This window comes from Coptis chinensis, chromosome 2 (assembly GCF_015680905.1).
Source record: "Coptis chinensis isolate HL-2020 chromosome 2, ASM1568090v1, whole genome shotgun sequence".
Classification (NCBI taxonomy): domain Eukaryota; kingdom Viridiplantae; phylum Streptophyta; class Magnoliopsida; order Ranunculales; family Ranunculaceae; genus Coptis; species Coptis chinensis.
In genome coordinates, this window is record NC_141457.1 from 23,223,880 (window position 1) to 23,368,058 (window position 144,179).

Here is a 144,179-nt window from a genome sequence, read left to right on the forward strand (position 1 = left end):
ACTCTTAATTATTACTCACATAATTGGTCTAAAAGTATGCATTCATGGGGTTAAAACTACAGTTTTGGGTTCTTATCAAACCACCCCAAATAGCATTTTGCTTGTCCTCAAGCAAAGATGAGAAATTAGAATAAGTGACAAAAATGGAGTTCTAACTACTCGCGTTTTATTTGAGTCTGCGATTGCATTGACCATATGCAACAAGGCCTTAAACCACTAGGAATTCCCTAGTGGACGAGTTATAGCCTCGTGAGAGTTTCCCAGTTAAGGTACTCACAAACTTCAACTATACTACAACGACTAAGAAATAAAACTATTGTTTCCTCATTTATGTCCCAACTATCTATATATCTCACTAGCAAATGAATAAGAATAACCAAGTCAAAAACCTAAGCTAATGTATGCATAATAATCAATCATTTATGATATGAATATAAATACTATGAGTAATTCTATGAAATGCCTAGCAGGTTCGTTTATGAAAACTCGGAATAAGCGTCCTTAAGTAGGTCCTCACATAAATGTCAAGACAAAAAACCACTCGATTTTTTCCGCTCAAGTTTTACAGCTACTCCGATTGTGCAGTGGGCACACTTTACTTTACAATCTCAATGACAACAAAGGAAGCCGGGTCAATCAAACACATCCGCCACTTACTATCACACTAACCTATTCCTAATTGAGCTAGAGGTCTTTTATTAGGTGTCAAGGGGATTAGGAGATGGTTTAAGAAGGAAGGAAATAGATATTCAAAAGGACAAGTCTGAGATAGTAGAGTCTTCATATTATGTAACTTAGAGAAAACCTTGTTATTTACTTTTGCTTCTACACTTTGTTTCCATCCTTAGGCATATTTTTTTTTTCTTTTTCTTTCGCTTTTAACTCCTTTTATTCTATTTTTTCGGAGTTTTTATTTTATTTCTATTTTTATTTTTCTTTTCTTTGGATGAAAACTTCTTTTCTTTATTTTCTGAAGCAATTAACTAACTTTTGTTTACACCTGTTTTTCTCTTCTTCTTTCTTCCTCATTCTATTCTCATACTTATTCTAGATTGGGTAGGTTGATTTTATTTTTATTTTGTTTTGTTTTTGTAACAGGGTAAAGGATTTGTGGGTTATGAAAGGCTAAAGAAAGGCTCAGAGGGGCGACTAGCGGAAAATAATTCATAGGTTTGAATTTCTGGCTATATCGTTCCAAAGAGGGCCTAAATTCTCGCTTAGGATATGGCATAGTGATCAAGCAAGTGGACTTGTGATTTCTCTATCCGGATTTTACTTCTCCCTTGTGTCATTTATCAAATGTTTCGCTCATATAAGGCTTTAGGCTATATTCTCACAGGATTTGTAGAATAAGTACTCTAGCCTAGCTTTCAGAAACTTACTGCTAACAATCATAGATACTCATGTAATATATTTATAGATAGATGCAAAGATTATTACCTACATATTAACCTAAATTTATAACAATTATTCTGATGCAAAAGCTACGTGAGACTTCTAGATTGTTAAGAGCATAGAGAAAGAAAACAATACCAATATTCCTAAGTGTATATCATAAACTTATTTATTTATGTTTTTGAAAATTTTTAACTTGAAAACAAATGCATATTATACATTTCTATATCCTAACAGATGCCTTAATTACACGTGTTTCTATGCCCCCCAAACAAGAAACATGTTTTGTCCTCAAAGCATTTAAATAAAGAGGGTAGAAAAATACCATGGAAACGCGTGAAATTCTGGGACATCTGCAAAATAAGGTTAGAACATACTAATATAGGAAATAAAAATACTGACGCAACTCTATAAGAGTTCCACCCATTATGGGGTTAACAGAATTAAATTTGCTTGGGACATAAGCAGACAATAACAAAACTAAAAACTTACCTTATCTCCCGCTTAAGCATCCTCCATCTCCTTAAAGAGATGAGGTTCCTTCGCATCCTGCCAGTCCATTATAACTTGCCAAGCTTGCCGCCTTTTATCATCTACTAATGCTAACCTGTTAAGTGTTATTATGTCTGATGGGATGCACGGGGCGACCAAATGAGGCTGTACCTGCCATCCCAGCCAAGTCATTATTTGCAATGAGCGAACCACCCAATTGGTGGGTCTCATGACTTCAACCCTTTTCCAATCTGTGAATTTTTCACAGAATATAGGTAAACAACTACGCATGATGCGGCTTACTAAAACAGGCATAAGAAGATACTTACGCCTCATGCTTTGGGCTCTCTTAAGACTAGCGACTAAAACTCGGGGAATGTCATATCGGCGACGCCCCTCCCTAAAGCGAGGAAAATGTCACCTGCAAAGATCTTGTTTTGCGAAATGAACGCCATTCCCCAAAATATTCATCGGGATGAATAACATGGTGGTGCCTACGTTTAGGGAAAGGCTACCAAGGGCAATGCTATATCGCCCCTGGTCCATTACTCGAAATACGCCTCCCCCATAATACTCATGGAAATATATATAATCATAAAGGTATGCATTATCGGTCATATATGCCCATGTGTGAACAGGATCGGTATTGGTAATCCACGAAACTAAAGCGACCACATTTTTATTGAATTGATGTGTCGTGTCATCGACTACGACGGAGAATTCTTGTTCTCCATCCTGATTACAATAGAATTTAACGTGGTCGTAGAAATAAGCAGTAAGCTGTGGTGAATATGAATCGTCATCACTTACCAGTAGATGACGCCATCCTAACTGCAAGATCCTATGTCGGAACCAATGTCCATAGGTCTCGGTGCCCAACACATCTTCGAAAGACTGTTCAGGTATGACTATAGGAGATGTCATCTCAACTACTCTTTGAACAGTTCCAAAAAAAATCCTGGAATGATCCTCCGAAAATTTGAATTTTCCGCGTTCAGAAGGCAGGGCGCGGGTGCGTTCGCTTAGGGCGCGGTCATGCTCGTGGGTTTTTGCAATAACAGTGTTTGGGCGTGAGTCACGCTCCAGCAGGGCGCGGGTCGCGCTCTGAGTAAACTTTCTTGAAGTGTACAGTGGCAGTAAGCTCTTTACGAAGCAGCTTGGCGCTCGTAAGTGCCAAAAAAGTTTGGAGGAAAAAGAAGGAAAAACTTGGAGTGAAAGGTGAGGGATGATGGTAGGGTGTAGTGTGGTTTGTTAGTGTAGAATGAAGGGGGTTTAAATAGGTTCTGTGCTTCTAAAACGAATCCGCAAGTTGCCAAATTGTTTAAAGGCAATTTCCGGAAATAGAAAGATTCCAAACCCAAAACGGAAACAACCCATCTTCTTGATTTTCTAAAATCACGGTATCTTTTATCTTTGGATTTAGAATAGTAACTTCTAAACTCTCCTAGATTTTATGCTACCACCACACAAATCATAGATATGCCGATATCGGCCAAATTCTCAACCTTTCCTCCAAGACAACTTTTTATGAGATGATCATATAACTAATTATGCTCGGTATAAATATTACCACCCCAAACAAATTCGGAAGGTGGGATTAATGATAAAAAGAAGCAGTACTCGAAATTAACCAATTATATTAAAAATAAAATTTAAATCCAAACAACATAAAACAAACACATTAATATTTAAATTTAACTAGTTAATTAAAATCCAACTAATAAAACAATCAAAACCATGAAATAACAGCGAACACAACTGATGGTGAACACCTATTTATGTGATGAAGATGGACCCTGAGATGGAGATTGGCTTGAACCATCTGTCCTTCGGCGACGACGCTCATGCCTGTCGGACTCGGCTGAAACAGAGTCCTCCACGGGTGGCATGCGTCGTAGCATCTCTATTCGGAACAAGTGCTGTGCTTCCATCTCAGTCCTGATTACTACATACTGGGCTTGTTGATGCTGGTGGATAGTCTCCATGTTAGACAAGATATCGTCCTGAACCCCTTCGAGCATTTCAAATCTCGTCTGAAGGTTCGTTTGCTTCTTTCGAACTACAATCTGTCTATCTCGGATATCTTCACAAATACAATAAATGCAACGCAAGGCAGTTTGCAACACTTGCATGCGTTCTAAATTAGAACTACATTTATCTAATGCATCGTCATCCAGACATGTCATATCCTCCCTTTCATCCTCCGACTCAACCATTTTTTTCTTGGATAACGGCCAAGTCTCTTGGATGCAATCCAGATAGATACTTGCATTAGAATGCAATTTGATCTTAATAGGAGCAGATCTTGCGATAGCTCTAAATGAGAGCATGATCTTAGTGATCAATACGGGAAGAGGCGCCAAGCTCTTCCCCACTCCTCGAATCACATTAAACATTAAATCGAGGATACATAAATTATACTTATTTGTTTGCAAAATCCAGAGAACGCGGCGCACATTACGGGGCCGATATCATCGACTTTGTCTTTCCCGGGGCGTTCTACCAATCCAATCGAGCTCTGACCGGTTGATTGGTTCTCGAGGGTTTGGCGGGGGGACGAATGAGATGTCGGATTGTATTCACCCTCCACGATAGTATCCTTCATCAAAGCAGGAACTCCAGTATACTGGGATTCCTGAATTGTCGTTACCAGGTTGCTTTCAAGCGTAATTCCTAACAGTTCAGCCAACAACTGTCTCGTTACTTCCCTCCTCGTTCCTGCTACCTTTATGAAAATCCTATCCCCCTCCAATTCTCGCTTCTTATAAAACTGTTCTACTAAATCATAGTGATAGAACTCCTCAGTCGAGTACCACAGTTCGTTCCAATGCCTCCTAATCATCTCTGCATCATAAAATGGCGCGAAGCTGTCAGAAGCAAACGCGTGCTCCGGTAAAATTCTTCGTCGTAGCGCCATTGAAGTTTCTGAGACAACTAATGGTTTTGTAGACTGTGGAGGAGGCGAGTTTGAAGAAAAACTACTAAAAACAACGGTTGTGGCGGTGGTTACTTGAATTGGTGGCTGTTTTTCGGAGTTAGGTTGGTGGTGGTAATGGTTTGGAGAAGATTTTAGTTGGATTTGAATTTCTTGGCGTGGGTGTAGTTAGGTTTCCTTTTCTCTCTTTTTTTTTTTATTTTTTTTTTATTTTGGTGTTTAAGGTTTGTTTTAAACCTTGGTAACCGGTGAGTTGAAAAGGAAAGAAGTGTGCGTTTTGGGAAGGAAGGAGAAGCACAGACGTGCGTCCGGTTTGGGCCCAAGCCCAATTTGAATTCCGAAATTTTCTGAGTTTTCATGCAATTTCAAAGTGAATTTGCCGCTTCGTTACTGGCCCGATTTTAGCGAATGAGTTATGGAAATGATCAGTAAAGAATTTCCAATCCAATGATCCATAAAACACTCAATTTCAGCCATGGGTGACGTATAAGAAGGTGGAAAAACGCCTCGAAGTGCGTGTGTGACGTAAGTTATGCGAACGAAGGAAATCTAAGTTTTAGATTACGTCAACCCAATTGAACTACAAGTAATGGGCCTAAGCAACACAAATGGAAAGTTCGAGCAATCCAGATGGAAAGACCGATTGCCCACCCCCAAACAAATTTTTAAACACAAAATTTGTTCTAACGTGGGTCGTTTAAAGTCAGATTCCCAAGACTTGTTGGATTGCTATTTCTATGATTAAGAATTTTTTTATTATTATTTATATATATATATATATATATATATATATATAGCCCCGCTCTTAAGCGGACGTACGTAAGCGGACTCAACTTAAACACCGAAATTTCAAAATACTGAAATATACTCTTACGAAGGGTTTTCTCATGACTCGCTCTTTTTCTTTCTTTCCAAAGTCCAAACTTACCCGACTATTTCCCTCCCCTCCCGGGTACTCTCTTTCTCTCTCTCACGGGGAATAGTGTTGGTTTTTCACATCAGGATTAGTGCTTTTGATTCAATCTCATGTTCTTGTTTGAGCATTACTTTGTTGAGGAACTAATGATTGCTAGGTGGAATCGAGCAATCTCACGAGAAATATATAGTAGTAGATATGAACCGAGTAAGGATTTTTTGAAGAAAGTTCTATTACATTTTCTTTTCTAGTCAATGAGAAATTTTTCAATGTAGGATCTGAATGTTAGAGTATTTCACTAGTCATTCGGGAGCATAATTCTGATACGTTATTTTTATTTGAGAAGCAATAAAGTATCCGCTTCTTTTCTCCATCCGTCTTTCTATTGATTTTAGATATATGTTAACTAATGAGTTATGAGTTGTCCACTTTTATTTGTATTATTGAGGGTTCCTCTTTGACATACATTGTTTTTTTTTTGGGTCGGAAGTCTTCTTATGTTTATTCATCGTGTCCAAAGCTTTCCTCATTTTAACAACTTTTCAACGCGTCGGGAATCTCTCCCTGGTTTCCTCATCTTTAAAGATGGTAGGTGTGGCTTGCTTTACGGGTCATGCTAAACTTCTTAAAGTGAGCAGGTTGATCTACTCAACTGAAGCGTGTTTTTGGTTGTGCCATTATCGACATCACGCCAACGAAGATACACAACAAGATGAGTTGAGTTTGGAGGAAGCTTTATACTCGTTTCAGTCTTTGAAGTTCCTTAAAATTAGATGGAAAGAGAAGTGTTTCAAGAACAGTGATAAACTATGGGAGTTGATGGGGTTAAGGAGGAAACAGTTTTCAATTTTCTACAAGGCCTATTCTCATACCGAACAAAAATTTGGGTTGTGAGATCAGGAATTCATGAGAGTGTGGATCATCCATCTCGGTTCATTCTGAATATGTTGTGATTGTATCGAAGGCAATGGTAATAAAGACACATGCTTGCTCGCGCTTGGGCGACATGCCGCAGTTAAGCTTTTTAAGGTGGTGTTGCCAAAGCATTGTTACTTCTTCACATTGAGAAGCATAGTTATGATGCAGTCCACTACACCAAAACAGGATATTAGTAACGTTCATTTTTTTTCATTAGTAACATTTTTTAAGCGTAAGAGAGTTCCTCTCACTTTAATACCGTGAGCAATTATAAAAAACTGTTACAATGATTTTCCATTAAAATTGAATTAATTTCTAACGTTTTGTTTTAATTTTCTTACGAAACTTATGCGCTGCCAAACCGTGAACATTAAAAAAACACACAAAAAAAAATTAGAAATTTGGGAAATAGAGGGAAATTCTAAAAACTTGCGCTCTCTTTGAGTTTCACGTATCACACTCTTTAACTATGGAAACAAACCATCTTTATATCTCTCAAATTTCTTTCAATCTCTCTCAAATCTGTTTCGTTCTTAAGTTGTTTGCTGCCGCCGCTTATAAGTATGCCTTCCCCTTCCTCCTCCTTTCAATTACGTAGGGTTTGGTAATTAACTTCTCTCTCTCTCTCTCTTTCTTGTTGGATTAATTCTTCAGTCGGTTTGTGTCCAAGTTCGATTTAGTTGCTACAAAAGGTACGATTTTTTATTTTCATTTGTGCGTGCTGTGCTCTCTATCTTTTAGTCTGCTTGTTTTTCTTTGCAAAGGGATGATTTTTGGGTTCTGAGATTGAATTCCTCCAATGGTTTGCTCGTGTCAAAACCTTTCCTCTGAATTTAATGTTCACTACAAAGATCTGCAATCCGGTCACATAAAAGACCAAAAACTCCCTCCAATTCTCCCCGTAGTAGATGCTCGACCACCTCACTATTTTATTGTTCAAGGCTTCGCATTCGAGCCTTCTTCAAGTCCTCCTTACCTCATTGTGGCTGATCCTCAAGTTTGTTCATGAGATTGGAAAATAAAATTGTCTCTTACCATTTAGAAAGTGCAGAGGTTAAAGAGCTTCAAGAACTCAAGGAAGAATCTGCATATTTTTGTTCTTATCAACTGCCAAGATCATCACCACCTTCAATTCCAGGTCAAAAGTACTTTAAAGCAATCTTCGGAGATTCTTTATAATGGTGATAGATACTTGGCATTCAATATTGTTTGATGTTTGTTACTTGGTTTTCAATTCATGCATTCTCTTGGGCAATTTAATTGTGGATTGTACTCGGGATTTGTCTAACATTATTCATGCATTCTCTTGGCTGATTTTTGTAATATGTTAGTAGAGTCACTAGTTAAAACTGAACAACAATATCCTAGTGAGAGCATTATTCTTTGTGCGAGTCGGTTATTGTAGGCGTCATGTTCCTTCGATGGTCATGAATTAGTTCATCTTCGACAACCGAAAATTGGTTCGAGAATAGACACATTTGGTTTAGAAGAATATCAAAATTGTTTTTAGTTAGCAAACACTCACGCTTGGCAACTGATTTTGCAAAAGAAAAGCAATTTTTTTTTATACTGATTAGCTTATTCTAGAATGTGAAGTTCAATTTGGATTTACTTTGAACTCCTAATGCGGGAAAATGTTTTTTCCCATGGAGACCCCGGCCACACATCCAATCTTGTTGTCAATAATTTGGTGAATGGTGAAGGGACATCCCGGCTCAATCTACAGCAATTCACGTCTTTGCGGTGACCAATTTCACGAGCAACTTCGTGGAGCTTTAAGGGTAATGAAGTTGGTGGCGGTTCCCGTGAAATGCCATGTGACTTTGGTCCGGGTCGAGTTTCACAATCCATGAACAATCATTTTCTCGGTGAGCTCGAGATAGCTCAGCAGGTGATAGGCGATATGTGGAACTTAGAAACTCCGGGGGCTATGGGTCTTCCACTCGTCGCGAGACCTTGGTCTCTTTAAAGGCTATTGGCTGCTCGGGATATATATCTCCTGATCCTAAGGGTGCTTCTCCCATGCATGAATTTGAACTCTATCCTAGTTTATTTTCTGCGAACTTGGCATTACCCACTATCTTTTGAACTTAGTGTGAACTCCTAATTTGTGGGTTGTTTCTAGTTGCTTAGATTGATAATTAAGCAGCTAGCCTTGCTTTTTGGACAGTATAACTGTCATTTAGGTGTTTAGATAGTTGTTTTCGGTTGAAAAGTAAAGTGCATGTGTAGTTTCAGGACCAAAATCCTTATGCATCTGGTTATTAATCTAAACTTTTAAAATCTATTAATTAGCAAACTAATGTATCTTAGTTGAAAGGCGAAATGATTATGGAGGCATTTGATCCTTTTCTTTTGCCAACTACACAGTGAAATAGCACCATATTTTGGAATGAATCTGTATTTTCTCACCATCTAGAATGATGTATCTGCTTTGGTTCTTGCTTCTGGTGTGGTAGATGGTTTTATGTTGCTATGCATTAAGGACTTCCGTTTGGTTGGTATGTATTGATAGATTTATAAAGAAAGGGGAGTGTGAAACAGAACGAATGTTGCTAGATTTATTTCAAGTTGGGGAAGGGTAGTTAGGGTATTAAGTAAAATATTGACGTTGGTGTGATGGGGAGAAAACATAACAGGGGTTTATGTCTAAGGAATCATAAAATGGGGGGTTTAGTCTAAACATGTATATAAAATGGGGGGTTTAGTCTAATTAACCCATGAAAGAATGATTAGATACAATTATACAAAGGAATATTGATCTCTCTTTTGAAATTGGAACCATATCATGATGTGCAATGAAAAGGACACTTATCTGTTTTAACTGTATAAGACTGTTCAAACTTGTTTACGAATAAAAAAAAAATAGAACTATCACATTAAAACGTAAGAAATCCCTAACATGCCATGAGCCCAAAGCCCACATCATACTTGCCACAAAAATGCAACCCCTGAAAACACATCCAAAAACGATTGGAAATATACAATATAAAATTCAAAGCCCATTAGAAACTCACGCAAATAATTTTGTAGCCAAGAAAAACGCAAATTACATAACAATCAGTCATAAAAAATAATTGTTTTTGGGTGTTGTTAGTTCTCTGTTTCAGTTTGTTGGTTTAATCAGGCATGTAATGGGTATGCTCTATTAGTACTATTCAATATATAAATACTATGCTATTTGAACTCTTCTTTTGAGTCTCTGGATTGTTTGTGGAAATGCATCTTTGTGGTTATTATCTGTTTACATGTTATTATCGTTGTTTTATCTCTATGGTTTTTTTTCAAGTAAAATGATTGTGGTAAGTAAACTAATTGATGGTGTTAAAACTGACTTTGAGAGATCTTTTCTTACATGTCATTATTTAGACAAATATCTTGTCGTCATTGTCACCAGTGAACTCGAGTGTTTGTATTTTTCTTTAGTGTTTCCTTGTCAAATTTGTTATGGTGACTGGATTGAAATATTGAGTATACTTACCTTAGTGATTTGATACTTTGCCGATATTTCTACCGAAAAAAAATGATACTCTGCTATTACCTATACTAGACTTGCATAGTGAAGGAACTCCCTGATTTGGTATAATGAAGTTAAGTAAATAGTTGTGTCTGTATATGTCATATTTGTCATATTGCAAGCTCGAAGTCACTTCCATCCTTTTGCCTCTAAACTATTTTGCATAGATTTTATTTTATTCTAAATGGTGTAGTGTAAGGAGTTATTTTGCAGTATGTCTCAACCAATTCCAAAGGATTGGATGAATGAAATTGACAGATTTGGGATTGTATACAAGCAAGGGGTGTCTGATTTTATTCAATTTGCTAGTGACAAAGATCCTACATCGACCACGTGTCCTTGCCCTTGTAATAAGTGCCAAAATAGGAAAAGGTTTCCGTTTGATATAGTGAGAAAACATTTGATTTTGCATGGTATAGAATCAACATACCATGTATGGGTTTTACATGGTGAGAACCCATATAAGGATCGAATGGTAGACCAAGATGTAGAAGAAAACGATGAGGCTGAAGGACTCAGAATGTGGAATCTTGTTGACGTTGCTTATGGCATGCATGAAGGGCTAGCAGGTGATTTGAATGGAGGCGATGAAAGTGAGGGTGGAGATTTGGAACCACCATATGTTCTTGAACCAGATTTGGGTAAGAGGTATAATGAATATAAACAAAAAGTATAAGAAAAATTATACCCTTCATGCGAGGCTCCTGTAACAACTCTCTCTGCAGTGGTGGACCTACAAAACTTGAAGAAGCAATATAATTGGTCAGGAAACAGTGTGACCGCGCTCTTGTCCATGTTAAGAAAATGGTTGCCGGAAGGAAACACGTTGCCTTTGAAGTATCCTGTGATGAAGGCAATGTTAAAAGATTTGGGAATGAAAGCCAAGTATATAGATGCATGCGAAAACAACTGTATGTTATATTGGAAGACTGAAGATGACTTAACGGTATGTCCTCAATGTGAAACACCTAGATACAAAGTGAAGGAGGGGAAAACGGGGAAGAAAGAAACAAAAGAGGCGAGAAAAGTATTGAGACATTTTCCTTTGATTCCAAGACTAAAGAGGTTGTACACAATACCATGGATAGCGCGTGAAATGACATGGCACGATAGAACGACACCTTCTTGGAATTATATGCGACACCCAATCGATTCACTTCAGTGGAAGACATGTAAAGATGGTGGCGGACTTTGCTAAGGAAAGGCGTAATGTTTGGCTTGGGATTGCAATCGATGGATTCAATCCACGTGGAGTTCAATCCACTGGTTCTGATTGTTGGCTTTGTTTACATAGTTCCTTATAATCTCCCTCCGTCTTTGTGCATGAAATCTGAGTTCCATATGATGTCATTATTAATACTAGGGCCGAAGGCACCGAGTCAAAACATTGATGTATTTCTTCAACCACTAGTTGATGAGTTACAACAGTTATGGAAAGAAGGGGTGGCACTTATGACATGTACAAAAGAGAGCACTTTACTTTGAGGGCTATGTTGATGTGGGGGATTCATGATTTACCTGCGTATGGTAACTTATCAGGCTGTGTAACACATGGTTACAAAGCTTGTCCTATTTGTGGTGATGAAACTCCGTCTATACATCTTGGGAATGCAAGGAAGATCGTTTATACAAATTACCGGATGTTTCTTAAATCTGATCACCCATTTAGGCAGGGCAAGTACTTAGGACTTAAGACAAAAGAGTTAAACCCCCCTCCACCAAGGTTAAAGGGAGAAGTAATTGAGAAAATGCTAAGTCGTGTCCATTATGTACCTGGTAAAGTATTAAAAGGTGTCAAACGGAGTGTAGATGATGTGGATGTGGTTGCTATTGGGGATGATGAAGATGATGAAGATTATGAAGTTACTGAAGCATGGTATAAGAGGTCTATTCTCTTTGAACTGGAATATTGGCCGAAACATAAGATTCGACATGTTATTGATGTGATGCACGATGAGAAGAATGTGGCAGAACACATAATAAATGCGATTCTTGACAAGAAAGAGATAACAAAAGATACAGTACAGGCGCGAGAGGATTTGAAGAAAATGGGGATTCATAGTGGTCAGTGGATGCAAACAGACCCAATCACAGGGAGATCTGTTAAACCAAAGGCTCCATTTGTCTTGAATAAAGATGAGAAATTTGATTTTTGCACAATTTTGAAGAACTTGAAGCTTCCTTCAGGTTTTTCATCGAATTTAAAAAATGTTGCCACTCTGAGTCCTCCTGGTTTGCTTACAATGAAATCACACGACTATCACGTGATTATGTGTTACTTGCTTCCAGTTTTGCTTCAACACGCTTTTCCAAAACACCGTGATTTGCGTAGAGCTATTCACCAGATTAGCAGAGGCATTGTGTGTGCTGGAAAAGTATTTTCCAACCGCTTTTTTTGATATCAGCATCCACCTCTTGGTGCATTTGGCTGATGAAGGGCTGATTTGTGGACCCGTGTATCCTAGATGGATGTATCCATTTGAACGGTATGTACAATTTTACCTTTATTTCATATTTAACGACAATTATCATCAAAACTACTAAGTACAATTTTGGATTTGTTTATTTTAATAGGGCAATGAAGGAGTGTAAAAATATTCCGAGCAATAAACGCTATGTTGAAGGCTCCATTGCGGAGTCCTATATTGTTTCTGAATCTGTTAGGTATGCTATGGAGTACATGCCAAATTCACGGGATGGAAATCACAAAGCTACTCGTGAGGTGTTTCTAGATGAAGATGGAGAGTATTGTGATGAGGGGCCTATACTTGAGGGTAAAACTGTGACCCTAGGCAAGGAACAATGGATACAAATCCGTAGATGGGTTCTTTTTCGACTAGACGTCGAAAAGCTTGATGAACATTATAGGTTTGATTTCTTTTTTTGACACATTTGACTTGAAATTACTAGTCTAGAAAGTCATAATAAATAGTCATGTCAAACTGCATAAACAAATTGCAGTGAGTATCGTGCCTTGCAAGCAAGTGCACGTGGTAGAAGAAAAGGGATAGCAAAGACAGAAGTGGAGATGCAGACTGAGTTCATTGTGTGGTTATATGACAAGGTATTGTTTTCTTATATTCATGTATTTAGTGTACTAGGATATTACAATTTGTACTTTTAACTTTCTAATTGTCGCTTTTTTTTCACTTCACGGTTGTTGGCTGAAAAGACACAAATTGTGACTTATGGCGATTTGTCCAAGGACCATTGTTCAAAGCTAAAACGATATAAAAGTATCGTGTTAATGGTTTTGTGTTCTCTACTAGGTCGCATGATGAAACGGTTGCCACACAAGGCAGTGGTGTTTGCATGAATGCAATCACTACATTTACGTAAAGTAGGAAGGACAAAAATCCCATTGATGCATCGACTAAGTGGTATGGGGTTATCGAACAGATAATAAAGCTGGACTATACGACCTTCCAGCATGTTGTCTTTTACTGCAATTGGGTGAAGGTGGAGGACAAGACCAATGGTTGTAAACTTTGTCCAGATTCTAATTTGGTGATGGTTAATCTCAATAGGCTAAAGAGTGTTGATCAGTATATTGATGAGCCGGCGATTCTTGCTTCCGAGGCTAGTCAAGTATTTTACTCAAAGGATTTGAGAAATCCTAATTGGTGGGTAGTGATAAATTCACCTAGGCGATTGACAAGTCGAGTTGATGAACTAGATGCACCAACCGACTTCCAATCTATTCTTGAGGACCAACCTAATTTGCAGCCTTTGATGCAAAGTCTAACCTGATTGTAATAGTTGTATTATCATATTTTTAAGATTCTTAGATATTTTTAAGATTCTTAGTTGCATGCGAACTTCTCATTGTCTACTTTTTTCTATTTTGAAGTTTGTTTGTGCAATTAGGTGAGAGTTATGTTTTTTTATTATCAAGAGTGGTCTTTATAAATGTATACTTTTGAACTTTGTCATTTTTTTTTGTGGTATCCTAGTTTTACCTCTTTGTTCTAACAATTTTTTTGTCATATTAGGCTATTTAATAATGTCATCAGGTCAATCACAACATACTGCTTCCCAGCCTTCGAGTTCAGTCCCACTTCCATCTCATAATTTAACTTCCGATTCACATACATCTCAGCCTTCGGAAGCCTCACCAACGATTACCAAGTTACCTATAGAGTTCAATGGGGATGGCGTCGCTGTGGGTCCTAACCATGCCAAATGGAATACCCAGGTTGGAGTTTATGTTCGAGCTCGTATTCCAATTCATTACAAAGATTGGAGAAAAGTAGATGGAAGCTTCAAGGATAATGTCTGGAACAAATTAATGGTATGGTTTACATGTACTTTAATTTCAATTATAACATCCATTATTCTTGATAATTAGTATGTTTTTCCAATCCTATATCTACATGTTGTCCAGCTCTATGTGTGGAAATTTACTTAATATGAAATGAACAAACATCACTTTGTTCATGTAGGAAGAATTTGAGCCTAATGTTCCCAAAAAGCGACACGTAGAAGTTGAAAAGGACTTTTCCCAAAAGTTCGGATCATCAAAGTATGCCTTTAGGAAAGAGATTTTTGCGTAAGTGCAGGGGCGTGGAAGAAGCTATTGCAGCATGCCGGATGGCAAGGATCCAAATCATTGGGCTGCGTTTGTCGAGAAATGAAAGAAAGGACCGCTGAAGTGATGACTAGAAACGCAAAGAATCTTGAGAATGCCAAAAGGAATATATATCGACATACTAATGGGCGGGGCACATATGCCCATAAATTGGATAAAATGGTAGGTGTCTATTCTTGTACTAACGTTTTCTTATCACCTTATGCTAACAACTATTAAGGATTTTTTTTGTAGGATAAAGAAGATCCTAGTAGAAAACATGGACGGGTAGATAGTTGGAAAAAAGGACATGAGCGTCGTGATGGAACTATATTAGCGAGTGCTCAAACCCATTATGTAAGTTCTAATAACATTGAAGCTTGAACTTACTTGTGTGTTGGTATTGTATATAAACTATGTTGCATACTTGCATACCATTCTCATACACTACACCATAATAGGATATTTGCAACACGCACCTTTTTTGATTTGCAACGGTTATTTACCGTTAGTAAATTTCCAACGCTAAATAAGCGTTGGCAATATTGTAAAGCGTTACTTTATTTGGTTGAATTTCCGGAATTAATTGCCAACGCTTAAAAAGCGTTGGAGAAGTGTTACAAATTAAAATTTTGAAAATTTGTGAAGAAGGGGAAAGCGAAAAAAAACGAAATATCATTGAGTTAAAAACGAAAATTTCTTTCTCTCCTCGCTCTCTAAAATCCTCCCACTCCCTATACTTCACCTCCCTCAAAAATCCTACCACCTCGATTTCCATCTCGCCACTGATTCTAATCTCAAATTATCTCAACACGGAGAGTATTTATACGACGGCTTAATTTTATTCTCTCCAACTGTTCAGAAATTTGGTGGGTCTCTAGATTTGAATTCTGTTTTGGGGTTTGTTGATTCCGGCAGGAATTTGATTCTTATCTCGAAGAACATTTTGGTAAGCCAGCCTGTACCAAAGATCTAGGTCTTAGGGTTCCACACCAGTATACAATTTTGAGCTTTTCAACATCAATTTTGAAAAGGTCTATAGTTTCGTCTATTTTTGTTCATTTTTTTCCTTTTTCATACTATATGCTTTTCCTCGCCAACATTCTCGCATAGTTTCCATTTTATTTTTTTTTATTTTTTTATTTTTTTGAAATTTATTTTGAATTAGGGATCGTGTTTTGTACCCTCTCATCAGCATTTGGACATTTACTCTTTGTTTTCGTTTAGTCTTTGTGGTACATCATATCGTTTTGCATTTTGGATTTTTAGTTTTGTTTTTAGGTCCAATAAAGTCGAGCCCTTAATTTTGTTCCAAGCTATATTAGTTTACGTAAACTTTGTGCCGTTGTTATCTACCGACAAAGCTATTCTTGTTATCTTTTTTCCGAGAAGCTCTTATTCAAATGAAAAATTGCGGGTAGCTCAAGAGATAGAATCGAGGCGAAGTTTCAAAATGACTTTATCACTCGGTGGTAATCATCTTAATATCTTACAAGTTTGTGTACTAAGTTACTAACTTCTTAAATTCTAGCATTTTAGTTCTAGAATTTTAGTTCCATATATATATATATATATATATATATATATATATATATATATATATATATATTTGCTCTTAAAAGCATACTCATCATAGAGAAAGTCATCCACTCATCCTAATAATCAATTTTTTCTGCAAATCTAGATTTTACAATAGAGCATCGTGCAGCCTTTCAAATCGGTGATCTAGCAAATCAACTTTTTAGATGAGTTCCATAGTTTTGGGACAGACGGTGGGAACAGGAGGTAAAGCCTCTGTTAAAGCAATCGGGCAAATGCTAGTATACTAGCTTACTAGCTTTAGTAGCTTGTGTACTACTTTGTTAAAAGGAAGCAGGGAAACGCTGATTTGGGATGCTAACTAAGTAGATCGTGGCGAGGTCGAAAAGCAAGCGGGCAACAAGTGGATCGGGCTAATGGTTTATTTGCTCGTTAGGCTTTCTGTTCAAGCAGGCATAGGACAGTTAAGCCAAAGCATAGAGCAAAGCTCAACCAATAGGCTATTTGCTATAGTTCAAAGCTCTGTTCATAGAAGGTCCGGAGACATGAGAAGGTGGTTTACTTACTTGCTGCCTTTAAGAGCAAAGGCGGTCTAGCTGTTGTTCCAAACCTTTCATGCCACCTAAAGGGAGAACGAGATGCGAAGAATGGGCAAAGGAGCAGATCAGGTTGTTTACTTACTTTTGTACTAGCGTGAGCGTATTTGTGTGTTAAAGGAGTACTTTATTTGGGCTGCTAAGTAGAAGTAGAAGCTATAGGCGAAGGCTTTCGCGCCTTGCTGTTAAGTAAGGTGGAAGCTAGCTACTTGCTTGTTAAAGGTGCTTGCCCGCGGCTATTTGTGGATCTGGAGTTACGCCTATAGCCGATTGTGCTACTTTCAATCCTTAGTATTAGTAAGGATTAGGTGAGAGGGCCTATCTCATAGCTCATTCTTGTGCTTTTCGGATACCTTTCCATGCTTTAACAAGCCCACTATGCACCTTGCTCTTATAAGCAAGTAGCTTTGATTTGGGAATAAAATTTGGAAGTAAAAGTAGTATGAGTTGAAGTGAAGGGCTAGTAAATAATGATAAGTAGAGCGGAACAACTGTTGGTTGAACAAAAGGCGTATGACTTGAGAAAGTAAGATCTCGATCTGTTGTCGGAAAAGGAGCTCTAATGGTACTTTAAAATAAGAATAATAGGGACTAATAACCAAATCTGAGGGCTTTTGAGTTTGTAGCTAGGCAGCTACTCTCTAACTTCCAGCTATTCTTCCTTCTCTTATGGGACTTGAAGCCAAGTAAAAGGGCTTCTTTGTTGAGTTATAGTCTTTAAGATATGGGACTTAGGCGGGAACCTCGAGTTAAACAAACTAGTAATCTAATCAGTCATATAATCTTAGGCTTCGCTACGACTTATCACCCGACAAGTAAACTACCTTAACCCCGAAATCTAAGTAAGGAGTTGGCAGCGTTTCGAGCTAGGAGTTGAACCAAGGCCGATATTCGGACTTAGAGATAGTAGTTCCCAAGTATGATATGAAATAGGAAGGATAAAGGCCTTGTCCTACTCTAACACAAGTAAGTAGCTACTTATTTACCTTAATCCCCTGAAGTAAGGATTTTGAAGCTCGGGAGCAAAGAGTAGCTGTAGTTGCTATGGCGGGGAGCTAGTCCCAGAATCGCAGGCGATTCGAAGTTCTTTACAAGACAGATGGGAACTGCAGCTAACAAGTGTGCCCTGAGTGGAATCCTACTTATACTCTTTCTACTATATTGGCAGGACGGGTGCCAAGTTATTAGTAGCTAGGCAGCCAAGGCAGTAGTAGTTCAGGTCAGGTCAGGGCATGAAGCTACAGGTTCTATTTGCGGTCGTGAGACAGAGGTCAGAGGCAACTTGTTATATAGGTAGCCGTGCGTGTTAATAGATCTTCTTCTATACTAGCAGTAGTGGGTGAATCGGTTTCTTAGGTAAGGTTTAGTTTCTTTATTAGAAGGATAAGCATAGTTATTACTGTTTATCCCAACATCCAGCCAAGGTAGGCTACTAACTTGCTCGTTAGAAGTAGTTAACGAACGGAAATAAGGCCATTTGATGTCTATAAGTGAAGATTGGATGGATGCCCGCTCCTTGGGTATGCTTTCAAAAGGGCTGTTTTCATGTGTGCTGGTGTTCGTGGTAATAATTTTTCAGGCGTACTTACTGTAACCAACTATTTTTCCTATATAAACAGTGTGAGAGAAGGCCAAAACTAATTAAGCCATACACTCTTTTCTCCTCAAACTTTTCTCTTCATTAGCTGTAATCACAATTTACAATTATCTATCTTATGACCGTGATCGAAAAGCATGTTGTGAATTTGTGATCATGAAAGTTAATCCCCAACGTTGAAATCAGAACTCTTTCACGAAAGTTCGAATTCTTTTGCAAGTAAATTTGTGAATTCTTTTGCAACGCGTTTGACACAATCCATTTCTTGCAGTTTGAGGTAATAATTTTTCAGTTTCTTTCTAGTTTGTTACATCTTTGGAGAAAAAGTATTAATAAGATTTGTATGGATTGAAAAAACTATTATAATGTGAGGTTCTCATACTTACCGTTTGGTTCAACGAGACTGATTTGCTATACTCCTAGACGCTCTTTTGCACTTAAGCAGTTTTTGTTTAGTCTATATCAAAAGCGCTACATCTGTCTAGGATATATCTTATTCAATTCATTTGAGAAGTAAGATTTTCACATAAATCCTGAGTTGTTGGTTTCCTACACGTTGACTTAATATGCATTGTTACATTCTGTCGTTGCAGATTTGATAAGGAGCTTAACAGAGATGTTGCTATTAAAGTTATTGATTTAGAAGAAGCGTGAGTTTAAAGCTTCTGAAATTTCTCTCTTTCCTTTATCCTTTCTAGCTTCTACTGTTTCTTATTGAAGTCTCTCTATTAGCAAGAACTACTTGATTCATACATATATGCAAGCTTAGTTTTTAGTATGTAGTTGTGGTTTTGATATGATAATTTCTCTCGTGGTGCTCGAATATGTAGATTAGGTTTGATTTGTTGGCATTTATTCTAGTATGTTATTTAGAATACTAGCAGGAAATCTGTATATGCCTTTGACTTGCTAGGCTTCTCTCCTGATGACTGTCTCTCTTAACAGTTTTGCTCACTTTTCTAGAATCGCCAAGAAGAAAGGATTTGATCAGTCGGTGTTGGCATTATATTGCTTTATTTGAATTACAATGTGGTCTGCTCACTTAAATGAATATTATATCGATATTTCACTCTATATAGGACTCGAGCAAGTATCACACTTGAACCACAGCGATAAGGCTTTTAGCACACAACAATGAGGGTGGCGTTGTTACGACCATTCACCTGCAAATTACAGCTCTTGGAAAAATAGGTGAATTAATTCTCCCGCCAGAAAACTGCGGGGGTGGGAAACCAAGGCCCAAACCAACACCCCGACCCGTTTCATATAACCTTGGGCTGTCACATGAAAGAGATTTGGAGTGAGGTGGTCTTCTTTGCGTGTGGAACAAGAAATGAAGTACACATGTAAACAACTATTACGTGGAAAACAATGAGAAATTAGTAGTGCAATTTCTCTTCATCGGAAAAAATAATAATAACAATAGCAGTGCAATTTCATATTGAAAGTTTAGTAAAAAGAGAATTCCATTTGACTTCATAATTTAATCTCGTATTCGTTATTTTCTTTTCCATGTAACTACTTTGAAAGTTTGTCAAAGAAAATTCAATTGACTTTGGAATGTATTATTATTATTCCTTTTTTGATGAAGTGGTTTCTCCATAGATTACAAAAATTCTTTAAAGGACTTTTTGTTCCCCTAGGCCAAAGAACTGAGTTGTTAAACACACAGTAGAGGAATGCAGTATTTTCCTTTGAGTCCGGCTACACAGTAACCGGTTACTGGGATCAAATTCCAGCAACCATTACTAGTTGTCGTTGGATTGTTTCGGTTACGGATCTCGGCACACACAGATCTTGGTGCACACACGAATCTCGGATCTAAATCAGCGGTGACTTTGTAGTTCTTGGGGATACGTAAATATTGTGTATGATCAGAGGTGTCAATTGTTTGTCTCAATCAATCTCAATGCAAATTTTTTTTTGTGGACTAGCTAAGATAGAAACTATTTTAGACAAAATTAGAAAAGGTTGAGGTGTTGGTTTATCGAGTCCACGTAATAACGTAGACCTCACGCAATTGTGTAGTAACAAAGCAGTCCACGTAATAACAACTCTATATAAGAACCGAGCAAGTATCACAATTTGACGTCGACTGAGTATTGATAGATGTTGTTGTTTGAAGTTTTCTTATGTTCAGTGGTGAAACAATGATGAAGTATATGTGGTTGCTTAGATAAAGATATGTCGACTGAGGGTTCGACGGCGGTGCCTGCCTAAGGTGGTAGTATAGCCCAATGTTACGGCAGATTAAATCAATTTTTCTTTGTTAATATTCTTTGTTAATTCTATTTATAGCTATTCCTTTAATATCATAGACTTAGCTAGAATTCGAGAATACTAGTGCTGCTTGCTACCTACCTAGGCCGCTTTTGGACCGACTTAGAGCTTACTTTTGATGTAGTTGAAGTCGAGTTTAGGATTCAACGACTTACACAAAAGCCTTAGTACTCTGTGTCTATATTCAAGGTTTGATTGTGTATTATGTTGTATCAAATCGATAGATTACACAATGTGCTTGTTCAACCCCACATGTCTAATTTTGCAGAATGTCTCGGCCAATTCAGAAAGAGTGGATGAATGAATTGGACAGACTTGGAGATGTGTACAAACAAGGGGTGGCTGATTTCATTCAATTTGCGACTGTGAACAACCGCGGCTCGACCACGTGTCCTTGTCCTTGTAGAGAATGTCGAAATGGAAAAAGCTTTGTGTTTGATACAATCTCTAGACATTTGATTAGGTACGGGATGGATAAGAATTATCGTGTATGGGTTTTACATGGTGAGAACCCATGTACGGATCGATTGGTGGAGCCGATTGATTGAAGAAGAAAACACCGATTTGAAGGGCTTGGGATGGGGAATTTTGTTGATGCTTCTTATGGAGTGCATGAAGTAGTTGCATGTGATTTGAATGAGGATGAAGAAAATCATATGGGGGATTTTGAACCACCACCTGTTCTTGAACCTGATTTGGGGAAGAGGTACAACGAATACAAGAAAATGGCAGAACAAAAGCTATACCCTTCATGTGAGGCTCCCGTTACAACACTTTCGGCAATTGTTGACCTTCATAACTTGAAGAAGAAATATGGTTGGTCGGGAACTAGTGTGTGCTGCACTTTTGTCCCTTTTGAGGATATGGTTCCCGGAAGGAATCACTTTGCCATCAAAGTACCCCCGTAATGAAAGCAATCTTTGAAAGATCTAGGAATGAAAGCCACAAGTATCCATGCATGTGAGAACAATTGTATGTTATCTTGGAAAGATGATGCTAAGTTAACGGGAATGTCGTCGATGTAAAGCACCCGGATACAAAGTGAAAGAAGGAAAGATGGGTAAGAAAGAAACAAAAAGAGCGAATAAAGTTTTGAGACATTTTCCCTTGATTCCAAGGCTCAAGAGGTTGTACACTATCCCATGGATAGCTTAAGCGAAATGACATGGCACGACCGAGCTACACCTTCTTGGGATCATATGCGACATCCCATCGACTCAATCCAGTGGAAAACATGTAAAAAGAGTTGGCCTAATTTTGCTCAGGAAGGGCGTAATGTTTGGCTTGGAATTGCAACTGATGGTTTCAATCCCCATGGAATACAATCCACTAGCTACAGTTGTTGGCCTGTTTACTTGGTACCTTATAATCTCCCCCCTTCTTTATGTATGAAGCCAGAGTTCCAAATGATGTGTTTGTCGATACCGGCGGAAGGCACCGGTCAAGATATCGACGTTTTCTTCACCATTGTATGAGGAGTTGGAACAGTTTGTGGAAGGAAGGGTCCGGGCTTATGACATGCATAAAACAGCATTTTACCTTGAGAGCTATGCTAGTGTGGGGTATTCATGATTTTCCTGCTCTTGGAAACTTAGCGGGTTGCATAACATATGGTTACAAAGCATGTCCGATTTGTTCAGATAACACTCAATCGATATATCTTGAGCATGCAAAGAAGATTGTTTACACAAACTATCGCCCCTTTCTTCTGTTGGGTCACCCGTTTCGGTCAGGCAAATACTTGGGACTTAAGACTGAAGAGTTGAACATTGCTCCACAAAGGTTAAGTGGAGAAAAAGTTATGCAGCAGGTGAGTCATATCAAGTATAAGCCGGGTAAAATCCCAACAGGTAGCAAAAGAAGCACATCTGATGTGAATTTGGATGATAGTGTAGATGATGAAGATGTTCAAGTTATAGAGGCTTGGTATAAAAGGTCTATTTTTTGGGATATGCCCTATTGGCCCACTCATAAATCCCGACATGTTGTTGATGTGATGCATACTGAGAAAAATGTTGCGGAACATCTACTAAATTACATCCTAGACAAGAAAGACAAGTCAAAGGATACAGTAGGTGCGCGAGAAGATATGAGGAAGATGCGAATTCATAGTGGTCAGTGGATGCAATCAGACCCAGTCACAGGGAAACCAATAAAACCGAAGGCTCCATTTGTCTTAACTAAAGACGAGAAGTTAAACTTCAAAAAATTTTGAAGGACTTGAAGCTTCCTTACGGTTTCTCATCAAATCTGAGCAACATTGTCGCTTTAAATCCACCTGGTTTGCTTTCGAAATGAAATCACATGACTATCATGTCATTATGTGTTATTTGCTACCTGTATTGCTTCAACATGCTTTTCCTAAACATCGTGATCTGCGAAGAGCTATTCATCGATAAGCTTATTCTTCAACTTGTTGTGCTCTAAAGTCTTAGTTCGCAACATATCCAAGAGGCCAAGTACATGGTTGCGAAGCATTGTGCATGCTTGAAAAATATTTCCACCATCGTTTTTGATATCGGCATCCACCTCATGGTGCATTTGGTGATGAAGCTACTTTGTGAACTGTGCATCAAAGGTGGATGTTTCCATTTGAGCGGTATGTAAATTACTTTTACCTTAATATCTTCTCTAGCTTTTTCTATAATTGGATTTTAAAAATTGAAAGTGTATACTTAAATTTCTTGTTCTAATAGGGCGATGAAAGAGTGTAAAAATATTCCCAGCAATAAACGATATGTTGAAGGGTCTATTGCAGAGTCGTATATTATTTCTGAGTCAGTTAGGTATGCTATGGAGTATATGCCCAATTCGCGGGACGGAAATCATAAATCGAAGCGTGTAGCCTTTCTGGATGAAGATGGCGAGTATAGTGATGAAGGGCCTTTGCTTTCGATGGTAAACTTTGTGACTCTAAGTGTTAAACAATGGATTCAAATACGTAGATGGGTCCTGTTTCGACTAGACATCGAAAAGCTTGATGATTACTACAGGTGTGTTTTTTTTTGACACATTTGGTTTCTAAACCTACTCTAGTACTCTACATGAAAATACTCATGCGTAATTGCATGAACGATTTGTAGTGAATACCGCTCCTTACAATCTCGTGGTAGAGGAAAAGGGGTTGCAAAGTCAGAAGTGCAGATACAAACAGATTTCATTGTCTGGTTATATAACAAGGTATTGTTTAATTCATCCATTAGTTAAATAGGAAATCTGAAGTTAGTAATATTAGCTTTCTAACTATCGTCTTTTTACAGTTATTGGCTGCAAATGACACCAAGAATGACTTATGGCGATTAGTTGAAGGACCATTACACCAAGCTAAAACGTATAGAAAGTATCGCATCAATGGTTTTGTCTTTTCTACTAGGTCGCATGGCCTAAACGGTTGTCACACAAGATAGTGGTGTTTGCATGGAGGCAATCGCCGTTTTACGTCAAGTAGGAAAGACAAAAATCCGGTAGATGCATCGGCGAAGTGGTATGGGGTTATTGAACAAATATTAGATTTTGGACTATACAGACTTTCAACAAGTAGTCTTTTATTGCAATTGGGTGAAGGTGGAAGACAAGACCAATGGCTGCAAGCTCTGTCCAGACTCTAATTTGGTGTTGGTCAATCTTAATAAGATGAAAAGTGTTGATCAGTATTTTGATGAGCCGGTCATTCTCGCTTCCGAAGCTAGTCAAGTGTTTTATTCGAAGGACTTGAAAAATCCTAATTGGTCGGTAGTCATCCATTCACCGAGGCGATTGACGTGTGGAGTTGACTCACTAGATGTACCAACTGTTTTCCAATCTACCCTTGAGGACCAACCTAATTTGAAGCCTTTGATGAAGTGCTTAACCTGATTGTAATTGTTGTAGTTTCCAAACTATGATAATGTAATGAAATACTTTTGTTTGGATTGAATCGTGTATATGCTTTTATTTATTCTTCTTTCTCACCTTTCATGATTATATTTTTCAGTACCAGACTACTAATAGACTATTTTGCAATATATGTTAGGATTTCATTTGAAATGGTATCAGGTCAACCACGACCTAGTGCATCTCAACCTTACGGTTACGCCTCACATGCATCACGACCTTCTACTTCGGTTTCACATCCATCTCAGTAGCCTTCGACGTGCAAGAATCAGAAAATGTTAGGAAGTTACCTATATTGATTGATATTGATGGTGTTGTCGTTGGTGATAATGCCTCGGATGGAATACTCGTCTTTGGTAGTCTCATTCGAGCTCAGATATCGAGTTAGTTACACCGATTGGAGGCTTGTACATTCTGAATTCAAGGATAAGGTTTGGAATGCCTTAATGGTAAGGTTTACCTCTGATTTTTTTTTTAATGCATTCTAGACATTTTGAGTTCTAGCTTCATTCACATTACTATATAACTTGTGTTTTCTGGCGTGAATTTGAAGTTACAAATGTCGACCAAGCACTAGCTCGTTCACATGCAGAAAAAAAAAAACTTTTCTACTAAGTTTAGATATGGAAAATGGGTCTTGAGAAAAGATATATTGAATAAGTTTGAAACCTTGGAAGAACAAATGCCGCATGCCCGGTGGCATTGATCCAAATCATTGGGAGCAGTTTGTAATATATGAGAACACTACGAGGTGATGGCAAGAAATGCGAAGAATGGTGAGAATATAAAATTGAATGATTCTCGACATACACTTAAGGGATCATTATGCCAACACGTTGCATAAAATGGTAGGTGTCTTTCCATAAACTTTTAAATTTTTATCACGATATGCTAACAATTGTTTACCAATGTACATGTAGAATAAACAAAATCCTGACAAGATACACGGACGGGTAGACAGCTGGAAAGCAGGACATGAACGTTGTAATGGAACTGTTTTGGAGAGTGCTCGAGCCCGTTATGTGAGTTTGCATTTCACTTGAGTTCCAACTATAATTTTGTTAAGTCTTTGACATAGTATTTCTCTTTGTAAATGATGCACGAACTAGTGTGCATGCTGTTAGTTCGTTACTTTGTTATTATAGACAATTTTTTTCTCGGTGATTTACCTTAAGTTTGTACTAACTTGTTAGTTTTGAACTAATTTCCATGGAAAACACTATAGGAATTGGTGGAGGCTGCTCAAAAGAAAAGAAAAAGTGCAACTTCAAGTGGAGAGGGCAGTGCAACTCATCTTGATTTTGATAATGACGAATTGACCGAAGTCTTAGGAGCGGACAAAAAGAGTAGGACTCGTGGAATCAGCTCTAACCTCTCTAAGAAGCAATTAAAGCGTACAAGTATTGCGAAGGTGATGTTAGCACAAGCAAGGTCTTCATCAAATTCTGAATTTAAGGGTGAAATGAGTGAGATGAAGTCCTCCATAGCTAGAGTTGAGGGTGTGTTGATGGTGAGTTTGCCTTAAATAAAAAACTTATTGTTTTCATCATATATATAATTCTTAGTTTTGTCATTCATTTTGTCAGGATATGCTTAAGCTTGTAACCAATAATGGAATGTCGAATAGTCAACCGCCACATGGGGATACAACACCCGGAACCGATGTTGGCTCCAACTCAGTTCGCCGTCCGTCTCAACAGAATTTAATGAATATGTTTGAATCTATGAACCCTCTTGTGAACCCTCCTGCGAACCCTCCTGTGAACCCTCCTGCGAACCCTCCTGTGAACCCGCCTGTGAACCCTCCTGCTGAAATGTTGAGTCCACCTCTTAAGGTTACCCTATTAGGTAGAGATGGTGTTCCGGTTGCTAGGGGATATGTTATGACAACCACCCCTAATATTTGCCATGGCAGAACCGTCCTTAGAGGGGAGAAAAAGATCTACATCGAGGAAGTCTTGGTTCCCAATGCTCCTATTTATGATGGACCTCAATTTGGCTGCTCGGACCTTAGTGATTTTGTTGAAGGGGGGCCTTTGATTTGGCTTGAATCAAGGTTGCAGTATGAGTAATCTATTGTGTGGGATATGCAAACTTCATCTATTTTGGTTTTTTGAGTATGTTTTTTGTAAGTAATGGTAAGAGCCTTTTGCAAGATGTAAGAATGACATAACGAATTTGTGCACTATAGCTTGTTATGATGGTATGATGGTTTATAAGAATGTTTATTGTCTGAATGTTATATTATGAAAGTTTTTATGTTTTTTGCAGGTTGAAGAGATAACCCCGTTTTTAACTCCGCCAGTGCAAAGTAATGAAAGTCTTTGCGCTGCCGGTCCCAAGCCCGGATAAAGGAGGAGGGAGAATGGTGGAACTTTGGAATGAGTGTTGATGTCATGGTAAGAATAGGCACGTTTTAACTTCGAAGGGATATCATCGGCATTGGCAGTGATGACTAAAGACAATCATCTTGTTGTACCTCATATTTCTGTGAAAGATATTAGGTGGATTGATTGGGTAGAGTTAGAAAAAAGAGGGTTTAAAGGTGTGGTTTTTGATAAAGATAATACACTTACGTTGCCTTATTCGCTTGCGCTTTGGCCTCCTCTTGAATCGATCCTTGGATTCTTGTAAATCTGTTTTTGGTGATAATATTGCTATTTTTTAGCAACTCTGGCGTAAGTTGGCATTGCCTAGTCGTATAAATATCTTGTTTCATACTTGTGGACTAATGTTTATGTTTGATTTTTTTATGCTAGGATTAAGCCAATATGATGCTAATGGTTCCAAAGCTCGAACGCTCGAGCAATCAATTGGAATACATGTCATTAGACACGGTAAGTCACTTTGTTGCACTGAATGATTTACTATTGAATAGCATTTCTAGTTACTGCATTTGGATTGCTTTGTGATTAACTCACCAATGTTGTCAAGTTAGGCAAGCCCGCCTTGTTTTCTCCAACTGTATTAGAATTGGCATCATACGTTTTTAAACTTAACTTAGTCATGTATAAACTTCAGGGGTGAAGAAGCCAGGTGGATCAGCTGAAGACATTGAAAAATACTTTGGTTGTGAAGCCTCACTGCTTATCATGGTAGATATCTATAAGTTACTAATCTTCTCATGTTTTGTTGCCACATGACTTATATGTGGTTCTAATGTAGGTAGGTGATCGGTACTTTACAGACATCGTTTATGGAAATCGAAACGGATTTCTTACAATATTAACGGATTCCTCGTGGCACTTAATAAGTATAGATCTGTCGAATCTTGGTAAATAGTTTCGTTCCATCTTGCTGTAGAGTGACATGTCATGGTTCGGGTTCAGCTCAGCCTAAAGGAAGGCCTCACTGTCTTCCGTGATCAGGTAATCCCTCATCCTCCTTTCTTCTGTCAATTGGTGATAGAAGGATGCTTAGATGATTTCATTTTGAGATTTTAAATCTGCAAAACTCTTTCACAACTTACAGGAATTTTCATCGGACATGGGGAGTCGTCCAGTTAAGCGGATAGCTGACGTTTCAAGGCTTCGCTGTTCTCAATTTCCACAGGTTTCTTACTTTTCGGTTTTGTAAATATTAATGAAGCAAAACAAGAAATTCCCAGCAAAACACTGTTGACTCTTCTCTATGTTTTCTTTTTAGTTTAATATATTGTACTCATTATCTAATAATTCACTTATGTTACAATTTTATACTTGCATTTTATTCTCTTCACGAGATGGAGTTGCATATATGACCAAAAAGGCCAACTCCTTGACTTGACTTATCTCTGTTATATTATTTTACTCAAATTTTGTTTCATACATTGTCGTGTTTCATACTTATCTCTGATATTGAAGCTCGTGTAGAATTAATCAAAACGCTAAACAGTGTATCTGCTGGGAAGGTAAGCGTGAATTAATAAATTGCAAAGCTATTTTCTCTTTTAACAAGTAATTTCTCTTGGAAGGTTACTAATGAGTTGTGTTGGGCATTTTTTGTTTCTCCTCGTGTAGATTTATGTTGAACTGGAGCGTGCACGATTGATAAAAAAACTGGCGAAGATCAAGGAATCTCGGGGGCCTTATTCTTTGAGGTGACGACTTGACTTGATGCAGGAAATTGCTGTAAGTGATTTCACGAGCAATAGGACCTTACAGTGCTTTTCTATTGGGTATTAGTGAAAATCAGCATTTTCGTATGTTGCTTAGTTGTTGTTCTCTTTCTTGATGTAGGCCGAACCAGATACGGATGAGGTGTTTGCACAAGTGACTTTGCTTCCAGAAAATGTATGTGTAATTTTTACTTTGGTAGTTTTGTGGAATTTGATATAGAGTTTTAAGTTGGGAGTGAATTGATGGGGCTTGGTGTTGTTTTTTCTAGCAAGATGAAAATTCGATGGAAAAGGAGGCGTCGCCTCCTCCACCTATACGTCCTCATGTGCATTCGTTTTTGTAAGACTTTGGCGCCTCGATACTAGCACTCACGGTGGATTCTCTGTTTTGAGGCGTCATCTTCGATGAATGCTTACCACCATTGGTTTGTCTCTTTGCCTTGGGATTTTTCCGATTTCTTTAGTTTATGTTGTTACTCTCACGAAGTTTCTAATGTTGATTACGTTATGTTTGGAAGGATATGGGTCGGCAACCTCCTACCCAGGAATTGGTAGCCAAGGATTTGCATGGAATGGAGTGGCGATCCGTCACATTTTTCGTGGTCGATGATTTTCTTTTATCACCCAATCTATATCGTGTCTTGAACAACTATTGGTTTAGCAACGGGGAGAAAAGCTGTTTATGCTCTTAAATGTGTGCCTCCTAGTGATTTCATTTTTGTTTAATGTTCCTTGCTTATTGTTCTTGATTTTCGGTTTTATTTATTAAGTGGAAAAGATGTCGTAGTAGGTTAGGTTTTGGGGATAAATTTACTCTTGCAAATACCGTTTTGCGACTCCTCTGATGTTTCTCTTGGGATTCCATGACAAGTATACTTCATAGGCTTTTGCAACTTACATTTCATGGGGGTTAAAACAGCTTTCTTGGACATTTCCTGTTTTTGTTTTGTTTGTGCTTTCAAACTTGTTCTTTAAAAGGAAAGCTGCATACTCATATATCTGTTGATTTCTTTCTTTGCTATGGATTTGGGATTTTTACTATTTATGTAGAACGCTATAATGTCTTGTCCACGGTGAAAAAACTCTAAGATGCATTAAAAAATGGTAATACTTTTTATTTACCCGTTAATGAAAAAATTGGTGATGCTTTCATCAAAATGTATGATTTTTGCTTTTCCATATAGTTAGATTTGTAATTTTTTACTGCCAGGTCAACCAAGGAGACACCTTCTTCAAAGTGGTTGGAGCGTCTTTGTGAGCTCTAAAAGGCTTGTTGCAGGGGATGCTTTTATTTTTCTTAGGTTGGTTACCTACATTACTCTTTTACGCATCTCACCATTGAAGATTTTGTCAGGCTTAACTTCTATTTGGTCGTTTCCAGAGGTGAAAATGGGGAACTTCGTGTTGGAGTAAGACGTGCTCTGAGATAGCAGAGCAATGTTCCATCTTCTGTGATATCTAGTCACAGTATGCACCTCGGTGTACTTGCAACAACGGGCATGGCATCTTTGTCTCAACGGGAACCATGTTCTGATCTATTACAAGCCGAGGTATGAAAGCGTGGAGTATCTCTTTGATTAACTTATTAATGGTTATTCGGTTTATATTCTATCTTTGAAACCTGCACGGGCTTTAGTAATAATAATCGTGTATTATAACTGGAAAACTGGTTGTCAGTTCATGAGACGTAAAATTTACTGTAGCTTTGTCACACGAAATAAAGAAATCTTCCAGTAATAATAATAGTTTTTCACATGTTCCTGACCAACTTTACTCAAAGAACTACTAACATAATTTTCAGAATACACATATTTTTTAAAATATTCATATTAATTAGCCGTACCCATAGGCCGTACCCGTATCCTAATATTTTAAAAAAGCCGTATTGTACCCCGTACCGGTGTTGCCATATCGGTACCTATACCCGTATCCGTGCATCATAGCATTGGAACAATACATGTGATTGAACCTCTTTTCTTCTGTTGCAGGTGCGTTGGGATGAAACTTCATCTATTCCTCGTCCTGAGAGAGTTTCTCCTTGGAAAATTGAACCTGCGTTGACTCCTGCTCTGAATCCTCTTCCTATCTGCCAGGCCTAAGAGGCCTCGTGCAGCCATGGTGCCTTCATCCCCGGATTCCTCCGTTCTCACAAAGGAAGGTAGAGTCTTACATGCATTCCCTACTTCATGACATTTTAATGCTTAACGTCCTTCCATTTATCTTAATGAAACCCCTATATTTTTCGGTATGTAGGTTCAACAAAAGTTACAACCGCTGACCCTCCAGCAATGAATGGGTATTCGAGGGTCTTGCAAGGTCAAGAGCCCTCAACCTTGAAAGGCCCCATCTGTGAGAACAATGAGTGCAAAGCTGTTCCACGGGCTGTTGCATGGTTTTCTTCGGAGGAGGAGGATGGGAAGATTGATATGGTTTGTAATTCAAACAGATTTGGAACAGATAATTGGGTGAGGCATGAACCAAACTATCTGATCTGTTATCGGGCTTTCGATCCTCCAATGATTCCCCTCGTAGAATTATAGATGGTCCTAACCCTTTGAAAAATCAGTGGCAAGACTTCGAATGGCAAACTCAATATGCACTCATGGTCTATGATGCCTTCGAGTCCATCGGTTAACATGGTGGACTCTAGTATGAGGAGTCTTTTGCCAAGCGGGGAGATATCTTACCAAAACCAGGGGCAAAGTATGGTGGGCTTTGTTATCTGTTGTACCCAATCTCGGGGTTGAGCAAAGGCATGAAGTGAAGCTGGATGATGCCTCGATGTCGCCATCCAACCGAGACTCTTCATCATCCTAGAGGATTAAGACCCACGGCTTATATAGACCAACACGGCGTCAAAATCCAAAAGCTATGGAAAGCGCAAGCTCTTTGGAATTCCTCTCAACATTGACCTTGTTGTATCGAGCGGCTCCTTCACATGGAAATTATATGTCCGAGGCGGAAGAGCATAATGATCTGTTGTGCCTCCCCAAAAGGCTTTGGAATCGACCAACGATCGAGCAATCAAAGGCCTCAAAATCGACCGATCACGGTTATTCGGGTAATGAGCGGGGAGAAATCTTCCCGGCTTGTAGACAACGACAAAGAGATGCCAAGAGCAAGCTTCGAGTGGTTCAACCGAAGTTGTACCAAGGTATCTATACCGGTTTCAGAATTTAAGGACTTAATAGAAATGTAAATCAATTATTGATACTAGCCGACTTTACCGATTTCGGGTTCTCAAGCGGGGATTGCTCTTGGAAGGTCTATGGACCTTTTCGAAGTTCAATGGGTATGATGAACCCGATCACTGAATTAGACCAAATGTTTGATTTTAATGGGGAGCTGATGGCTCATGGCAAAATTGGCAAGTTATCTGCGATAATGAAGGAGATCACGATGCTCGTGGGGGAGGCGACCCTTGGCAATAAGTACTCATTTTTTTTTTTTTTGTTGCAAAAGAAAAAGTTGCATTTATGTTCAATCTCTCCCATTATTTGTCTGAGGGAATTCGTAGCATGGTTATAAAATCTTCATCTACACAAGGGAAGAAGTCCAGAAAATGAACCCGGGGCTTTGAACTCAAGGGTTGACGAAAATCCTGTGATTGCAGAGGAAAGAATAGGTGATAAGGAAACTATTTCAATGCCAGTGCCCTCTGTAACTAGTCCTGAGAACTGCTAAGCTTCTCTTACATGGCTAGCTTGGTTAGCGAGTTGTTGGGATCTTTCAGCTATAGAAGATATCTTTAAGAAGTAAATGGGGGTGTTTGATATTAACAGTTTTGGGTATATTGTGATTTTCGTTCACAATATTTGTTATGATGCTATTTTCCGTTTTCGTCCTAATATATATAATGTAGTCACTTGCACTTTAGAATAGGGGGAGCTGTTTTTGGTTTGATCAACTATGTACGAAGGTTCATTTTTTCCCTCGTCTTTTTGTTCATTTGTACCGGCTATAAAGTTGATATGCCGTATTTCTACCTTCTACTTGTTTCTTCCTTCTCCATATTTTGTTGTTTGTGGTAGACATTGTTTTTCCGTTTATTTGTAATTTCATTTTATACTATTATCAAGGTAAAAGTTGCTTTTGTGGGAAATGTCTTGCCTACCATTTCATGCAAATTAAACCAAAGCCTGCTAGTGAAATTGTTTCAACCTAGTTGTGCCACTGTGTATCTGTTTGTGAACGACTTTTCTTTTTTTCAGTTTTAGTTGTTCATCAAAAAGCAAGGCAGTTCTTGGTGATATTAAAAGGTTGAGCAGTTAGTGCGGTATATTGTGGAAGAAGCTCTCGAAGATCTGATAACAAAGCGAGCTTTAAAGTACATTACTCCAACTCTCTTTTTTCTTTACAGGATCAAAATTCAATTAAACTTTTTACTAATTTGCTTCTTCTTAGGTTTCCCTTCATCGCCTCTTGAGATATTTTACTGTGAGATTGATGTTATCCTTAAAACCTTGGTAGAGGAAGATGAGGTAATACTCTCAACTTCCTTTCTTCCTTCTATCTCTTGTCATAATTATTTCACTAACTTTATATCTCAATCATTCAATTGCAGTTAATGAACTTGCTCTTCTCTTTCTTGGAACCAAAACATTCTCATAGCACTATGCTAGCTGGCTACTTCAGCAAGGTATAACCTCATAGGGAGAAACCAAATATTTTACTTCTAATGTTTATTTGCTTGACGGATTTATTTTGGTCTTCTAGGTTGTTGTATGCCTTATGTTGCGAAAGACGATCCAGCTTATGAGTTACGTTGAAGTAAGTTGTTGCTTTAAGTTGAACACCCTTTTTCATAGAATTCGTTGCTATTAACGTATCCCCGTGTTTATAACAACTCTATGAGAATGATTTTGATTTCTTAAGGCACTTTATTACAAGTATGACACTTATCAGGATTGCTATTGTATGTTGTCCCCAGAAGAAATAATGGAAATTGCTTGGAGAAACGTAGATCGACTCCGTACTTTAATTTCTAAAATGGTGTAAATATCGTTCGTGACATGTCAACATCATTCCTATCTTATAATTTTGTCAATATAACATACTTTTGTTTTAGCTTTCTTAATATTCATATATAATTTCTTTGTGTGACACTGACAGTCAATCTAATAAAGAATCTATATGTATTATGATTCATATATAATTTCTCATTTTTTACTATTGTTTCTTTGTCTGTGCAGGAAGGAGGGGATAATTTGGATGCACAAATTGAATCTTTATTGAATGTAGAGAAACAAAGTAGACTTCTTGAGAATGTTTACGCTACTAAGAAAGCTGTCATTGATATCATTCAACTCATTCTGAGCACGCGTGCTTGGAAAACTCTTAATGAAGCAGATCCTCATATTGTCCAAACGAAGAGGCCAAATTTTTAAACAGTAGGTACATTTTTTTTTTTTTCGATTGATTTAATATAATATAAATCTCAAATCTAGTTCCATGTTGTTATTTGTGTGTTAAGCGTTACATTCTTTGCTATGGTCAAACAAGCTATGCAATATATAGATGACACGCTGATATTGAAGCTCGTGTAGAATTAATCAAAACGCTAAACAATTGTATCTGTTTGGGAAGGTAAGCGTGAATTAATAAATTGCAAAGCTATTTTCTCTTTTAACAAGTAATTTCTCTTGGAAGGTTACTAATGAGTTGTGTTGGGCATTTTTGTTTCTCCTCGTGTAGATTTATGTTGAAGCTGGGCGTGCACGATTGATAAAAACTGGCGAAGATCAAGGAATCTCGGGGCCTTATTCGAGGTGCTGCGACTTGATGCGAGGAAATTGCTGTAAGTGATTTCACGAGCAATAGGACCTTCTGATTGCTTTTCTATTGGGTATTAGTGAAAATCAGCATTTTCGTATGTTGCTTAGTTGTTGTTCTCTCTTCATTGATTTTACTATTGATCTGAAGTGATTGTGTCTTTGTCGATTCGATGTATTGAAATGTGTTGGCTGATGTTGTGCAACTCCATGATTGGCTATGACTCCTCATATGGGTCTATTATGGACCATACGGTGACTATGAGTCTTACTCTTTATCCCTCCTATATATACATATAGTTCCATTGTGTATTTCCTTACTAAAAAAGTTATCTGAGGCCTAAAAGGTTTCTTATTTTTCTGACTCTGGTATATGAGAAGGTTTGTTTTTCTTCTCGCAGCTCTTGTTCATCTTCATGTTGCACTATGACTTCATTTGGCAATTTAAGAATTGTGGATTATTGTTGTGATCTTTGATAGGGAGCTGAAGTTGTCAGGATGTACAAAACTTTGCTTGGGAGTATAGAATTGTATTTTTTATTTGGTTGTTGTATAGATGAGGTAGTTTCTTTTATCTCTTTCACTATCTTTTGAGATTTAGTCATCAAACCATAATACAAATGCTCCTGTTTTGATTAATTCCTTTTCGCCCTATTTGCAAAAGCGTTGGTAATTTTCTTTGTTTCTATATGAAACCGGGGAGGTTCAAATTTAGGGCAAGAAAAAAATAAAAATAATTTTTTTACAATATCAACACATTAGTAACGGTTTTAAACCGTTTGCAAAGCAAAATTAATTACAATAATCGTTACAAATCAAACTACGCAACGCTTTTTAACCGTTACTAATTGTCACTCTGCAACGGTTAATAACCGTTGGAAAATTTGGTTTGCAACGCTTTTTAACCGTTAGTAATTGTCACTCTGCAACGGTTAATAACCGTTGGAAAATTTGGTTTGCAACGCTTTTTAACCGTTAGTAATTGTCACTTTGCAACGGTTAATAACCGTTGGAAAATTTGGTTTGCAACGCTCCCCTTGCTTTGCAACGCTTTTTAACCGTTAGTAATTGTCACTTTGCAACGGTTAATAACCGTTGGAAAATTTGGTTTGCAACGCTTGCTTTGCAACGCTTTTTAACCGTTAGTAATTGTCACTTTGCAACGGTTAATAACCGTTGGAAAATTTGGTTTGCAACGGCAAAAAACCGTTGCAAATATTTCCAACACTTTACCGACGCCCTATTTGCAACGTTTAAAAAGCGTTGCGAAAATTATTTGCAACGGTTTTTTGCCGTTGCAAATAGCCTGTTATGGTGTAGTAATAATTTATGCATGTATTACTCATATAGGAACAAGTGGATGCTTCTAATAAAAGAAGAAAAGAAGCAAGTGCGGATAGTGAGGGTAGTGTAATGGAAGTAGACTTCAATAATGATGAGTTGTCTGAAGTCTTTGGGCCTGACAAAGGGAGTAGAACTCGTGGAATCAGCTCCAACAAGTCTAAGAAGCAATTGCAACGTACAGATATTGCCAAGGCATTATTGCAGCAAGCAAGCTCTTCATCCAATTCTAAGTTGAAGGGGGAAATGAATGAGATGAAGTCTTTCTTATCTAATGTCATGGGCGTGTTAAAGGTGAGTTTGCAGTTTGCACTTGTGCTTTCTTGCATACAATTTCATTATGTATGACTAATTGTTACTATAAATTGTGTCGGGGATGTACTTAAGGCTGTTAAAAACAATGGAACATCAACTACTCAACAACCGTCTTGGCCTAACACGAAACTGAAGTCGGTTCCAATTACATTCGTCACTTTCGACTCAACAAAACTTGATGAATATGTTTGCAAATTTGAATCCTCCTTACGGGGCGCTTTGGTTCTTCACCAAATGCATCCTTATTAGATAGGGATGGTGTAGTGGTTGCTAAGGGGTATGTCATGACAGAGACAAATTTGGAGATTGCAATGGCAGAAAAGTTTCATGAGGTGAAAAAAAGGTCTACATAGAGGAAGTCTTGGTTGGTGATGCTCTTGTTTACGATGGGCCCCAAGATGGAGTTAGATTTTTGGATGGCTTTAGTCTTTGGAGGTCCTTTAATTTGGCTCGAGTCAAGGATGCAGTTTTTTTAATAAGTTGTTTGGGATATGCAAACTTTCTGAACTTGGGATTTTTTAGTATGGTTTGGTTTCTTTATGTTTTGAATGCCGTTTGTTTTTTGTTTAATATGGATGTCATAGTGACTTGACAAACTTATGGTCTTTTTTTGGTATGGATGAGTATTTACTTTAATATGTTCGTACTATATCTATTTATTAAATTTGATTGCAGTGTATGTATGCTTGTTTGCTTAGCAGTTTGAAGAAAGTCCTAACCCATTTTTAACTCCGCCTGTGCAAATTAATATAATTGGTTTGCATTGCCGGTCCCAAGCCCGGATAAAGGAGGAGGGAGGATGGTGGAGCCTTGGACTGTTTTCCAATTGAACGTTGGGATTCTCGAACTAAAGGTGTGTACTAGTCTTTGCTTAACATGTTGTAACTTAGTTTAGTTTCTCTTGTTGGTGTTTCTGTAGCTTGTCGAATAATGTAAAAGATGCACGTGCCTAGCTTAGTTAAGGCGGTTGTCACTTACACTCTTCTTGTTTCATTTGGTATATAGATTGCGTTAGCATTACTTGATTTTGTTGCTATATTCCCGCTGATTGTACACATGTTGAGAATCGAGGCAAAATATATCGAGATGCTTTGAATCTACTTGATCGGCTTCATTTGGGATTGATGTGAATGTTAGGTTTAGAAAGTAGGTGTTTATGTTTATTATAGGTTTTGATAAGTTTTGTTTGGGTGTGATTATTGGTTTTTGGATTGAAATGAGGATTTCGGTTTTATTTGCAGGATGGATGATTTTGAGTTTACGCGAGAATGTGCTATATTTGATCTTCTTGACATTCCGTTATATCATGATTGGATAGTTGACCCACAGGTATTCACTTGTCTAATATATTTGCATGCACAACTTTACCGTTTCTTTTATCAGGGTGACGAAGACACTTTTTTCTTTGTCCCTCCATCTGTATTTTTTTACCTTCATCCATTGACGATACATTGGCGTGGGGGGAGGGGGTTATAACTTATGTGTCCCTCTGTTTGTACCCGTCTGTCTTCTTTCTCCCTTGTTCCAATTTCAGCTCCCCTTAAACCTTTCTCTCTCTGAAGGTAGATTACATTCCTCTCATGCACGGTTCTATTGCAAACATCAAGTTGTTCAAGTATATATGCACGCAGCCAGTGATACAGTGCAAACAATTTTTGAGCAGGTAACGTGGACTGTTAGGATGAAGATCTTTTAAACCTAGAGCTATAACTCAAAACTTGTGTATACTTTAGTACCTGTGGATATGCCGAGGCAATTTTTAATAGAACACATTTGCAATGAGAAGCCTCTGACCTCTGCAAGGAAAGTAGCAAATGTGGGATCCAAGAAAGCCAAACCCAATATGGGATCAGGTCCAAGTACTTATCAAATACTTTCCCCACGGGGTTTGTCCGCAGTATCAAAGCCGAGGAGGTATAGGACACGAGCTAGGCGGCTTCTTGAGTCAGAAACTCCAAATTTAATAGCTTGAAGGAAACAACTAACAGCATATTCTAGCCAAAAATCTTCCTTTGGTTTGTTTATAAACCTAGGGGTGACAAATTAGCGACCCTCGTGAAAATTAGCGTAAAACCTGAAAGTGTGTTATTAAGGGAAAAGGAATAACATGAGTTCATAAATAAAAGGATTACCTTGTCACAAAAAATTCCCCAGCTAGCCCACCCTTTGGGAAAATATTTGAACAGCCGACTTTGCATTAGAATATGCAATATTAGCATTTTTAGTCATTTAGCTTCAAAAAAAAAATCACCCCGAGACGGAAAATTTCTGCATTCTCGTTTTGCAAGAAAGTGGTCTAGATTAAAATCTTGTTGATCAAATCAAGACCACTTGATATTTCTCCTTGCATCTCTAGATAAGATTTTGCTTGTTCCCTTACATTGATAAAGGCCTCTGAACAGATTAATTGCCAAGAATAAATGTACCAAGACCAAGCAGAAAGCAAAATAAAACCACCAGAGGGGCTTAAATAAACGCGGGAGAATAAGCTACACCACGTTCCCATACTAATCATATGGAAGGTAGGGGGATAAGCACTTGATCGACCTTCATCTATATATAGGTAAGAAGTCCAACGTAATGGGAGATACTAACCATAGAATCAGGATTCCTTATTAAGGCTCCCTGATTTCTGATTATAGTAATTATAATAATGATTACAGTTTAGTTGATGTTCAGACGCATTTGCTAATATTGATAGCTCATGTTCCTATTGTGATTACATACTGTCACAATTGCTTTAAGTGCTCTCAAAGCTTCAGCGTACCATTTCTCTGGTCTCCAATGTGTGTGTTAGTGTGTATTTATAATGTGAGGAAACTTAAAATTCTGAATAGTGCCCTAATTTCTGTAAGTGAAAATTTTAGTACGTTTATACCTTCTGTTAACCTAGCCTAGAAGTTACAATCTTGTGGCTTAGAGTTGAGAAGGGATAATGGATATATGCATGTCAATGTATTGGTACGGCTTTACTAATAACATTGAACCCAGACCTAGTTTGATGCGGAAAAGTTTTAAGTATTATTTGTTGGGATTTGATTCGACGTCTACCCCTATTGGCTTTCTCATTGTGCCATAGGGATGAATTGGTCCCAGATATGTAAACCATCCACTCAGAACTTTTTTCACCAAATTTTCCACTGTTTTTAGCCGATCATCATGGATGGGAAATCTATAAATGTTTTTATCTTTGTAGTTTGTAGAAATATGAAGTAGAAAATAGATGTTATTGTGATTTTTATACGACTCTTACTACTATAGATGCTTCTGTACTTCTTTCTTGTCTCTGTATTTTCAATAAATTTCGTACCGCATAAACTAGTGTTAGTTATAGAACCATTGTTGGTCTCTGTTTTTTCACTTAGGAGATTTTGTGGCTCGTGTGTTACAGTCAATCAGTCACCCAAGAAAAAGTCAGTACTTTACATAGATAAAGACAGCGATACTACCTAATACCCGATTACACTCTATTTATGAAATTCGTGCAATCGGAAATGCTCTAGCCTAGCTAGAGGAATAGAAACACAACGAGACATGATAACGAGGATCCACGACGGAACGAAAGATTATGTCATCATTCAAGGATTCCAGTTTCACAATGTGAAGAGCTTCAAAACTACCTCCTTTTTTGTTTTTCAACAAGGAGTTATGTACGCGCTAGACCCTTTGGTTGGAGCGCTTTCCTTCACCTGATCGAAAAGGGCTGGTGATGCCTTGAGCAGCTATGAGTTCCGTTTGACAGGCACACCTTCAGTAACTCACCATCAACAAACCTGCCTTCACCATGATAAGGACTCCAAGTTCTTATGGCAGAGCACGAGGAGATTTATCATCAATATGATGATGGGAATGGAAACTAGAAGCACGACCCCGGTCTTCCGGTCTTCCTGTATCAAAATCTTCCTGGTATCAAACTAGAAGCACGACTCCGGGGCCGGGGCCAGGTAACAAAATTAAATCTTCTGTACCGATATCAAAAGGCTTTACTTTATATATACTCTCTGGTGTTTGTAAATTCTAATGTTTCATATCAAGGTTATCACGTGTCAACTTATAAAAAAGATTAATATCTCTGCATGTGATGATTGTGCTCTCCTGTATTAACATTATCTGTATTTTTATACTGTTTTTTACAGATTGCATCGGTTCAGCCTTCAATGTAAAAGGAGTGATGCAATGCCCTAATTGCAAAAAAGTTGAGAAAGGTCAATGGCTTTTTTCTAATGGTACTCGTTCATGTCCAGAGCTTAGCTTGGAGGACTGGGCACATGATGAGGATCTTTATGATCCAAGTTACTCTGAAATTGTGAGTACTTTATGGTAGTGGCTCATTAATAGTTATTATGGAGTTTATTCTCTACCCACATGTTTTTCATATTCTTCTCATTGATTGAATTGTGGTTGCACTATTAACAGATATAAGTTATTCACCTTGAATGCTATGTTGTCAGAGGCGCTTCTAAGGCGGGTATTAAAGCGTTAGTCAAGAAACCTAACGCCTTGCACCTCCCCTCTCCCCTGACAACTTAGCTTGAATGATTGTGAATAAATTTACTAGATATGCTGAGATGACGTCCTTAAAATGGTGTAATGTGTTGCTTCACTTCCAAAACCGTTCTTAATCCTCCCTTGAGATAGTAGGTGTCATGGTTGATTTCAGATGAGACACCTGCCCAATCCACTCAATATGTTGACTCTAACAGTTAACCTAACAAGCTACTTAACTTTGTAATCCAAAATATTAAAATATAATGAAAACTCTTCTCGGTTTGAATAGAAAAATGAGGATTACTGAGAGTTGCCTTGTTGAAGCTCTTGGAGAGAAATTGTCTTCGGGCTACTTACGAGGCACCAATAGCTTTCATTGTAAGGGAGAAATTTTACTAAAAAAAAATCAGCAAATTTGTGGATTGGATGAGAGGCCGAGAACATGTCCGATTTGTTGTAGCTAGGGTCTTTTATCTATTATCTTTGTATTTTCTCACTAGTAAAGTCAGCATATGCTTAGTTGCCGTGATTCGAGTACATGCTTTTGGTTATCCACTATCCAAGCATCAATCAAAATGTTTTACTCACAATCTCTTCATTTTGATTATTTTATATGTACCAATGACAAGCTATTGATGGCCGTCCTTTTATTGGTTATTGTCTGTTTTTAATGAGGTTGTTTGTAATCTTTGCAGGTTATGAACACTAGTTCCTTTTATTGATTGCGGTTTTGGTTATTGTGGAATGCTTCGTAGTTTGTGGTGCTTTACTGATAAAGGTAGATATTTGTGTATAAATGATTTCTTTTTATGAATTGAAATTTGCACTTCAATTTTGTAATTTTTGTAGCTTGATCAGTCGTAGTAATTAACTTCACATGCAACTTACAATTAGGTGAACCATTCTTATACAGAGAAACAGTTCAATCATATTATGGAATTGAACAATACGAGGTATGTGCTGGTGGTGTAGGTGTGGTGTTGGTGGTGTGGCGTGTGTTGGTTGTGTAAGTTATAAGAAAGAAGCTTCTGCTGAATCTGATGCACTCTGAAAATCCAGGTGAGCAATGCTTATTTGATCAAAGTGTTTTCTTAATTTTATGGAATTGAACAAGTATCAGTACTTTAGATTTTAGAATGTTGAATTTGAGTTGGAGATAGGACAATAGCATGGTGTAGTGGCGGATATGAACAATAACAAATGGTTAACAGGGGTGAATTTTGGGTTTAGCGCCTGGAAATATGTGTAGAAACTAGGGAGTTTAGAGGGAATGCCTGTATTAGTAGTAATGAACTGGTGTGATGTATTATAACTCTACTTGTTTTTTTTGGTATCTAAACGTCTCACTCAAGCAAAATATGTGAAACATTGACATATAGATTTTACTCCTCTTCTCGCGCCAATCCTTTCTATTTGGTGTTTAATTTTCCAAATCAGTGTAAACTTATTATTGTAAATTACTTCAACACTTCTACTCAATGTTGTCTCTAATACCTTAGAAAAGGTGAGTAGTTAGTAAATCCCTAGTTAGGCAAGATGAGTTCAAGTGCAAAATCCTTTTTTTTTCCTTGCCTTCCATCAAGCTATTTCTTTCGTTACATTGCTAGATAACTTGTTTGATGATGCTGTTAGGTGTTGAATCCTGGCATGTGGTACTCGTACTTTGCCAACTGGGCAAAAGTCATTTTTAGTAGTATACTGTACATATATGTCGTCAAATTCATCTTTTAAGTAATTCTTCTTCACTACTTTTTTATTTTTTTCCGCTATGTTTGTAAGTATCTTGTGCACTTAAAGATCTCCACAGACTACACATGAGTTGAAGGAGGAAATGAATGAGATGAAGTCTTCCTTAGCTAATGTCATGGGTGTGTTAAAGGTGAGTTTGCACTTGTGTTTTTTTGCATATGATATCAATATAATATCATTTTGGTGTGAATGTATGATCTAGAACTTATATTCTCTTATCATTTTGGTCTTCTGTACTTGGGAGTTGATTCCTTATTGTTACCGTGGTTACTAGGTGTTACCGGCATTCTTTGCAGCAAATTCTGTCACGAGGTTTTGTTAACTGTGACCATAATGAAGTACTGAAGGTAGGTCAATCAATAAATTTTTGGATAAGTCTACGGATAAGTTGTAAATTTCAAAATCCGCATACTCATTCATTATGTATGACTTTTTGGTTGTGATTTGTAGTAATGAAAATTAGTATTTGATCAGATGTACTTGTGAGGTTTTATGTTTATTGATAACTTTTGTGGAATTCATTAAAAATAAAAGGGAGACATGTTATGCAGGTAAATGTGGTAAATGGGTGGCAGGGCCAAAATAATTTTTTTTAAATACAAAATTGTTTAGTAACGGCAAAAACCGTTACTAATCTCTTCATTAAGTAACACTTACGTGGAAGTAAAAGCGTTAGCAATGGGTGCAAAAACCGTTAGTAAATGCTTCAATCAGTAACACATATTCTACGCTTAACAAATGTTACCAACTTATACAAACCGTTACTAATAGCTAAAGGAACTTACATTTTATAACCGTTAGAATCTAAAGGAAACCGTTAGTATTGTTGGAAATAAGTAACACACGTGTTGGCAAAAAACCGTTAGTAATTAATTTTAGTTACGCTAAATAACCGTTACTATAAATAATGTGTAACGGTTAAAAACCGTAACTAATTAATTTAACACATTAATAACGCCCAAACAGTTACGCATAAAAACCGTTACAAATATTTTTAGTAACGGCTAGAAACCGTTAAGGATATCCTATTTTGGTATAGTGGTCTCCTCTTAGTACACACAATTGAAAAACAAATTGTTACCAGATGAAATCCAGAGCAATGTCGCGAGGAAAGAAGGTAGTTAATAATGCATATGAACGAGAAATGTAGCACCCATTTGGTTGCATATGTATCATATTAATCATGTGTTTGATTGGAATTATCTGTATACTTCAGTTGTACTTTTTGCTTTTTTAGTGACACCAAATAAGAAAGCATTGCATGATACTATTTTCAGTATTGAATTCAATACTTTGAGTTACATCCAACATGTCAAAAACTAGAAATAACCAATACAGGTTAACTAACAAATTTGTCAGATAACAAGAGAGAGAGAGAGAGAGATGCGTAAGAGGGAGCAGAGCAAGGTAGGCAGAGCGAGGAAGTGGGTCAAGATCAGCACCTCCGGGGAAAAGAGGGCGTCCAATAGGAAGTGGTAACCTGAATAATGCATCGGTGGTTCTGGGTTTGGGAGCGGATGCAATAGCTCGGCTAGTCCATTATTTGGTCCTTCACTTCAAATTCATAACTCCTTATCGATCAAAATAACAAAAGAATCGTTCTTGTGTGCACTTCAGTGAGTGGACTGAAAAGTGAGTTGACATGGGCATTGAACACACTCACATTGCTTTCTTTCATAGAGAAAGAAGAAGTGAGAAGAGATGCTATCCCTCTTGCTAAAATACCTGGTTTGCTGGATGCAGTTCTTCAAATTGTAGATGATTGGCGTGACATAGCTCTTCCGAACGAGCTTAAAAGAACTCCTAGGGTGAGATTGTTAGGTGCGAACTCGTTGTTTCGGGTTCGGAAGTGAATACGAGGCATTAGATCAGGATGAAGCGCAGCTTCACCATGGCTTAGCACCATCCGCATCTAGTACCGCGAGCTTAGGACGTAAAAACTCAATAAACCATCATCTATTCTACGTTGTAATGAGGCCTAGGCGAGTGAGCTGGAGAGCTGTGGAAAATCCGTTCGCACAAAAAAAACAACATTATTTATATTGTTTCGGACGGTTTTGTTCCAGTTTCAATCTAAAATTACAATAGAGACAGTCAAATACTATTGTAATATTGAAGATATTGTAAGGGCTAAAAGGTAAATATGAAGGCTGACAAGATGATTGGCGTGGGCAAATTTATTGATTGAGTTGTCTCAATCAAGATAATTCCTTTAGACTGTTATGTCCCTATTTGCCATCTTAAATTACGAAATGAATATTTGGATATCAGGCTAATAATAGTATACTTTAGGGGCAAAAACGTCTTAAACTTTTTATAAAAAAGTGAGTAAAACAAACGAATTGTAGCATAGACACGTGGCATAGCCCACGTGCTCAAAACTAGTCCCTCTAAATGGTGGTTCGATGAAGATGTCTTGTTTAATTTAGACGAAAAAGGCCGAGCAGAAAAGCAAAAAGATGTCTTTATTCTTTGCTTCAAATATCATTCGTAACTTCTCTTTTATCTTTGGAAAATGAGATTATTATGGCTCAAAGATCGACATTGCTTAGAAATTGTGTTCCAATGCATAGAAGATCATTCCACCGAGGATGAGGAGCTTGTAACAAATGCTCTTGAGACAATTGTGAATTTAGCACCACTCATTGGACCTCGGGATCTTGACTCTTCCAAGCCGTCATATATCAAATAAAATGAGAAACATGCAGTCAAGCTATCATTGGGGATTCCGGGATCCTCTGTCAAGGCTGCCCGGCAATCGCGGTAACCGCTGAATTGCTTGATCACTTAATAATAAATCGACAATGAACCATTTCTATTGCCTTTTGCCCAACAAATATATAAAGCTTAGTTGATCTCTTGAGTCTACCAAATAATAGATAATGCTAAGCCGCGTTGTTGGAGCACTTTATAACCTTTCGAAGTCAAGATGGATTGCAGTGAAGCTTGCAAGTGAGCGATGGGCAGTCGTCGGCTTCCCGAAAGTGATTAAGGCTCCTCATCCCCAGACTGAAGTCCGCAGGAAAGCAAGCAATGATCTTGGAGAGCCCCGGTCTCGGCCCACAAAATAGAGCTCTTCTTCTAGCTTTTGAAAATGCCTTTGCAGAGATCCTCTTTTCCGATGGAAAATATTCGACAACTTTGCTAGGATTTTATATGAATTGACATCTAGACCCTAACAGCAAAGTGGGTGCGGCTCATGGCATTTGGGGTGTAAAGGCCTCGATTTAGATTGTTCTAGAGGGCGACTATCACTCTTGCATGTAAAATATTGAAAAAGGTATTTATAGCGGTTGTACCTTTGTTTCAACATGTTATCCTTTTGTAGCCAATATATTCTGTTTGATCAACATTTGTTTTTCATTATAAACTCTACTCTATACTACTTGATACATGATGGTGTATAAGATTGGCTCTCACTCTTTTGTGTTGTTTAAAAAAAAAATGTCGAGGTACCCAAGAATAGGGAAAAGGGCTGCCATATGCTACCGATGCGGAATTACACCATATGCTCATTTTCACGCGTTCATTTCAAAGACAGAATCTTTCTTGTACTCTTGCATTTCATTCATCAATAGACCAGCAAAACCACAATTCTTGTTTTGCACAAAATAAGGAAGAAGCATAGCTTAATACTAATCAATACTCATTAAACATAAACCGGCCTTTGAATTACATCCAACAATTACATCTAACAAGTCGGAAAATAGAACAATTGCAAATACATGTTATCTAGAAAACTGTATTCTCCTGTTAATCAGAGATACAAAGAACAAATACACCCAACAGATTAGGGAAAAGAATACCATCAATATCGGTTAAGCTCAAAGACTCAAGAAGCGGGCAGAGAAGATCTTAGTGGCATTCTTAGGGAGAGAGTCAGCGATAATCTTGAGAGAGAATAGAGAGAGAGTGAGATTTTGCGATAATCTTGAGAGAGAATAGGAGTAGAGAGAATCACAAATGAAGATATGGGTGAGAGAATAGGAGAGAGAGAATATGAGTGGAGTTTGGGGTTTTTTTTTAAACTATTAGTAAGTATATTTCAGATTTTGATATTTCGGTATTTAAGTTGAGTCCCTTTTAAGAGGGGGGCATATATATATATATATATATATATATATATATATATATATATATATATATATATATATATATATATATATATATATATATACTAGCCTATTTGTAATGCGTGTCTCGCCCGCGTAAACAAAAAAAAAATGGCATGACTGTAATATTTGGGTTTGGCAAGGGGCAAAATCGAAAAAAAATAATAATAGCGTGATGAATTACTTTTTTTGAAACTCTCGTTTTCTTTAACAATCTCTGATTTTATTTTATTTTTCATTAATTTATAGGCATTTGAAACTACTATTTTACCCATGCAAAAAACAAAATAAAAAAATAAAACAAACAAATGGCATAAGCTGTAATATTCGTGTTTGGAAAGGGGCAAAATTAGAAAAAAAAATTAATGGCGTGATGAATTTCACTGTTCCTCCCACCGTTTTCTTTAAAGAAGTTAGATTTCTTTAACAATCTCTGATTTTATTTTATTTTTCATTAATTTATAGACGTGAAACTACTATTTTACCCATGCAAAAAACAAAATAAAAAAATAAAACAAACAAATGGCATAAGCTGTAATATTTGTGTTTGGAAAGGGGCAAAATTAGAAAAAAAAATTAATGGCGTGATGAATTTCACTGTTCCTCCCACCGTTTTCTTTAAAGAAGTTAGATATATATATATATATATATATATATATATATATATATATATTTTTTTTTTTTTTTTTTTTTTTTTTTTTTCTCATGTGCATGATAATGTGATTTTTCCCATGACATAACAGGCTTTTATTTTACTGCTTAACAGGACATTTACGTTTTGCATTATACAAAGAATGACAAATATCACACTTTTAAGTGGTAGATATTATATCACTAAGGACCTCTTTGACGTGCTAGGTAAATTTCTGGAATTAGCAATCCAGAAAAGTATAATTGGTATTAAGTAGAAATTATATTAACGGATGTAAGTTTTTTGGATTACTCACCTAGTCACCTTACTACTTTTTCTTATTTATTTATTAGGGTTAACTAATATTACCCCCACTAGATGAACCAATTATTATTTAACACTAGTTCACCCTATTTATTATTTAGCACCCCTCCTTATTTGCCAAGACGGCAGAAAGATGCAATAAAGTGAAAACCAGAATCCTTATTATCTTCAACCCAGCAAACTACTTATTTAGATCTGGTGATGTGATTTATACTTTGGAACCGTTACTTGAATCCCATATTAGTCTATGTCATAGGGAGTATTAGAATTAGGTATAATTACTATTTTGAGATTGTCCAAGATATCCAAGTATCCGACGGGCAGGGGCGGACCTAGGAGAGGGCTGGACCAGGCTTCAGCCTGGGGTACTTTTGCTACAAAACAAAAAATACTATACTACCTAAACTACCTAAAGCCCAACTGCCCAAGGCAAAAAAGTCTGCCCACATACTTAGAGCATCTCTAGGTGGTAGTATCACCTCCAAATTTGCTTCCAAAACTCAGAATTTTGCGAAAAACCAACTCTAGGTGGAAGCAAATCTGGTAGTATCACCTGTCTAGCCGCATTTCTGGATGCAAATTTTCGATTTCGGATATGGATGCGGCGCTACAATGGTAATGTAGCGCGTAATTCCAAATGTCGCGTTTTTTTTTTTTTTTTTGGGTGACATTGGGAGTGTCGCGCGTACCAATGACGCGCGGGGTGAAATTTGTGGCCACCTAGAGTTGGTCAGATTTTGATAAAAGTTTTGTCAAATTTTGGAGGCAAATCTGCAAGTGATACTACCACCACCTAGAGATGCTCTTAGAACTTGAGCTTGAAGAATTACACAATGGCATGGCTATCATCTTTTAGGCTTTTAGCCTGGAGAGAGTTGAAGTCCTGGGTCCGCCGCTGCCGACGGGTATAACGAATATTCTCTCTGCCCAGTCCGAAGGAACTGCTACTGTTGACAAAAACCTGAGAGCAAGAGAGTTCACAGGACAAGGCTTAGATGCCCCATTAATTCCAACAAAGGGCAAGCAAAAGAGTGACATGGGAATTGAATGAAGTGTTGAATCAGGTGTTGATATTGATTTAATCGTGAAAATTGATTCACCTTGGACAGGTTCTTTTGACCAAAGTTCTTGAAGTTTGGTGACATCTATGTTCCCGATTTGGAGTTGTATTTACATATCATGTGGTTCGCTGTTTCTTTCTTCTAACAAATCCGGCCGGTGGTTTCTTGACTCTTATTTGAACCATTAAATGAAAGAAAGGCTTAGCTCAACTCATTTTACTTTTCCAGTTGAGGCATTATGTTGAAGAAAATCCCAGATCAAGGAACGGAGCCGGGCATCTGAGTTTGTTTCTTGCCCATATAGAAGGAGCTGCAAAAGTGTAAGAAGCAAGAGAGTTCTAGGGACCAAACTTAAATGCTCCAAATTAATGCCACCTGGATTGAAGCGAATGAGTCGTGTGTATGCTGAATCCTGTGATGATAAATTCTCATTGTGAGAACCCCCTTGAAGTATGGTTTCAGTCGGTTTTTCTAATGTACAAGTTCTATGGTGTTTTTTAAAGTTGGTCAGATGTTTTTTGCGTTATTTTTTAACCAGTAATGCCGTCTTATTTATTTTCATTGGAAATTTTATCCTGCTATAATTATGTTACAGATCTCAAATCACCCCAAACCAGATATTCATAGAACTAAGGGTGGATGAAGAGTCCATCCATAACAGAATTACACTATCAATGTACAGGTGGAGCTTTCTACTTGGAAAACGACAATACTTGTCTACAATTTGGAGCACAATTTTTCACTTTAAAAAATAGTGCCCTTGAGCAGTTTCATTTGTATTAACTTTGCAGTTTCATTTGATTGTTCTGACTTCTGAGAAACTTTCCTTTTTTACTCGGAGGAGTTGGAGCCAGTGAACTTGCAATTTTTCCTTCTACATGTGACTCATTTCATTTTTGATCATCTAGCTTCTTCTATCTATTAACAAAATAGAGTAGTGTGGGGTCTCAATGTTCAGATCTATGGCTTCCCTCCGTTTCCATGGGTTATGACTTGGGAAAATCCAAAAGAACTAAAAAGCAGTGTGATGGACTGATGGCTAGCTAAATTACTTACTGCTACATGGGGTCCAATTTCTGTCAAACCTATTTCTTGCTTCGGTGTACATTACCGAGAAAAGATTCTCGGAAAAGAAAAAGTACATTACCAAAAGAAGAAATAAAAGACTGTAGTTGGTCTTGGATGGCAAAACAAAGAACAAGTGGTCTTCGATAGCCCAATAAATAAAAATAAAAGGGATATTGTAGTTTTTACCAACAAAAAACCCTAAACATAAAAACAGAAAGGAGGTTCCTGCTTTTGATTGATTTATAGAAAGACAGAGACTGGAGAGTAAGGAGAAATGAAGAAAAGGAAAAAACGTAATGACTTCTTTTTTCAAGGTTAAAATAGCTTCAAAACTTGAAGAATATTTTCTACTTGTTACATTAAAAGTTTTTTGAAATTTAATATCCTATATTTGTTGTGATATTATTTTGTAGGAATATTGGTTATAATGATTTGTCCTCTCAAAAACAACAAGGTTTACTCATTTTTCGATTTTTTTTTATTACGTTGAGATTTAATTCTATTGGTGAAACAAGAATTAGTAGAACACCAATTAATTTGATATAATCTAATTTTGAAATTTGTGGATAAACCTAGAAGGCGATAGATCTTTTGCTGAAAATATATCGCTTTGCTATTGAATAAGTCATTTTCGGGTTGGAGTATTCCCCTATGTGTTGGTGTAGTATCTTTGTCTTAGTTGTTTATGCTACAATGTGTGTTGGTAGATATATGAATGAGTGTAACTGCTTTCTTCTATCAATAAAATTCAATTATCAAAGAAACGTCACTTAACAAGCTCTCTTATGCACAGGCAGGGTATTTTTATCTAACAAGAATCCTAAACAAAATAGGAATGTAGGCAAATTTCTACTATTATTAGAGCATCTCTAGGTGGTGGTGGTATTACCTGCATGTTTGAGGCTGAAATTTGAGAAATGTATTCTCAAAATTTGACCAAACTCTAGGTGGAGGCAAATATCGGTCGCAAATTTGCAGTAAGACCTATCCACGTGCGCCATTGGTACTGTTGCGCGCCATTACAACTGTCTCGCGATATTACTAATATTGCGTGCTATGCGGAAATAAATGTCACATGTCACGTGACAATCGGACTGTTGCCATTTCACACATTTGTTTTCAACATAGGTAATTCTCTAGTTCTAAAAAAAAATGGTATGTGATAATGAATATGTCTATAATAACTAAGCAAGATGGAGTGGTGACAGTGAGGAAGATCAAAACAGTGGTAATAGTGCACTAGTTTGGAGCAATCCCATGAGTGATCTAGATGATGAACCAGGAATTTCTGGAGCTGGAAACCAGGGAGGTGAGCCAGATGATCCATTGCTACTTCAGTATCACAAGTCGATTTTGAATTTTTTGCAGAGTCTATGGATTTCAGCCATCTTAGACCGGTGTCTAGGAGGTGTCATGATAACATGTGTTAAGAGTTGTTCTTGAACAGTAGGTGTGTATTTTAATTTTATATTAGCAGTAGTGTTTAACTTTAGTAGTTAATACGTACATTTTTATTTTTATTTTTTTAATTCTAGTTTCATTTTACGTACATTAGAAATGTGTTATGTATTGGGTTCGGTGCACTCCACGTGCACTTAAGACGTGGTGGGATGATATTAAAAAAGTCGGTGCACTTGACTGTGTTAGAGATGCAATTCTAGTGACTCCCTTCGGTCATCTAGTTGACATACCTTACAATAAGATTGACATTCAGGGAGTTATCAATAGTTTAGTTGAGAGATGGTGAGATAGTACACATACTTCTCACTTCCCTCAGGGAGAGTTCAACTTCACTCCACAAGATTTTTGTATGATATCTGGTTTGAGTATAGGATTAGGTCAGCCGTTGAGATGTAGCACTGATTTCCAGAGTTGTGCCTCAAATGATGACTTTCTTCCCTTGTTTGACCAAGGAGTCATATGACAGTGCTGGCGTTAGGATTTCTAGCATCAAGGCTACATACATTACGCCGTTGACTAATGATAATGGGTTGCAATTTTTAATAAACTATGTCACTTGATTTTGATGATGGTCAAGCACATGTCGATAAGTATGTTAGAGTTTTCTGTATGTATTTGATGGGCGTCTTTTTTCTTCTTTCTAGCCAACTTTGAGCACTTGCATGAGTTGGGTGGTATTAATTTTGGTGGAGCCATATAGTACTGTAATTTGTTGGGTTGTTTAGATAGGGCTTCTCGGCAGATTGGTGCTCTAACTAGTTCCCAGGCTGGAGGGTTTGTCATTATCTTAGAGGTATGGTTTTATGAGTATTTTCGTGCTGCAAATCCTATCCTCACAGAGTACACCAATGAGAGCCTTAGGCTCAGGGTTTGGCACGGACTTCGTCGAGCTCATCTAACCAGTGAGATCAGTCATAACATAATTTCTGTCCAAACCCATATCGAGCTTAGCACATAGGCTTCTATTGTTTGGAGGCCTTGGCGGACATTTGTGCACGTCGATGTAAAAAACTGCAGATACACATTGTTCATTTCTCATAGGAGGATGGTATTCACTTGCGGGAGCGATATGCAGTGGTATTTAGGGGATAGATGTTACAGGTAGCTCACACCATGCTTTGGTATCCCCCTTGATCTGCCTGCCCATGTATCAGAGGCCAAGGACATGACCTTACACTACAAGAAAATAGGCTTTTAGCCACGGATGACCCGGAACATTTGCCATGGCTCCAAGCTGTAGAATCATTGCCTACGGTTGGTAGTTGTTGGTATACTTATAATAGTTGTAGAATGGCGTGACACTATTTTGCTACCTTTTTCCATGGTCATAGCTGTTGATATTCCCACGGTTTGGACCGTCAGATCAGATCTTGATGGTATGTGATAGATGTGGATTTTAACCCACGGTAATAATTCGACGGGATAGTTGGAAAATTGGTCCAAAAGTTTGGGCGCGGAGCTCCAAAATTTCCCTCCCAGAAAAATCAGATAAGCAAAAAAAAAAAAAAAAAAACTAATGAGAAACTACCATAACAAACCTCTTCTATCGCCTCTCTCACCATCTCTCTTATCGGCTTCTCTAACAATTCGTCCACCACCACCTCTTTAAAAGCTCGTTACTATCACCTCTCTCTCATTAAAGGTATTGTTTAAAGTTTTATTTTTTAAGTTTTTGTTTTATTAAAGGTTGGTTCTTTTTTAGTTTTGGATGGAAATTGAGTAAATGGTGTTCCTTTTTTTGTTGTTTTAGAATTCTTGGCAACTCAAAAGACGTCTGAGTAGGTATTGAACTCTTGGTCTTCATTGCCTTCGATTATCTTCATCGCCAAACTATCGGTAATCAAAATCAAATTCACTCTCCAACCCCTTTCTGTGAAATTTAATAATTTTGCTTCCAAGTGACAAAATGTAGATTCCAACTGGGACTCTTTTGTATTGTAACTTTGTAGAGTTATTTTGCTATGTAATGCTCACCTTAGCGCTTTAAGAGGTAATGAAGACGGGCCAAGAGTGGTCAACCTAGTTTGGAACTTAGGATATCGGTTCCATCCATATACTATCTCTATTATTTCTCCTCTCCATTTATTAAATAATATTGTACATATAACAAGAAGAACAAACTAAGAGTTTAAAGTAGGTTTCAACTTTTAAGTGTTAGTGTGTTACAACTGGTGCTCATGTGAGAGCTTAAACCCGGTCAATAGTCTGGCTTCACTTGAAGAGTTGGTATGGCTGGTCTTTAACTTGTGACAATTTTTAATTTTTAATACTCCCTGAAGGTTCTGACAAAGTGTTTGTTGATAGTTACGCTTGAGGATTATAAAATATCTGAGGATACCATTTCCAAAACACAACACACTATTATTAGAACTTTAAATAACATTAATTTTCTATCTCAACTTTAAATGGGATTTTCCATCGCCAAACTATCAACAAGTTAATATTCACCAAACCAAATTATTAGAACGATAAGATTTTTGTTAATGGGTGTGATTGTTTGTCTGTAACATTATTCAAGTGAAATTGAGCTAGAATAGGGTATTATTTTGAAATAGAATAGGTTGTTTTTAAGGGTTTTTGGTAGGTATTTCTGCTACAATTTCCTTATCGAAGAGATGCAATTATAAAAGAATTTTTTTTAGTAGTTTTAAAATGGTTTCGTTGTTTTTCATCTCCTAATTGCTCTGTTGCTTCTTTCTCTTTGGTTTTAACCTATTGTCCTTTAATTTTATTATTTTTCTATTTTGGAAAAATCAATTGTTAATAGTTGTATATGCAGACTTTAGTTGTCGCTTTGTACCATGGCTAGTAGAACATCTCCAGATTCAAGCTCAACTAGAGGACCCCCAGCACTAACACTAATAATTAGTTCATAATTCATGATTACCTGATTAAGTTAATTATTTCCATTTCCATTTCATCTATTTCATCATCAGTTTTTGTATTATCAGGTGTGTCTGCTACTTCACGACCGCATTCAGATAACACTAGAGGTCCTACTCTACCTATATTTGATCATTTGGAAGAGGGGTAGAGAATTGAACTTTGGCTTAATATCTATAACCAGCTTGATTTTCCTGAAGAAGGTGTCAGTAGGTTATCTAGTGAAGCTGCTCGCCTTGCGGACCGTGAGATCCCATGCTTCTATAAGGATTGGCCAACTATGATGAAAGTTAGTAAGGGAACTCACTATAACAACATCATTAAAAGCTTGAACGACACTTTTGTATTTGTTAATGGTGACAAAGACAAAGGGGTAGACTGTAAGTATGTTCGGGATAAAGTCATGGCCGCTTAGAGAAGCCACAAGGGTGAACTGAAAAAGAAATATGTTGCTGGTAAGGATCCAAAAATTGTAAAAATGAAGGCACCAGATAGTTGCCTTTTGGAGGATTGGAAAGCTTTTGTGAATCATTGGAAAGTCCTGAATTCTTATTAAGGGTAAATTAGTAAAAGACACTCGAACCTTAGGGACGATTACATATGTGGCCAGTCGGATAGTCGTTAGCATGACGTAACGTAAATTAATTTAACACCGACCGAGAAAAACCAAGTTAGGTCAGGAAAACCACTTGGAAAATTCTAAGATTTCATAACACTGGTTACTTAGATTATACGAAGATCGAAAAAAAAAAAAAAAAAAAAAAAAAAAAGATAAAATAATTCGATACATGGTAAATTCGTGTGCGCATAACTAACTACTTGCATAGTCAATAGGAGTCTGTCGCCTGTAAACTCGGAAACTATAGAACTGGGCAAGTCCTTCGACCACAGTGTCGCAATTACGGTATCGCGTGCGCAAACTTGGGCGTTGCACGCAAGAGCGGGGATCAAAACCTTGTTGGATGCTAAATTACAAGGTAAGGGGTAGGATGGTCTTTTTAGCTAAAACTTAGAAAAATCGCACCATACAAAATCGCACAACCCCAATATCACACCCAAATTTTTCCCCATTTCGCTAGTTGAAAACCTAGGAGAGAGAAACCCCATTTCGCCCAAATTCAATCGATCCAAACCAACAATTCTTCACACCCAATCTTAGAAAACTTAAACCCAAGCGTGAAGATTCAAATTGATTGGAATTTCGTCGTATCGCCGCGAGAGGTGAGTTTAATTTCATTTCAAACAAATTTTAAAACTTATTTCGATAGCTTGTGATGTATTACTGAAAATAATGGTAGGGGGGTTTTAATTTTGGCAGTAGCAGTTTGGAGAAGCTAGAGTTGAGCAATATTGGTGAAGAAGCAAGCTAAAGGAGCCATTCCTACTGACTGAGTAAGAATTTTTGTTATTCACTCCATTTTAAGCAGTTCATGTTGATTATTGAGTGGAGGAGAAGAAGCACCCACCGATTTTATTGTTAGAATTAATGTGAATTGAAGGTGTGGACTTGGTTGTTGTTGGAGTTAGGAAAAATCTCACTTGTTAGTGGAAGTGATATGATTGGCGTTGATGTGAGGGCCTGCAGTGGCTGGAAAGCTTTCGCGGAGACCTATCGAGTCTGATGCTAGAAATGGCCTATAGCTTTGTTAACTGTAGTTAGAGGAACAATTACCTGAAACCAAATTCTTAGCATCGAGATTCTTCTCAATTTACGTTAGATAAGAATTTCGCGTTCGTTCGATAAATTCTAATAACATACGTGTATATGCTATTATAGGAGTTAAATAAGAGTGGATTCGGTTAAGCGGGCTCGATTCGGTTAAGTGGGCTTGAGGAGAACGGAGCTTGCTAAGGTAGGAACTTACATACTAGTATGTAGCATGCTTATTTTCATGCATGATTTGATTGTTTTAAATTGGGAAAGATAGTTTGTGTATCAACCATGCATATATATGTGATATTCATGTTTTGCATTGTATTTACTCGATATAAACTAAATATATAAATAGCTTTCGTGTGAAATGGTTTTTGCGAAATCTGGGTAGCGGAGATTTATTTTCTTTGTTAAAAGAGCAAAACTGGTTTAGGGAAGGGTTCTCGTCTCTTGTCTTAGTAAGGAGACAGAGAGATGGATTTTGTAATGCGGGTAAGGATTACCCGGTTGTTTGTAACTATGTGTGAGGTTCTGAATTGTTCCACGGATGGTTCGTTGTTATTTACGATGATTCGCCGTTTGGGAATCATCGGTTGTCATTTACTATGACTGGCCCGTTTGGGAGTCCTAGGTTGCATTACTCGGTTGTTGGAAATCCAGGAACTCACACATACATAATTACCAACAGTTTTAAAAGAAAAACTAAATATGTATCTATAGTATTTGGAAATGACCGGTAATACAAGTATATATTACTATGCTTATCACGAGGGGATTTAGAAAAGTAATTGTGAATTCCTATAAATAAGGAACTGTTGTCGCATTTTCGAAGACGGCAGTTCGCTCTAGGATTCCAACTGTGGTGTACACCTTTCGAGGTGGTGGGCCACCTTTAAAGGGATACATTACGGGATGTAGTTCGGGAATTCCTTTTCTACTTTTCTAGATAACCATGTTTGTACGTGTCACGTTGTATGGTGCTTAGCTTGTGTGAGGTTACATGTTACCTCGATGAGGTTTAGACACGATGAGTGAGAGTTTAGTCCACTCCTGGATGTGTGTCAGGATCCTGAGCAGTCTGCAGTCGTCGAACGGTTGACCACCGTAAGTTAGGTGACAGCCCGTATGGGGGTCGTGGACACAGGGCCCATCTGAGCCGTAAAAGCTTTGAGAATTTTATGTGTACGAACACAACAACGGCATTTCAGCTCCCTGCCGGTAAAATCAAGAAAATAACGGTGCATGGTTCACACTGGAAAGTACTGAACCGAGATATGCCTGTGACTGGGGTTGAGTACCAGTCGTACCCTCACCATTCTAATAGGATGCAGCGCCCACAATAGTTATATGATGATTGTGAAAACTATATTTTGCATATTAACGAAGCATGTCGAAATGATTTCTACTAGTTAGTGATGTATTATATAGTCACGATATTTGGATATTATTATGGAAACCCTGCATGTTTTAAATGTTTTCTATAAGTAGACTATTTATTGGTTATGTGCGTTTCTACTGGGCATAGTTGTTTTGCTCATCCTACATTAACATTTCAGCCGAACCAGTTGCGAAGGAGGCATTCCCTAACCCTAGTGATGATGGTTATGGGGATTTGGGCATATTTCCTTATGCTTGACGAGGGACAGGGTCAAGTATTTTGTGGTATAGGGTGAAATTAGTTCCTTTTGTTGTTTATAGAGAGTATTAGCTCCTTTGGTTGTATAGGAGAGGGTATAGCTCTTTTTTTGTTGTATATATATAGAGAGCCAGTTCATTTTGATGTAATACTCGATGTATTGGAGTAATAGTTACACTTGACATTTTGGATACATTGCTATTAAGTATGAAGTGGGTTTTTATATATATATGTGGTTGTTGGAAGGTGGAATTTTGTGAATTTCCAGGTTATGACAGGTTTTTTGTATACGAAACGTCGATTAAACAAAGGAAACTCCGCCGAAATTTCGTTAGAATTTGGAGTGTGTTGGATCTCGGGGCGTGACAAAACGTGGTATCAGAGCGTCCACTATTAGATCCGTCTGGGAGCTGTAGTAGGGGACTCGGTAGCGACGCGTTTCATACGTTTTAGTCGGAACCCGATAAAACCCTAAGTAGTGTTTACATTATATTAAGCATTAATACTAGCTTAGCAATGTCGACACGTCGCACGAGTACTTGTCTTGTCACAGCAGAGAGCGCGGACACGTGTCGAAAAATTTGACGAATCGGACACTATAAGGTTGGAGTGAATTTTCATTTCAAGGTGGAGGGCGCGACCTGCCCTCTGCAGGAACGCACCTGCGCTCATCTCCCAAATCTTAACGCAACCCCGCACTGCTACCTGAGTGCGACCTGCGCCTCTTGCATAATTTTGAAAACTCTCTCTCATTTATCAAACACTGAGTTGGCTCTTTGTATATGTGCAGAATAGTTACCATGGATCCGGAAAGTACTAGTGGTGATGATACTACGGATCGCGGTCGGGAGGACCGAATGGATAGGCTTCTCGCTATGATGAACCAAATGGCTCAAGCACAAAATGAGATGAGAGCTGAGATCAAAAGTTTGAGGGCTAGTCGGAACGAGCCCCAACCTCTTCTAACATCCGTTGTTATTCCACCTGGCGTAACACCAAAGGTAGTATCGCCAACCGTAGTGGGAGTTTAGGAGTTTAGGCCACCAGTGCAAAGCCAATCAGGTTTTCTGCTTGCAAATTTCATCAGGTTACGTCCACCTGAATTTGTGGGGTCTTCTGAGGTTAAAGTAGCCGAAGACTAGTTGTTAGACATGTCTAGTATGCTGGACTCCATGATGTGTACTGATGTGGAACGGGTTACTTTGGTTGCCTTCATGCTTAGAGGTGAAGCCAAACACTGGTGGATCAGTGTTAAGGAGGTGGAGACGTTTTCGATGAGTTGGGCTAAATTTGAGGAACTCTTCCTTTTGAGGTATGTTACCGAGGCGGCGAGAGCTAAGAAGCGAATGGAATTCCTCAAATTAGAACAAGGAAACATGACCGTGGGACAGTACGAAGAGAAATTCACTGTTCTTTCACGATACAGGAAGGAGTTGATTTCCACAGAAAAAGCTAAGGCTAGGAAATTCATTGACAGGCTGAAACCGTATATGCAGAGCAAGATGTCGGTCCTTCAGATCGATTCTTATGCTGAGGCTGTGAGAAGGGCTCAAGGCATTGAAAGAGTTGATAATCAGTTATTGCTCTAGAGGCAAGAGGTTGGAAGGGTAAGACAGTCGACATTTCAGGGCAGGCAAGATATGGGAAAGAGGCAGGTTTATCAAGGCAGTGGTTCTGGGTCGCAACAGATGTATAGGCCGGTCATCCAGCAGGCACAACAGTGGAGGGCACCAGCTCTACATAGGGGTTTGAATGTGGTTAGGCCAACACAGAGTCTACCAGTTGCGAGACCGATGAGTGGATCACAGATGGCATCGAGGGTACCTGCTCCTTCTCAGACCAGATCACCAGTGCAGAATTTGAGGCCTCAGGGTCAGAGAGCTAGATTGCAATATGTAATACCACAGAGTACACAGTCAGGGAGAGAGAATGTGGTTTGTTATAGTTGTGGTGAAGCTGGGCATATCAGGCGGTTTTGTCCCAAGTCCAATTCAGGGGTAGAATAGAGACCACATGGCAAGGTGTATTATCTAGTGCCAGAGGAAGAAGTTGTGGATCCTGCATCAGTCCAAGAGGAAGCCATGGTATATAATGCGATGGGGGCAGATATCAGCGCGACCGATCAAGTGGTTGAAGGTATGATATGTCTGTTTACACATAAGGTGCATGTCTTGTTTGATACGGGTGCTACTCATTCCTTCATTTCTAAAAATATGGTGGAGATTCTTGGTTTGGATGTAGTTAATATTGGGAGGAAGCTTATTTTATCTACTCCTCTAGGAAAGAAAACTATGTTCTTTGAAGTTTGTCACCATTGTATGATAAAGATAGGTGATAGGGAGATGATAGTCGATCTAACGGTGATGGACCTAAAAGATTTTGATATCATAGTAGGGATGGATTTGTTAGGAAAGTATCATGCCCATGTAGATTGTTTTGCAAAAACGGTGACTTTTAGAGTACCGGGGCAGCTTGAGGTTGTGTTTAAGGGGATTAGAAATACGGTATCTCGGGTTGTGAAGGCCAAGTCTGACTTCAAGTATGATAGATACGGATTGTTAGCTAGTCTTAGTCTCCAAGGGCCGAAGTTCGAATCTTCCGAGCTTGTTCCCGTGGTTCATGAGTTCTTGGCGTTGTTCCCTGATGCATTGCCGAGATTGCCTCCCTGGCGTGAGATAGATTTTGTAATAGATCTACTACCGGGAACGTCTCCTATTTCGATGATTCCTTATCGAATGGCTCCTCTCGAAATGAGAGAACTCAAGTCCTAATTAGATGAATTGAAAAGATTGGGGTTTATAAGGGAAAGCCAGTCACCTTGGGGAGCACTGGTGTTATTTGTGAAGAAAAAAGATGGGTCTTTTCGGCTATGTGTGGATTATTGGAAGCTGAATAATGTGACTATCAAGAACAAATATCCGTTTCCTAGGATCAATGACTTATTCGATCAGTTAAAGGGTGTCAAGTATTTCTCAAAGATAGATCTCAGAACAGGCTACCATCAGATGAGAATTCGAGAAGAAGATATAAATAAGACAGCTTTCCGAACACGGCTAGGCCATTTTGAGTTTTTGGTGTTACCATTTGGATTGACCAATGCTCCAGCTGCATTTATGGATCTCATGCATCGAGTGATGTGGAAATACTTAGATCAATTTGTTATCATATTCATAGATGACATATTAATTTATTCCAAGACTAGGGCTGAACACAAGGAACACTTGAGGATTGTCTTCCAAACACTAGTTGATCATCAGCTTTATGCCAAGTTTAGTAAATGTGACTTTTGGTTGAATGAAATGAAGTTCTTAGGGCATGTTGTATCGGAGAATGGAATAAAAGTTGATCGTTCAAAGATAGAGGCAGTGAATAATTGGCCGAGACTGACATCAGCGACGGAAATCAAAAGCTTCTTGGGATTGGCAGGTTATTACCGTCGTTTTGTAGAAGGATTCTCTAGCATAGCGTCATCCTTAACTAAATTGACGCAAAAGGATGTGAAGTTTGAATGGACGGAGACATGTGAGAAAGCCTTCCTAGAGCTAAAAGCTCGATTGAGAACCGCACCAGTTTTGACTATCCCAGATCCTGAGAAGAGTTATGTGATTTATACTGATGCCTCTAACACCGGGTTAGGATGTGTCTTAATGCAAGAAGGCCAAGTGATAGCATATGCGTCAAGACAATTGAATGCCCATGAGAAGAATTATCCTACTCATGACTTGGAGTTAGCTGCGATTATTCATGCCTTAAAGATCTGGAGACATTATGTGTATGGTGAAAGATTTGAGATATTCTCTGATCACAAGAGTCTCAAGTACTTGTTTTCGCAGAAGGATTTGAATATGAGACAGAGGAGATTGGCTGAGTACATGGATGACTATACGTTCTCATTGCAATACCATCCGGGTAAAGCAAATGCAGTTGCCGATGCATTGAGTAGGAAGCGAGAACATGTTTGTGCTCAGATGATGATGAAGGAGTGGCAATTGCTGGAGTCTGCTGCTTCTTATGGTTTTGAAATCGGGAAATGGAAGTGGAGATCCTCGAAGTCTTTGTTATTTAGCACAAATGACAGTGACGGCAGAAAACACCTTAGTCCAGGAGATTGTGAATGCCCAGAATACATCGAAGGATGGACCTAGGTACCGAGGATATGTGGAGAATGCCGAGGATGTCGATTGGGAAAAACACGGAGACGAAAGTATCAGATTCAGAGGAAGAATTTGGGTACTGTTTGATCACTCTCTGAGGAATGATATCTTGAGTGAAGCACATAGATCGAAGTATACAATTCATCTGAGCGGTACCAAAATGTACAGAGATCTGCGTCGTCAGTTTTGGTGGCCGGGTATGAAGCGACACATTGCGGAATATGTTAAGAAGTGTGCCACATGCCAACAGGTGAAAGCTGAACACCATAGACCACCTGGTCTTCTTAAACCTCTGGAGATTCCGGAATGGAAGTGGGAGAATATAACCATGGATTTTGTATCCGGGTTACCGAGGACCAGTGAGGGAATAGATTCTATATGGGTCATTGTTGATAGGTTGACCAAGTCTGCCCATTTCATACCTGTTAAGACTACTTACTCTGCTGAAAAGCTAAGTAGAATCTACATGTCAGAGATATTGAGGTTGCATGGGGCACCATTATCGATAATTTCAGATAGAGGTACTCAATTTACCGGTTCATTTTGGAGAAGTCTTCAAAGGGAATTGGGAACCAAACTGAAATTCAGCACCGCATTTCATCCGCAAACCGATGGGCAATCGGAAAGAGTCATTCAAATCATCGAAGATATGCTTCGGGCTTGCGTCCTTGATTTTGGGGGTGGTTGGAAGACTCATTTGGCGTTGGCTGAGTTTGCTTACAATAACAGTTACCAATCTAGTATTAGTATGACATCGTTTGAAGCGTTGTATGGCAGACCTTGCAGAACACCTCTCTACTGGACTAAAACCGGAGATAGTATTATGTTGGGGCCAGAGATGGTTAGTGACACCACCGAGAAGATTAGAGTGATACGGAATCGGTTGCTCATAGCCCAGAGTCGTCAGAAAAGCTATACGGATAGGCGTAGACGTCCCTTGGAATTTTATGAAGGTGACAGGGTATTTTTGAAGGTATCTCCGAAGAAGGGAATTCAGAGGTTCGGGATGAAAGGGAAACTTGCACCTAGATATGTGGGATCGTTTCTGATTATTCAGAAGATCTCGGAGTTGGCGTATAGGCTGGAGTTACCGGAAAGGCTATCATGTATCCATAACGTGTTCCATATTTCGATGCTACGCAAGTATGAGCCGGATCCCCTACATGTTGTCGATTTGGAATCGTTGGAGTTAGAAGAAGACATTACCTATCCGGAAGGGCCAGTTCAAATCCTAGATACCAGAGAGAAGAGATTGAGGTCAAAGGTCATTCCATTGGTAAAGGTCTTATGGAGAAATCACAATGTGGAGGAAGCAACATGGGAGAAGGAATTGGATATGCGGCAACAATATCCAGAATTGTTCGAGAACTAAGGTATGATTTAATTTCGAGGACGAAATTTTCTTTTAAGGAGGGTAGGATGTAAAGTCCTGAATTCTTATTAAGGGTAAATTAGTAAAAGACACTCGAACCTTAGGGACGATTACATATGTGGCCAGTCGGATAGTCGTTAGCATGACGTAACGTAAATTAATTTAGCACCGACCGAGAAAGACCAAGTTAGTTCAGGAAAACCACTTGAAAAATTCTAAGATTTCATAACACTGGTTACTTAGAATATACGAAGATCGGAAAAAAAAATGATAAATAATAAGTGATAAAATAATTCGATACATGGTAAATTCGTGTGCGCATAACTAACTACTTGCATAGTCAATAGGAGTCTGTCGCCTATAAACTCGGAAATTGTAGAACTGGGCAAGTCCTGCGACGACCAATGTACTTAATTAATTATCATCGCGTCGCGCAAACTTGGGCGTTGGACGCGAGAGCGGGGATCAAAACCTTGTTGGATGCTAAATTACAAGGTAAGGGGTAGGATGGTCTTTTTAGCTAAAACTTAGAAGAATCGCACCAGACAAAATCGCACAACCCCAATATCACACCCAAATTTTTCCCCATTTCGCTAGTTGAAAACCTAGGAGAGAGAAACTCCATTTCGCCCAAATTCAATCAATCCAAACCAACAATTCTTCACACCCAATCTTAGAAAACTTAAACCCAAGCGTGAAGATTCAAATTGATTGGAATTTCATCGTATCGCTGAGAGAGGTGAGTTTAATTTCATTTCAAACAAATTTTTAAACTTATTTCGATAGCTTGTGATGTATTACTGAAAATAATGGTAGGGGGGTTTTAATTTTGGCAGTAGCAGTTTGGAGAAGCTAGAGTTGAGCAATATTGGTGAAGAAGCAAGCTAAAGGAGTGATTCCTACTGATTGAGTAAGAATTTTTGTTATTCACTCCATTTTAAGCAGTTCATGTTGATTATTGAGTGGAGGAGAAGAAGCACCCACCGATTTTATTGTTAGAATTAATGTGAATTGAAGGTGTGGACTTGGTTGTTGTTGGAGTTAGGAAAAATCTCACTTGTTAGTGGAAGTGATATGATTGGCGTTGACGTGAGGATCGGACCTGCAGTGGCTGGAAATAGCCTGCGGAGACCTATCAGAGGTACAGTGCTAGAAATGGCATGTAGCTTTGTTAACTGTAGTTAGAGGAACAATTATCTGAAACCGAATTCTTAGCATCGAGATTCTTCTCGATTTACGTTAGATAAGAATTTCGCGTTCGTTCAATAAATTCTAATAACCTACGTGTATATGCTGTTATAAGAGTTAAATAAGAGTGGATTCGGTTAAGCAGGCTCGATTCGGTTAAGTGGGCTTGAGGAGAACGGAGCTTGCTAAGGTAGGAACTTACATACCAATATGTAGCATGCTTATTTTCATGCATTATTTGATTGTTTTAAATTGGGAAAGATAGTTTGTATATCAACCATGCATGTATATGTGATATTCATGTTTTGCATTGTATTTACTTGATATAAACTAAATATATGAATAGCTTTCGTGTGAAATGGTTTTTGCGAAATTTGGGTAGCGGAGATTTATTTTCTTTGTTAAAAGAGCAAAACTGGTTTTGGGAAGGGTTCTCATCTCTTGTCTCAGTAAGGAGACAGAGAGATGGATTTTGTAATATAGGTAAGGATTACCCGGTTGTTTGTAACTATGTGTGAGGTTCTGAATTATTCCACGGATGGTTCGTTGTTATTTACAATGATTTGCCGTTTGGGAATCATCGGTTGTCATTTACTATGACTGGCCCATTTGGGAGTCCTAGGTTGCATTACTCGATTGTTGGAAATCCAGGAACTCACAGATACAGAACCAACAGTTTTAAAAGAAAAACTAAATATTTATCTATAGTATTTGGAAATGACCGGTAATACGAGTATATATATATATATATATACTCATCTCTTGTCTCAGTAAGGAGACAGAGAGATGGATTTTGTAATACAGGTAAGGATTACCCGGTTGTTTGTAACTATGTGTGAGGTTCTGGATTGTTCCACGGATGGTTCGTTGTTATTTACAATGATTCGCCGTTTGGGAATCATCGGTTGTCATTTACTATGACTGGCCCATTTGGGAGTCCTAGGTTGCATTACTCGATTGTTGGAAATCCAGGAACTCACAGATACAGAACCAACAGTTTTAAAAGAAAAACTAAATATGTATCTATAGTATTTGGAAATGACCGGTAATACCAGTATATATATATATATATATATATATATATATATATATATGCTTATCACGAGGGGATTTAGAAAAGGAATTGTGAATTCCTATAAAAAAGAAACTGTTGTCGCATTTCCGAAGACAGCAATTCGCTCTAGGATTCCAACTGTGGTGTACACCTTTCGAGGTGGTGGGCCACCTTTAAAGGGATGCATCACGGGATATAGTCCGGGAATTCCTTTTCTACTTTTCTAGATAACCATGTTTGTACGTGTCACGCTGTATGGTGCTTAGCTTGTGTGAGGTTACATGTTACCTCGATGAGGTTTAGACGCGAGGAGTGAGAGTTTAGTCCACTCCTGGATGTGTGTCAGGATCCTGAGCAGTCTGCAGTCGTCGAACGGTTGACCTCCGTAAGTTAGGTGACAGCCCGTATCGGGGTCGTAGACACAGGGCCCACCTGAGTCCTAAAAGCTTTGGGGATTTTGTGTGTATGAACACAACAACGGCATTTCAGCTCCGTGCCGGTAAAATCAGGAAAACAACGGTGCATGGTTCACACTGGAAAGTACTGAACCGAGATATGCTTGTGACTGGGGCTGAGTACCAGTCGTACCCTCACCATTCTAATAGGATGCAGCAGCCACAATAGTTGTATGATGATTGTGAAAACTATATTTTGAATATTAAAATAGCATGTCGAAATGATTTCTACTAGTTAGTGATGTATTATATAGTCACGATATTTGGATATTATTATGGAAACCCTGCATGTTTTAAATGTTTTCTATAAGTAAACTATTTATTGGTTATGTACGTTTCTACTGGGCATAGTTGTTTTGCTCATCCTACATTAACATTTCAAATAGAACCATTTATGGAGGAGGTATTCCCTAACCCTAGTGATGATGGTTATGGGGATTTGGGCGGATTTCCTTTTGCTTGATGAGGGACAGGGTCAAGTATTTTATGGTATAGGGTGAAATTAGTTCCTTTTGTTGTTTATAGAGAGTATTAGCTCCTTTGGTTGTATAGGAGAGGGTATAGCTCTTTTTTTGTTGTATATATAGAGAGCCAATTCATTTTGATGTAATACTCGATGTATTGGAGTAATAGTTACACTTAACATTTTGGATACATTGATATTAAGTATGAAGTGGGTTTTTATATATATATATGTGGTTGTTGAAAGTTGAATTTTGTGAATTTCCAGGTTATGACAGGTTTTTTGTATACGAAATGTCGATTAAACAAAGGAAACTCCGCCGAAATTTCGTTAGAATTTGGATGGTGTCGGCCTCAAGATTCACTCCTTGTCATCGGGATGTGTGTTGGGTCTCGGGGCGTCACAATCATTACCATTCAAATGAATTTAAGGTACTGTCTTAGACATTCTAACGATATACTGTACGATATGCCCTGTCTTTACTAGCTTATAAGATGCAAAACAAACTGTAACTTAATTTGTGTATGTTATGTAGGCATTAAGTGCGAGAAATATTCTGAACCGTGCAATGCAAATTGAACCAAATACACTGGGTTACACTGTTTTGTCTCGTACTCACATTTAGCCCCAGTCTTAGCAGGAGCTGTGTGATGACATCAGAGTTCTTGATCTCCTTAAGTCTAGTTTGCATATACAATTGCATATCTTTGTAAAGGTTGTCCAAGACATGTGTTGACATCAGAGTTCTTTACCTCCTTAAGTCTAGTTTGCGTATACAAATGCATATCTCTAAAAAGATTGTACAAGACATGTGTTAATGATTCTTGACCATTGCACATATGTGAGTCTATATAAACTCACCATGTAGAAGTTGTAATTGAGTCAATCAAGTTATCAATAATATCGTCTTCATTAGGAATTTGACAATTGATTATGAGTTGGGGTGTAACTTCATCTAAATTCTACGCATAAATGAGTAAGGATAATAGTTGAGTATATGAGCACCATCTGATTTACTTGCAGGTTGCTTCACTTCGCTTACTGATGTGCAATTGTCTCCTTTAGATGAAAATATGCCTCTGAGTCTCTGACTATAACACCGCCTGCTTCTCGTGGTGGTAAGTACTATGTTGTGATGTACAATCTTTTCGAATTAGTGATGTACTCTTTAGTGTAAATAAATAAACACATATTTGAACTGATTTGTAGAGAATGTTGAAGGAGGCATTGAGAGTGGTAGTCCCCAAGTCGAGTCAGAAATGCGTAATGGTAACCTAGAATTGTTTAAATATATATATGCATCAAAGAATTGAATTCCCCAAGTAATTATTATCATTGATGCTTACGAGCTGGAATTTGTGACAATTGGTTACGCAGGTAATTCTGCTAGTTCGGTTGAGAACATTTTCACCTCAGTGCATGCAGAATGTGATATGCAAGGCATGCTTGAAGGTAAACGTGTTTTCAAATTCATAATTTAACGATGCATTTAAAAAAAATATATTTATAGGGTTTAGGACACCTCAACTTGTATTAACTTAACTTAATTAAAGAAGAAGTGGATAAAAGTCCTGACTTTTGCAAGTTTGCATTATTAGATAGACTAGACTTCCAAAAGATCAAAATTTAAAAGGCCAGGTTCATCGCTAAGGATTTATGGGCAGTTGGGCACCCAAAAAAGAATGTTTGATAATCCCTCTCAGTAGAGGCTATATCATGGTAACATTTTCTGATGAAAGTGACTACCATAGGGTTTGGGAACAAAGGCGGATCTTTGATAAGCAAACTTTGAGATTAAATCAGTGGGCACCTAAGTATTCTATTGATAAACAATTTTAAAGTCATGCTCTTGTATTACTCAAGATTTCCAGGGCTCAATCTTGAGTATTGGGAAGTAAAGAATCTACTTGCTATGGAAAGGGCTTTTGAAAGGCCTACACATGGAGATGACACAACTTCTAAGAGTTTCAATGGGGTTTTGCTATGGGAAGGGCTTTTGGAAGGCCTACACATGGAGATGACACAATTGCTAAGAGTTTCAATGGGGTTTTATGCAAGCTAGTGTCTTGGTGGATAATGATTTGTCCCAACCAATACCTGACATGTAACATGTTTGGTTTGGAAACTCTTATGCATTTTTGTTTGAATCATGACACGTGTTTTGGTCACATTTCATTAAAATGCATTTTAAGAAGTTTATAAAGTTTTATTTCTTCATTTTTCATATATATACATACACATTTACACTATTATGTATTTAAATAAACAAATAAAACCCCCTGGTGTGTATATAAAACCCACTATCTGCCTACTGTCTTTTAGAACATTGAAGAAAAACAAGGTGGTAGACCCCCTGTTTGCCAGAGAAACCCTAAAACTGTGTCTGCAAGATGAAGTTCAATATTGCAAATCCCCCTACAGGATCTCAAAAGAAGCTTCAAATCATGACCAGAAACTCCGAGCATTTTATGATAAGAGGATTTCATAGGAGGTTAATGGAGATGCTCTTGATGAGGAGTTCAGGGGTTATGTGTTCAAAATCATGGGAGGGTGTGACGATAGGGTTTTCCAATGAAGCAGGGTGTCTTTACTCTTGACTCCTGGGCCCTGGCCGTGTTCGCCTTTTGCTGCACAGAGGCACTCCCTGCTTCCGTGGACATGGAAGGCACATTAGAGAGAGGATAATGAAGTTTGTTCGTGGTATCAACTTTAATGTGTTTTTATTACCATCTTGAAAGTTTGAATTTGCCTTGCAAAAAAAAATAATAAATAAAAAAAGATAACTACCCCTGCTCTTATCTTTACATGGACTAATTATGGGGAGTTAATTTAGAGATGGTCTAAAATTGTGTGGAGAATGTTCAAATAGAGGTTGTTGCTTTATAGAGTGAATTCTTAAAATAGAAGATGCTTTATATACGCCTATTTGATCTACCTTTTTAATATATTTAATTTTGTGGCGTATATAGATGTTCCGGCCAAAAAGAAGATGAAGACGATTGAGCAAGCAGCTCCAATCTTCGTTGACGAGGAAGCAGGTTCAATAAGTTATAATCCACAAACTCCATCTCCTGTTGCGATTATTGTTGAAAGCGTCGGGGATTGTGGAATGGATGGTAGGTCGATAGTGCCTTATCATCCTTATCTATTTGTGTATTATGTAAGTTAAATTTTTATAAATAAATGTTTATTATTTCCCTATCTAGATGGTTCAGTGAAGAAAGAAGACGCCAGATATGGACAAAGAGAGAGACATTCAAGCAATTAAACCGGCCTCCCAAATAAAACTTGCCTGCGACGACGACCCGGACATGTTTCACTTGGTGTCACTCCAGGTAGTTTGTCTGACCAATTTTAATTTTAAATTTCCTAATGAGATTGTTATCGTCAAGGCGTGGGGATTTTATAAACCACACTACTCTGAAGCATCAAAATTGCTAGTGGTAATGACATGAATTCAAAATACTTTCATAACTCCTTCAACCTGATTACAACGTTGCCATGGAATACCGGTATTACAGAAAATACCCGTGGAAAAAGAAAACTTTAAAGGAGACAAATGCATTGCCTACACAACTTGGTAAAACTCTACTAACACTTAATGAATATTTATGTTTTCGTGCTAACAAGCTATTTCTATTTCTTACATAAACAGTATTACTACTATATTCATGTAAGATATCTTTCCCTTCTAGACCCCTTAGGGAGGCTAAAAAGTCAGTTCTATTAGACTCCCTTTTTTTAAAATGAACAACCTTCACTTGGCTAAGCTGTTGCATTAAGTCCCAAATCTCCATCACCTCATTTTCAACAGTCCATGGCATGGTTTCTTTCTTTTTCAGAATCTGTGCTGCATATCTCGAGTCAGTTGCAATCTCTATCTTCTTATAACCTACTTGGTAGTATGCACAATTTCAAGCCATTAAGAATAGCTTGTAAGGTAAATGTTCTCTATTAATCATTTATTTACGAATCATTGATTTTTTACTTTGTTTTGTTAAATTTAATAGGTTATATCTTGTTTGTAGACATTTGTAACCGAAGGGAACCAAAAATGTGTGAAGAACTTTCTTGAAGATGTTTTGGAGGAAGTTGAAGATGATGGCGAATTCTATTTCTTTACAATGAATATAGTCAACACACCCAAAACAATGGGTTGAAAGAGGGCTATCATTGGACACTTCTTAGAATGGATTAGGATACGTAAGAGATGCTACAGAAATGGTACACAACCTTATTTTTATAAATGCACCTCTATTTGCATTTCTTTGCCTTGTTTAGTATTTTAAAATGCATACGCTGTGTTCTAGAAATATTACATGCATTTGTAGTGTTGCAACTTGCAAAGCTAGTGTTGTGAAGCCAGCCATAAACGTGCATGCCTTCCTAACTTTGGAAGCAGCACAAGTTTCTGTTAGACAGTTAGAGTGATCTATTCGAAAATACATAAGAGCACATGCCTTATAGTGTAGCAAAACTAACCAATCAACCTCACCCTATATTAGTCAGTACACATTTCTGAGAGAGCGTTGCATGCGAAAGTAGCACATGTTATTTTGCCATTTGAGAGTCTTGGTATTGGTTTCTCGGTATAACAAGGACAGTGCTAGTTCGCTGGGCCCTCTACTGGCCACTCCTAATATTCCTCGACTTCTTAGAACAACCTCTGATGGCTCTTCATTGAACAATCTGCCTGGAAATTCTCCCTTTTCTTTGAGAAATTCAGGTAGCCCTACCTTATCTCGAGTCTCAGCAATGCCCAGTGGAAACTCCCGAGGAAAAGAAGTGGTTGTCTATTCAACACATGAACAGCCACAGTTAGTCCTGGAACAGGAGGAGGGTACCGTATCGGCTGAGGATCTTTTCCAATTTAATGTTGACAATAATGCATATGCAGCCTTAGTCATGGAGGAGGATGGTATAGATGACGACATCTCGGAGACGCATGATGAACCTTTTGATGATCATATTGTGGACTCTCCGCAAGTCACAAGATTGAATATGCCGTCTCAAGTTGGATTCATCGGAGCCCGACTACATCAACAACAACCGCAGAACTTCGGGAAAAGAGGTAGAGGCAGGCCAAAGGCTCCGGGTAACAAAGGAAAAACAAAAGATGATCCCATGAAGATTTGCACTCATAATGTTAGGGGTTTAAATGATGTGAATAAAGCGAAGGCTCTAAATGCTTTAATCAAGAATAAACTAGCTTGTTTTGCCTTTTGGAAACGAAAGTTCGGCAAGCAAATTTTTTGAGTATCAAGAAATCTCACGCCCGCCTTGGAAGTTTCAACATAATTACTCCAGTGCAGTTGCTGGACGCATTTGGTTCTCATGGGACCCTTCAATTCTTGGGGTTCAAAAGATTTTGGAGAGCGATCAATTCATACATGCTCAGGTCACCATCCTTGCTTCAGCGCAGATGTTTCATTTTACAGTAGTCTATGCAAGTAATAAAAGAGCGGAAAGGTTGATTCTCTGGCAAGATCTCATCAGTCTTAACACATCCTTCTCGGGTTCTTGGTGTGTGGCTGGTGATTTTAACAATGTCCTCTATTCTCATGAGAGGATTGGTACTGACTTGGTGCACCCTAGGGAAACTACTCCCTTTGCAAATTGTCTCAACACCGTAAGTCTCTATGATCATAAATCCAGTGGAGGGTTCTTTACTTGGACTAACAATGGTTCTGGTTCTATGCGGAGATGGTCTAAGATAGACAGGTGTCTTATCAATTCCTTGTGGGCTACCCATTTCTCAACTTCTGGAGTGGAAGTTTTACCGCAAGGTCTTTCTGACCATACGCCTATAGTTATCTCGATCTCCAACTCTCATTCATGCAGGGCACCTTTCAGGTTCTGTAATTACTGGGTTGTGAATCCTTCCTTCAAGGACACTCTTATAAAGTGCTGGTCTATCCCTAGACAAGGTAATCCATCGTTCATGCTTTGTAAGAAATTAAAGATGTTCAAGGAAGCTCTCAAAGGCTGGCCTAGATTTAGTTCCACGGATCTTCAAAATCAAGTGGTAGCTGCCAAGGCCAATCTAGAAGACATCCAAATGCATATGCAGAAGCCGTAGATCTGAGCTTTGCGATCTTATGCTTATGGAGGAGTATGATCTCATGCAGAGGACCAACACTGACTGGTTATCCTTTGGTGACAAAGGTAACACTTTCTTCTACAATGCTGTAAAGGAAAAGAAGACAAGGAACAACATTTGGTCTATTTTGGATACTCAAGGAAATCAGTAGGAGGGCCAGGCTAATGTTGCTCAGGCTTTCATATCTTTCTATAGAAATCTGTTGGGTACTTCTTCTTCACCCTCTTGTAACCCTCGGTTTCTGGAGCAGCTTAATCTTCAGGAGTTGCCACCTGAGAGTGCAACTAGATTGAACAAGGATTTCGATATCTTGGAAATCAAGGAGGCACTCTTTTCTATGGATGATAACAAAACGCCTGGGCCTGATGGTTTCAATGTTTTCTTCTTTAAGAAAGCCTGGGATATAGTTGGTGAAGACTTCTCTCTTGCAATTCAGCATATGTTCAATCGGAAGTCCATATCAAGGGGTATAAACTCCACTCTTCTTTGCTTGATTCCAAAAAATCTTGCACCTTCAAAGGTTGATAAATTCAGGCCCATTGCTTGCTGTAACACTATTTACAAATGTGTGGCCAAGCTTCTAACAAGCAGGATGAAGGAATATATGCCACTCTTAATCTCTTTTTGGCTACCGCCTTTGTACCAGCAGGGGAACATCCAAGATAATATTATACTTGCGCATGAGCTTATACGAGGTTACACCAGTAAATATGGAACCAGGAATTGTGCAATCAAGATAGACATAAAGAAGGCTTTTGATTCAGTCAATTGGGAAGCTATGGGTATGATTTTGCAGAGATTTGGGTTTCCTCCTCTCTTTATAGAATGGCTAATGATGTGCTTCACCACCCCTTCTTATTCCATTAACATCAATGGAACATCTGAAGGATTCTTTGAAGATGAACAAGGACTTCGGCAGGGCGACCCAATTTCACCGTATCTATTTGTCTTGGTGATGGAGGTGCTCTCTGGCCTTCTAAATCAAGCTCTCTATGATGGACACATTCATCCGCATTCTAAATGCCAGAGGTTGAGTATCTCTCACTTATTTTTTGCGGACAATGCTATGCTTTTTTGCAAAGGAGATATGGCTTCTATTCTTGCAATAAAGGAAATTCTTCTACAGTTTTCGCTCTTCACAGGGTTGAATATCAACTCAGGAAAATCATCTCTGTTGGTTGGTTGTATGTCTCATGAAGCAGGATTGGACTTGGCTAATGCTTTGGGTATACCCCTTATATCTCTGCCTCTTATATATCTTGGACTACCTCTTACTTCTTTAAGGCTAGGTATACGAGATTGTCTACCTTTGGTAGAGAGATTGACTTCACGTATCTCTAATTGGAAGAATATATCCTTGTCAAGGGCCGGTAGACTTGAACTTATCCAGTCAGTTCTCTCATCCTTTCAAGTCTACCGGTCAAAAACCTTTGTTTTACCAAAGAAAGTTCTAGATAATGTATCTAAGATTTGCAACCGTTTTTTATGGTCTGGTCCCAATATGACAAGAAAGATGCATCATGCCAGCCATGAAGTATTGAGGTATGCTAAGGAGCAAGGTGGACTGGGTATGATAGATGCTAGAACTTGGAACAAGGCGGCTTACTGTGGCCTGATTTTCAGATTTGCTGAGAAGGATGGATCACTGTGGTCAAACTGGACATGGAGCCAACAGATAAAGCAGTCTTACTTTTGGACTATGAAAACACCGGCAAGCTGCTCTTGGGTATAGAGGGGGATACTAAAGCATCGAAACATTGCTCGAAAATATGTTAGATATGTTATAGCAGACGAGACTAGCACCTCCTTCTGGCATGACCCATGGTGCTCAAGTCAACCACTTTGGGAATCAACAGTTGCGAGAAACTCATTTGCACTACCAAAGGATGCAAAGGTGAGTGATATTTTGAATCAAGGTAACCGGTCCTCTCTGGTGACATCTATCTCCGACAGTCCCTTGAAAATCCTCATCTTGGGTACGGAAGTGAATTGTTATCTAGACAAAGATGAAGTTATTTGGTCACCGAGTAGTTCGGGAGAATTCTCAGTAAAATCAGCGTATGCAGTTCTGCAAAAAGAGAGACCAAAGGTAAAATGGTACAGAGTGGTCTGGGGAAAGCTCTCTATCCCAAAATTCTCGTTTACATTGTGGCAATTGCTCTCAAATTGTCTTCCCACTCAAGATTGCTTGATACAGAGGAAGACCTTGCAATTCTCTGAATCTCTGCGGTATATCTTGAGCACTCAAAGCATTTATTCTTTGACTGTCACTACTCTAAACAGTTCTGGGCCTCTGTGAAAAAAAATCTTGGACTAGGGGAGCTAGTCAAAGACTCCTCTTCTGAATGGTATAGTATTTTCAGGTTATGTCGGCAAAACACCACCTGTGTCGATATCTTTAAAGCTTTTATTGGAGCCACTGTCCACGAACTCTGGTGAGAAAGAAACAGACGGAAGAAGAAGAACATCTTGTTGACGACCCAACAGCTAACCTCAAGGATTATGGCCACAATGAAGCTGTACATTCAGAAAAATCTGTCAGAGGTCAAAGACTCTTACTCGCTTCGAGCTCTGGCTGATAGGTTGGGACTGCAAATGAACTTCAAACCTCAGGAAGTTCTTTGGTATAGGTGGAAGTCAGCGGAACAGGGAGCTTACATGCTCAATACTGATGGTTCGGTCCAACAAAATGGAAGTGGGTATGGAGGGACTATACGAGATGGCTTGGGGAATGTTGTTCGCGCTTATGCAGGTTGCTCGACAAGGAACTCAGTCATACATCAGGAAATTCAAGCCATTGAAGTTGGGCTTAAGCAAGCCCAAGAGATGGGTATAGAAAATCTGGAAGTCAACTCGGACTCTCTGGGAGCCATAAACATTTTGAAAGGGAATGAGCGCTGCCCATGGTATTGTTCTAATATGGCTGCCTGTATTAGAAGTATTACTCACACATTTGTTAAATGCTCTTTTAGTTATATCTTTCGAGAAGGAAATCGGGCAGCTGACTACCTTTTAAAAATGTATAGATCGCCAGAAGAAGGTGTTGTTTTATTTTCTCTTCCTCTAGATGAAAAGTTACACCATATTATAGAGATAGAATAGGCACTATGTATCCCAGCTTTTCTTCTAATACAGGTTGAGGTCAGCCATAACCTAAAAAAAAAAAAAAAAAAAAAATGTTCGCCGCCATTTTCTTCACCACTGTTCGCCGCACCTTTGGCACACCACCATCTCTAATTCCCTAATCTATTATCACATCCCACCACCACCATCTCTTACCTTCGTCGCGCTATAAAACCCCAGACCCCATGACTCTCCGCCATAAGGGTCCAACCACTACCTCCCCATATTTGTTTTGGGTTAGTTTGGGAGTAGGAAATGACTTGTATTAGGTTCGTTAGGTTTGGGTTGGTTTGGTGAACTCATTTGTTTGGTTTTTGTGGTTGTCGGAGATAAACTTTTTTAGGTTGGTACCTTGTTCTGCTGGAAGGGTTTTGGTTTAGGTTTTGTTTGTTGGTTAAATGAGGTTTGGGGTTTGTAGTCTTGCCGACAGGATTTGGGATTTGCTTATTTTGGGTTTTGTGTGATTGGATTTGGGTTTTGATGACTTATCGACAGGTTTGGGATATGAGAAAGAAGAATGTTGTTTCTTCTAGTTCTATTGCCCTGCCTCTTAAGAAACGTGTTCATTGCCCTTTCCGAGATCGTCATGGATGCACTAATGGGGTAAGCGGTAATGGTTTTACTATTCCCTACTTTCTCACGCATTTTGATAAACAACACGTAGGTTGTCAGTTGAGTATTGATAGGGTACGGGATGAACTTAAGGATGATTGTGATTTGTATTTGTTATTGGAGAATTCTTTAAAGTCTATTGACAAATGGATGTGTGGTCGTTGTCTTGGTATCCACGCACTTGGTATACCGCGGTCGTCATCCGGATGTTATCATATCACCACCTGTTTTGATGGAGACGGGAATCCCCATGTTTCATTGTGGGCATACCACAGCCGCCTCCTAATCCCGCACTATAGATCTTGCATCCACGACACAGAGGGGTGGTGGTGATACCCCTGACCCGCTTGTTGTTCCTTCTTCTCTTAATGAGAAATTCTTTTGGATGATGCATTTCGTATACCTTTCCGAACCGTGAAAAGTATACCACGTGCTTGTCGATTGGCTTTTTCTGGTGCACTGAAATCGGCTCTCTGGGATATTACAATTGATCCTAGTTCAGTTATGCCTTGGGTTCGTCTCCTCCTTTTGCCACGTTGCACCCTGCAAGTTTTTCAACCACAGAATCGTCAGGAACGTCGTTCTGGCACTAGGAAAAACTTTCAGCAAAAACAAATTCTCCATGCTTTGACGACATGGAATGAGCCTAGCGGGATGTTTCGTCTTTTAGAGTCTGTCATAGAGCCTCCTTCATTCCAACCAACTCGGAAATCTGCCTCCACTCAGAATGTGCGTCGATGCCTACAGAAAGTTGCTGATGGACATTTTCTCTGCAGCCGTTAAAGTGTTATCATCATCGGGGAGTTGCATCTAATCTCGCGGAGACTATATGTGCATTAGAGGAGAAGCACCCAATGCGACAACCACCGTAGTAAGACCGACTATTCCCTTTCTTTGAGCCCCTTTAGTGGTAGAGAGAGACTATTGTCATTGTCATGTATTAGGTCATTTCGAAAAGGTACTTCTTGTGGTCGGGATGGTCTTCGAGCTCGGCATTTGTTGGATGCCATGAGTATCGCAGCAGCGACTATATCGTCTGATTTGCTAGATGCATTGACCCCTCGTGGTGAATCTTTGGTTTCTGTGGTCGATGTCCACGGTACCGTTAGCGAGGAATTCATTGCGCGAAGTGTGCTCCGCTTTTACTCCGCTTCTCAAGCCGGATAATAGTATTAGATCTATGGCCCCATAGCCGGGGATGGTTTGGCGTCGTTTGGTCTCCAAGATTGCGATGAGAGGAGTTTCCAAAGATGTGGTAGGATACTTACAAGATTTTCAATATGGGGTTGGTGTTTCTGGTGGAGCAGAAGCGATTTTGCACGCTGTCAACCGCATAGTGTATGCTAACAGTGATAGTACCTCTCTTTCGATGCTGCTTGTAGATTTTCAGAATGCTTTTAACATGGTTGATCGGACTACCATGTTGAGAGAGGTTCGTATCCGTTGCCCAGCTATTGCCCCTTGGGTTGAGTACTTGTATTGTCAACCTGCGAGGTTATATATGGGGGATGGCTACATATGGTCGGCTACTGGGGTCCAGCAAGGCGACCCTTTGGGTCCCCTTCTCTTTCAGACCGGTGTTGCATCCCACGATTCGCGGATCCGATCCGGTTGTCGATTGATGCTGAGGCTTGGTATCTAGATGATGGGGACTCGATCGGGAGAAACGAAGCGGTGGCGGCGGCTTTGGGTATGATCTGACGGGAAGAAGGACCTTCTTACGGGGTACGGTTCTTAATGTGGCTAAACCCGAGATATTTTGGCCATCATCTTTGGATCCACGACGCTCCACTCACGGTCTCTTTCCTTCAGATTTATCTCGTCCCTCGAGGGAGTCGATTGCTTGGAGGTGCGGTCGACCGATTCATCCTTTGTCATGGGCCTTGCTCGCATGGCGTGTTGAAAAGGTTGTGACTTTGATGGACCCGTTTAGCTAGTTTGGAAGATCCACGGTGTGAGTTAGTTCTCTTACGTGCTTGTCTTTGGGCTCTCTAAGTTGGTCTTTATGATTCGCGACTTGTCCACCATCCCTTTTTAGAGGCTGACCAAGACTTTTGATCGGCATCTCCGCAGTGTTCTCTGAGGGGTATTGTGGTTTTCGATGGTCCTTGCCCGGTGATTTGCGGATTGGCGTTTATCGACACTCGGTATGTCTTGGTGGGCTAGGTATTTATTGTGCCAGCGATGTCTCTACTTTTGCTTTTGTGGCCTCGTTGTCGGACCGAGCTTGAACCACATTCTTCGAGTTGTGGGCGGTGCCTTTGGATGAGATTCTTGATGTTGCTAGCGGTCATTGAGTATGTAATCCGCCCGATTTTGACCTCGGTTCTATGGTACGTGAATGCTACCGTCCCCTCAAAACCACAAAAAGTTTTGGCGGAAGCATTCTATGGTAAGATTGTTCACCGGTCTTGAGAGGGAGTTTTGTGTTATCTGCTTTCGTCGGAAAGCGATCATTGGATGCTTGCGGTCAGAACACGCAAAGGATTTTCTACTTGCTATTAGATGGAGGGACTTGGATGATATATGTCGCCGGTGGAGTATCGTTCTATTCTCGGTACCGTCTCATGATTCCTTTGTACTCGATGGTGGTCTATGCCCCTATTTGCAAAAGAGTAGACTAGATGCTTTTCGGGGACCATCGCCGCATTCGGACATTTTCCGGGTTTCAAATACCGACATGATCATGTCGAGGAGATATTTTATGTGATGATGCGATTACGGAGGTACAAGTGAAAAAGGAGGCTCCGTTAATTTTCTCAATCGATCCGAATGAGGGAAGATCTACGACTGCTGGATGTATTGATCTACTGTTGGTCCGAGGGAGACATCGTGTGTTGATGTAGCTGGAGCCCTCCGTTGGTAGGGCTTGGGAATGGAGTCTTTGAGGTGGGAGAAGCGACTAAGAGAAGCGTGGCGGGGAAGATAGAGAAGCATGAGGAAGCTTGTATAGCTAACCAACATTGTTTCATTCCGTTTAGTTTTGACACTTTTCGGTTTTCTTGGAACAATGATCGGTTGAACTACCGAGACTTGAGGAAGGTTATGGACAAGAATAGCGTTATGACAAAATTTGGTTCCAACGAAGTTTGTGTTTAGAAAGATAGGATTTGCTATTGAGGAAAGGACTTCATAGCGCCTTGTTGTTTGCGCTTGTCCAATTATTTAATCCCGCCGTTATCATTATCAATAAAATTTCCACTTAAAAAGTATTACTTGAAATATCAATTTGAAAGCATAAAGTTAAAAAGGACTCTAGACTTTTCCTGTACCCGTTTCCATAATTACTACTAAACAAGGACCCTAAATCACATGCAAAGAGCTTTAGAGTAATTTGCCCAAATTTCTTTATATTAGAATTTGCGGAAGATAGAGGGAAGGTGAAGATATTGAGTTGAGATTTGTCATTGAGGAATAGTGAAGATACGGCAAAAACAAAAATGGAGGAAAGTTGTGGAAAAAGGGACTCTTTTTCAAGGCAAAAAAAGGTCAAAAGATACAATGTTGTTCTCATTTCCTTTTACGAAATCTCATTTCAAGAAATCTTTATGATGAATAACATTCTTTCAAGCTCAGTTTTATTCTAATTATAAGTTATAACTGTTATGTTATAAGTTATAACCTGTTAAAATTTGAATTCTTATGTTTGTTATGATTATTATTTTGCAGGACTATCTTTTATAATGATTTGGCCTCTCAAAAGAAATAAGGTATACTCCTTTTCTCACTTTACAACTATACAATTTTCTTTTTTCTTATAAGACCCTGCATTTGCCTTTCATTTTTGTTTGTATTTTTTTTTTTATCAACTTGAACAATGTATTTTGGAGTTTGTTGGACATTGAACTAATGCCTATATCCACCAAATTGATAGTTTAATGGAGATGGTTTAGTTTAGATACAGATTTTTATTTTATATTTTGTTCTTGTAAAGTCTAAAGTATTAATTATAATAAAATATTAATCACACGACTCTATGCTTGCCTTCCACTTTTTTGTTTGTATTTTTTTTTATCAGCTTGAACAATGTATTTTGGAGTTTGTTGGACATCTTATCTAATACCTATATCCACCAAATCGATAGTTTAGAGGAGATGGTTTAGTTTTAGATACAGATTTTTATTTCATATTTTCTTCTTGTAAAATTTCGTCTAAAATATTCGTTATAATGAAATTATTTGGGAAGTAACTATTCCTTGGTTGTATAGCAAGTAGTCCATTTGTAAAATATCATTCTTACAGATCACGATAAATTTCAAATTCTTTAAAATAAAAATTGAAGCAAGAATGCTTATTCAAGAAAATATTTCCTACTTGAATATGATTGACTTGTAGATAGTATTCTTCTAAACGTAGTCCTACCAAGGATAAAACGGGGGAGTGAAGCTGAGGCCGTCCTCATCCCCAAAGATTTGGGAACTCTTCCATTACAGCAGATGTAATTAGCTATTATGATTTTATAAAGAATATCAGAACTACAAGGATTTACTATTCCAACTTAACTATCATCAGGGTATACCCCGTCAGTGCTCACAGTTATTGTTGATTATAGGTGGCAAGGAGTCAGGTCTCTATCATTGAGGATTGAAATATCCGAAAGTAACTATTCCTTGGTTGTATAGTGAGTGGTCCATTTAGTATAATATCACTCTTACGAATCGCAATCAATCTCACATTTGCAAAACATAAAAAGAATTTGAGAATGGTTATTGAAGAAAGTATTTCCTACTTGAATATGATATGACTTGTGAGTTGTGATAGTATTCTTCTGAGCGTAGTCCTAGCAAGGAACAAAGATTTGGAAAACTCCATTACTGCTCAAGTAATTAGCTATAATTCTATGAAGAATGCCAGAAACTATAAGTATTATAAATTCGCATGTGAAAATGATGTTCCTTTACTATTAATAGGGTTATTCAAGGAAAGCCATGATTTTATGAGATTCTTAGTTTACAGGTAGATTGTTATTGTTCGGAGAGGAAGGATTCTTAGCATACATAGTAGAACACTAGAACATACTAACTTCTAGAGCATTTCTACATTAGCACAATCACTTTTGTATCACACAGAGTGGCCAATGCAAGTCACAACTCACAACTGTTGCTGCTAACAGAGAGGGGATTTATAGTGATGGAAGATAAATCCTTTGAAGTAGATTGGGGGAATGTTTCGTATGGTGGGGAAGAGTTGAGCCTAACTGAAAGGTGCAGTAGGGGGTTTTTGTTTGCTCCACCACTGTTGGTGGTGGAAGATGGTTAGGGAATCTTGTCTGTCAAAGTTCTGTTGGTCCTTTGAGCTATCGGGTGCCTATCTACCACTGCCACACCGACAACTCAGGTAAGCTAGCCGGTACTATTCGAAAGAACAGTAAGGGGGATTTCCTTAATTTTCTGGTCTGCACTAGGTATACATTAAAGGAAAGGACCCTAATATGTGTGTGTTCCGTCTGGCTAGGATATAAAGGGGTGGGCTGATCGTGGGTCGACATTTCTGTAATTGCTCGATTTAAATGCCCAAGATCAGCGTACATCGAGACAAACTCCAAGCACAGATGATTCTCAATTGAACCAAGGGGAAAGAGCTCTTCTTCTTTGAACATTTCAAATTGGTTGTCGGCGGAAGCTCGGGGTCCTGGTAGACCTAAAGTGGTGGTGACATCAAAAGGCGCCGTCCTGAACTCAATATGGTGGGTGACAACGGTGTTATGTTGCTCTAAAAATGGGGTGAAATGTAATCTGGAGACTGTTTGGTACTGTGGATGCTAGAGTTATGGAATCTGGAGGAGCTCTGATCTTTGTCCAGTCTGTGAGAGAGGTGGAGAGATTGATGAAGTTCTACCTCTTATATTTGGGGAAGGGGGAGTCATTTTTAATTGCTGGAATCCAGAAATCATCTTTGAAACCAGAGAATTCTCACTGGCTCTTTCGGGCATTCATTTACATCTCAGAATCAAAGAAATAGTTCAGTCCCTCATAAAAAGAGTATGGTAACTTGGTAGCGATTGAAGAGTATTTCCTGAACTTTAATGGAAAGAAAACATGGGTTAAAGTCAAAGTTACTGACTTGGGTGCCATTTTAAGAATTATCAGCTTGGAAGAAAGAGGATACATATTTTCTGCTTGGGTGGAGATTGATATCGAGATCGACGATGTGGAGGAAGAAGAAACCTTAAAGTGGCCAGAGTGGATAATTGACGACGTAGCAAACCAAGGCTGCAGTCCCTCTATATATGGTACCCAAGGGTTGTCCCAAAATCTTACAACAAGCCTTGCTGACGTCATACCAGAGTTGAGTAGGGCACCTGGTTTTGAAGACGTCGAGGAAGGAATTCAAGATTCAAAATTTGAATTCTCCAATCAGGTAAGTCGGGGGCTTGCTAACTATAGGGAAGAAGAGAATAATACAACTACTGAGTCTAGTTAGGGTTCAACATCTGACTGTCTATTGATTGACCATACGGGTGATAGGGAACTTGCTAATGCAAGTACTGATGTTTTATCAACCTCTGTTCCAGAAGTGGTCCTTACTCCAGTTTTGGATCCCCAAAACACAAACCCAAGTGTCTTTCAGGATAGACTATTTAGTTTGATCCAAGTTTAAACATTACTACCCATAAGAAGAGAAGAAATGGCGTTCATGGACAGAGGAAAAAAGACTTTGCAGGTACATGGGGGGTCACACTTTGGTCCAGTACGCTCAGCAGACAATTGCGATTTATCAGAGTCCGCTGTGGGAAGGCAAGGCATAGCTCAAAGGAGGACCAGAGCAAAAGCAAGAAGGCTGTATCAGATCTGTGGCCTTCGTCTCGTCTTTAGAAGAGGATTTAGTTGTGGGAACTGGTGCGTTTGGGACTGGCTCAATTGAAAATATTGGATTCGAAGATTGCCTTCTGAGATTGCATAACGAAAGTTTTAATGAAGGGAATTTTGTTAAAATTGCGAATGGAGTGTACAGTTACCAAAACACTGATGACTCTCGCGATTGGATCAAATACATGGTCCTGCCATTGGCAAGCAACTTGGGGATATCATTTGGATTGGGAAGAATGGGCCTTGAAAAGCTTTTTGGGGAATTACATAGAAATAATACTAGGGATTGTGGGATAAAACAAACTAAGGGGATTGATTTGGACTATAATCAATCTATCGTAGAGAGGGAACATGAAGATGATCATGTTGACTAACCAAATGTATCGCTAGCAATGACATTTTTGCTATTGATAGGTAGAAATTTGGGGCCTTTGGGTCACCGCAGGGGTGTAAATTTTCTTTTAATGAGCTTTGTGGAACTGCTAGAGGACTTGGGAGTTGTCTAGTCCTCTAGTGCACTGGTTGCGTCCTGTAAGTGAGATTTTCTCACTTGTACCCCGTTTGAATCCAAATGAATAAAATTTACTTATCAAAAAACAATTATAAGGATGTAATCCTCCACTAACATAAGAGAATTCCACCTCAGTGCTCATAGTTATTGCTGATTATAGGTGCCAAGGATTCAAGTCTCTTATCATTGAGGATCTAGATATCTCGTTGTGACTGGTGACAAGAGCGTGGGTCATTGTTTTTGACCTGCCAGTACTTGGGGGTTATGGTGATCTCTAAAACTGCTTTGCTTCATCTTTAGCAGGTTGTTCCTTGTAATTTTCTTTTTCTGTATCTTCTCCCTTACAATTACATAATTGCGGCTCTTTTGTGCTAACTCTTTCGTTATTTAAACTACAAGGTAAACATGCACGATGCTTTCTAGGGAGTTTATTGAGAGCACCATCAAGACAATTTATCTGTCTTGTTTCGATCTGCCCAAATAGAAGGACCTGCAGAAGCGTAAGAGCAAGATGGTTCGAAGGATCAAACTTAAATGCTCCCAATTAGTAGCACCTCGATGAAAGGAAATGAGTCGTGTGTAGTGGTGTCAAATGGGCTGGGCCGGCCCTCAAACAATGAAGCCCTCATGCTTTGAGGGCCGGGCCAGCCCTACCCTCATTTACTTCGAGGGCCGGGTCGGGTCGGGCTAATACTTAAATCTCAAAGCCTTTACCCGCCCCTCAACCCTCTCGAGAGGGCTTGAAGGGCCGGGCTTGAGGGCCAAACGTGAGGGCCGGATACTATGTTATACATTTGATTTACAAAATAAATTTAGAAACATTAGTTAAAAATGATAAAATTGAATGCACTTCACAATTAAACCTTCAAACTATTAAAAAAAACTTGTTAAAGTTGTATTAGTCAATTAAGATCAATTAAATTCATTTCATAAAATATTATAATGAAATTATAAGGTTGGCAAACTTAATAGATAAACGTTTTTTTAAGTAATTTTTAGTATATTAATGTTAAAATGAAATATATTGTAAATCTTTTTATTAAAATATATGTAATAAATGTTGAGGGCCTAATGAGGGCCGGGCTTAAGGGAGGGCTTAAGTTTCGAAGTCTAGGCCCTTACCCTCCCCTCAAAGGCTTGAGAGCCGGGTTGGCCCAGCCCACGAATGTGTGAGGGCCTCATTTTGAGGGTTTTTTCGGCCTATAGACCGGGTCGGGGCGGACGGGCTAAGGGTTTGAGGGCCATTTTGACACCCCTAGTCGTGTGGATGTTGAATCCTATGAGGATTGACTACCCTTTGTAGACATTCTTTTGTCGAATCCTCTTGAAGTATGGTTTTGGTCTGTTTTTCAGTTTTTCTAATGTACAATTGTGTCCAGTACTCTATTTTTTTTTAGTCTTATTACTGACAGACCCATATTGTGTTGGGCAGACCCAAAAAAAAACAATTATTACAAGTGTGCCATTGGTTCCAAAAAGTCCAAAAAATAATAATTATTACAAGTGTGCCATTGGTCCTAAAAAATTGAATTCGAAAACCCCAGACTTAAACGACCCGGCTAGGTTGTTTATTGTACAAACCCAACGATATGGCCATACTGTTTGGACTAAGTCCTAAACGGTGTGGCCATGTCGTTTGGACTAAGTCTCCAACGATATGGCCACATCGTTTGGACTAAGTTCCAAACGACTTGGCCACACCGTTTGGGACTTAGTCCAAACGATGTGCCCACACCGGTCAAGAGGCCAAAAAACAGAATTTTATATTTTTTTAAAGTTCAAATCCAAACGGTGCGGCCATATCGTTGGGGACTTAGTCCAAACGGTGTGGTTATATCGTTGGAGACTTAGTCCAAACGATGTGGCCACACCGTTTGGGATTTGAACTTTGAAAAAAATATAAAGATCTGTTTTTTGGCCTTTTGACCGGTGTGGGCACAACGTTTGGACTAAGTCCCAAACGGTGTGGCCAAGTCATTTGGAACTTAATCCAAACGATATGGCCATATCGTTGGAGACTTAGTCCAAACGACTTGGCTACATCGTTTGGGACTTAGTCTAAATGGTGTGGCCATATCGTTGGGTTTGTATAATGAACGACCTAGCCGGGTCGTTTAAGTTTGGGGTTTTCGAATTCAATTTTTTGGGACCAATGTCACACTTGTAATAATTGTTTTTTTGGACTTTTTGAGACCAATGACACACTTGTAATAATTGTTTTTTTTTTGGGTCTACCCAACACAATATGGGGTCTGTCAATAACAAATACCTTTTTTTTTTTGCTCTGGTAAAACTAGTCAGTACTATGCTGTTTTCTAAAGTTGAGCAGATGTTTTTTGTGTTCTTTCAATAAATACTGCGCCCGGCTTCAATAGCCAAAAATATAGATAAATAAATATGAATTGGGCTTCCCTAGGCCAATTCAAAAAGAGCCTTTAGTAGCCTGGTCTTTAGAGCATTCCCAATGCAGACAGCATGTTGTGACCTCCACGTAGGCCAATTTCCCCCTTTTGCTACCTTTAAGGTGAAAAGCTACGAAGGGTTGCCCAATACAGAGGTGACTTTATAACTTCGGACGTAATGTTTTATTCCGTCTGAATGGTTTTCCATCGAGACAGAATGAAACATCTCGTCCCATAAGTCTAATATAACAAACTCCAAACAGGTGAGATCACTTCATCTTCTCCACCTCCATTATGATTTTGTTTCAATTTTGGAAAATAAACCTCGCACCTAATGACTTCTCAACCCCCTAATGATTCCCCACCTGTCTCACCACATCAAGAGTGTAGTAGATGGTTTGGAAAACAGAAAATTACCAAAAAAAAAAGGGGCAAAAATGATTGTCATCAACGACTCCAAATGTGGATGAGGTGGACGAAATTGAGTTTGGCTTTAACTTTCCACCACATTGTGAAGTTGACCAACACCCACCATTAATGTCAACATCCGTCCAACACGTAGCAAATAGAGTGGTAGCGTCTCAAGTAAGTTTTAGAATTTTTTTTATTTTAATTATTATTATTTTTGTTAGTTTATATTAGTAATTAGTTTGAATTTGTTGCATTACGTTAATAAAATTTGAGTTGAAATTATATCGTGTTGAATAATTTGTTGTATTGCGTGTAAAATAAATGTAGGCAATACACCTATGGAAAATGCGTTGTACACTTTCAAATGCCATGTCATAGTGGTGTTGTTTGAGATCAAAGACAGACACTAACTTTGTCACGGTTACTAACATTATAGCCACCACACTATTTGGGAGGTTGTTAGATTCAAATTTAGGGCAATTTACCCACACGTTCCATTTCCCATGGGATAAGCTTGGGATTACCCCTCTTGATTTCTCCATGCTCATGGATATCCATATTGGTTATGGAGATGTCGTACCTTTGGATGAAAATTTGGAGGCTTTTACTACTACAATGAGTTTCTTTAAAGGTTTTGATATTGTAGAAGATGCTGAGGACGACATGTTCTTTAGATTATCGACTGAGCACTTTAAGAGAAGAGGTATAAATATGAGTTGGTTTACTTCGAGATACTTAAATAGGCTAAAGGAGAAGCCGAGGGAATATCACATTGGCGTTGAGTCGATCGAAGAATATGTACGTGCCTTCCTCTTTTACTTTGTTGCTGCGGTACTAATTGGAAACTCTGATAGTTTCTTACGTATCGGGTGGATGGCCGTTGTCTTAGACGTAGAGAGGATGTGGGATTATGACTGGGGCCAATCAATCTTGGTGTACCTTTACCGTTGGCTAGACCTCGCAGTTGAGACTAAAGTCGTTAAAGGCAATTTGTGCGGCTTTGTTTGGATTATACTGATAAGTCTCATTTATTAAGTTATTGTTTCATCTCATTTATTTATCTAGTTATTAATGTTGCCGTACGTGTTTATATTTATATTGATATTATATTTTATTTATTGATTCAATATTGGTGGTACGAATATTTTCACGTAATGCATCTTGTGTTGAAGTCGTTGCAACAGAATAAGACTCATGACCTAATTCCACGTCTTCAAGCATGGAGGCTTCATCGTAGGCAGAGGTGGTATAATGATCTATCTCATAATATTCATAACACTCGTCAACAGATTGAGCTTTCAGGAGCTACACAAATTGAGTGGCAACCCTAAGCCCCTTCCTTCATCTTTCAGACCCCTTATGAGGATATTCCAGATATTCCAGAGAACACTGAGAACCGTAGATTGTCATATATGTGTCATAGAGCAAGGTTTCTTTCTCAGCGACGAGTGATACTTGTAGGGTCAGTAACTGCATGGTACTTTGGGGACCGATGTTGGCGTCAAGTATCTGGCGAGATTGTTATACCTTACCCACCACCCATAGATATGACAGCCTCTGATATTCCTCTTGCAACTCTTGCACACTATAGAGCAAACCCAAATGATTGGCCTTACGCAGTAGTTTACATTTTTACGGGAGACTATGATTTATATTGGAAGAGGGTTGGTCGAGGTCTCTTGCTAGGTGCGTTACCGGGGGCCCAACTTTGACGGGGTTACTTCCGAAGCATTGAGGCATGACATTCATTTCCCAGAAGGAGTAGAGTTGCCACAGTCACAGCCCAGGGTGTTTCATGATATTGAGATGCCGCAAAGAACTCCACAAATAATTGATGAGTCTAACATTTGGCACTGGAGTATGATTACTTCTTAGGGGCAAGAGATGAACATACCTATTCCACCAACAAACGCCGCATTGGTCACAGATTTGTCATAACAGTTTGAGCAGTTAGACATGGTTAGTATGATTTAAATTTATTCATGATTTATTATTTTTATTCACTTTAACATGTAACATGCTTTTGTTTTGTTAATCAGGAGGAAGTAAGGTTGGAGCTCCTTAACTATAACTCTCCGACTTATGCCATGCGTGAGTAATTCATAGAGGCCTCTCGTCAAAGTTTTGAATACTTACAGCTTAAGCGAGATCGAATGGTGTTGCTTCAGAGACGTGTACAAGAGTTGGAGGAAGCTACTTCGTTAGGAAGGGCCACACCTCAGGTTGAACCAGAAAAGCGACAACGACATAGGGGGGAGAGCTCTTTGAGTCAGGCTTGTGGTAGGGGGAGGAGGTCTCAATAGTTATTCGTAGTTAAATTCTTATTGTTTGTAATAACTGTGTGCCGTTACTTGTAATATGTCGTTTGGGATTGTTGTTTGTAATTTTTTTTTTATTGCCGTAGATGTTTAGGAAAATATTGGCAGGTTTTGTATATGAATATGTCAATAAAACAAAGGAGGTTATGTTTAAAAAAATTCAGAAATTATAATTTAGTTTTATTATGGTTATGTTCTCAAGTGTGTTTTATCACAAAAATATGTTCTCAACTCCGTTCCTTTTTTATCCTTGTTCTAAAAAAAATGTCCAGTTCTCCTCATTCCTTCTTGCTTCCACAGGCAAAAGGAAATATGTATGGTTTAGAAGGAGGTGGGATGTTTCATTCTGTCTGATATAGTACCGGGACGGAATGAAACATCCCGTATGGTATACAAAGACAGAATGAAACATCCCTTCTGGAAAACAGGTCACCTCCACTGCTGCTTTTGTACATTGAAATTATTGATGATACTATTGAGGGTATAGTACATTTGGATAGAATGTGTTGTCAATTAGAGAGTGGGTCAAAATCTTTTGGATAAAATGTGTTGTCAATTAGAGAGTGGACCAAAATCTAGCTATTACATATATGACTACTACATATTTCGTTTCTCTTCTTCCAGATCAAACAACCATCTTCTTCCCCATAACCAAGTGATAATCACTATTGAAAAAATATGTCTAGACAAGATAAAATTGTATACAACCAAAGTTTATGGGCAGCTAGTAGTAGTTCGTCTTCTGGTGTTGACGACGCTCAAGATGACTACATGGAAAAAGTAAGATATGAGCATAATGATATGACTAGGAGGAGGAGGAGGAGGCAGTTATTATTCATTGCTAGGGCATTAATAGGTCAAACAGTCATTGAAGATGTAGATATAGACAAGCGAGGTGGATCTGTGTTGGGCAAAGCTTATACGTTTAGAGATAGTGGGGATGTACGTAAAAATGATATACTGAGGGATTATTTCACAACACCTTGTAGGTGGCCTCCTCATAAGTTTAGGCAAAGGTACAGGATGCAAAGAGAGCTTTTCACGTATATGTTGAAATCTGTTGCAGCATTCGACGACTACGTCCAAGACAGGGTGGATGGATTGGGTCGGCAAGCAATTTCTGGGTTGCAGAAAGGATTAGCTGCAGTTGAACAATTAGCAACTGGTTGTTCATCTGATTTAACGGATCAGTATTTTCAAATTGGAGATTCTACAACAGCTGATTCTCTTAAGCGTTGGTGCAAAGCAATAATCACCGCATTTGAGGAAGAGTACTTGAGAAGGCCAACTGAGGCAGACACGGCTAGGATATTAGCTGAAAATGGTGAAAGGGGTTTTCCAGAAATGCTTGGATCAATCGACTGTATGCACTGAGTGTAGAAGAACTTCCCAACTGGATGGGCTGGGTAGCATGTGGGGTACAAGAAGGAACCAACTCTTGTGCTTGAAGCCGTTGCAGACAAACACTGTTAGATATGACATTGCTTTTTCGACTTACCAAGTTCGCATAATGATATTAACGTGCTTCATCGTTCTCATATTTTTGAATCATTAGAGCAAGGTGAGTCTCCTGATGTTAAATTTAATGTGAATGGTAATACCTACAATATGGGATATTATCTTGCTGATGGTATTTACCCTAAATGGGGCATATTTGTTCAATCCATTCGTTATCCAACAAATTTTCATGAAAAGGTCTTTAGTCAGTGTCAAGAAGCTGCAAGAAATGATATTGAAATGACGTTTGGAGTTTTGCAGGCAAGATGACATATTATTAAGGGCCGTGGTATTGACACCCCCATAAATGGGACTAGCACCCCTCTGACCAATTCAAAGGTACTAACACCCTTCCATTAAACACACAAAAAATACTAATGGAAAGCAGCTGCCGCGGGATCGCACAATCCACAACATCGGGTTGCTGCGAGATCCCATATCCCACGAAAGGTTGTTGTCGTGGGGTTTTTTTTTTTTTTTTTTTTTTTTTTTTTTTTTTTTTAATAGCCACCGTAAAAAAAGTTAGTTGCTGCGAGATGATTTTCTTTACTAAAATGGAGTCTTTGCTTATGTTAATTATCAAAACAACTCTTCTTCATTAATTTGATCACAAAATTTTCTTATAGCATATGAAAATCTTTTCCGCGAGATAGCAAACTTATGGCTCGATCGTACATTTTTTTTGTCATGGTTTTGGTGTTGTTCTTGGAGTGTATAAAGAAACTTTAAAGAACAAAATGAGGTATCCATATGTCGTGTGTGTTCAATATGCAAAATTTGAAGTGCAAAAAAAAACCAAAAAACACAAAAATATATGTCGCGACAACTGCCTACCGTGGGATATGGGATCTCGCGGCAACTCGATGACGTGGATTGTGCGATCTCGTGGCAACTGCCTGCCATAGAACTATGGGCATGTGGGGGTGTAAAAGAACATATAAGGAATAACCATTATTGTTTTATTTTTTGTCAAAGGGGTGCTAGTCCCATTTATGGGGGTGCCAATACTGCGCTCCTATTATTAAGGCTTCTGCGCGTTGTCATAGTGTTGTTGTTCTTGGGAATATAATGAAGGCATGCATTATAATGCATAATATGATTGTTGTGAAAGTGGAGTGTGGAATTGGAAAGGTCAGAGGACTGAAATCATACCTAAGCTCTACCAAGAAGACGATGGCTTTCATATTGTCTACCAGATGATTCAAGCAAGAAATAAAATTAGAAATGAAGTTACACATACTAATCTTCAAAATGACTTAGTTGGGCATGTGTGGAATTGGACTGGTATAGAGAGCATTCACAATGCACCAACACCAATTTATGAACCAAGTTGGTCAGAGGGAGAAGGAGAGGAAAATGGAAATGAAAGTGAATGAACGTGAACTAAGTGATTTAATTTTATGTTTTAATATGAGTTGTGTTTTATGTAATTCCAAAAGTGAACTATGAAGTTCCAAAATGTGATGTATTTTCTATGTATTTGACTATATTACAATGTATTTTAACTTTATTGGTAATTATATTTCTATGAAATGAATTATCTTGTTTAATTAAACATAGTGCATAGTTAATTAATTATACATACATTGAAAAGAAAATGCATAGTACATTAATTAAAAATACATTGAAATTAAAATACATAGTGCATTAATTAAAAATACATTGAAATTAAAATACACAGTGCATTAATTAAAAGAAGATACTAGATATTACATAAACTTAGTTAGAGCTAGAACCACATTTAGCCCTTGCCCATTCAGCACGTATTTCAACTTGTTGTTGCTCGATTATAAAAGCGGTATTGGGTTCAAGGATACTCGTATCGGTAGCTAAAATATTAGCTTCATATTGTAACTTCTGAAGCCGATTTTTTTCTTCCCTCGCCGCCACAACTCTTTTACTATTTGCAAGCTCCCTTTACCTAGGTTCTATGGATTTTTGTGTATCACTTGCATCATTTGCCAATTTATCATCTAAATGTGTAAAAAAACTCTCCAACGCACCAACTGATTTTCTAGGTTCCTCTTGGACTTGGTCTTCTTTGATCCAAGAGGACGCTCAATTTCTTTAGAACCCGCCGTTTCAACTCCATCAACACTTGGTGAATTAGAAGTTGAATCTTCACCATCACTTTTATGACCTTTTCCCTTTGTGGGGCGGCTTGACCTTGTCTAAAAAATGTTACTCCACTTTGGATTATCTTTGAGTATAACATAACAATGATCAAGTGCAAAAAAATATTTTTCTTGTAGTTGGTACGTTATCCTTGCCTCAGACAACTAAAAAAAAAACAATAATTAAACTAAGATAATCATAAATGACTAGCAAAGTCGGTAAAGCCTTTGGGTGATGATACCAGAGGTCTGGGGCTCGAACCCCGCCAGCATCAAAGAGTTACTGATCTTATTTAAAACAGGCTTACCAGTAATAATAATAATAATAATAAAATCATAAACGAAATTTATAAATTGACAAAATTATAATTACCCGGCTTTGTATTGTAGTACCACTTGCATTTCGACTCTCCACCCCATTCATAATTGCAAAAAACTTGTTCATCATTTTTGAAATATACTTCCATCTACCGGAAATTGAATCGGGAAACCTATCTGACCCATGCCCACGTGTTTCATTGAACTCATTTGTTATACGATTCCAAAATCCTTTTACATTTTGGAAGCACCAATAACAAAGTCTTCACTAATTTTTATCCAAGCAAGACATAGGGTTTGATCTTTGGGCATACTAAAGTGAACTGATGTCTTCTTTACTTTTGCTTGAGTGCTACCACTTGCTTGAGATGTCATTTGAAAGTAATTCAACTGATTTTGAAGAAAAAGAATATGATTGTTGGAACTTGGAAGTGTGAGTTGAAATGAAAAAAATGTTGTATATATATACCAAAGTTGAAATTTTGACCGTTTTTTACCGTTTTGACTTTCTGATTGTTGTTGGATATAAACTAGCCGTTAGGACTTCGGACAGGATATTTTATTCCGTTTGGAGAAAAAGAAATATATTGAGACGGGATGTTTGATTCCATCTGGTGAGTTTTGTAATATGGACGGAATGAAACATCTCATTCGAAGTTCATAACTCAGCAGCTATCTCCGTAGCAAGTGCTACCCTCAGTGTAACTAAGTTATAAGCTACCGGTTTTGTCACCCTTGCATTGGGCAAGGGTTTTTACCTCCATTTCAGTCACAAGTCCCTAATTCCCCTCATAGCTGCTTACATTGGGAATGCTCTTAGAGCAACTTTAACACGCTGCTAAAAAAAATTGCGACACATCAGCATTTTAGCTCGGTCAAAATTGCTAAAACCAATTTATGTACCAACGCATTTTTTCGATATTTTCGGTTTCTATTTCGGATGGCAGAACTTGTCCCGTGCATTTCAATTTCTTTTATTAAAAAAAAAAAAAAAAAAACCAAACATTCAAACGGGAATAGTTGTTCTGTCTGTCCTTAATTTTTTTACTAAAAAAAAAAATCAAAACATTGAAATGGCAAAACTTGACTCGTTCAAAAAATGATGATGAATTTTTTTTATTACAACCGTTTTAATTTTTTATTAAAAAAAATTGAAAAACTTCTGGACGGCAAAACTTGACCCGTTCAACATCTGGACAGCTAAAGTTGTCTTGTGCGAGTGGCTGCTAAATTTCTAAGTATTTTGGTCGAGAATTTAACAAATGCTGAGATAGAAACAGGTGTTTGACAACGCGTTGGTGAACGAAATTGCCAAAAAAATTGCTATCTATTACATTAGAGCATTATCAACGCGCTGTTATATTCCATTTCTAATGTGACATGTAGCAATTTTTTTGGCAATTTCATTCACTAACGTGCTGCCAAACACCTGTTTCTATCTCAACAATTGTTAAATTCTCGACCAAAATACTCAGAAATTTAGCAGCCACTCGCACGGAACAAGTTTTCCCGTCCAGATGTTGGACGGGTCAAGTTTTGCCGTCCAGAAATTTTGGTATTTTGTCTTAATAAAAAATTAAAACAGCTAGATTTCTCCCGTCCGAATAAAAAAAAAATAATAAAAATTGAAAAAATTACATTGGCACAACACAAGTTTTGCCGTTTAGAACTTTTGATATTTTTTTTAATAAAAATTAAAAACGGCGGGATTTTCCGTCTGAATAAAAAAATAAATTTAATAAAAAATTGAAAAAATTACATTCGCACAAACAAGTTTTGCTGAATTTTGACGAAATACGTTGATATATAATATGATTTTAGCAATTTTTACTGACAGAAAAAGCTGACATGTCACCAATTTTTTTAACAGCGCATTGACGATGCTCTTAGTCTTTACCAACAATAAAACCTGTTCAGTAAACACGGAAGTGTACCTCGCACCAAAACATAGCTAGGTAGATATCGAAAAACCATGTGGACCTAAAATAATTCTGACCACACATTGTATGGAATTGAATGCAGAAGACTTCATGAAGTCGTCTATGCCGTTGGCTCAAGAGTTGTAAACACATAGGTGCTTTGCTGATCGATCAAAAGAAGAAGGAAAAGTATAGTATGTGTGTGTAAGATTGGAGTTGGTCATGTTTCAATTGCTCACTTTCGCCGTAGTTATCATCGGGCTGAATGGAATTATTCTAGTGACTTCGGATTCTTGTTCGGCCCAGTTTTTTGTTGAATACCCATTTCGACTTAATTCAAGTGACGGGGTTATGTCAAGTGACGATGCTAGGTTTGGTGTTACGTCAATTGATGATGGATATCCAGGATTAGTGATAAAATGTATAGACACCCGTCGGGTCCTCAATATCTCCAACCACTTCTATCATGTGCTAGAAATAGATTACTCTCAGAAACTTGTAAGAATAGTGGACGTGGATATATTAGAAGAACCAGATTGTCCTCATCCAAGAAGAAATGTCTCATTACAATCCACACCGTATTTTCACTACAATACCGAGTCCAATGTTATTTTCTTCTACAATTGCACCAACAATACTCATACCCAAATTGTGGAGCAGCCTCCTCTCCCTTGTCTAGACAAATACAACAACAACACAAATAAACGTTCTTATGCTTTCACTGGAGGTAACCTTCCAGTAGGATTTAACAGGTACATAACCTGTTCGGAGAGTGTGATGGTACCGTTTATATATGGTTCTGATGATGTTTACGCGACAGTTAACGTAACAAAGGGATTAAAACGAGGGTTTCAGCTCGGCTGGTCTACACCTAGTGAATGTCAGAATTGCGAGAACACAGGAGGTTTGTGCCAGTATAATAGTACTGGTATTCGTGGTTGCCACTGCTTTTTGGGAAAGTCTATGGGTACATTCTGTACAGGGCGTATGTTTCTAATTTCTTCCCCGCTTACTCTCTTGTTTCAACTTAATGCTTAGACATGATCCTGATTTTACAACTTGTGTGTTTACAGCAAATCCTTGTTATGGTAGAGTAGATTTTTTTTAATTGTGCGTATAGCCTGTAAAGCCAATTATTTTGTTCCTTCATTCTGGAGGGTGTTTTTTGGCATTCGCTCTAGTAAATATTTATTGTCTCAAGTTCTCAATTCTCAGCTTCTCAAGTAGAGTGATTGAATTTTATATAGAATAGAAAATAGAACGGTCGTTCGTTCCATACTTCTACTATATTATTTTAGAACGGACAAATTGAAAAAGAAAAATATAGATACATTTGATGGAAAGTCATTAGTGCCAAGCACCAGATAGTTTATGAATACACCATTGCTCGTTTTCTGATTCTTGCTATGTAAATTACTATTTCATGTCAAAATAGATTTTTGGGTATTTTTTCCCCAAACGCGATTAGGGGCAGAATTTGTCACATTACTAATGATGTTCTAGGAAGCAAGCAAAGCATTAAAAGGTTTCATAAAAAGGTTTGCTAGGACTCAGAACTTGTAGAACTGTTAGCACTCGATCATGGGAGAAATTCCTCTTTAGGGAATTGCTATGCAATCCTCAATCCATAAGTGTGTACTTCAATTACTTTGATTATAGTAGTCTGTTAATCATCTTTTCTTAATTGTACACTGTTGTTGTTGTTGTTGTTGTTGTTTTTTTTTTTGAATTTTGAGCTAGGGTTAGGCAGATGATTGTACACTGTTATCAAACAAGTTATTAATTATTTGAAGTAATTTTCTATATTGTTCAAAACTAGATCAAACACAATGTTTAGTATGAAAAATCACTTTTCAGGCCAGCAGTTCAAATATCGTTGGTATTAGGAATGGAAATAGAGATTGTAATGCACTCAGAATTCTAACAAAATGATTGTACAACTCAGTAAAATGAGCTTGTAACTATGGTCATGCCATGTATATGTTAACAATAACCGCATGTTTGCATTGCAGGCACAGGCGTAACATTTGCGGGAAAGTTTGTAATTGGTGAACTTGCTATAAAAACATATCACTTGATCAACTAGTTATAAAAACATTTGCAGTTTTTGAATTTAAAAGCTCTCTCTGTTTATAGGTGTATCCACTGGAGTTGGAGGAGTAGTACTCCTAATCTTATTGGTACTTTACAGGAAGATTATTTTCTCATCATGCTATTGGTGGAGGAGTAAAACGGAGAGCTCAACAAATGTGGAAGTGTTCTTGGAGAACTATGGATGTCTTGGTCTACAGAGGTATACGTATTCAGAAGTCAAAAAAATGACCAATTCCTTCAAAGATACATTAGGCAAAGGAGGATATGGCTGTGTGTTCAAAGGACAGCTTCGTGATGGTCGTTTAGTGGCAGTTAAGGTATTGAGTGAGTCTAAGGGTAATGGAGAAGATTTCGTCAATGAAGTTGCTACCATTGGCAGGACTAACCATGTCAATGTGGTAAGCCTTCTCGGCTTTTGTACCGAGAGAACCAAAAGAGCTCTTGTGTATGAGTTCATGCCGAATGGATCACTTGAAAGGTTTATTTACAAAGAGAAGGAATCAAGCTTCACGCCTCTTTTGGGATCGGAAGAGCTTTACCAAATAGCACTTGGCATTGCCAGAGGTTTGGAATACCTGCATCGTGGCTGTAACACACGATTTTACATTTTGACATAAAACCTCACAATATCCTTCTAGACGAAGAATTCTGCCCAAAAATCTCTGACTTTGGGATGGCCAAACTCTGTCCAACAAGAGATGTCAGTGTTGTGTCCATGGTTGGAGCTCGAGGAACCATAGGTTATATTGCACCTGAAGTCTATTGCAGAAACTTTGGAGGGGTGTCTCACAAGTCGGATGTTTATAGTTATGGAATGATGGTGTTTGAAATGATTGGGGGAAGAAAAAACATTAATACAAAAGTGGAGAACATGAGTGAGATATATTTTCCGCAATGGGTATATAATCATCTTAAACCAGACTTTAACATAGTAGGATCATGTGAGATGTTTGAAGAGGAAAGGACCAAAAAGATGATTGTAGTGGCTCTTTGGTGCATACAATCACACCCAACAGATCGACCTTCTATGACTAAGGTGGTAGAGATGTTAGAAGGAAACAATGAAGACTTGGAAATGCCTCCAAATCCTTTCCTTCATCCACCTTCACAATCTTCTTCTTCATCGTCATAAGAGTTACTCTACCACCAAATTTGGATTTGTGCTACAACGCTCTTTACATTTAGATAGGGAATGGTCTCATTGTACTATTTTTAGCAACTGTAAAAGATATATAATAGCTCCTTGTTTTTCGACTGTTATCCTCAAATGGCAAGAACATTGTGTCCAGTTATCCACTGAGTTGGTGACCAAAAAATAAAAGAAGATTACAGTATGTAGTAGCTAGTGTGTGCTCAACATTCAAGTAGTCATGATTCAGTTGCTTCAATTTGTTACATACGTTCATCATTATCAGCCTAAATGGAGTTCTTACATAGACGTCCAATTATTGTCCTGCTGCGACTGGTATTCGATTTCCTTTTCGGTATGAATATAGACTTCGATTCCCTTTTCGGTATGAATATAGACGGGCACTACAACAGAGCATGGTTTTAGCAGCGCCATACCCCATCGCTAAAGGTGCCTTTGAGCGTGGCAAAAGATCTGTCGCAACGCACCAGATGGCGTTGCAAAGGCGTGGCTAAAAAGTGCGTCTCAAATACTTAAATGCAACGCCAAAAGTGGCGTGGCAAATGTTCCTAGTTTGTTGCGGCGCCTATGAAGTTTTGCTAATACACTAATTCGTTGCTACTTCATTTATGAAAATTAAATTAATTGCAAATTTATTTCAAACTATTTGCGGCTTGGCTTTACGCCGCCATAAAAGAGAAGCTTGTAACAACTAGGATGGCGTTGCAAAAGTGATACCTTTAGTTTGCACAACTAGGCATGAATTTTAAAAGGCAACCTTTTGCTACACTATTTCCGTTCGCGGAAAGTTTGAATTTTTAGCTATACATTTTGGCAACAGACGTCCATAAATTTAGCGACACACCAAGTGTGGCAAAAGTGTCTACGTTACGGTAGAATCAAATCTTTTAGCTACACCAAAATTGTTGCTTGAATGATATAAATTCGAGAAAAGCACACACTTTATTTGGGGACGATTTAGCATTACAAATGGTGCAATTCATATATATATACGTACATTTTCATTTACATAATCCCCGCCAAAACAATTTTTATAGAAACACGGTAACCTATAACAATTCACCACAAATCATAACAAAATGAATTTCATTACTAAACCATTCGATCAATACAAAAGATCTTAAAGAATTCACATAACTATTTTTGCGAAAAACATCGTCTCACATAATCTTAACAACGTTCAACTAAATTAGGCTTAATTATTCAAAACTAAAATTCCACAAATAATGTCTATAACATGCTAATTTGAGCAGCATCCACTCGGAGCTTCTTCTTGATTCTACTATTTCTGGCGACCAATCGACCAATCTGGCATAACAAATTAAAAAAAAAAATCACGTAAGTAAATTTATTAGAAACATTAATAAACCTAATACACACTCAAGTTGACAATGCATGTGAAACTATGCACCTCCTATATGCGTAAATTGGTGCCCATAGCCAAAAGCCTTAAAAAGAACTTATCAAAGTTATAACTCGATCACATTCATGAAGGTACAGATCAAATAAGAAGACAAAAATAGCAAAAACTAATAGATTTTGATCTAAATTGTACATGTAAATGCCAAACCATTAAAAACCTCGTGTCATAAAGTTATCACCAATGAAACAATAAAATAAGTAAGGCTAAACATCAAGTAAATCAAAGCAAACAAGCTCAACTACAAAAAGCGGTTCCAACAGATGGCATAGTCGGATGTAAAGGTATCGACCAACCTAAAATGTGATTTTTACCCCCGCCTATGATTTAGGAGTCAAGAAGTCCCGCCCGGCTATTCCTTCTATCCCTTGCTTGTTTAACAGAGCGGAATATCCTTTGTCCTAACCTTTATCCTTGGCTATTCTTTCTTTATCCTTTGCTACTATTTAATAGGGAGGCTCGGGGAAAGAACCTAAGCACAAAAACACGCGACTACCGCCAAAAGGAACAAGGGTGAGATGGATAGGCTAGGATCGGGAAGCTCAACCATCAACAAAAATGCTCGAAGGAAGGGGTGGGCTCTAGAATAGCGTTTTAAGCCATATGTGTTGAACCAACTCTTTTAAGGTAACATATGAGACCGATCAAGTGTAGGAATTAGTCTTTGGAAATTGACCCTATCTTTCTTTCGGAAGGAAAAAGTTGTTTGGCGAACCACTATCTCTTGATTGATCCGATCATACACTTGCTTTTCCCGCGTGATAGTTCTCTTGATATTCTTTCTACAACTATAGATTTGGAGCCAATCGAGGTATGACCGTGTGTCAAACTTTGTCGGCGGAGAGCGGAAGGAATATTCAACCGATTCCTTTCCAATGAGAACTAGACAAAGGCCCCATATGGTTTGGGAAACCATTAGAAAGTGCAAAGTTGAGAAACATGACCACGGAGATCGCTGCTGCTGCTTTCGTGCGATTTCGGATGTAGAAACTGCTATGTCCGAAGCGTAAGAGGCGGCAAAAGCCGATGCCACGGGGAGGTCGGGTTCACGGAGCAAAGCCGCCGCCAAAGGGATTAGACGGAATAAAGGCTGAGCGGAGATAATAGATTGGGGTTTCGCTGAGTTGTAGTAGGTGCCTTCCCCGCGCCCGTGTACACCTCATCAGTCATTTTACTATGAAGAATTCAAATATTAATAAAAGGAAAAACAGAGAAAAAAAGGCTTCATTCGACAAAAAGCAGAGGAAAAGGACCCGGCTTCGTGGATAACATGGTTCCGACATCGAATGATTCCCCACAAGGTGCCTGAAACTCTCATTTTGACAGCGGAAGTACATCCAGATTGATCCTAAACCAGCAGAGACGGTTGATCGATGAAACGGAAACAGAGCTAGAAGGAGGGTCAAGAACAGACAAGCGAAGCCTTTCTATCCAACACCCACACTTCGAGCAAGCACTCTCCTCCATTTCAGCCTTAATAATTGGATCGATAACATGAAAAGGAGCTATCTGTTCAAACAAATTTTAAAATTGAAAGTGTGTATCTTTGAAAATGCAAAGATAGCGGACTTTAATAGTTATGATCAGCCACCCTAGATGCACTATTGGTGGACTAGAAGCGCAAAACATCTTGCAAAGCTTTTTAGCTTGTGATCAATAGCGAAGTCTACATCTTATTGATCAACTATGGGTACCTTTCATCATTATCCATCTCATTTAATAATGGCGTCTTCGAAGAAGAGCGTAAGAAAGCCACGATCATAGATGGTAAAGCAATAGCTCATACTATACGTTAACGAAATAGCTTGAAGTTCAACAACTCTCCACTAAACATGGAAAGGTCCCCGGGCTAGTTTGTTATTATTGTGGGAAGTAGGAAAGATTCTCAAAGCTATGTGAATATGAAGAGAAAGGCATGTCTTTGAAGTTGGAATTAAATCTTATGATATCAATCTGCCCGAGAAAGTACCCGGTGAATTGATCCAAAAGGTCCGAGGAGTTAAACGCTTCATCCCCGACATCCATGGAATCTTGGTTCAACTTCCTCTTCCAAAGACATATCAATGAAGAAAACGTCTTAAATGAAATCAGCATTGAAAAGGATGTAGATGGTTTTCATCCTCGAACATTGGCAAACTTGGTATGAAAGGCGAGATCCATTATTTCAGCCGTGTACACCAAAGGGTTGCCTTGAACTTCTATCACGCATTGGCATAAGTGTAAAGAGCAAAAGGCGGTGGTAGTAGTTGGTCGAAGTAATATAGTTGGACTACCGGTGGCGTTGCTTCTTCTCAAAAGCAGATGCCACTTTATTATCATGAAGTTCACTCACGCATTAACCGATTAAAGCATTATTCGTGGGCGGACATCATCATAGCTGCAGCAGGAGACGGGCAAATATGATTAAAGGTATTTGGATCAAACCAGTGCGGCCAGTTATTGATGTTGGTACAAATGCCGTTGATGACCCAAGTAGAAAGTCGGGCTATAGGCTCGTAGGGTGATGTGGACTTTGAACAAGCTTGCAAAGTTCTTTGGATGGGTGACTCGGTTCGAGGAGGTGTTTATAGCTCTTGGAAGTTTACGGTTTTGTCTTGTATTGACGCGACTTAATATCCAAAGACATCATCTCCCCGTCCTTCCCACCGGTAAGCATTCATTTAATTCACTACTTTTATCCGGCCATCGGAGGACACATTCTTACCGCATACGTTTATCAGGGTGCTCAGAAGTTTTAGAGTTTTTGGATATAGTTGGACAACTTGGTGGTTTTGGTGGAGGAAAAGTTGGGTTTTGAAAGAATCTTCTAGAAAATGTCTTCTCATACAGGTTATCAAGGATGACGAAGTCGACATCGTTATAGCGACAAAGCTGCGTTTCGACCTTACTTCCTTCATGGAGGAATGGAGAAGAATCTTCACGATTTCATTTGATAATCGTTAAAGACCCCGATCTTGTGGAGGACCTCAAGATACCGGATGGCTTCAATCATGAGGTGTACACCAAATCTGATATAGACAAGCGTGTGGGCTCGCTTTACGACTAGCATTCTCTTTTCGGGCTATTCGTGGTCGGTATTTCGGTTATTTGGTATCCCGCAAAAGTATATTGTATCAATTGATGATGATTGTGTTCCGCAAAGAGATGATAAGGGCCAAATAGTGGATCAGTGGCCCAAAGACATCCGGAACCTAAGGACTCTGCCACGCCATTCTTCTTCAATACACTCTATGACCCCTATCTAGCGAGTGCAGACTTTGTTCGGGGATACCCATTCAGCCTCCGCAGATGGGGTGACATGTACTCTATCTTGTGGGGTTGTGGCTCAATTTGGCCGACTTAGATGCACCCACTCAAGCACTGAAGCCGAAATGAGGAATTCCGGTATGTGGATGCAGTCCTAACGATTCTGCTCGCAAGGACAATGATGCCGATTAAGTGGAATTAATGTGGCATTCAATTGAGAGATAATAGACTCGCACTTTTCCCCGGAATTTGCGGTTAGGCTGGGGAGGAAAAGCCGAGGTGGGAGGCTGTTGAAGGCGTCTTCTCGGAATGTGTGCTAAGGTTGTGTCGACCACCTAGGGCTTGGGGTAAAGAGTGGATTGCCATGCGTGTGGAGGAAGGAGAACGGTAACGCAATGATAAGGCGGTTTGAAAAAAGGAATGGGAAGGGGTGAAACTAATGGAGGAGGTGGTCCCTTTTTCCGCATGACTAAGTTATCAAGGTCCGCAGTCACCGCAGAGGACTGTGGTCATTGAGATTTGCGAAGATGGTAAAGGAACAACTTGGGCCATCGGATGCCGTGGTTTGCACGCACGCAGATGCCATCTTTGGAGTGGATCAAGCTTTGGAAGGTCATTTGCATCCGAGCCAACAAAGATAAAGCGAAAAATGGATTCTACTCTCTTTTATGGAAATATTTTCTTTGTTAGTAGATAAAACTTGGGAAGAAGAATAAGAATATTACTACCTACTTTCCTTTGTTCTTTATAATTTTAGACATACCTCCTTTGGTTTCATTAGTGATTCTTTTCACCGGCGCCATCTTTCGAGAGATGTGCAAATTCTGCTTCAGTTGTCTTTATTTGTCCGGGTAACATTGCTAATCGTGATGTATGATTTAACACTTCGATGTGTGCAAACTTATAAAACAACTATGATAATTTGTGGTGCCATTTATTTACCAGTTCATTCCTTATTTCATCGATGTGAAATCTAATAAAGAAAGTCGATTAAGTACAAGATTACTATTACACGTCAAGATCCACCCATATAAATTATTTCCCAAACCCTCTTAAACCCCACCACCTCTCATCTTCATCAACTCATCAAACAAACAAACATGAAGTTGAAAAACCCAGAACTCCAGACAACCCCTCAAAACTTGATTCAACATATCCAAAACCAATGTTCTTCACTCCTCCAAAACCACCACGTCCAAACAATTATCCACCAAACTAAACACACCCTTGAAACAACCATATCCAACTTCACTTCAGCTTCATTTAATCAAAGCAAGAAGAAACCTTTATGGGCTAATCTTTCTTTTAACCATACCCAGTCCACAAATGACCCTATTCATCGTTTCGACCTCGCTTTATGGGCTAATCTTTCTTTTAACCATACCCAGTCCACAAAGACATAGGAATACTGTCAACCGTTGCACACAAATCTTAAGTTTTATGTGTACATAGGAATTACATGTTGATGTAAATGCTTAAAGTTTTCTGTGTCTACATTTCTACGTTTCTTGCAAGCATCCTATTGTTGGGGGTTTCTTAAGTAAGTTATTTTGATAGGATCACAAATTCTAGAGTTACTTGATGAAAACATCAACTTAGAAGTCAAAAAAGTTATGATGTAGTTTGCCATGTGCTTCTTTGTCAATTCATTTTCCCAATTATAACAAAGACACAAGTATCGAGGAGGACTTAGGGACAATGCCAACCAACTTGCGACCATATCTTAATCACTACAAGTTTCCACAGGAATTAGAGTATATAGGTCTAAATGCCTAAAGTTTCTCCCTGCACACTAATTCTTGGTTGGCACTTCGGACAAATAATCGGGGTGGTACACATGAAACACAGTTTGGGGACCATAAGAAAATTCACAAAGCCATTATGAGGACTTCACTCGTATGTAGAATTGTTCACCAACCACCACCTAGGAACTCTCCCGGATAATAATAACCTTCCTCTTGGATGCCCAAATAAAAAAAAGAACCACAAAGACTGCTGCTCTTACAGTGACAACAAGTGCGGGGTTATCTTCAATTCTAAGATCTCTTCTAAACCATACTATACTACTACAACTGCTATTACCACCACCACCACGAACAAGTCCACTTGACATTTTTTTTTTCTCTTAGCAACTCAAACCCAAGAAAACAATCTCTGTATCAAATCTATGTTCTGGTCATGCAGTAATAATTACTATAGACTGTGAAAGAGAAGTTTTTAGGACTTATAACAAGATTGCTTTTTCTTTTTCTAGTATGGTTTAGGCCAATAAATGTATGGGTCATAGATTCTGCTCTTATCCCCTTGAACTTGTAATGTTTTTATCCTTATTCTAAGTAAATTATTACTGCGTGGTCGTGGAGAGTGGGATTATGGCTGAAATTTCAAGAGGCTGCAAAGGAAGCAGAGGGGGCGGCGTCGATGCAGAGGCAAACAAGCTTTTTTTGAAGCAAAGAATGATGACACTAAAACAGAAAAACCTTTAACCTTTATCCTTTGTCCTAACCTTTATCCTTGGCTATTCCATCTATCCTTTGCTCTTGTTTAATAGGGGGCTCGGGGAAAGAACCTAAGCTCAAAAACAAACACTACCGCTGAAAAGGAACAAGGGCGAGATGGATAGGCTAGGATCGGGGAAGGTTGGAAGCTCAACCATCAACAAAAATGCTCGAGGGAAGGGCTGGGCTCTAGAATAGCGTTTAAGCCATGCATGTTGAACCAGCTCTTTTAAGGTAACATATGAGACCGATCAAGTGTAGGAATTAGTGCTGGTTATCTGACGTCTTAAAGGTTCAGACAAACCAAGCTTTCAAGGAATTATCAATGCCTCGATGTGTACACCTAATTGTCAATCATATATCCCTAATTGTGTGAAAAAAAAAAAAAAAAAACCCAATACATCATTAACAGAAGATAAGATACCAATATTTCTTACTTGCTTAAAGTTTTCAAACCACATTACCATTGAGAACCTCCACTGAAACTGTAGCATCCAAGCCTCCATCCTAGCTTGAACGGCCAAAACCTCTTCTAATTTAGTTCTTTGGGATACCATTTCATTGATGAGCTCGTCATTCATTACGCGTTTTTCAGCTTCCTCGACCCTCGCCCTTTGTACTTCCTCTTCAAAGACTTCGCTCCTTTGCACTTCCTCCTCTAAATGAATGGATCTCATCCTTCTAGCTGATGGTGGCATGACACCATGCCCAAGGCCTTTACAATATCCAGATCTTACACCCAATCTTTGTACTAAAAATTTCATCCTCGGTCTTTGGCTCACCACCTACTCGCCTTCGGACTCAACTTTAAGTTGTCGATCCGGTTCTCGTAAGTTTAAACTAGGGATAAATATATGAAATTAAAGTGCAATGGTAAAAGCAAGTAAGAGTCATTTAACTTACATAATTTTTCACGAGCTACAGGACTAGTCCATCCCTTACTACTAAAGTGGGTTCGACGGTAGAATTCAATCTTTCCCACGGTTTGTTGGGTTTCAGAGAGTGGCTGAAAAATATTTGAAAAACGATAATTTATTTTAAATAATAGTACACAACTCCAAAGCAACATAAATTATGTAAATAAAAAAAATATACCGATTCCTCGAAGAAATGTAGAAATGACTTTGAACCAAAGACAATGGTTTGTTGAGAGCTTTTGCCGATTACTTGAATTCGCTTTCGCTAATTTTCTCAAGTAAAATGAATATTGTATTACAAGTTGTATTTGAATAGTATAATCATATAATCAGTGGCTCATTGGACTCAACTTTGAACTAAGATGGGATAAATGTAAAGAGCTGCATTATTGCCTAATCTCAAGTCAAGAGGAAAACAAAGGGTCTCCGATTTAAAAAAAAAAAAAAAAATTAGAACAATCATTTCCTTGGAACATAGCCAGACTAGCACTTCAACCTCAAAAATATAATTATATCCTCTTCTAGATTTCCTTAATTTCCTCAAAACACATGAAACCAATCACAACAATAACCAGCCAACAATAACCATTTAAAGGAGACTAATAAGTAAACTATCATACCTTGAAATCTTCCCTTCAAAACCAATCACAGCAAGCATCCCATTTATCTTGCATACCACGCCACTATAAGGATTTCGTCGTGCCACTGCATCATTTCCAAAACGTTTATAGTGCAAGTGAAGAAGACACCTATATCCTCTTAAGCGCTCCCCTAATATCTTGTCCACGACGTACTTCACATGTGGAAGTTGCATATCCACATCAAACTTGTCCTACAAGAAATGCATTACAAAGTTACAAGGAATCATTCGATATGCCATGCAACTAGAATAAAAACTTTATTACCTTAATGCGATCAACGTAATGGTCCTCTCACATCCTCTTCCACTTTATCCCAATCACTGCCTGTAAAGAGGTCCATGTTGTCGCTACTACTCTAATCTCCCTCACGAATTGAGTACTCCACCTTCCCACAGGTCTTGCATGATCTTTGTGGATCTCTATCCTAGGTTTTTGACCAGTAGCAGCTTTGTAATCAATGAGTTTCTTATTCATAGCCTTGCCTCTTTTTTTCTTAGTTGGAGCTGTGAACAAAAACATTCATAAAAAAAAGAAAAAAAGATGCCTAGTCTTTTATTATTGAACTATCCAATGCATTAAACAAACCAAAATATAATCTTATTACCAATACTTGATGTGTTCACTTCGCTAACGGCTGACATTGGTTGTGCTCTCACTCGTCGAGTTACACCCGGCGCCATATAGCTATACATAAAACTTAAATTTGATAAAAACAATTGATATCAAATGGCACATAATCTAAATACAATAATAAAGCACATTAAAAGTCATATATAAAAAATTAATATAGCATTAAAATGGAGAGTTTCAATTCTTAATATATAAGCATGTACCGACTTAGCAACTAAATAGATCCAACAACAAAACTATCACTTAATGTAATGCAATCCAAACAACCTGTCCTAGCTAGAATATGCTTTAACGCTTAATGTGAATGCATGACATATATATATATATATATATATATAGATATAGATTACCAACATACAAAATGGATAATGAAGTTTTTCATTAACATTTAGTCAATGTCTGTATCATCATCACTGGATACGACATGCTCCTCTTCAGAACAATACTCTATTAATGTGTCATCTATTTCATCATCTTCCTCGTCAATAATGAAATTGTTATCGGTTTGATGACTTTCCATAGCAGCCACGACCACATTAGCATCAACTTCGTTTGGGTCCAAATCCTCCCTATCTAGACGTATGGGTGTGAATGGTGCATTTTGAACCCCGCTGCTGCTTGCTTCATGAGTTTGATCAAGTTGGACATTGTCGATATTCACCCCAACTTGCTCTTCCTGTTGATATGCTACATCACTACCTGCTTCTTCTTTCTCTGGAACATCAAACACGTTTCGAGGCTTTGTCTTTTGCACAACTTTCCAACCGACACCTAATTTGGTATCATCGACGTAAAAGACTTGACATGCTTGCGTGGCTAAGACAAACTGGTCTTCTTTATACCACATCTTGGAGCCATTAATACTAGTAAAGTGACCATCCGTTTGAATCCCCGTCCTTCTATTACCAACATCATACCAATCACATTTGAAAAGATAAACTCGATTCCCAAATAGATAACTAACCTCAAAAACATCAGTTAACACACCATAAAAGTCAATCTCTTCTCCTTGGTGTTCCCTTTTTACTTCAACACCACTATTTTGGGTTCGGAGATTTTTTTCTCGATCCTTGGTGTGAAACCTAATCCCATTAACAATGCATCCGCTTATACCGTTTCACACGTTTATCGGGCCCACATGCCAATGAATATAATTCATCCGTCGCTCGAGGAGGAGTTCTCACTGCGCTAATACTTGCATCTATTCATAAAATTAGTGCACCAAGTTAGGAAAACATAATTAGCATATTATCCAAGTTCATAACCATTGTATAAAAAGTAGCAATCTGAGCTCTACACGTTTTTGAAACCAACTAGGAAACAACATTTCTTGTTTCTCATGTAAGTTGTGTGAGCTTTGCATTTCAAGCTCTGTCATGTGTTGATTGCATGCATATCAAATATATATAAACTTAATAACTTTCGAGTAGTTGATGATGATAAAAAAGACTTCGGTAAGCTAAATGCAATAAAACTTACTCTAAATATGTTGAAATTTCTTCAGAATTATTCAACACATAGTAATAAGCCTTGGCATAGTCTTTTGGATCAAGAATGGAACTTGTATAGGCTCCTAAAGGCCGAACATTTTGTGCGAAAACACGAAATCCAACCTGTTGATTCTCATTACCACCATCATAGTTTCGTTCTTCACGATTGAACCGAGTTTCAACTCCTTGAAGATACATGGAGCAAAACGTGAGACATTCGGTGTCTACATACGCTCAAAGAATTGAACCTTCGGGTGAGCTTTATTTCGAACATATTGTTTTTAGCGTGTGTAGATACCTGTTTGCATATAACACACACATGTAATATATATATAGTAAATAAAAACTTGAACATGCTAATTTCAAATTAAATAAATTACTAACAGTAAACCTCACCTTTCAATAGGATACATCCACCTATACTGCACTGGTCCTCCAAGTATCGCCTCACGTGGCAAGTGGATAGCCAAATGGACCATTACATCAAAGAATGCACGGGGAGGAAATATTTGTTCGAGCTTACAAAGTATCACCGCAATGTCCTTTTCCATTTTCTCTAATACTTCCAATTTTAAAGTCTTGCAACATAACTCTTTAAAGAACATTCCTAACTCAACCAATGCAATGGCTACATCATTGGGCACAAAACCACGTATATTGCAATTGGGAGAAGTTGTTGCAAGAGCACATGACGATCATGACTTTTCATTCCTGTTATCTTACCATCTTTAGCATTTGCACATCTAGAAATGTTAGATGCATAGCCATCGGAAACTTCACCGACTTCAACCACTCGCGAAAAGATTTTTTCTCAAGATGACAACAATGTAGCATCTTTGGCGGCATTACAAACTTATCACCTCTTGGGATTAGATGCAACTCTTTTCTTATACCCAATTTGCCAAATCTAATCGAAGCTTTTCTTGAATCTTTTGTTTTGCTATCTATATCTAACAATGTCCCCACTACATTGTCACACGGATGTTCTTCTCAACATGCATAACATCCAAGTTGTGTCGTAGCTTAAGAGTGTCCCAATCACGGTAACTCAAAAAATATGCTTTTCTTTGTCCAATTCAACTCCATCTCAATGACGCTTTCTCTTCTTGTTAGGCGGCTTTCGAATTTCTGAAGAGGTTCTACATAGTTCACTGTGATAACAATTCATCCCTAGACAACTCGTAGGTGGCAACTGCTCTCCCTATTTCCATCAAATAAGTGTTTGCCACGAAGTTCTCCAAGGATGCCTTGGCTGCAGAAAACGACGATTGGCCATATAACACAACTTTGGCCATTCTTTAAATACATGGAAATCTGTATCCTTGTTACAATTAGGGCAAGCCCGGTTTCCCTTCGTGCTCCAACCGGATAAATTACCTAGTCTTTGGAAAATCATTTATAGTCCATAACACCGCAAAGATGCAACCCGAAATGTTTCCTTTGCTCTTTGCATCATACGTCTCCACCCCATCATTCCATAACTCTTTTAGTTCATCAATCAAAGGTCGTAAATAGACATCGATATCATTCCCAGCGATGTAGGCCACGGGATCGATGAGGGCACATGAAGGTGAATGGTTCTTTCATACACTTCCACGGTGGTAAATTATATGGCATAACCAGTACCGGCCACATACTATATTGGCTGCTCATATTCCCAAACGGGTTAAATCCATCGCTTGCGAGACCAAGGCGAACATTGCGAGGATCATTGGCAAACCACTCATGTTCCTTGTCAAAATCACCCCAAGCTTTAGAATCTGCTGGGTGTCTAAGTACGTTCTCCTCATGCTCAAGTTTTTCTTTATGCCATCTCATATCTGCAGCATTAACCCTCGACATGAATAGCCTCTTGAGCCTTGGTTTTAAGTGGAAAGTAACACAACACCTTGGTATTTTTTTTAGTCTTGCTTTCGAAGACTTGATACCTCGGCTCATTACATTCTGGACAATTTTGAAGATTTTCATTTTCTTTCCAAAACAACACACAATCATACTTGCATGCATGGATTGAGATATAACCAAGTCCCAAGTTACGCATTAATGCCTTCGCCTCGTAATGGGACTTTGGGAGTGTCTCACCTTCGAGCAATATTGCTTTTTAATCAACTGGAGAATCATAGTGAATGATTTGTTACTCCAGTGATTGATTATCTTCAAATGAAGCGACTTCCACGACACAATCTAACTTTGAAGATTTTGACTGGATACAAAGGTTGGCGTGCTTCACTCAAAAGTTCATCAAATGGATCTATATTACCTCCCGATTCCCTATGTTCCACATTAGGCACCAGATTATCAATGTGTATTGGAGCCTGCAAATCTTCAAACATGTCATCCAGTCCATCAAACTGTACCCCTTCACCAACATCATCGTCATCATCGTCACTTTGTTCCTCATAGTCTTCTCCATGAAAACCCAACGGGTGTAATTCTTGTCCATGCCGTAAAGGTCTAGATCGTCTTTTACCTCGTCGATGTGCTTATAATTCCTATTTTTGCATTGTTTGCATGGACATCTAGTCTGCCCGTTAAATGCGTATGACCACGAGCAATCTCAACAAAATCTATAATTCCTTTTTTATAGTCGGCCTAAAACTATTTCGGCGATTGCATCCAACTCTTATCCATTTCTAGTAATCAAAGAAGAAAACATGAATCAAGTATGTTGCACCTTTAATAAATATGGCAAAGGAAACATATCTCACCAAAGGAAAAAAAAAAATACTTGTACACGTCACATGGTGGAACAAAACAACACTACTAGATTAAAATGAGGAAAAAATATATAAAATCACTCGATCTATTATCATACTTAAGCTGGTATGAATAATTGAAACTACTGTATAAGGACAATTTGACTTGCTGCAATCCACAATATAACTTATATTTGACTTGTTGCATCCAAATTTAATCATAAAAGGTAAGAAATGTATATATCTTATTTATATAGTAGCTCTTCATGACTACTTCTCAAGCTAATCCCTAATTCCTTTTTTTGATACTGGCCAAAACCTATTTGGCAATTGCATCCAACTCTTATCCATTTCCGTGTTCCCTACTACGAGATAATAATTGTACATCACAAAATAAGAAAACCCAAACATTTAAACTAACCAAGGACAGTCCATTAACAATCCAACTTCCTACACCACTATTGATAGAAATTAATTTAGGCATGCATATAAGAATATCACTAACAATTACGAAACAATGTGTAAGTTAACTTCACAAAGTGGTCTTGTATTCAAGATTGCATTCAATCAAACTTCTACTGTCCTTAAAATACATACACATGATAGAAAGATTGAAAAGCAACCAAAATTAGAGAAAAAGGGCCAGCAATTATCACTGTAACTCGGTTCTAATACATAAGTCATCTTAGCAAGCATGCACACACGTTACGGAAACCAGCATGCACACACGTTACGGAAACCAGCAAGCACATAATTCACCCATAAGCTCATTGTATATAACTATGGCAGTTTACAAAAACCAGTTTTTTTCCAATAGTTATGGCAGTTTATTAGATTTACAACTTTTTCAATCAAAATAGAAATAGTGAAATTAAATACACTACAGTAGAGGAAATCTCATTGTATATAACTAAACCAAGTGCCTAATAAGAGTCTGTTATGGTGGAGATGCAAGTGCAAGTGCAAAAGGGGATTTAGTGACGTCATGTTCAAATTTCACTCCTTAAGTTCTTATAAGAACAAAACTGAGAGGACAGATGATCCTACAAGCAAACAAATGCTTGTAGGCGATGATCCCATCACCAAAAAAAAAAAAAAAATCCATCAAGTTAATATGATACTGAGAATAACGAATTACAAATACTAAAAATGCTAGCAAGATGATTCGGTTACATGGTATGTGACAGTGAAAACCAACAAACAATTTTCTACACCAATAACTTGGCATACTTGAGTTTGTAAGATAACCTTAAGTTTGAGAAAATGGGGATCTTAAGTTTGAGAAAAGGAGTAACTTAAGAGTACTCTAACTCTGTCTTTTATGATCCAGTGCACTACAAATTTGCCGCTTTTAGTTAAAAAAGTTTGGTGAGCGTGTCTTATCTCCTCAAAACTCATACTTCCTTCCCTTTCAGGTAAAATCCTCCATTGTTTAACAGTGTGAGTTCCGAAGGTGCAGTTGATTGATTCTCCCACTCTCACTGCGCTGAGAAAAGAAACACTATATCATGGATCTCTATGAGCTGGAAAACCTTTGTAAGGCTTCACAAGATAATATCCAAGCTCGGCAAGAAGTGAACACAGGAAAAGACGCAGCACTACCATTGATTAGCACTACCACCGCAGCACATCCAAACAGGAATGAAACGCGTTCTGCTAACACAGTCTCCTTTGCGGACAAGGTACGCGGAGACCAGCCACACCAAATAAATGTTACTGACCTCCCAAGATCAGAAATGAAAGGCAACATGCCGTCAATCCGCTTAGCTAAGCAAGCAGTTGAAAGAGGGAGACGGTACTGCCAATTCAGCCTCATTGGTAGACTAGATTTTAACAAAATCAAGCTTGAAGAAGTTAAAAAAATTGCACTTGACCTGTGGAAGCCACAAGGGGATTGGAAACTAGTGCCATTGGGGAAGGGATACTTTATGATAAGGTTGGTATGTGAAGAAGATTTACGGAGCATTCTGGGAGGAGGACCATGGAGATTTGGAGAGCAAATTCTGCGACTCACTAGATGGACTCGGACTTTGATCAAAGCTAGCCAAGCCGAACCTCCACGGCATTTGTTTGGGTAAAGTTCCCAAAGCTTCGGCCAGCAATATTGGGACTACGAGATCCTCATGTCCATGGGGCGAGCCACAGGGTCCCGATGGGGGGGTGGATAAGCATACACTGAGCACGGGGACTTTGGCTTCTATGCGTCGGTTTTGATTGAGATTGATCTGGCCAAACCAATCCCACAGCAGTTTGAAGTAGAGGAGGAGGAAGGAAAGACCTTCTTGCAAGATGTGGATGTAGGAAAACTGCCCAAATTCTGCCCCCATTGCAAAGTGGTAGGGCACATCATGGCCGAATGCTCAGTCATGCGACGCAGCAGGGAGAAAGAAGGAAGTCACAACCACACCAGAAGCACAGGCAAGGAAACTGCAAACTCGGACCAAAGCGAAGAACTTCCGAGGAAAGTTAAAAATAGAAACAAAAGGAGAAACAGGAACAAGGATACCCTCGCTGGTCCCAGCGGCACAAAGGATCCTCAAGGCATGCACAACAATAATCCTGACAACAGTGAGGTCTTTCATGACACAAGCTCGGAGTTAGTGGATAACAATGACAGGGCCTATAATGATACTTCTTCATTGAAGGCAGCAGCTGCTACCGATGAGGCCAATCAGGTGGTTCAGGAGAATGCGGAGAGGGACAAAGTACCCGACCCACTGAGTGAGGGACAGTCTAGCCCAATTCAGGAAGGAGAGGTCACAACACTCGCGACGTATAACTCCCCAGAGGTTGTAATTCCGCTACAAAGGCACTCGGCTATTCCTAGTGAGCAGCAAGGAGATCTCCAAGCATCGCAGAACATGTTTCAAGTCCTTGCTGAAGCTGACTACTTGTCAAGGCAGACCAGCTTGGCGGACATGGCAGAGGAGCTAGATGAGGAAAGCACAAAGAAAGGAAGGAGAATGGCAAACTCCTAAGAAGAAGTACAACAAGTTCTTGGCGTACCATCTAGAGGGGTTGCTGGCGTAATTTTCAGAAACAAGGACTTGGCAATCATGGGGGTTCTAGCAGTTGGGCTCGGTGATGTTACCTCTTTTCAAGCTGAGTGCGCAGCTATTGTCTACGCAGCAGAGAAAGCTAAAGACATGAACTGGAACAGAATATGGATAGAGGCAGATTCACAGGCGGCGGTCACGGCATTCTCAGGGAATGACATACCATGGCCACTTAGAGCCCGTTGGAAGCATGCAACCAAGAACTTACAAGAGCTGAAAGCATGTCAAAACTGCATCTACATACCTAGAGTTTCTCTCATGAGGCTTCACGAGTTGAGTAGGGGCATCATAGTCAGGGATGTTGAGCCAGAGTCCATGAGAAACAGCAGTAGGTACACCCTCACGGAGACTGAAAGGGTACCCACGAACAAAGTCTGCACCTTCTCGGTATGGATCGTAGAGAGTGTTAAAGAAAAATGGAGTGGCAGGACAAAGAAGATTCTTAATATGCTGCTCAAGAGCATTGATATCTTTGCCCGATGGATCTTTAGCAACAAAGCAGTCATCATCAATGGTGAAAATATACTTCTTCTTAGAAACCATATACCCAAAGCAACGACAAGCAGAATCCTTAAAACTAATACAAGAAGCTTTAGGACCCAAAATCCTATTAATATCATCACGATTATACAACTCGTAATCATATCCTTCAGTTCAGGTACATGAATTTTTTTGGTGGGATCACCATCTTGAACAATGATTAAATGATATGGTGATAAATATGGCCTCCACATTTCCAGAAATTCCAGATTTCGAATTGTTGGTATCACAATATCGAGCTCATCTTTCAAAAGTGGTGTTGGAATTACAGATGAAGATTCCGCCATTGTTTTAATCTTCTACAACTTCTTTCACTCTATCACAACATTCTGTTTTCTGAATTTCTAGTTCTTTAGAAGTAGCGATTCTAGTATACTACATTACCAAAGATTCGAGTTTGAAGTAATGACCAAAGCTTCAAACTTTAATTCCGAAAAATACAAAACCAAAAATCAGAACTTGAAGTATATAATTTCTAAATTTAAATGGCGCACTGTCGAGAATCAGTAACCAAAGAAATGGCTTTTAGCAATTTGAAGAAACAATTTCTGTGGTACACTCGGCCTCCTCAGTCGATGAAGAATGGTTTTTCGGTTTTGCTTTTCCTTTTTTTTTTATGAGTTGTAGCGCGGTAGTTTCAATTCTTAACTTTCTTTTATCGGGTAGGGTTTATTTTGGTTTCCCAAATTGTTAGCGAGGTGACCGCCAAAATAATTCCTACCAGCTAAAATCATCCCCCTAATCAATCTTGTTATTTAATAATTAAATACCGCCAATTTCAATTGTGTAGAAAAATAGAAATTGGGTGAAAAAAGGAAATTGTAATATTAAATTTTTTAATGACGTCAAGGGCATTGCAAAAGGTAAAATACTTTTTTGCGACCACTGCGCCGTAGCTGGTACTCAATTTTTTCATTAAAAATAAAATTTCAGTTAAACAAAAAATTTAAACAAATGCTTTTGCAACGCCAGCTAGCGTCACACTAGTTATATCCCCATCAGGTGGTACTAATAAGACGGAAACGTTTGAGCAGCACCATTAGGCGTTGCAAATGCTATGCTTTACCAACGAAAAGCAGGCGTTGCAAAAGGTTGCGTTGCAACAGATCCCTTCTGTTGTAGTGGGGGCTATTGTGGGTGATGATGGATATTCAAGACTACTCATCGTATCATCCGTTCATTAACATCTCAAACCACTTCTACCATGTGTTGATGTGCGTCGTGTATATTATGACGTGAATCTTTTGACAGTGGTGGACGTACGTGGATATAGAAGAAGAAGAATGCCCTCTACCACGAAGGAACGTTTCATTGGAATCCATACCATGCATCTTTAGACTACTATAATGGAATTGCCAATATGAACATTTTCTACAATTGCACAAACATTACCCGGCCTGCCGGCCATACTGGAAATGTGGAGCATGGTCAAAAACAATCCCAGTAAACGTTCTTAGTTTGAGATAAAATTCAAAAAGGATTTCGTTCTTAGTTTGAGATAAAATTCCAAAAGAATTTAACTGGTACAGAAACTGTGAGGAGAGTGTCGAAGTACTGTGTGGCGCCTTTTATTTTAGATGTTTCTTTGAAAAGAAATATCACACAAGCATTAAAGTTGGTCTTTTCTCTAAGCTGGTCTACGCAAAAATAGAGAGTCAGAGATAGAATATGTCCACAGACACGTGTCTTTATCAGTTGAAAGAGGTCTTAGACCAGGGTGACCCAGTTTCACCCAGTGGTGTTAAACAGGCCGGGTCGAGCTAGCCCAGTCCTCAAATTAAAAAGCCCTCGCGACTTGAGGGCCGGGCTGGCCCGCCTATGTGTTGAGGGCCGAGTCAAATAGTGCCAAAACATAAATACTCAAGCCATTACTAGCCCCTCGGCCCTCAAACCGGGACCGATAGAATTATACTTTACCAGTTTACCTAATTTTTGGGTAGTTCTGAATGTTTTTTTTTTTTTTTTTTTTTTTTTTTTATCACATTTTGATTATATATATCAATTTCAACTAAGGATACAAAACTAATTCATATACCTTTAGAGAAAAAGAGAGATAGAGATGGTGAAAGAGACGAGACCCTCACAATATTTACACTTTTAATACTTAAACATGTTGCTAGGTTAGATTTGCTGGTTCACTTGCTTTTATGTATGACCTATATACCTCTTATTGAGTCAATTACAAAAAACACATTTGTTATGTTCTAATCTACCCCTTATTGAAAACTATTTACTGAAAAAATTCGATACAACTTGGATAATTAATGCATAATATAAATATGTAATGTAAAATAACAAAAATACGTATGAGGGCCAAGTGAAGATAGGTGTGGGCTTAATGAGGGCTGGGATCATGTTTTAGAACCTACTAGATTTTTGGACCCGTTCAACCAACGGGGACCGTTTTTATATAATATTTTTATATATTTTTTTATTATGTATCACTCTTATGCTTATGCTTTCACTAAATATAACATTCCAATAGGATTTAACGGGTACAGAACCTGTTCGGAGAGTGTGATGGTACTGGTTATGTATGGTTATGAATTTTCTGATGATGTTTATGCGATAGTAAACTTAACAAAGGGATTAAAACGAGGGTTTCAGCTCCGCTGGTCCACACCTAGTGAATGTTTGCTCTGCGAGTCCATAGGAGGTCGGTGCCAGTATAATAGTAATGGTATTTAGTGGCGGAGCCAGGGGGGCCCAGGGTACGCCCTGGCTCACCCTCAACTTTCCGGAAAAAAAAATATATGGTATCAGTCGAACCAAAAAGAAAAAAAAAACAAACAAAAGAAAAGAAAAGAAAACTAGAAACCCAAACAAAAGAAACCCCTCACTCACTCCACTTCTCTTCCCTAACTCCCTCATTATTTTTCTACTAAAAGGTTTTTACTCTTCTTGACTTTTTGTGAAGTAACTAGGTAAGACTCACATTATTTAATTTCTTGTCTTCTTTTTGATATTTTTGTACTGATTTCTAGACCATATTATTTAATGACAACTCTTACTTAATTTCTTGTTGTGAATTCACTAAATACTTAGGTTTGCAACTATAAGGGCAATTTGTTGGTTGTCTATTATGGTTAATTAGGTCCATTTTTGGTTGTATTTAGGAGTTTTTTTAGGGGAGTCAATGTGTTCTAATGTTAATTATAGTTGTCATTATTGTGACTGCCAACTGAGACCTGAGGTGTGTTTAATTAAATGGTTGCCACTGCGGATTTGGAAAATCTATGGCTACATACTGTGGGTGTATGTTTCTAATTTCTTCCCCGTGGGTGTATGTTTCTAATTTCTTCCCCGCTTACTCTCTTGTTTCAACTTAATGCTTAGACGTGATCCTGATTTTACAACTTGTGTGTTTACAGCAAATCCTTGTTATGGTAGAGTAGATTTTTTTTTAATTGTGTGTATAGCCTGTAATGCCAATTATTTTGTTCCTTCATTCTGGAGGGTGTTTTTTGGCATTCGCTCTAGTAAATATACTATTGTCTCAAGTTCTCAGCTCTCAAGTAGAGTGATTGAATTTTATATAGAATAGAACGGTCCTTTGTTCCCTACTTCTACTATGTTATTTTAGAACGGACAAATTGAAAAAAAAAATATATATAGATACATTTGATGGAAAAATCATTACTGCCAAACACCAGATAGTTTATGAATACACCATGGCTTGTTTCCTGATTCTTACTATGTAAATTACTCTTTCTTGTCAAATAGATTTTTGGGTATTTTTTGCCCCAACGAGATTAGAGGCAGAATTTGTCACATTACTAACGATGTTCTAGGAAGCAAGCAAAGCATTAAAAGGTTTCATAAAAAGGTTCGATAGGACTCAAAACTTGTAGAACTGTAAGCACTCAATCATGGGAGAAATGTAAACTTGTTCTTAAACTTAAATCAAGGATCTTGAATCGCATGAACTCACCAATATCATAATAATCATAAATCAATGATTAAACATAAATAAACATGCCATAATCCATAGCTTTAATGAATGAAACGTGTAGACCGGCGAAGAAGAACTTGTTTCTCACTCTAAGCCTTTTCTCTAATCCTAATGTGTTTTCTTGACCTAATACACAACTATGAGGTATGTGTATATACAGAGAAAAGGGGGGAGATGACAGTTTCCTTAATTGGAGAATGATTCTAATTTCCCATAAAAATTAGACTATAATTGGAAACAACTTCTAATTGCCAAAATATTCATATGGATTTGGATACTTCATCATATAAGCCCATGTTTTGTAAACCATCAATTATACATGACATGTGTCCATCATGTGGGACATCTTTAGAGATTCAATAAAATCCAACAGTCTCCCACTTGGCCCACATGACAAGTGTTATCGAAAATATATACTTTATAATAGTTTTGTAAAACGACTCATCATGGGTTTAACTTAAACTAACTGACATGCGTATGCGATTTTAGAAAATGTATCAAATCCATTAATTTTCTCATTAATTTGGCCATCATAATGTCATTATCAAACAATCTATTAATGCGAGTCACAGTGGTTGTGTGTCATTTTTGCATGTGTGCGACACCATTCCTTCCATGTACTACGTCAATAGTAACTTGTTTAACATAACACATAAGTAAGAAGTTTAGGTCAATGTATAATTGCCTAAAATGTCCAATAGTAATAACTCGTTTCATTCATAATATGTACAAACTCCCACTAATGAAACAGAGTTGGCAAAAACACAACATTGAGCTCTTAAGGTGTCTAATAGAATAAGAAAAAATCATCAATGTATTCGTATAACCATAACATCATTGGTTCAATCAAAGACTTGTATTGTTGACATAATCCATAATCGTCTTTGATAGTAACCAAATGTTTAAGGACACGCTAGTTCATAAGTTGGCGCTATTATACTTTATAGACACTTATTGTTTTTGCATTCCATAAATTCTCTCCAAGTTCACCAGTTTAGCATCTCAATAATAATGGTTTGTCATTCTAGGAGAAATAGGTGCAACTTAAGTTCTCAACAATTTGGAAATAAAGTTAACAACTCCAAATTCTAAGATAATATGCATGCTATACATCGTAAATTGTGGCCTCAAAGCAAACCACGAACTCAGCTTTATTAGTGGAAGTAGCAAGATAATTTGCCTCACATTATTCCACAAACTTGCCCGTTCATAAATATAGTAACAAAACTCAAATTTACTATAAAAGGGAATCAACATAATCTAAGTTTGAACATTCAATCACGAGTAAGTGATTCATCATAATAAATGTGAGCTAATTATTTTAAAATGCACCAGTAGCTGAAAAACTTAAGGGTTTTTTAGACTTTGGTCCAGAAAAGCTTGAATATTAGACTTTAGTCCTAGTTCTGTTTGTTCACCGTTAGTCAACTCAATTGACTAATAGTCAACTCAGTCGTATGTAAGCAGATTGACCACGATAACTGTTAGTAAACTGAGTTGACTAACGATGCAAACATAACTAGGACTAAAGTCTAATATTCAATCTTTTCTTGACCAAAGTCTAATAAACCAACTATGCGTAGGACCAAAGTCTAAAAAGCCCAAAACTTAATATAGATTTTTTTTTGAAACAACTAGGGGTTAAGGGGACCCTAACCTTTATTAATTCAAATACGCAAGTACAACTTACCTTCTTTATCTCCTTTGATCAATTCACTAAGTTTTTGATCCATAGGGGAGATGAAGTACATACATTGATTACAACAAGCATTCCTATGAGTACTACAGTTGCTACTAACTCTAGACAAGTAATCTTCCACCTGATTCGCTTCCCTGAGGACATGTTGAAAAATGACCTCTTCACATTTCGCTTGCTCGGCCTCAATTTGAGCAACAAGATTCCTAACATACCATGGAGGTGCTTCCTTCTTGTTCAATACCTGAATCGCTCTATGTGAGTCAGATTGCACTTGTACTCTCTTCAACTGCCTTGTTGTCATGCCTTCTAAGCCTTTAAGAATCCCGAGTAACTCTTGATGAAAGAATGAGCCTCGTGAAGAGTTCCCACTAAACGCCATGATGATATCACCATTCCGATCCCTTAGTGCTCCTCCATAGCCTACACTTCCATTTTTCAATGAATCATCTGTATTAAGAGTCAACATGTCCGCGTCAGCTGCCTTCCACTTGACCCACTGTTCATCTCGCTGTTGGAAATTCACACTGACTCCTAGTTGTAACAGGACAGTACGAGTAGCTATATCATCCTTTACCTCTTCAAGTGATTTCCCCAAGTAGACTTTCATCTTGTTTAGCGCCTTACAACTGACTGCATCAGCAGTGAAGAATCGCTTCCTCTTCAGCCTCCAATTCCTCTCGGTCCAGATGGCTTGAACAACCACACAAGTTAATGCCCTCAACACTCCAGACGCAATAGAATTAGACCTACAGATGCGCATAATGTAGTACCATTCATCATGTGAGTTGCGCACTCTCCCAGGTAATCCCATAGCTTCTTTGAAACTTTGCCACACCAGTTTCGAGAATGATCAGTCAAAGAAAAGGTGTGCCGAACTCTCTTCCTGTATATCACATAAACAACATCTCGAGGTTCTGATCACTTTCTTTACTCGTAGTCTGTTCTGGGTCGGTAATGAATTTGAGAACAACTGCCATACAGTGAATGAGTGCTTCGACACAGACAACTTTCCCCACATAATCTTATACCACTTCACTTTACTTCTTACCTGTTTAAGGACAACATAGGCTGATGAAACTGAATACTTTCCTGTACTCGATGAGGTCCAAACGACTTGACCTTCTGGTAAGTATGAGTTAATCTCCGTGTTCATAATCCACTCCTTCACTTCACATTCAGGAAGATCCATGATACGCCTTTCCCAGCACCCATTCTCAATCACTAAACTAACTAGCACCTCAAACGGCACTACCTCCGCAAGGACTGATTTAGCAAGAAAATTAAAAAAAGGGGACCAGAGCACCAAGGGTCGTGCCAGAAACTAGTACCACTACCATTAGCTATGATATGTCTGAAATACTTCCATGTGGTTTTTCAGTTCTTCATGATCCCTCTCCACACCCATGGATAGTCATTTGGAGCTTTCATGGTCCAAAAATGCTTTTGTTTGATGTGATTGTCCCAAGCCCACTTTACCCACAAACAATCAGCCTTTTGGGCCAATTTCACCACCAATCCGCAGTAGGCAGCTTTGTTCCAAACATGTGGATCCACCAATCCAAGGCCTCCCTGTTCTTTATTGAGTCTGAGTGTAAAGTGGCTTGCATGGTGCATTTTCCGTTCCATGCTCGGTCCTGCCCAGATGAACTTGTTGCATATCTTCACCACTTTGTCAAGAACTGTTCTCGGAAGAACAAATGTAGCTGCCTAATAGGTTTGGAATAAAGAGAGTACCGACTTCACAAGTTGCACTCTACTCGCTCTGTTCAAATCCTTATTCTTCCAGTTTGAGATTCTATGGGTAATCTTCTCTATGAGTGGCAGACATTCTCTTATCCCAAGTCTAGTAGTTGTGAGAGGTAATCCCAAATAAGTTACTGGTGGGGCTACCAGAGAGATGTTCATAGCCGCTGCTAGTTCTAGCCCTTCCGCTTCAGTCATACTCCCAGTCAGGAGAGTCGTCTTCGCATTACTGAGATGGAGCCCTGTAGCTTTAGAGAATGATAGCAAGGTGTCCTTGATAGCCATAATGGATTCCATGTTACCTTTACAAAATAGGAGTACATCATCCGCAAAGCAAAGGTGAGATATGGCCAGCTTCTTACACTTTGAGTGGGCTGAAATTCTTTTCGACTGTAGTCCCTGAAGCAAAAGAGCACTCAGGATTTCCATAACAAGCACAAAGAGGTATGGTGACATAGGGTCCCCCTGTCTAAGCCCTCTCTTCCCTTGAAAGTATCCTTCTGGCGACCCATTCACCATCACCGAGTAGAAAGGAGAAGCATAGCACATATGGAGCCATTCAATGAATAATTTAGGGAACTTGAACTTGTAAAGGATAGCTTCAAGTGCTTGCCAAGAAACAGAATCATAGGCTTTCTAGATGTCTAGCTTTATCGCGCATCTTTTCTGCCCATTCTTCCTTGAGTACACTCTCAGAAGCTCATGCGCCAAGAGAAGGTTATCCTGAATAGATCTTCCAGGAACAAATGTAGATTGAGAGCATGAAACCAACGATGAAATACAGCTCTTCATCCTGTTTGCTAGCACTTTGGAGATGCATTTATACACAATGTTACAACATGCAATAGGCCTAAAGGAAGAAACATGAGTGACATTTTTCATTTTAGGAATAATACTAAAAAATGTAGAGTTTATACCTCCTGTAATTTGCTTATGGCTAAAGATGTACTTTATTTAATGAAATCCTCTCCAACGGTATCAAAACTTTTCTTGAAAAAACAAGCACTAAATCCATCCGGACCTGGGGCCTTATTATCCTCCATTTCAAAAAGTGCTTCCTTGATCTTCGTATCACTAATCGGAGCAACTAAGAACTGGCTAGTACCATGATTTACCTCAGCCACTTGTACCCCATTCAGAAATTCAGTATCACAGTATGCCGAAGAAGTCAACCCAAGCAAACCTTTGTAATATTCTGAAAGCTTCTGCTACTAGATTTTTTCCTTCTCTACCAGTACCTTGCACATCAGTGATACTCCATAGTCCATACATGGTTTCTGGTCTGTTTCTCCTTTAGAGTATTGAAGAAAAACGCACTACACTTATCCCCAAAGCTTAGCCAGTCAATATTAGTTTTATGGTACAACTCTGCTTCCTCTAGTTTAATTAAGAGACACAACTTCTCCCTTAAACTGTACTCCTGTGCATTAAGAGAAATATTTAGAGGGCTTTGGTTAAGCCTTTCTTGAATCTCTCTCAATTCTGTACTTGTTTCCGCCACTAGCCTCTGAGTGTCATTTCGAAAAGATCTTGCCCAACCCTTCAACAAACCTTTTAAACTTTTGAGCTTTCGTGATAACATGAAAGGAGGGCTCCCATGATCAGCTATATCCCAGCTTATTTTAACAGTAGGCACAAAATCCTGGTGCAAAGTCCAAACATTACAGAATCGAAAAGGAGGATGCCTTCTATCTACCGCCAAAAAGGTCATAACCACTGGGCAATGATCAGAAAGACCTTGAGTGAGAAACTCAACCTTTGTTGCTAAAGGAATAGAAGTCCAAGTAGCATTTATCAGACATCTATCGATCTTTGACCACTTCCTGATGCTATCGCCACCACTATTCCATGTATAAAAGCTACTAGAAGCTGCATGATCAAACAGGCATCTTGCAAAAGGCAGAGTTTCCCTTGGGTGAACAGCTCTGTCGCCTGCCTTCTCAAAGGAAAAGAGAATATTATTAAAGTCTCCCATCACACACCAAGGTCCTTGGGCTCCCACACTTATCGCCTTCAACTCTTCCCACAAAAGAAGCCTATCTTGACTTTTGTTACTCGCATAGATAACAGTTAAGGAGAAACAAAACCCATGCTATAAACTAGTGACCTTGCAGTGGATGAACTGTGCTCCTTCCACTTCTCTTTGTACATTCAAAATACTAGTATCCCATGTAAGCCATACTTTTCCATGTTCATCACTCGAGTAATTATGTATGACTGCCCAAGATGGGCAAACCAGACCGACAATATTGATATACTTCTCCATTTTACCTTCGTTTCCAAAAGACCCATGCAACTGATCTTGTTATCCGTAAGGAACCTATTCAAATTCCTCGTTTTAGTGGTATCATTTAACCCCCTTACATTCCAACTACACACTCTTATCATTGGGAAAAAAAAAACTATTTAGTGACCTCGTTGTTTACCATGACCTTTGGCCCTGCCCCTACCTCTCTTCCCAGATGCTGTTTGTTGTTCAGTGTTCTTTTTCTTTTGTGCTCTAGTTTGGACTGATGAACTTTCTATAATCCTACTCAGCGGATTTGGCGTGGGCCGACTGTCAATGAACAACTCAGGTTCTGCATCTGATAAGTCATCATCTTCCATGTTAGCCAACTCCTCAAAGATATTTCTCGCAGCTATAAACTCACTACCTATCGGATGTTTAGTTCTGCAAATAGGGAGAGGGGGTGTTTGCACTATAACAAGTGCTAGTTCCTCTGGGAAGGAGCATTCGACTCTTCCAGGTGATACAAGTTGGATACTAGTACCTCCATGGTTACCCACCCTTTCATGATCTTGTTCCTCCGATGCTCACTGTGATTGCTCACTCCTACTTGACCTAAACACCTCGAGTTCACTACATGCCCTAGCACTAACTACTTGATGCCTACTCTTGTGTGAATCAACTACACTGACAATTGGTAATACTCCTTCTATCGCCCCGTTCTTTGGTGTTCCCATTTTCTTTGCCAAAGAATCGCGTGCCTTCCTTTGTGACCCCTCGTGTAGGCTCTTCTCTGCTAGCTCTTGTACCATTAGTTTGCCCAGTTTGCCTTCGTGTCCACACCCTCGTGGTCCTTACTCCACATTGATTTGTGACATGCCCAAAATAGTTACATTTTTCATAGGATAACGGCTTCCATGGGTACTCTAGAGGGATGACAATTTCTCGAGCTCCCGCTTTAATCTTGATAGATTCTTTGTAACTGTGATTGACAGGGAATTCAATGCAAAATTGAGCAAAGGATAATCTTTTGCATTTAGCAGTTGCATCATCCATGAACTTTGGAGTCCCTCCAATCAAACTCGCGAGATATGATAGACCTTCAAAGGTCCACATCTCTTGGTACGTCCAACAACTTTACCCAAACCGGAATAGTGGCCACCTTATTTCTAAAGTTATCAGCCTCCACTGACCATGGCTTTATAATGAACACCCTACCCACGATGAACATTGGTCCACTTTCCAAGACCATTTGTCAATCTTTAGAACTCGTAAAACTCATGTAAAACAGATCTTTATCAGTAGTAATATCAATCGACCCTTTCAGTTTCCACCGTTTCTCTAGCACATCCTTTACTGTGAGTAAAGACAACCTTTTATCCAGAAAATACCCCACCAGGTGCTCATCCCAGTACTTAATCCCTTGTTCAACTAGTTCAACAGGAACTTGGGCTACATCATCAATGATTATGGGGGAGAATGCCTTAAAGACTACATTAGACTCCTGGGCGCCCGTTCTCCCGAACAGAGAACTCCACGAGTTCACACGAGCACTCTCCTGGTTTGGATTGCTAGAGCTTAGTCCTGTATTGACATTGGAAGCCACATCTCGATTTCTACTTTCTCTTTGCCTAGATGATTCCACACCACTACGTACAGGAAAACTCACTTGGTGTCTTCCAGAACCAAACCCAAAAGGAACCGAAGCCATTTGGTTTGTGTTACCAGGGTTACTGGAAGAAGCCATAAAATTCGGAAACTACTTCCTTATGAGAACTCTCACTGTAAGCAATGGAGTATTTTACCATATAAGGAAGTAAACTTGAGTTTAGATGAGAAAAGAAGAGAGATTAAACTGGATTGAATACTCAGTTGAGAAAGAAGAGGATGATTTTCTTTACTTTTTTCGGAAAAAAATGGAGGGAAACTAAAGATAAGAATTCTCACCTACTTAATTTTACTATTTGCGGGAAGCATTGGTGCACTGGAACAAGGAAATAGAATACACTTAAGTGACGCCCAATCGCCCACTCAAGGTCCCCATCAAAGAACTACACTTAATATATATAATATCTCTAGAACTTTATTAAGATGTGATTTATGAGACAACACTAACAATCATTGCTATTGATCTCGAATTTTTTTGATTTCAATCACACATGTTGCCTCGTCAATATCTTTCGTTTCAAAGTTCATTAAAAGAGAATTGTTTATTTTTGTGCAATAAACCAAGATTACTACTAGTTAGCAAAACGTCATAGCATACAAGACCAAAAATATGCTCCCACTGACCTTCATGTATACACACTCATCAATAGTGGTTTCGTTAAAGCTGAAGAGACTAATGATACAAATATAGAAAAGCGGTTTTGACATTCATTTAGTGAAGCTCAAAATCGTGATGAGTCACTAAAGCAATAATGATTCGAAGTGATACCTGCTAGGACACAAGATAATGTATCACATTATATTGCTAACACCTTTGACGGTGGAATCTTTGGAACAAGTTTGGCCATGTCTTTTATTATTGCCTTTATAGTCATGCTCTGTCTTCAAGGCACATTTATAGCTGACTTTCTTGTATCTTATAGGCAATGTGACAATATCCTTAACTCCATTATGTTGCATTGATTTGAACTTTCTCTTATGATGTCAATAATTAGTAGAATCAATATTTATCTTGGCTCATAGAAATGAAACCGAGTCTTCATAGACCCTAGATCATAATCAGATTCTTGTAGATATGCCTCAAAATCATTCAGAATTGTAGATCTCTATATTATATAAGATTTTCCAAATACCATTACTTGTGGTTTTTCTACGAACGTTTCACTGATGAGAATCCCATTATGGAGTGTTTGATCATACAATCATTGTTCATTCATATTGAATAAATCAATATCATGAGGAAACAACAATTATTGTAGAAGCTACAAGTATCGGGACTTGCATTCAAACTTCTTTACTTTCTACATTTTATGATTGTGTCACAATTTTTCTTTAATAGACACATACCGTGATATGTCACTCCCACTGATTTCACCATTGTCAAAGAATCAAACGTTATCAGTTTCTACTTGTCGTACTATGGTTAGGTACGTCAAATCTATAGACCCTTTGGATTTTTCAAGATAACCAATAATGTTACTAGTAACGTTTCTAAAATCCAATATACTTTTATGTGGATAATTAATGAGCTCAAACTCTGTTGGTATCCCTAAAAAGGTAGGTAACTTGAACTAAGTTTCATTTTATTCCATAACTACTCAAAATAGTCTCTAGAACTATCTTACTAGAAAGCAAGTTCAGTTTATACACAACAATCTTTATAACTTTAAATATCCTCAACAACTAGGATAATTAGACTAACTTAACTTAATCCTAACCACGCCTTATAACGTATGATTACGCCTTTTAGCAATATCATTATATTGTGGCGTTCTAAGTATTGTGTATTTAATACAAATACAACTAACGATTTTCTAAAACTCGAACAATTATTAGTCTAAGGCATTGACTTTTATCTTAATTTTCACTACTTCAATTTGGTTTGACAGTCTTCACTTGTTTGTCTAGTTACTTACAATCTCACTAATGTAAATCTTAACGACTCACACTAGTAGAGATTCATTATGTAAGATAGGAACATAATCTTAATGTGAATTGTCATCTTTATGTGAGATATATCTTACAACGAAATACAAAGTGGCAAAAAGTATAGAAATGTCGATACTTATTGTGGCTTTCTTTTCTTGTGTGTTGGTTTATTTTCTATAATACACTCCACACATATGAGATTAACAAATTTAGATTCAAATGAATCATATTATATGATAATCTTTCTATAAACTCTTTCTTTGAAGATTTCTACATTCTTCATGCCACAACTAAGAAGACATGATAGTCCTTTAGCTACGTTCAACTCTAACTTTAAGATGCATAATAATAAAGTCCCTATTCGATAATCAAACAAGTATGGTATCTATGGATATCCTATACTTATTTAACCACAGAATGCATGTTACCCCTTAATCTTTATTCAACATTACATGTTTGGTCTACTTGTGGGTAACTCAAAACAATCGAATAAACAAACAACAATTATTGTCACTATTATAACATTCAAGAACATAGTTGGTTCACTGTGGTGAATATCAAACTATATCTAAAGTGAATGTTTTAAGTCAATATTCATGGACAAAGTTGGAATTACTGTGATGAACACCAACTTATACATAATATGAATATTCAACACCTTAGGTTTCAACAAATAAAACTTTATGGTATATGAATCGAGACTTTAATAAACAAAATAATGCTCACTAGATTAAAAGCTTTGATTACTAACACAAATAACTATAATTTAGATTAAAATCTAATGATGAACATAATAATAGTGTCATAGCAATACCACCTGTGGGTGAGTACTACAACACACGAGGTGTTCACTCCATAATATTATGATGATGAATGTACATTATAATTGTGAAACCACCTGTGGGCGAGTATTACAACATACAGATAGTTCATTTACATTTAGGGCTAAGTCATTAAGTACATCAAAATTGGATAAGTCTGCTACCTGTGGGCAGTCAATTCCATATCTAACTCTTTAGTGCACATTATCACCCTAAATTAATTAGAACTGTAACGTTAGATATTTACAACTTCTCAATGTTGGGTCACTATGGTGACTACCAAACGATCAGCTTTATATCAATTCGTGTAACTTCATTATAACCCCAATGGATCCTTAATCATCATCATAAATAACATTATACAATGTCACTAACAATGATACGATGAAGTATTCACAATATTTTAATATTGGGCCACTGTGGCAGCTACCAATACAGCTTAAATTTGTGAGTACCAAATCCTTAAATGACATTGATTAACATAGTCATAGTGAAAACTAAACATGCGGCGGAATAACGTGTGTACATTCATAATGTACAGGATAAAAAAGGTTCACTATGCAATTATCATTATAGTTGGAATTGATTGACATCAATAATGTTAATAAGTCAAAAGAAACATTTATTCTAACATGTTGCATCCTTTGAACATAAGAAAACAAATTATGCATGCAAGTTCATAAGTCAAAACCTAACTTAGCAAACCATAAGATTATATAAACTTTCAACTTTAATATAGAAATTCTTAAATTTTTGAAACCACTTTCAAAGCTGTTAAATATGTAGGGCTCGAAAAAAGCTTCGTGATGGCTATTCATACGTTAAAAACAGACTTCAAATGAGTGTTGTGTCCAAAAGAAGGTTAATAGGCCTACACAGTAATTGGGCCTACATAAATGATCATTTTAAAGGGCCAAAACCAGACCACTCCTTATGGGTCAGACCTGATCTAGTTAATAATGGGTAAGATGTACACCTGAACAGTTCATGAGCTAATGGGCTAGACAGTCATTCGGGTTGCGTAGGCCTTATATCAAAATGGGTACATAAAAGTTACATAAGTGGACATGTTATTATGGGCTAGATCTATCCTTGTCATTACAGATTGAACTGAACCCGGTCCAAACTAGTCAGAACCACTATTCTAAAAATCGGTCTAGGTGGCCGCCTAGGTGGTCTCTAGGTGCTAGGCGGTGCCCAACTGACTCGTCTGGGCCCAAGTCATTTAAAAAATCGGTGGATCGACTAGGCGGGTCTAGGCAGACCAATTAGGCGGGCTAGGCGGCCTCTAGGCGGTTCAGTCAATTTTTTTTTGAATGATTAAATGTTGAAAATTAAAGGCCCGAGTAGGCTTAAGATTTGAATGAGTTTAAAGGACTAAAGTCTAATGTAAATTATATGTCCCTATAACAAAGAGTATGTTTTTATATGAAGTCGATATTCTTCAACTATTACGCATTTTTGTAATAAGTATCTTTGTTTGTGTTTATTTTTTGAATTATGGTAAATGATTTTCTTCATTTCTTATAGTATAGGTGTGTATTACTATATATATTAGGAAAAAAAACCGCCTAGTGCCTAGCCTGTTTAAGCACTGCTTAGAAGGCCTAGACGCTAGGCGCTCTCCCACCGCCCGACTACCGCCTAGCGTTTTTTAGAACACTGGTCAGAACCAAGTCAGGTTGGTCTAGACTCTAGAAAGATTAGGCTCATGGGCTGGTCTTATAAATAGAAATAAATAAGGCCCAAAAGGAAATAATGTCGGTTGGAAAAAAGACAAAACGTAAGAGTTTAAGCCGAAATTAGATTAGGTTCATGGGCAAGAAACCTACATAAGTTAAGTTATAAGAAGTTAGGCCCGAAAACAAAAGGCCTACAAGCCCAAAGCAGAATTGAGATCTTAACAGTGTTCTAAAAAACGCTAGGCGGTAGTCGGGCGGTGGGAGAGCGCCTAGCGCCTAGGCCTTCTAGGCAGTGCCTAGACGGGTTAGGCATTAGGCGGTTTTTTTCCTAATATATATAGTAATACACACCTATACTATAAGAAATGAAGAAAATCATTTACCATAATTCAAAAAATAAACACAAATAAAGATACTTATTACAAAATTGCGTAATAGTTGAAGAATATCGACTTCATATAAAAACATACTCTTTGTTATAGTGACATATAATTTACGTTAGACTTTAGTCTTTTAAACTCATTCAAATTTTAAGCCTACACAGGCCTTTAATTTTTTACATTTAATCATTCAAAAAAAAAAAAAAAAAAAAAAATTTGACTGGACAGCATAGAGTCCACTTAGCTACCTAATCGGTCCGCCTAGTCGGTCCACCGATTTTTTAAACGACTTGGGCCTAGGCAAGTCAGTTGGGCACCGCCTAGACCAATTTTTAGAACAGTGGATCTTAAAGCCCAAAAAAGAATCTTAATGAGTAATGACGTCACATCATCTTCCTCTCATCATAATGATACCCACAAAACCTTTAATGGGTTTTTAAACCCTTAATACTATCAACCACAATCATTCTTAATTGATTATTAAAACTTAAGATCATATCAAGTAAACCTTCATTTTATGAAGATTGAACCGACACAATTCCAACAACGTTCTTCACCGAGTGACCATGATCTAGTGGTCCAAATTAATCTTCATAAAACCCAAACCAAAATCATAAACGATCTGCACTTTTTCGATGAGTTTTCTGATAAGAACCTAGATGTGAAAAGAAGGAGATTGAGAGAGAAATGGAAAATAGGGAAGGAAAAAGGAAAGTAAGAAAAGCATATAATGTTATTTCATATCCCTAACTCATAGTCTAGGTCACACTTATATAGTGCGCCCACATTTCAACAGGCCCATAACTAATATAATGAAAGAAATACCAAGTTAATGATCCTATCATTCCACCCCATATGGAAAAAACAACCTTGTCCTCAAGGTTGGAAGGATGGAAACCTGGAAGAAAGGAGTTCCACTTTTCCCAAGTTGCATCTTCTGGAGAAGAACCTTCCCATTGCACTAGGACTTCAGTAACAGTTGAGTTGTTGTTTTTTTACCATTTTTCTATCCAAGATAGCAAGAGGTTTTGCTTGTATCACTCCTTCATCAGTAATGGGAGGTAAGTCTTGCAGTATTATGTTGGAAGCACCGACCTTCTTCTTGAGGAGTGAAATATGAAACATAGGGTGAATTTTACTGGATGAAGGGAGCTCTAGTTTATACGCTACTAGACCTATCTTTTGAAGCACTTTGAATATCTCGTAGAATCGAGGAGAGAGGTTAAGATTCACATGCATTGATATTGAAGATTGGCGGTAAGGCTGCAAACGTGGATAAACCCAGTCACCAACATGGAATTCTCTTTCAGTTCAGTGTTTATCAGCAGTCAACTTCATGCGTTCTTGGGCATGTGAGAGAGGTTGTCCTTTAAGAGGCGTAAGATACTATCATGATCACGGAGAGTCCGATCAACCTGATTGACCTTGCAAGAACCAAGACTATACAAGTGAATGGAAGGTAGAGCCTGACCATACACTGCTTCATATGGTGTCATTTTTGTGGAAGTGTGGAAACTAGTATTGTACCAGTATTCTGCCCATGGTAACTAATGTACCCACTGACGTGGTTGTAAACCACTAAAGCACCTTAGATAGGTCTCCAAACATCGATTCACAACTTCAGTTTGTCCGTCGCTTTGAGGATGATAAGCAGTGCTCATACGTTGTTCCACACCATGAAGTTTGAATAACTCAGCCCAAAACCAACTAGTGAAGATAGGGTCTCTATCACTGACGATAGTCCTTCGCATTCCATGAAGCTTGAAAACATTTTCTATATACGCTTGGGCGACTTGTGCTGCTGTATAAGGATGTGTGAGGGGGACGAAATGAGTTGCTTTGGATAACCTATCCACTATCACAAAAATAAAGTCCTTGCCACTGGACCGAGGCAAACCTTCAATAAAATCCATTGAAACATCGACCCAAATCTGGTCAGGAATCGGTAGAGGATGTAATAACCTCGGAGGTGAAATTGATTCGCTTTTATTGCGCTGACAAGTCTCACATTCAACAATGAATTGTTTGATTGCTGCTCCCATACCTTTCTAGTAAAAACTGCGGGAGACACGCTTCTAAGTTTTAAGGAATCCAGAGTGACCAGCCATAGGGGATGAATGCATCAATTGTAAAGCTTCAATGCGTAAAGGAGAAACTGCAGATAGGACAATGCGTATCGAAGAACATTATCGCTCCACGAGTAATTTGGCTTAGTAATTGGTTCAGATTGAAGAATCTGAATAACCTTTTGAATATGGTTATCGGAAGCATAACTATCCTTGATAGCATCTAACCAAGAAGAAATTGGAAAGGAAATAGTAGAAATCATACAATCCTCGTGCATACGGGATAGAGCATCGACTACTAGATTTTGGCAGCCCTTTTTGTAGACAAATGTGAAGTCATATCCCATTAATTTTGTAGTCCACCTTTCTTGAACAGGAGTAGTTAGTCGTTGATCTAGCATGTACTTAATACCTTGTGTAGGGCAGGGATCGGGTTGGGTTCGGGTCGGATATGGCTATATCCGAATCCGAATCCGAATAATTTCACAGTATCCGAATCCGAACCCGATTATATCCGAACCCGACCGAATCCGACTAACCCGATCGGATAACCCGATCCGAATCTGAACCCGAACCCGACATACCCGAATCCGAATCCGACCCGAATACATAAACGGATACAAAAATCAACCCGAACCCGATATATTCGGTAATCGGGTCGGGTCAGATTCGGGTCTACCCGACCCGATTCCCTGCCCTAACCTTGTGGTCTGTGTATATGGTAAAATGATGCCTAACAAGATAAGCACGCCATGTTTTGTAAACCATCAATTATACATAACATATGTCCATCATGTAGGACATCTTTAGGAATTCAACTAGCTTTCGAACCCGTCCTACGAACGGGTGCCGTTATATTAAATTATTCTAAAAAATATTAGCAACTATACATCGATATGAGATATGAAAATTATATTAATCACTCATTCAAATTTCTTACACTACTGTCTATAAAAAAATGAAGCACCAAACGTTGATAAAACCCATCGACTTCTTCTTGTTGTTAAATTTAATAATAGAAGTTTGATTGAAGTTCTGTGAGAATGCCCAATGTGGCGAAGATAATATTGAAGCTACTTGAATAGCAAAACATTCCCAATCATAATAAAAGAATTATGATAAACACGACTTAAAATGCAAAACTATATTTGTCGAGACATTATATTCCCATACATATAATACAAATATATTTCAGGGTTATTAGTTCAACGCATTTGCATCAAGTTTCTGATTTTCCATTAATTATTCTTTGAGGTTAGTTCAATGTAGTTGCATCCAACTTCCCGTTAATTATTATTTGAGGTTAATTAATTGCAATTGCATCAACTTTATGATTTACCGTTAGTTAATCTATGATTTTAGTTTAATGCAGTTGCATCCAGTTTCTAATTTTCTGTTAATTATTCGTTGAGTTAGTTCAATGCAGTTGCATCCGATTTTTTATTTTCTATTAATTGTTCTTTGAGGTTAGTTCAATGCATTTGCATCAAGTTTCTGATTTCCCGCTACTTATTTTTTGATGCTAGTTCAATACAGTTACATCAAATTTATAATTTCCCATTAATTATTCATTTAGGTTAGTTTAGTACAATTTCATCCATTTTTCGATGCTTCATTAATTAGTCTTTGAGATTAGTTCATTCCATTTGCATCCAATTTTCGATTTCCCGTTAATAACTCTTTAAGGTTAGTTCAATGCATCTGCATCTAGTTTCTGATTATTTATGCTTTAAGGTTAGTTCGATGTAATTACATCTGGTTTATGATTTCCCGTTTTTTTTTTGCAGGCAAAATGTGAATTTATTAATATAAATATAAGGTTACATGGTGAAGAAAATTTAACATGTTACATGTTACATGTTACATGAGGGACAAAAGGACAAAAGGACTCAGCGTACACTAGCTAAAACGAAAGTACACCTGATCAGGGCTCTCAATTTTGGGAACAAAAGATGGCCGTGATTCACTCCATACCGATTCATCCTTATCCAAAGTCGCCCCATGCTTTGCTGCGGAATCGGCACTGAAGTTGGCTTCTCTCCAACTGTGTGTTATCCTGTAGGAGAGCAAGTTCTTAGTGGCTCTTTCCCATCTAGTTTTCAGTTTCCACGCAATGTGACCATCTGCAAAAGATAGAGCAACCGATTGGGAGTCTGTTTCAATCCATATTACCCTCCATCCATGAGCGATCGCTCTCTCTGCTGCAAGTACAATCGCAATGCTTTCTGCCTCATAATTGGTGACCACCCCGAGTCCTTGTGCCAGAATTCCAAGTAAGTTGGATTGATAATCTCTGAAAGTTAAACCTGCTCCTCTTCGTCCCGGATTCCCAAGTGAACATCCATCGCAGTTGATTTTAATCTCTCCTTGTTCAGGTGGATACCAGCTGACTTGTTGGATTGCTTTGAACGGCTTTGGCTTACATTCCATGTCCCAAGAGTGTAGTATATCCAGATCGGCAGCAGTGTTGTACATGTGACTCTTGGTTAGATGCCCAGTAACCTGTATGCCCTTCCTTACCTGGTTCCTTATATGTCCGGCACTGAAGCTGGAGTCGCAGTATCTCTGAGAATTTCGCATCTTCCAAAGGGCTACTAGCATACTTAGAACTGCCGAAGTCCACAACTCTCTGATCAAAGGGCTTGCTAGCCTTTTAGCTTTGATAAGCCCCTTTATGTCTATCTCCCCTGTTGCTAATTGCGGATTCAAATGAAATTTTTGAAGAATCCATTCCCAAAGTGTTTTATGATATGGGACAGCTCCATAGCAAATGCTCGTAACTCTCCTCCTCTTCTTTGCATCCGTCACATCTGGAAACTATCGGTATGCCTTTGCTCTTCACCTTATCATCCGTCGGGATGATTCGTTGCAATATTTTCCATGCAGTCCCAGCTGTTCTGGGGTGCACATAGCTATTCCAGACGGTATTTCCCCACCAGACAACAGCCCCCTTCTCTCTGATTGTGTCGTAGGCCGAGGACACCGAGAATTTCCCTTCTTTATCCGGTTTCCAGATTCTTCTATCCTCAGTCTCGGTACTTGGAGGAAGTAGAGAGTTAAGATCCATATCAAGACGAGCGAAGACATTGATCATACTATCAGGAAAGCTCCATTGCTTGTTCACCATCAGGTCCCGGACTTTTGCAGAATGATTACTCCAGTCAAATTGCGGCTGCAGGTCCATTGCTGAGTTTGTACCAGCCCACGCATCTCTCCAGACATCAAGGGAGCTATCTGAGCCAATAGACCAGCCCATATGCCCTTTCATTTCTTCCAAAGCCCATTTCAGCCCTTTCCAAATGGATGAGCATTTGTGGCTAGCCAACCACCTGCCGTGCTTCAATTTATATTTCTGCACGATATACTGTGACCACTGGTTGTCCGCCGTGGTCATTTGCCATGCCAGTTTCATGAGCAGAGCAAGGTTTAACTCCTTCAGAGGTCTAAGGCCTAGACCCCTTCCGCCTTTGGCTTGCACACTTTCGCCCATTTTAGCGTGATAGTTCTTCTTACTGCTGGGTTTCCGGACCAAATGAAGTTTCTGATGTCTTTTTCCCCTTCCTTTATGCTTTGTCTCGGCCATTTGTAGATTCCCATGTTGTATACTGGCATACTGTTTAGAATGGACTGTGCAAGGACCACTCTCCCCTGAAAAGATAGTAACTTTCCGGCCCATCCACTTGCTCTCTTTTTGATCTTGTCAACTAGAGTTTGCATGCTGGATTGTGTGACACGTCCCTTGAATAGTGGTACCCCCAAGTATACTTCAGGCAATGATCCTTCCTTCATGTCAAATAGCCCTTCCACCTTTCTTCTTTTGGTGACTGTCATGCTTCCAAGGAACAACTTGCTTTTTTGCTTGTTGATGAGCTGTCCAGCCGCTAGTTGGTAAGCATTCAGGCAATCTCGCAAGTATCTGAGGCCTTTTAAACTGCCATTGGCAAAAAGGATGATGTCATCCGCAAACAGGAGGTGTGATGGAGAGTATGTATTCCCAACGAAAGCCATGGGGATGGTTCTGCCAGAAATTTGCAGTCTCACTATGCTTCTGCTTAGCGCATCCTCAGCAATAGCAAATAGAAGCGGAGATAGAGGATCCCCTTGTCGAAGTCCTCTGCTAGTACTAAAAAACCCACACGGTCCACCATTAATCATGATAGAGATCCTTGCGCTACTGAGGATGTTCTTGATCATTTCCCGAAACTTTGTGCTGAATCCAAATCTCTCCAGCACCATAAAAAGGAAATCCCAGCTTAGCGAATCAAATGCTTGAGAGATGTCCAATTTGATGACGGCATTTCCACCCCGTCTTTTTATGTGCATATCATTCATTAGTTCTGAGGCCATTGCAATTGCCGTACTTCATGTTCTTCCTTCGAGAGAAAACCATGTTGCTCACAGAAATGATGTTCATGACAATAGAGGTTAGCCGGTTAGCCAATATTTTAGTAACAATCTTAAATAGGAAGTTACTTAGACAGAGTGGCCTGTACTGACCAATTTCCAATGCATTCTTGCATTTCGAAATCAGCACCAGAAAATTTGCGTTCATTCCTTGCGGGATGATGTGATCAGTGAAGAAAGAGCGGATGGCTCGACAAACATCCATTCTCACAATGCTCCAACATTTTTGGAAGAACATGCCCTGAAAGCCATCCGGACCTGGTGAGCTTTGTGGATCCATACCCATGACTGTGTCTGTTATTTCTTTCCCGCAAGGTACAGCTGTGAGTGTTTCATTTTGCTGATCTGATACCTCGTGTGGGATAAGGTTCAAAAGCTCTTGGTTCCGCAGTACCGGGATGGCCGCAAACTTGGCTTTGTAGGCTTGCACCATGTACTCCTTGATAAGACCTTGGTCATGCAATATAGTTCCTTCAGCTGTCTTGATCTCCGCAATAAAATATTTGATTTTGCCGGTCGTGCTTTAGCCTGGAAATACTCCGAATTTCTATCCCCTTCAAGCTCCTCTTTGATGCATGCTCTTTGTTTCCACATAGTGGCTTCCAGGTGCATGAGCTTTGAAATGATTTTCTCCGTTTCCATTTCTTCTAGGTGCCGCTGACTCTCAAAGGACTCCAGCTCTTGCTGTTTTTGGATGTCTTGGAGGGTTTTGTTTGCCTTAGCAATTTGATCTCTAGTGCCCCAGTAAGTTTTTTTGTGCCAGGCCTTTAGAGTGCTTTTGAGACGTCTGAGCTTGCACATGATGAGACGGATAGGTCCATCACATATTGGCTCGCTCCAGCTTTGCTTTACCACCTGCATGAACTGTTTGTGCTCGAGCCATATCTTTCTAAACCGGAACGGAACATTTTCCGGCCTAGTGTCTTTAATGCACCATCCCATTACTGGAGAGTGGTCAGAAAACTTGCGTTGCATTATCTTGCATCTCCAGTTGGGATTCTCTATCATCCAGCTGTTGCTAACTAGAGCTCTGTCTAGCTTTGCCAAAATCCGCTTCTTTCCTATTTGCCTATTACACCAGGAGAAGCTATACCCCAGAGTGGCCGTGTCCAATAGAGCATTGTTATTAATGAAATCCACGAACTCATTTTTTGCTCTTTGGTTCGGATACCTTCCGCCTTTCTTCTCCGTTCTTGTGGTAATGGAGTTGAAATCGCCAATTACAAGCCAAGAAGTGTTTAGTGCACTCATTTATGATTTCCCGTTAACTATTCTTTGAGGTTATTTTCTTGCATTTGTATTTAGTTTCCGATTTCCCACCAATTATTCTATGAGGTTAGTTCAATACAGTTGCATTCGATTTCTTATTTTATGTTAATTATTTTTTGAGGTTAGTTCAATGTATTTGCATCCAGTTTCCCGTTAATTATTATTTGAGGTTTGTTTGATGCATTTGCATACCGTTTTCGATTTCTCGTTAAATATTTTTCAATGATTTGCATCAAATTTCTAATTTCCTGTTAGTTATTCTCTAACGTTAGTTTAATGCAGTTGCATCCAGTTTCCGATTTCTAGTTAATTACTTTTTGAGTTAAGTTTATTGCATTTGCATAAAGTTTTTGATTTCCCATTAATTACTTTTTGAGCTCAGTTATGTATTTGAATATAATCCAATTTCTGATTTCTTTTTTAATTATCCAATGTGGTGTGTAATACCAACTTTTACTGATCTATCTCGAGTGTCCTTGCAAGCATGACATTAAAATAAATTATGCTTGATTTACTATGTGGGATCATCGAAGATTATCCAGTTCTCGATTTCCCGTTAATTATGCTTTAAATTATGCATGACTCACTATGTGAAATCTTCAAAGATTATCTACGAATAGGTGTTGTTATATTTATTATTCTGAAAAATATTTTCAACTATGAAGAACTATTATATATTAATATTATATTGATCACTCATCCAAATTTTTTATAACGTAAAAATCTCACTCTCCATTAAAAAAAAAGAACTCACCTTTGATAAAAATCCTTCAACTTCATTTTGTTGTTTAATAATAGAAGTTTGATTGAAGTTTTGTGAGATTGCCTAATAAGGCGAATTTCATATTGAAGCTACTTGAATAGCAAGGAGTTCCCAACCATACGAAAGAGATAAGATAAACACCATTTTAAATGCAAAACTATATTTATCGAGATATTCCCACAATATATAATCCAACTATATATGTTTTGAGGTTAGTTCAATGTAATTGCATCGAATTTCTGATTTTTCGTTATTTATATTTTGAGGTTAGTTCAATGCAGTTGCATCTAATTTTCGATTCCCATTATTTATTTTTTAAGGTTAGTTCAATGCAGTTGTATCCACTTTCTGATTTCTCGTTAATTATTCTTTGCGGTTAGTTCAATATATTTGCATCCAATTTCCAAATTCCTGTTAATTGTTTTTTGAGGTCAGTTCAATGCATTTGTATCCAGTTTTCGATTTCATCTTAATTATTCTTTGTGATTAGTTTAATGCATTTGCATCAAATTTCCAGTTTCCAATTTCTCATTTATTATTTGAGAAGGTTGCATTTGCATCTAGTTTCCAATTTCCCGTTAATTATTGTTTGAGGTTAGTTCAATGAATTTGCATCAAGTTTTCGATTTCCCATTAATTATTTCTTGAGGTTAATTCAATACATTTGCATCCATTTTATTTTTTGAGATTAGTTCAGTGTAGTTGCATTCGATTTCCGATTTTCCGTTAATTATTCTTTAAGATTAGTTCCATGCATTTGCATTATGTTTCCAATTTATAATTAATTTTTCTTTGAGGTTAGTTCAATGCAGTTGCATCCAGTTTTCGATTTCCCGTTAATTTAATCTTTGAGGGTTAGTTCAATGCATTTGCATCCAGTTTTCGATTTTTTTTTTTTTTTTTTTTTTTTTTTTTTTATGTTAGTTTGATGTATTTGCATCCAAGTTTTAATTTCCCGTTAATTATTCTTTGAGGTTAGTTTAATGCAGTTGTATCCATATTCCGATTTTCTATTAATTACTTTTTAAGATTAGTTTAATGTTTGTATTTGCATCTAGTTTCCGATTTCTCGTTAAATATTATTTGAGATTAGTATGATGCATTTGCATCTAGTTTTCGGTTTCCCGTTAATTGTTCTTTGACATTAGTTTCATGTAGTATTATATATATTTTAAAATATTTATCATTATTGGTTTGCCATTATTTTTTTTTTAAATTTTTCTATTATATATTTTGTGATGTTATTTTTTGTATAATTTAATTTTCCACATGTAATTTGTTTTGGTTTGGCGTGTAATTTATTTAAGCCCAACGTCCACTTTACCTGAATCTCGTTATTCTGCCGAATATGTGTGTGTGTGTGTGTGTGTGTGTATTTTATAAAATTGGAAATTATATTATAGTGTTGAAAAATTATAAGTTCATAAATTTAATTGGAATATGTCGTAATTATTGTGACTGGAATTGTGATTTTTGGAATCCTTAAGTATGAATAAATGTCTAAATCCAACAGTGGATGTTACATCAAATCGAAGGGGTTTTATTAGGAGAATCGTTTTCGGTGGAAACTATTATTTTTAGCAATTTAGTTTTTTGTCTCTTATTTTTTCATAATTAGGCAATTAGCTATATTATTTAGGAAAAGTTGGATACTCTGTGAAACTCTAGATATGATTGTTTTTTTTTTCTCTCGCAATTAGCTATAATGTTTAGGAAAAGTTAGAGACTCTGTCAAATTCTAGATCTAGATGAGATTGTTTTCTTATTATATCATACTTTTTCGTAATTAGTAATAGAGTTTAGAAAAAAACTATTGGAGCCTCTGCAAGTGCTCTAAAAAATAGATTGGTAAGGGCATAACTATAATATATATATATCTAAGGATAAATATATGAACTACCTTGAATGAGTGAGGAGAAGAAAGGGTTTCGATGGGAGAAAGAGGTTTTGTGGTTTTCTTTGGGTCTTTTTTCGCTGTGTTTTAATTTCGTGGGTCTCTTATCACATTTTTTACTCTTTTTTTTTTAATTAGCCATGACACATGGACACTCTAGAAACTCTTCCTCAATTGAAGAGGGTAGAGCTATATATATATATATATATATATATATATATATATATATATATATATATATATATATATATATATATAAAGATAAAATCCAACAAGAAATTCCTCTTTAGAGCATTGCTCTGCAATCCTCAATCCATAAGTGTGTACTTCTATTACTTTGATTATAGTAGTCTGTTAATAATCTTTTCTTAATTATACGTTGTTATCAAACAAGTTATTACTTATTTTAAGTAATTTTCCATATTGTTCAAAAGTGGATCCAACACAATGTTTAGTATGAAAAATCACTTTTTAGGCCAGCAGTTCAAATATCGTTGATATTAGGAATGGAAATAGAGATTGTAATGCACTCAGAATTCTAAGAAAAAGAAAGCACAACAAAATGATTGTACAACTCAATAAAATGAGCTTGTAACTATGGTCATGCCATGTATATGTTAACAACAACCACATGTTTGCATTGCAAGCTGAGGCTTAACAGTTGTGGAAAGTTCATAATTGGTGAGCTTGCTATAAAAACATATCACTTGATCAACTAGTTATAAAAACATTTCCAGTTTTTGAATTTAAAAGCTATCTCTCTGTTTATAGGTGTATCCATTGGAGTTGGAGGAGTAGCACTTCTAAACTTACTGGTACTTTACAGAAATATTATTTTCTCATCATGCTCTTGGTGGAGGAGTAAAACGGAGAGCTCAACAAATGTGGAAGTGTTCTTGGAGAACTATGGATGTCTTGGTCTACAGAGGTACAATTATTTAGAAGTCAAGAAGATGACCAATTCCTTCAAAGATACATTAGGCAAAGGAGGATATGGTTGTGTGTTCAAAGGACAGCTTCGTGATGGTCATTTAGTGGCAGTTAAGGTATTGAGTGAGTCTAAGGGTAATGGAGAAGATTTCGTCAATGAAGTTGCGACCATTGGCAGGACTAACCATGTCAATGTGGTTAGCCTTCTCGGCTTTTGTACCGCGAGAACCAAAGGAGCTCTTGTGTATGAGTTCATGCCGAATGGATCACTTGAAAGGTTTATTTACAAAGAGAAGGAATCAAGCTTCACGCCTCCTTTGGGATCAAAAGCGCTTTACCAAATAGCACTTGGCATTGCCAGAGGTTTGGAATACCTGCATCGTGGCTGTAACACACGCATTTTATATTTCGACATAAAACCTCACAATATATATCCTTCTAGATGAAGACTTCTGCCCAAATATCTCCAACTTTGGTATGGTCAAACTCTATCCAACAGGAGATGTTAGTGTCGTGTCCATGGTTGGAGTTCGAGGAACCATAGGTTACAACACCTGAAGTCTACTATAGAAACTTTGGAGGGGTGTCCCAGAAGTCGGATGTTTATAGTTATGGAATGATAGTGTTTGAAATGATTGGGGGAAGAAAAAACATTAACGCAAAAGTGGAGAACATGAGTGAGATATATTTCCCGCATTGGGTATATAATCATCTTAAACTAGACTTTAATATAGAAGGATCATGTGAGATGTTTGAAGAGGAAACAACCAAAAATGTCAAAGTCAATCGGTCAAAGTCAACAGTCAAAGTCAACAATCAAAGTCCTTAAATCAGAAGACCAAAGTTGGAGCCCTTTATCTTAAATTATGAAGACTTTTCTCCCTAAACCTACCTTGGTCATGAAGAAATCAAAAAGCAAAAGCAAAAGTGAAAGGGTGAGATGTCTAGTTTGTAATGGGGAAGGGCAAATATGTAAATGGCAAAAGTAGAGGTATATAAACAAAAAGCAAGGGAGAGAGAACGCATCCATTGTCTTAGGATCCAAACCATTTGGTTTGTTTAATTCTTGTCTTGTTTTTCAATTCATCTTTTTACTTTCTTGTTATTTTATTTTATTTGAATCAATCTTGTTATTTGCTTTCATGTTTTAATATTCAATCTTGTTATTTGCTTCCATGTTTTAATCATCAATCTTGTTTGCTTGCTTTCATTTCAATGTTTTAATCAATCTTCCTCTTCATGTTTTCAATTCGTTTCCATACAACAATCAAAGCTTTCAAGTTTTCATAGCTTAGAACCATTCTAATCCTATAAGAGTCTACCTTTCTTCTTCATATCTCCCTCACTCAACTCTAAACAATTTAGGATGAACCTCAACTTCCAAAATAAACTCTTTTGAATTATACAAATCACAAATATCACAACTTCAAATGGCGCTGCCGTCATAGATTGAAGGAGTGAGAGTGATTGGTTGAGAATCAAAGAAGGGAGCACTATTCTCATCTCTCCATTTCTATTTTTTTTTTCAATTTTTTGTCATTTTATTTTATTGTTTCTCTGTATTGAGATACTTTTTTACAAATCAGGTTGCGGGACAATGAAGCTAGAAAAGAGCTGAAGAAAAACTCAAAAACTGATAGTCGTTCACTGGCGCCAGTGAGCGACCGCGTGGGTGTGGCGGGGGCGACCACCCAAGCACCTCCAGTGAAAGGTGTCTAGTTTTGATGCAGTCCAGTTAATTTGTGACGAACAGTTGTACTCCGAGCCCGAATTTTGTAATAGAGTAGGAGAAAACAGTGGAACTTGTTTGTAATAGTTAGTGATAAAAAGAAAAACGCAAAAAAAAGAAAAAAAAAAGTGGTTTTTTATTGATTTCTTATGATGAACATGAGTTAAACTTGGTTTAAGTTTATACTTACCAAAGGATTAGAGTTTTAATTGCCTTGGGAAGTTCAAGTGTGTGAGGTAAGTTGTGGATCATAGCTCATACACTTTGAATCAACTTGGTAATCAACACTCTAAGTCCATTTGACTCTAGTTAATCTAGGTGATTAATCTTAAACTAGTTAATTAGATTAGTATAATCTTAGTTTAGTTTTAAGTTTGAGCCCTTGAAGGCAAAGTTATAGAAATTGTCAAAAACCCAACTTGTGGGCTTTTTAAGTGGGCCTTTATTGTAACTTAAAACAGGGTAAAGCTCGAAAGGTTGGGCCTGATTCTCAGATCAAGCACCAACCGACGCCGCCTTCTCCTTAAGCAACGTGTAAGCACGGCTTGAGAGGTAAATTCTAAACCTCCTCGAAGCCTAAGTAAGAGGATACTTCTGTGTTCAAGCATGC

The 144,179-nt window shown here is 38.2% G+C and overlaps 5 protein-coding genes, 4 long non-coding RNA genes and 5 pseudogenes across 14 annotated transcripts; 11 read left to right on the plus strand and 3 right to left on the minus strand.

Annotated features, from left to right (window-relative positions):
* The first annotated feature begins 10,387 nt into the window (after positions 1-10,387).
* On the plus strand, positions 10,388-12,572 carry LOC147515418 (uncharacterized; annotated as a pseudogene).
* Positions 12,573-23,452: 10,880 nt separating this feature from the next.
* LOC147515419 (uncharacterized) lies at positions 23,453-26,862 on the plus strand. The gene is made up of 5 exons (XM_086592903.1): positions 23,453-23,745; positions 23,836-23,932; positions 25,546-25,647; positions 25,851-26,135; positions 26,212-26,862. The coding sequence occupies exons 1-5, from the start codon at positions 23,453-23,455 to the stop codon at positions 26,695-26,697; spliced, it is 1,263 nt and encodes a 420-aa protein (XP_086449029.1). The 3' UTR covers positions 26,698-26,862.
* A 520-nt stretch (positions 26,863-27,382) lies between these two features.
* On the plus strand, positions 27,383-27,916 carry LOC147515420 (uncharacterized). The gene is made up of 3 exons (XR_015213431.1): positions 27,383-27,462; positions 27,647-27,720; positions 27,791-27,916. It is a non-coding gene; the product is annotated as an uncharacterized LOC147515420 (long non-coding RNA).
* Positions 27,917-27,951: 35 nt separating this feature from the next.
* On the plus strand, positions 27,952-28,687 carry LOC147515421 (uncharacterized). Its single transcript, XR_015213432.1, has 3 exons — positions 27,952-27,993; positions 28,097-28,514; positions 28,624-28,687. It is a non-coding gene; the product is annotated as an uncharacterized LOC147515421 (long non-coding RNA).
* Positions 28,688-28,719: 32 nt separating this feature from the next.
* On the plus strand, positions 28,720-36,181 carry LOC147515422 (auxin response factor 2-like; annotated as a pseudogene).
* Positions 36,182-39,194: 3,013 nt separating this feature from the next.
* On the plus strand, positions 39,195-42,917 carry LOC147515423 (uncharacterized). 5 transcript variants are annotated; one of them, XR_015213436.1, is made up of 6 exons: positions 39,195-40,092; positions 40,285-40,454; positions 41,332-41,414; positions 41,531-41,695; positions 42,416-42,515; positions 42,660-42,917. It is a non-coding gene; the product is annotated as an uncharacterized LOC147515423 (long non-coding RNA). The 5 variants fall into 5 exon arrangements; XR_015213433.1 differs by having other exon boundaries at positions 41,550-41,695; XR_015213435.1 differs by having other exon boundaries at positions 41,550-41,695; positions 42,434-42,515.
* Positions 42,918-43,768: 851 nt separating this feature from the next.
* LOC147515424 (armadillo repeat-containing protein LFR pseudogene) lies at positions 43,769-45,564 on the plus strand (annotated as a pseudogene).
* Positions 45,565-78,965: 33,401 nt separating this feature from the next.
* On the plus strand, positions 78,966-88,373 carry LOC147515425 (uncharacterized). 2 transcript variants are annotated; one of them, XR_015210455.1, is made up of 4 exons: positions 78,966-79,224; positions 79,406-79,446; positions 83,217-83,359; positions 83,456-84,793. It is a non-coding gene; the product is annotated as an uncharacterized LOC147515425 (long non-coding RNA). The 2 variants fall into 2 exon arrangements; XR_015210457.1 differs by lacking the exons at positions 83,217-83,359; positions 83,456-84,793 and adding exons at positions 87,042-87,828; positions 87,909-88,373 and having other exon boundaries at positions 78,971-79,224.
* Positions 88,374-88,865: 492 nt separating this feature from the next.
* Positions 88,866-89,561, plus strand: LOC147515426 (uncharacterized). The gene has a single exon (XM_086592905.1). The coding sequence runs from the start codon at positions 88,866-88,868 to the stop codon at positions 89,559-89,561; it is 696 nt and encodes a 231-aa protein (XP_086449031.1).
* Positions 89,562-94,049: 4,488 nt separating this feature from the next.
* On the plus strand, positions 94,050-97,389 carry LOC147515427 (LEAF RUST 10 DISEASE-RESISTANCE LOCUS RECEPTOR-LIKE PROTEIN KINASE-like 2.1). The gene is given in 4 exon segments (XM_086587493.1): positions 94,050-95,020; positions 96,048-96,083; positions 96,172-96,720; positions 96,723-97,389. Coding segments are annotated over 4 exon segments (1,887 nt in total). The 5' UTR covers positions 94,050-94,257; the 3' UTR covers positions 97,262-97,389.
* Positions 97,390-100,385: 2,996 nt separating this feature from the next.
* Positions 100,386-102,635, plus strand: LOC147515428 (putative UDP-arabinopyranose mutase 5 pseudogene; annotated as a pseudogene).
* An 11,427-nt stretch (positions 102,636-114,062) lies between these two features.
* On the minus strand, positions 114,063-114,729 carry LOC147515429 (UDP-arabinopyranose mutase 2 pseudogene; annotated as a pseudogene).
* Positions 114,730-120,914: 6,185 nt separating this feature from the next.
* On the minus strand, positions 120,915-122,326 carry LOC147515430 (uncharacterized). The gene is made up of 3 exons (XM_086592906.1): positions 121,955-122,326; positions 121,549-121,771; positions 120,915-121,327 (listed from the first exon to the last, which is right to left on the minus strand). The coding sequence occupies exons 1-3, from the start codon at positions 122,324-122,326 to the stop codon at positions 120,915-120,917; spliced, it is 1,008 nt and encodes a 335-aa protein (XP_086449032.1).
* A 727-nt stretch (positions 122,327-123,053) lies between these two features.
* LOC147515431 (uncharacterized) lies at positions 123,054-123,782 on the minus strand. The gene has a single exon (XM_086592907.1). It carries the CDS (start codon positions 123,780-123,782, stop codon positions 123,054-123,056), a length of 729 nt encoding a protein of 242 aa, XP_086449033.1.
* Between the last annotated feature and the right edge of the window lie 20,397 nt (positions 123,783-144,179).

Excerpts from the sequence above, each read along its gene's own strand:
- LOC147515426 (XM_086592905.1), top strand. The coding sequence starts at position 88,866 with ATGTCTAGACAAGATAAAATTGTATACAACCAAAGTTTATGGGCAGCT.
- LOC147515430 (XM_086592906.1), bottom strand. The coding sequence starts at position 122,326 with ATGGTGAATGGGTCGCCAGAAGGATACTTTCAAGGGAAGAGAGGGCTT. Across the intron at positions 121,772-121,954 it reads CGGCTATGAACATCTCTCTG|GCAGCTACATTTGTTCTTCC; the intron begins GTAGCCCCACCA and ends CAAACCTATTAG. Across the intron at positions 121,328-121,548 it reads ATTGGCCCAAAAGGCTGATT|TCCTTGCGGAGGTAGTGCCG; the intron begins GTTTGTGGGTAA and ends TTGCTAAATCAG.
- LOC147515431 (XM_086592907.1), bottom strand. The coding sequence starts at position 123,782 with ATGGGAGACTTTAATAATATTCTCTTTTCCTTTGAGAAGGCAGGCGAC.
- LOC147515419 (XM_086592903.1), top strand. The coding sequence starts at position 23,453 with ATGAAAGAGTGTAAAAATATTCCCAGCAATAAACGATATGTTGAAGGG. Across the intron at positions 23,933-25,545 it reads TTGTCTGGTTATATAACAAG|AATAAACAAAATCCTGACAA; the intron begins GTATTGTTTAAT and ends ATGTACATGTAG. Across the intron at positions 25,648-25,850 it reads AGAGTGCTCGAGCCCGTTAT|GAATTGGTGGAGGCTGCTCA; the intron begins GTGAGTTTGCAT and ends AAAACACTATAG.